The sequence below is a fragment of the Cibotium barometz genome, chromosome 19, assembly GCF_041138505.1.
Source record: "Cibotium barometz isolate CiBa-2024 chromosome 19, ASM4113850v1, whole genome shotgun sequence".
Taxonomy (NCBI): domain Eukaryota; kingdom Viridiplantae; phylum Streptophyta; class Polypodiopsida; order Cyatheales; family Cibotiaceae; genus Cibotium; species Cibotium barometz.
This window is the reverse complement of record NC_141064.1, coordinates 1,491,148-1,635,326: the sequence shown is the minus strand read 5'-3', so window position 1 is coordinate 1,635,326 and position 144,179 is coordinate 1,491,148. Positions and strand designations below refer to the sequence as shown.

General features: G+C 42.6%; 2 protein-coding genes across 2 annotated transcripts; both read left to right on the top strand.

Annotated features, from left to right (window-relative positions):
• The first annotated feature begins 56,264 nt into the window (after nt 1-56,264).
• Nucleotides 56,265-114,979, top strand: LOC147628092 (mitochondrial ATP-independent inner membrane protease subunit 2-like). The gene is made up of 5 exons (XM_086813102.1): nt 56,265-56,419; nt 98,802-98,974; nt 109,690-109,873; nt 114,238-114,344; nt 114,446-114,979. Exons 1-5 carry the CDS (start codon nt 56,357-56,359, stop codon nt 114,525-114,527), a joined length of 609 nt encoding a protein of 202 aa, XP_086669228.1. The 5' UTR covers nt 56,265-56,356; the 3' UTR covers nt 114,528-114,979.
• On the top strand, nt 86,439-89,487 carry LOC147628093 (uncharacterized). Its single transcript, XM_086813101.1, has 4 exons — nt 86,439-87,803; nt 87,886-88,508; nt 88,653-88,821; nt 88,917-89,487. Exons 1-4 carry the CDS (start codon nt 87,396-87,398, stop codon nt 88,929-88,931), a joined length of 1,215 nt encoding a protein of 404 aa, XP_086669227.1. The 5' UTR covers nt 86,439-87,395; the 3' UTR covers nt 88,932-89,487.
• Nucleotides 114,980-144,179: the final 29,200 nt, after the last annotated feature.

Genomic DNA, 144,179 nt, shown 5'->3' with positions numbered 1-144,179 from the left:
TGATAGCTTCTTCAACTCCATAGCTATAACAATCATTGCATCTAGCTTTTCAAGTATACAACATCATAAGCTACACTACACTCTAGCTTATGCTTCCATCGCTTCTTCACCTCCATCACCAATTTCTTATTGGGTCTTACTAGAGCACATCAATCTCTTGTCCATAACATTACATGTTGCAATTCAAAACGTTGTGCTCTTACTGGGGGTAATTTTGTAGATTCTTCAGTATTCACAAGTCGAACACTTCATTTTCTTTTTGATAATATCAGTTGTTAATAAATGCAGTGATAGTGTTGCTTGTAACAAGTTCACATCCATATTCATTTTAACACCAACATGGATGCTCGTTCCCAGGTGCAAATGATATTATTGGCAACCATTCCAACTATCATCTCATCCACTGTTCAGATGTGGAATCACATCAACAACTTAGATGCTCGCATGTCCCATGATAGTGATGATGACTCAGAGACTTTCACATTATCTACTTTGTCAATGCTGTGGGCAAGTGGATCTATCAGTCTCGTTAGCCTCGCTATGCAAATGAATCAAGCACACCATGCCTTCACTGGTATATCAAACCAATGTCCACCATAGATTGGTGGAATCATTTTGTATTCCATGCAAGACATGATGAGGAGAGGTGGTGGGAAATGTTCAAATTACCAATCACACTATTCACATCTTTGGTTGACATTATTCGAGATGACCTTCAACAAGGTGAGATCCCATAATCCTTAGAAAGAATCCCGAGAAGAAGATTCATAGTAGAGAAGAAGGTGGCCATTGCAGTTATGCTACTAGCTTCTGGAAATAGCCATCACCATGTGGCAAATTTTTTTGGATGTGGAAGGTCAACAGTGTCATGCTTTCTTGTCCAATTTGTACATACACTGCTTGACAAGGCCAATCACCTTCTACAATAGCCACAGACAGAGGGTGAGCTATAGGAGGTTAAAGATGGCTTCAAGGCATTGCACGGCCTCCCCAATTGTTGTGGAGCAATTGATTGCACACATGTCAACATGAACCTCCCAGCAGCAGATGTGAGAGGAATGAGGCATGGCATGATCGCAAAGGCAACTATAGTATGATCATGGAAGGCATTGTAGACTCAAAAATTAAGTTCAACATTGGTTGGTCGGCGGGCTCTTGTAAATGATAAAAGAATCCTTCGCAATAGCGCCTTCTATCAAAAATGCCAAGCAGGTGAACGTCTTTTAGGAGAGGCTATTCGATTCTTGGGTTTTTCTATTCAGGAGTACATTGTGGGGGATAGTGGTGGATATGTATTACTGCCATGGCTCATGATACCTTTTCCAAGAAACATGTTGGTGTCACAAATGCATAAAATGTTTAACTTCATGCAATCGTCCACACGAATGGTAGCTAAGTGTGCATTCGGTAGGCTAAAGGAGAGTTGGAAATTCTTAGGAGGAACAACTCAATGTCCTAACATCAAAACTTTGCCTTCGGTCATACATGCATGTTACATTTTGCACAACATGCTAACGGACCTTGCAGAGGATGTAGATGAGGATTGATCCCTTGGTGGACAACCCTTTTGCTAGAGAGCAAGGTTCTCAATTAGAGGACAGCCCCGAAGGGGTTTGAACTAGAAGTGTACTACTATAATATCTAGACATACAAGGAATTCAAGATTGACATCTATGCTTTAAGGTTCATTTGACATATTCGCAATCAATTCCAATTTTCTATTTTTACATGGCTATGTAATGAAATGTTCTTGAATCATTTCAGAGTCTTAGCTTTGTATGGTTTAGATTTCTCTCTCTCACGTTTCTTCTTTCGTTTGGTTTTGATATATGAGGGAGTCTTTACTGATGCAATATAAGTCTGAACGCTTCTTCTTTATCTCATGTATGATGTGTAAGATTGACATGCAAAGAAATTTCCAATTTTTAAGGATTTTTTTTGAAATACTTCAAGTAGTACTTAGTGATAGGTAATTTATGGCTCCCATAGCATGCATTGGTAGTTCAAGGCATTTCACCCCTTTGAAATTAGAGCCATGCAATTGGATACAGTAGTGTAGCCACAGGCATATCCATTCAACACATGTATGGCCAGCTTCTCTGATAGTGATGACATGGTCATCAGCATGAATGTGTGTAAAGACAATTCATTGTAACATAAATGTGTGTAAAGACAGTTCATTGCAACTACCTCATATTGATGCTACTATGGGCAATCGAAACAATGGTGGCAGCATCACTATATTCAAGAGCTATTCATTGGAATTACTTCGGCCAGTGCTGGTTTTCAGCCCATATAATTGATGCTATTGCGGCCCATTATAGGTTTACAATGACTGTTTTACAATGTGTGCAGGATACTGAGCATGGGAACTGAATTAGGGCTCATGCTATGAGTCATGGAAAACAAACTGACAAAAAAGATACACAACACAGCTGATTGATGACTTATATGAGAAGAATCAGACGACTGATACAAATCGTCTGAAATAAGGAGAATCAGATTACATGGCTTTGTTTTACATAATCCATTGACCATAGTCAACATAACATGATTACATTTTTCTCTACCATCTTAGCTGTCAAAGCACTTCCCAAGCCTTCAATCCCAGCCAAAGCGCATGCCCACCTCTACCTTCAAGTGTTCGATGTCACCAAGCACGGACTTGTTGCACTCTATCAGCTCTTTTTGGTGGGATGATCTTCCTTCCTCCTCTGCCGCTTCTAGGACTAACCTCCTTTAGTCGAACGTCAAACCTTCTTTGGCACCCTGGATGTCTTCTCGAAGGTGGTAATGTTGTCATGTCCACCGTTTGGAAGTGTTGTGGTAGAAGAAGTGTCCCCAACATTCGGAGAAGGAGAAGTGGAGGGAGCAGTCCTTGGTTGGTTGGTTGGTTGGTACGCTTGCGCGTAGATCTTCTCGGTTGCACTCCTAACATGTTTAATGAGGACGTTAGTACACACATTACACCGCACATAAAATAAATTCTCTATCCACCACAATATATGTAGTGCGTACTAGTGCTAGTGTCTATGATAGTTGTTTTGGGATTTACTGCCGGATCATACTCGAAGTGGTGCTCCATCATGTCAAAGACTTCACCCCATCAAAGTGACAATGGCTGAATTTACCCTCGTTCATATGCCCCTTTGGTGTCATTGTCCCAGTAGATACTCTTTCCGAGAGGAATGTGCCGTTCCCAATCTACGTCTCCTTATGGATGGTACTACTGAGGCGGCTCTTGAATTTGTCATATGCAGTCTTCCATTCCACAAATATACCACGCTCTGCACAAGATGACACAATCTCACTCCATTGGTCTTGCATGGTTTTTGATTTCCCACCACCTTAAGCATGGTGGATCTTATCGTCTTACAGTCGCTTAACATCTATCAAGATGAGTGTGTTTCGGGTATCCCAATGGAAGCAGCCAGATGTTGTTTTGGGTTGGTTATCAACAGGATTTGCCTTCCTCTTTATACCCTATTGTTGATCTTCGACAATAACGAGGTGAGGTTGGGTTTGTAAGTTGAAATCAGGAAAATTGGCTGATGGGTTAAGGTTGGGGATATGATTGTCCGAGGACCTTGAAGAAGATCCATTGATGAAAGGAAGTTGTGAATCTTGAACAACATCATCACAGTTCAGGTTAAGGCTATTTTGGAGCCGAATAGGGGATGTCAAAAGAGAGGGTATTGAAGCAACCGTGTCAAGATGATTGTATCTACCTTGGATTGACACTCCTTGAAGGGGAGGAGAGTCTGATGTAAAGCTCACAAGGTGAATGGTGTTGTTGGTGGGTGTGGGAGATGGTCTTATAGTAAATCTACGAGACGGCACATTGGTGGAGAATAAAAACGTGTTCAAGAAAGACATGGTTTCTTGTAAATTAATTAATGGCGCATAAATGAAATAGAATAAGCATTTAAATTATATAAAAACTACATGGAGTTCAAAAAAATAAAAGAAAAATGCATGCATGCATTGCCTTTACCCCCATTTCACCATGGACTCCCCGCTCATGCAGCAACACCCATAGTTCTTGGGGTTAGCACATTGATTTTAACCCATTTGAATTTGCATGACAGTTAGGGTAGGAGTTTGCTATGAATTCCCACATGTCCTATACATACATACGGCTTGCATGTATATAGTATGTATGCATGCATGCATACATAGGCTTGCATGTATATAGTATGTATGCATGCATACATACATAGGCTAGCTTGTGTTTACATAGGCCATAGCTTCAAAATTGGAAAATAAAATTTAGCATTAATTGATTTAAGAAAATCAAATCATTGTCCGTTCATGGTTTTAAGTGTTTTCTCGAGTTGATGGTTGAACTATGTGTATTAGCAATATGGGCAGTTTTGAGTGGCAAGCTCCACAAAGCAATAAATTTTTCTCAACTATATCAAGCAGGATTTTAGGCAAGTTTCTAGGATATGGAAAATTGATGGTAAGGGAGCTAGACTATGGATTGTATTGTGTTCCATAAGAGCTACTCAATCGGCTGGTAAGACTTGCATTACTTGGTCATACACCCAACGGTTCTGTGGTATATGGTTCCCTTCTATGGTCACATAACTGTCTGGTCTAGGGGTACCCATGAACAAGAATAAGAAAACCATCTTCAGCTTCTTGATCCAACAAACCCACTTCAAATCGATGGTGAGATTCCCAATTCGGTCTGCTCGAATGATAAAGTATCTCGGCCCACGATTCCAAAAGTGGTCTATACCCCACCCTCTTTGGATATGAGAGAGATGAGGGAGGGACAATTTCTCAAGTATTTGCATCATCATATCGTGGAATTCAAAATTCGAGGAATGACAAGCTATCTCGAAGATGCATTCGAAGACTAAGAATCTGGGGAGTAAGCGTCTTCCTCCATTCACCACTCAAGTTGTAATAGTAAGATATTTTATCAAGAAATATCTAATTGAGGTAAAACATATACTTCAAAAAAATCCTAGGAACTTAAACTCTGCCCTTATACCAATTGTAAGGTCCCCCAACCTAAAAGGGGGAATCCACCGATCTAGCCTAACCGGCTATATTGGTGGGATCCCTCTTTATAAAAATTTGGTTGTGTTTTGTCCCTAGTACCAGTGAAAAGAGTTCCCAGGCTCCTTAGCCGCCACTCATACGAAAATATTAAATAGACACACCACTTATACACCCAATATGAAATTTCCTTTTCTCAGATTCAACTATTTTCAACACAGAATTGCAATAAAACCATAGTGTTTCGATCATAATCCTCAGTATTCCAGTTCCAGGGTCTAAGTTCCAACTTTTCCAATTTCCAACCATAAAACCCAAATTCCATTCATACCTTCCTTAGCGTATGGCATCATCGGCACAACAACCAGAGCATCCACCACTTGGTCAATCCCTCTAGGTTCACCTAGTACTTCACTCATGGGCCATTTCATGGTTCCTAACTCAGAGTACCCAGGAGTATGATCTCTTTTATCCATAAAATTAGCTAGTCTACTAAGCCTTTGAATGAATTTCCTAGTCATCAACACCTCGACGGTGTAGAGATATGATGATATGACAACTAGGTAAGACCTAGCTCTATCTCGCAAAGGGAGCGTGGTGTCCTAAATGATCCTAAAAATCAATTCACCCACAGAGTCCTTGATTCCTAGAAACAATGCCTTTTTTCCCATCTATGCAAGGCACGGCCATTGGCCTAGTCCTCTAAAATAGAATTGCCCAACGACTTATTTACCTAGTGTGATTGACTAGCTTTATTGGAAAGCTACCTAACTAATCAGGTCCACCAGTCCATGGGATGGTGCCGTTAGAGCGATCCACCCTCCCACTTTCCACCCAACTCACCCGTTTTTTTGTTTTCTAATTGATCTTACCACACTATATGACATATATAGACAATTTCATTAATTAGGAATCTTACACGATGTTCATTAAAACAAGTATTTGACTTAAAACAATGATAAAGAACTTAATTAAAATTAATTACAAAGGTTCAAATCCAACTATAGCCAGATCCAAGCTTCATCCTTTATCTTTCTTAATTAATGCTAACATCTGTTAATCCCATTTTGGATTAACAAGTATGCTCCTCCACTTGAGGACATTAATAAGTGTCATGTAAAGGCACTATAAAAGTTGTACATTATGAGATATTGGTCACCCAAGTCCTTAGTTAAGTAAGTTTTGGGCGCCCAAGTGTGAATAAGAGCCAAATGTATATAAGGCATTTTCTCATAATGAATAGACAATCCCCCTTTGTGCTATTGAGAGCTCTTCTTTGTGTCTTGAGAGAGATTGAGAGAGAGCATTCTAGCACTTGTGTCTCTTCTATGCTTGTATGTTTTATGCTTGTGTGGGAGAGTGAGAGAGAGTGATTGCCTTGTGCGATGGTGCGAGAAACTCTATGGGTGACAGCGTGGAGGTGGAGCTTGGAGGTTTGGAGCTTAACAAGTGAGCTTGGAGGCCTCAAGGGACTCAAGTTCGAAGCATTGGTAAGTGCCCTACGACACTTGTGTTCTATTGCTCTTCCTTTAGGTGAATGCATTGAGTTCCCTCTTGGAGGTGTGGTAGCCCATAACATTTTTTACGTCGTTGTTGCCGGGAAAACACCTTTGTTTCTTCCCTCCTTTTGGAGTTTCAGCTCCCTGCTGCATAAGATTCATGATTGCCTTTACATTGTGGTAGTGCATTGTGTAGGAAATGAATGGATAAGATTTGTGTGGAAGTGAAAAATCATAAGAAATTGGTTGTGTTTGTTGTGTTTGTTGTGTATTTGTGTGGTGGAGTGGTCTTGGAATCATCAACGTGAACGAGTAAGTTGGTGTTCTATTTTTCCTTCTTTTCAAAAATTCACAAAATCAAAAAAATAAGGAGCCATTGACTGTGCCTAAATTTTTAGCAATTAAATTTGCCAAAATACCATTGATATTTAAAAAATACCAATTTTTAGGATTTCTAAAAATAATTTCTAAAAATTTTCTAATTTACCCTGAGAATCCCATCGTTCACGAAATTTCTAATTTCGCCCGACAATTCTCAAATCCAATGATAATTTTTAATTTTAATGGATTTTTTTAATTTTTTGGGTCAAAAAATATAATTTTAAAGGAATTTGAATGGTCACGGGCGCCCGAATGGACACACCACATGCCAAACACCAACCCGATATTTTTCCAAAATTTAAAATAACCTTTGTCTAATTTTTCACTAGTTTTCAAGGATTTTTTTAAAAATTTTAAATTACCCCGAACGCATTTAGAATACGAACGGTCAAAAAATTTCGGAATTCGAACGGTTTTCCCGGAATACGGAAAGCCAAAAGTTTTGGAAAAATGAAAAAACAAAAAAAAATTCGGAATACGGAAGGTCAAAGGTTTCCGGAATACGAAAGGTCAAAAGTTTTTCCGGAATTTGGAAAGCCAAAAGGTTTCGGGAAAACGGAAAGCCAAAGGTTTTCCGAAAGATAAAAAGCCAAAAAATTTTCAAAAAGAAATTTCCAGGAATTTTTCAGAGATTTTTTAACCTCAAATTCTAATTTTTTTGATTTTTTAAGGCTTTTTTTCCAAGCTTTTTTATTGAAAAATCTCCAAAAGCTTTTTTTTAAAATCTTTTTTTTTTAAATATATGAAAATAAGCTTTTAAAGCTTATTAGATTTTGATTTTTTTAAGGGGGGGGGGGCGATTTTTTTCGCCCGGCTGGCAGCGCAACCCCCCCCCCCCCCCGGGCCGGTCGCCTGCGCGTGGACATGAGAAAGATGGAGAGAGTGAAAAACTCCCTCCTCACCTTCTTCTCCCCTCTTTCCTCTCCTTCATCTCCTTTCCATTCTCTTTCTCCACCCCTCTGTTAATCAGATATTAGCTTAATCTTTAATTAAGCTTTTTTAATTAAACCCTTAATCATAATTAACATTAATTATGATTAATGTTTAAAAAATTTTATTTTTAAGAGAATTTTCACCCAGAAAAGAGAAAGAAAAATCAGATTTGAGAGGCGGAGAGAACCCCACACACACGGGAGAGCACTTCATGCATCAACACGCTGTCCCCTACTAAATTTCAGTAGAAATTGACAGAAATTTGATCGCATTCTCGTGGAAAAAACCCGCAAAAAATGTATAAAAATACATTTTAAATCAAAAAAATGCTTAAAAAATTCCTAAAAAAATAGGAAAAAATTTCTAAAAATTCTAGAAATTTAGGGAATCCATTCTACAAAAATATCCACCATAAACTCTATGGTATTTTTGTAAAAAATTCCATTAATGCTTGATTTTAACCATAAAAAATAGAGAAAAATAGCATTAACTCACGGAATTTCCCCGCAACGTCGATTCATCCATTGAATTGTAGTTACACACGTTCCAATCACCAAATCGATGATCCACGTGCAATTCATCAACACAAATCAACAAAAAAATAACATTTTATTAGTAAATATTAAAATTTACTAAAAAAAATCAACAACAATTAAATAGAGATTGCTCTGATACCACTGTTAAAACCCTAAGATCTCTCTAGATAATTGTTATGCATAAACATGCATAAATCAGGCATAAACTCAACCACCCAACCACCCCCGAGCCCAAGGGTACACACATGAATCATAAATGAAATACATCATACCTCTACCTTGATGTCCCATACCATCAAGAGGTATAACTCCAATCCAATAGCATGTAGCTATAGTGTGAAATGGTAGATGAGTAGATATGGATCTCTACACAAGAGACCATAGCATAAGCCTCAAGCTTCCTAGCCTCCAAGCCCCCTTGAGTGTGCCCCATGCCCCTATTATATAGGAGGGCCCTCAAGTGACTCTTGACTTTCCATTCCTCATGTGTGACCCTTGGATGCCTGACCCTAACCTTAAACCTTAAGGTTAGTCCTAACCCATGCTCCACTAGAGCTTGTTCCCATGCTCCCATGCTCACAAGCCTAATGTGGGTTAGCCTCCTAGTATATGCACACATAATGTGTATATAACATAGCACACATAATGTACATATAACAGAAGTAGAGTTAGATCTAAAAAGGATCGCGGTGGAACGACAGCTATACGAGAATTAAACTTAAGGAAACAAGAGCTCAATACTCAAAGGGCGAGAGTCGAACAAAAGGAAATGGGAAGTGTAAACTTACTCACGGGGTAAAGAGCCAGAAATAGTCATGGGAAGAAGTGGGAGAAATTCCAAACTTAGAACCCATTAATGAAGAGCGTAGAGCGGAGGAAGGGTTTGTAACCCTAGAAGAAGAGGATAACCTACCAAGAGCAACGGGCGAAGTGGAAGACTGCCTGTACACCAAAAATAACATCGAGCAGATGATCAATCATCCTATGTTTCTATAGGACATGGAACTCTTAATTCTACAAAGGTGTACAGAGGCGACTAATGATGATCAATCATCCTATGTTTCTATAGGACATGGAACTCTTAATTCTACAAAGGTGTACAGAGGCGGCTAATGATGAGCCATTCCAAAGTGAAGTGGTAGGACCATCCTATAGACCGGAGATGCCTAGAAGAGCCAACATAGGAAGAGGACGAGGTCTAGGTAGGGGGGAGCAATTCCTCAAAGACCAAGGGGGTAGATCCAACCATCGATCTTAATGCAACCACAAGGATGAATTTGTTGAATATGGCCGCAGAAATGGGTCGAGAAATAGTCAGGGAACTAGGAACTGCTCTAGAATCCCGACCCTCCGAAATGAAGTCACACATCATTTCCAAGCTCGTTCAAAATTTCTTTAGGGATGGGGATCCTATTCAACATGTAGAGATTTTTGAATCCACATGCGAACCTGCAAGCCAGTCAGTGATGTAACAATGATTCATGCTTTCTCACTGACCTTAGAAGGGAAAGCACACCAATGGTTCCGAACCCTCAAACTCAAGGATAAGGTTAACTTCACATGACTCAAGAATGTGTTTGTGCCCAGCTTTGCCAAAAGTGGCAACAGATGGAGTCCTGTGAGATGACACAGCTGCACAATATCAAACAAAAGGAAAAGGAGTCGATGAGAGACTGTGTGTCTCATCTAAAGCACTTAAATTCAAGGTGCAAACTACGGGAAAGGCTAACTGACGATCAGTTATTGCCTTGCTTCCGAAGATTAGAGACCACAAAATGCATGATTATATGGTATTAGCCCAACAGGCTAGATGCATGTTGCAAACTGGCAATTGAATATTATGAAGATAATATGCTGGAATTGCCACAACCGAAAGATGTCAGAATATCTTCGGCAAACAACAACTCAATTTTGGTTGTGGTGGACCGCATCGAATCGCTGAGTGTCCAAACAAGAATGTGGTTCATACACATCAACCCCAACAACAATTGACTGCTCTGCCCAATGACATGCCAGTACTTACTTGTACTAAATGTGACATTGATCATTTGATCAAGGATTGTCCATACCGCGCAAGTGGTTTGACATCCACTTCGAATCGCTGAGTGTCCAAACAAGAATGTGGTTCATACACACCAACCCCAACAATTGACTGCTCTGCCTAATGACATGCCAGTACTTACTTGTACTAAATGTGGCATCGATCATTTGATCAAGGATTGTCCATAACACGCAAGTGGTTTGACATCCACTTCTAACAAGGCCACCATCCGGACCATTAGTGTGCGGCCTGGAAATATCACACCACTCAATGTGTTGACACGAGCCCACCAGGCCCAATTGGGGGACAAGGGGGAGAACCGAGCAAATGTGACCACTTCTAGAAGTGGTCGGAGAAGAAGAGTGAAAAAAGTGGGTAAGGGTGACACCAAGGTCACAATCCAAGATGGATCCGAAGAAGATACGATCGACACCCAATCGAGAGAAGAAGGGGATCAAGCCATCAACCAAAAAGAGCCTGACCTAGAGGTGCAAGGGGAAAGACCAGAGGAGATAAGAAAGCTCGAAGACGCCAAGGCCTTAGTAGAAGAATGTCAACGGCTTCATGAAGCCAAGCTAAAGGCTCTAACTGGATCAGGGATACAATGTATCCAAGAAACAAGCCAACAAGGGAAAGAGAATTAAATGTACCTACTCCAATTCCAGAAGAGATGGAAGAGGGATCTCAAGGGAACACAATGTCAAGAATGTTCAAGGAATATGCACGGGGTGAGTCCATCCATTCATTCCCTAGGGATGGATACGAGACACACACATGAAAGGAACCCTCACTTGCTAGAGAACCCAGAGACATAGGAAGCCTCGTGCTATACTTTCCACGTTTTTGCAAATGCCATTGGGACAACTGCTACACAGTTCACCAACACTATAGGCAGACATAAAGGAATGGGTAGAAGGGACTAAGGCCAGCCGACACTAAAGAGGATGTTCTGTCACCTCTAGCAGAAAGAACCCTAAAACACACGAGAGGGAAAGAACAACCAAAGTCGTCAAGATACCAGTTAATCAATTGGGATGTTATTACAAAAGTGACGACACAAATGCTACAATCCCAATTCATCATAACGGGTACCAAGCACTGGCTATCCTAGATGATGGGGCAGGGGTTAGCATCATCACAAAACATTGTTGGGAAAACTGGAAAAAACCTGATCTAAAAAGAGCAGATCTAATCATTAAAATGGCAGATGAAACATCTTCAAGGCGCCCATTGGGCTTTTGGAGAATGTGAAACTCAAACTCCACGTTTCGCTACCATCATACATTTGTAGTAATGAAGTTTCTGCGCCAACCAGACTCATATGACATAATATTGGGGAGACCCTTCATGAGGGAATCCAAATTGGTGCAGATTAGGTATTAGATCATGTGTATGTGCGTAGGGATTCATAAATTTTAAAGATAGATCTGAGAACGTGGAGAGCACACCCCATGGAAGGGCAACTATTCGGTCATGATTCGGTCACAACAACTGAGAGGACCACATCCGTACAAATATTCCAGCCCACGGTGGAAAAGTCCAAAGAGGAAGATGAAACAGAAATTTATTCATCACTTCCTCCTCCGGAATTCAGTGAAAATTGGATACATGTGCTAGCTACCATAGATGTGAAAACTGGATACATGTGCTAGCTACCATAGATGTGATGCAACCCAGAGGGACCCAATATGTGGAATGTGGAACTGTTCTCCCACTACCTCTGTCTATTATGGACAATTGGCAAACCATTGATGAAGAATCAATGAGTCTCTAGCATAGAAGGGATTGGATCACACGGTTGTACCAACGCCCAATGCCTCAAAAGATGGCGAAAGTAGAAATGATATATTGCTCGATGAAATGGCCTATTACAAAGAAAACCCACAAATGCCCAGTACTAAGGTACACAATGAGTTTTCTAAGGATTGGGGTGAGGAATTGAGTAAGATATCACTTGAAGGGAAACATAAGGAGAAAGTCGTCCTTCAAGAACTAGAAACACCTAAGCTTACAAAATCTAGACGTCGAAAACAAAACAAAGCTTTGCCAGAAGCCAAGTGAGAGGCTAGGAAAGTCATGGCTAAAACAAAAAGTGAGAATGAGGATAAACCAAACTTGCTTTCAGTACCACACCACTTCAAAACCTACACTGTTTTGACGAACGGAAAGTGGTCCGACTGATGGCAAAAAGGGTTAAGGAAGATGGGCTGTCCACATCATACGATGATCTTGCTGAAGTCAAGGAAGTTGATAGTGCAGGACCATAGGAGGAATCTAAACCTGTTTATATTGCTAAGGATTTGACTTCGACGGAAGAAAATGAGCTCGTTACCCTCCTTAAGGAATTTAAGGATTGTTTCACTTGGAACTACAAGGAGATGAAGGGTTTACCACCCGAGGTGGTGTAACATACGATCCCAATCATGGAAGGATCAAGGCCAACCAGGCAAAAACCATACCAGATGAATCCTAAATATGCAGCAATTATAAAGGAGAAAATAGATAAGCTCGTTTTACTGTAGATTTCATCTATGAGATAGAGCATATAGATTGGTTGTCACCAATCGTAATAGTGCCAAAAAAGAATGGGAAACTTAGGGTATGTGTTGATCTTAAAAAGGTCAATGCAGCTACTAGGAAAGACCATTATCCATTGCCCTATATACGGAACATGTTTTGGAGAGAGAGTGGCTGGTGAAGAAGCTTACAGCTTCTTGGATGGATTTTCAGGCTACAATCAGGTGTCTATAGCACCAAAAGACCAGCATAAGACAGCTTTCAATACAATGTGGGAGACATTTGCATACAATGTCATGCCTTTCGGTCTCACCAATGCCCTAGCAACATTCCAACGATTGATGTGCACAGCCTTTTCATCATTATTCATGGCTCTGTGATCACACTAAACTCCGCTAGGTGGTCTGATCCAAACATGCATTAATCAAATTTACAAAAAAAAAACAAAACATAAATACTTCACGGAAAAAACCTACACTCCGCATCAACAATTGCATTCTCTTCTCCTCTTTCAATTCAATTCTTGGCTTCTTTGCATGTATAGGGTAAAAGTGATCGAAAAAATGTATGGTAATGCTAAACAGCAAGTAGAGGTTCAAGGAATGTAAGCAATATGCAAGGGAATGATGAGAATCCCATGATATGCAATAATTTTACCCTAAACCCTGTTTTCTCCCAAAAACCTAACGCCCTTGGCCAAATTGATCAAGCAATGCATGATTGTGTAGAAGAGATGAAAGGAAGAAGGATTGTAGATTGAAAACTCAAGAAATCCCACCACAAATCCTAATCTTGAAGGTGATTCCCAAAACCCGATTTCTCCCAAGAAACTCTAAATTATCATTATTATTGAAAATCAATGATATGAGAGGGTAGAGGAGAGATAGGATAAGAGAACTAACACCCTAGATCTCAAACATTTTAAGCAAAAACCTAATTTTGGCAAGAAACACCAAATCCCAAAGTAGCCAAGAAACCCTAATTTCTTATCATCAAGAATGCAACAAGGGTGACATCTATGGGTAGAGAAGAGTGTAGGGAAGAGCCAAGCAATGCCAATTTTATGAAAACGTGTGGAAAAACCCTAATGAAAGTAAAGTGAGTGATGTTTTTTTAAAAACAAGAAAACAAAAAGGATTATATATATTTTTGTTTTTTAAGATAATGAGGATGTAAGAGGGGTGATGGAGGTGTTAATGGTTGTGTAGGAAGGGTGTTAATATATATATATATATATATATATACACACACACATACACACACGAGTAGCCCAGACCCCCTTTCGGGGGTTGATTGCTCTTCTCTCTCTCTCTCTCTCTCTCTCTCTCTCTCTCTCTCTCTCTCTCTCTCTCTCTCATTTATTTTTTCCTTTTAAAACAAAACAAAAAATATTTTGTTTTGTTTATACTAATTGTATTCTCTCTCTCCCCCCCTCTCTTTATCTCTCTCTTCCTTCTCCTGTAACGTAGCCTCCTGTAATGGCATGTGAGAGCTCGATCGGATGTCTCGGAGTGTAGGCAGTGAGTGCATCCAAGGTCTAGGGATGAGGATACCTTGGTTGGAACACTAGCTAGCCATAGAGCTAGGCGGTTGGGTGACTAGACAACCAGGTGATTGGATGGTCAAATGGCTAGGCTAATGGGGAAGGCACGCCACACATTAGTGGGAGGAGTGCCAATGTTATCATCTACGGTTGGATGGTGACTAAAGCTCGAAGCCCTTCTCAGCTATGGTGATGTAACATTGGTATCAGAGCTAGTTCTGGTGGGATGCTCTCTCTCTCTCTCTCTCTCTCTCTCTCTCTCTCTCTCTCTCTCTCTCTCTCTCTCTCTCTCTCTCTCTCTCTCTTTGCACCAGGATGAAATGATGAAGAGGCACCATGACCAGCACCCATATTTTGATTACCACTAGAAGTTGTTGTCTGGCGAGTGCCTCTCTTTGCCACCATAAGACAAGGTCTATTTTCTATATCTACCAAACGGCCCGAAGAGATAAGATTTTCTTGATTTTTATTTTAAATGGTTGAAAATACTTCTCTTTCTTCATGGTTTTTTTTTTGCAAAAAATTTTGGGTGTTTATCTTGTTGAAGAGGCCATGGAAGTTGCATTGAAAAAGATGGCCATCCTCCAGTAGTAGCATCAAAGCTCACACTTTACAATAGCAGGGAAGGTGTTCGGATACAAAGGTGAAAGCTATCTTTTTTTTTTCAATAAAAGGCAGCTTTATATTTAAAAAAAAGACGAGACAAATTACAAGTAATGGAGTTTCAACACATAGCTGAAATCCACTTTTTCAAGATGGTCCTTCTTCTCATAAAGGTGACAGAGGACTAGCCTATGTCTTTCTTTCCTAGGCTTCCTATCTATCTTCTCCTACACCCTTGAAATCTTAGAGTTAATGGCACTAAGCTTCCTTTGGTAGAATCTTTCTCCAGCTTTCACTAGGTTCTCTTGCAGAGTGCCAGTATTCCGTGTGTTGCCGTTGAAAGTTGCCGCTAACCTCTCTATCCAGAAGAACCAAAGAATTTCTGTTCTAAGCACTGACCACAATTCAGTGGAGCAACCAATGGATTCCCCAAGAAGCAAATGTTTCCAAGATAGTGAAGATTTTTCCCAGCTAGTTACATACGCGTTGGTTCTCGCTATCCATGGGGCGATGTCCTTGTTGCAGAGATAAAAGATGTGTAGATCGTCTTCTTCCTGTTGGCACCTAGCACATTTCCCATCACCCTTCCCTAGCATAAGAGCTTTTTTTTTGAGACCATATGGCTCTATACATGATTAGCCAAGCCAAGCACTCTTTCTTGGGTTCCACATAACTGCCCCAAAGAGCTTCAAATTGAAAGTACCATTGCTTCCTATCTCAAAGAATTTTCCATCTTTGATTGAGGATACAATGTATAGGAGGCGATGTATAGGAGGCGCGGTATGCTGATGAGGAATAGGCTAGATGTTTTTCTGGTGCACCCACTGGAAGGCTTTCACCTTGGGGGCGTCTTCAATAGTCACCAGTCCTTACGTTTCCACCACATCAGCCTTCTGCCTATAAGATCCAACTGGCTATCTGACGGGTTGTATACGGCAATAAGATCTGCTCTTGCGAGCCAAGAATTTGTTTCTTTGTTCCAAAGATTGCCCCATGTCTTAATGTTCATTTTGTGTAACTTTAAGGCCTCAACCAGATCGTTGGCTTCCACTGGAGGAACGTCAACTACTGGCCACCAGATCGAGTCCCTACTATCTTACTTTCTCGGGAAGCTATCTTGCTTTCTCAGGAAGTGCAAATTTTAAAGTGAATAAGAGGAGGGAGGAGAAGGCGGTGGGGGCAGAGAGCGCATTGTGATTGAGAGAAAAAGCTATCGTCGTGAACACTTTAAGAAGTCCCCTGAATGTGATGATTGCTCGCTCTTTTGTGTTGTGTGCTGCTAGCATCCCATCAGACTACTCAATTTGTTCTTCTAGCATCCTCCTTTTTCTAGCTCATCAGCCTCGTGCATCAATCGCAGCTGCAGCTCTTGGGGTTGATTGATTGATCCATAATACTGGACACGATTTCTATGGGTCGCAAACCAAACGCTCCTATGAGGAAGAGGACAAGCGTTTGCTTCTTGGAAGTGCAACATGGATGTATCTCTGATATGCAAAGGTGTCCCCTGAGAAACCTCAGCTCAAAATGCTATGCGTCACCCAAATTGGAGTGGAAAGTCCACCTTTGAGGTGAACACATGCTATCGTGGCTGTTTCTTGCAAAAAACCATAAGCTAGATAATCTGATATCTCCTCGCTCCATTCAGGTACCATGTCAAGTTTGAATAAACAAGCATCACGGAGATCATCGCCATCAACACCAGTCGGCTGGTTTCCCATTTGGAATTGTTGACATATGATCGGCCAGCACATGCTGTGTCCCTTTTCTTACCGTAACTATAAAGTCAAATTCCAATAGTAATAGCAACCAGCGTGTGATTCTTCCCGTGGTGCAAAGCTTGTTCACCAAGTATAATAAGGCCTGATGGTCCACAAAAATATGAATTTGTTGGCCAATAGGTAATGTCAATACTTCTTGACAGCATAAACCATGACCAATCCTTCTTGTTATGTGGTGGTGTAATTCACCTCTACATCATTCAATTGACGACTAGCAAAGCAGACTTGATAGTCCAATTTGAACTCGCTGGGCTATTCTAGTACGCATCCAATAGCAAAGTTTGATGCATCGATATGCAAATGAAATATGAGGTCCCAATTGGGGGGTCTTAGCGTGTGATTCTTCCCGTGGTGCAAAGCTTGTTCATCAAGTATAATAAGGCCTGATGGTCCACAAAAATATGAATTTGTTGGTCAATAGGTATACTTCTTGATAGCATAAACCATGGCCAATCCTTCTCGTTTTGTGGTTGTGTAATTCTACCTCTACATCATTCAATTGACGACTAGCAAAGTAGACTTGATAGTCCAATTTGAACTCCCCAGCTATTCTAGTACGCATCCAATAGCAAAGTTTGATGCATCGATATGAAAATGAAATATGAGGTCCCAATTAGGGGGTCTTAGAATTGGCGTGCTAGCCAATGCACCTGCTTCAACCGGCTCATATGCTTCCTAGCATTCCTCAATCCATTCCAAGACAATGAGTAGCTTGTACAATGGCCTGGCGGTTTCAGCATAGAATATTATGAAGCGGTGGTAATACCCAACATGGCCCATAAATATTTGCACACCTTTGTAATTAGTGGGCGGTGGCAGCTCCAAGATCAACTTGACCTTGCTGTCATCTGTGGATATACCGTTCTTTGAGACAATGTGTCCCAATATCACACCATGTTTGACCCAAAATTGGCACTTTAAAGGGTTTAGGGATATACGATATAATCGACATCACTCAAACACCTTCCTTAAGTAAGCCAGATGGTCTACCCATCGAGTGTGCACATATATCATTAATGAATACCTCCAACCACTGCTGCTGTGCAAAGGCTGTGCACATCAATCGTTGGAATGTTGCTGGGGCATTGGTGAGACCGAAGGGCATGACTTTGTATTCAAACTAAAAAGATGCAGGGGGGAAGAGAGCTTGAGCTCTTGCAAGCACACACACACACTTACAAAACCCTAATAGAGAACACACAAGGTGAGAGACTGAAAATCTTCTTCTTCTTCACTCAACACTCAACACACCATATACAAGAATAAGAGTACACACAATATGAAAGGTACTCAACCAAATACATACACGGGTTCTCTATAGTGTGAACCCGACTAAATGAGCTGGCGCTATAACTATGCCAGTCTCTAGAATGGCTGTCACACAGCCTGTCATCCCACTGGCCGCATATCACCCAAGATCTCACCAACCATGCCAGTGGTGTAAGTGTGGGGCCTATCCCCCAGGCGGGTCATCAGTGTCCACCGCCTCACTAGACGAGCTCAATATCTCAACACTCCCCCTCGAGCTCAACTCCATCTCATGTACACCAAGTAAAGCCCTGAATCTGTGGAGCTTCTCTGTACCCAATGCTTTGGTGAAGATGTCAGCTACCTAATCCTCTGTGCTGACATAAACAAGGTCAAGATCTCCTGCCAAGACCTTCTCTCTAACGAAGTGGTAGTGGACCTCTATATGCTTCGTACGAGCATGAAATACTGGGTTCCTGGCCAACTGTATACTGCTAATGTTGTCACAGAAAATGACAACTTGTCTATCCACTGATAGACCCAAATCTGCAAGTAGCTTCCTTAACCAAGCTACCTCACATGCTGCCATAGCAGCTTCTCTGTACTCGGATAGAGCAACCGTAGGCTGCTTCTTGCTGCTCCAAGTCACAGGAGCACTCCCCAAAGAAAACATGAATCCACTGGTAGATCTTCTATCTGAGATACTACCAGCCCAATCAGCATCTGTGTACCCATGTACACATATCTATGTCCCGGTCTCATAGAATAGTCCACAATGCAAAGTAGACCTCACATACCTCAGTATGCGTCTCACTGCATCCAAATGCGGTTTCCGTGTGGAACCTGCATAAACTAACTCACCAACCCAACAGCATAGCTCAAATCTGGCTTGGTGATCGTCATGTATATCAAGCTTCCTACTATGCGCCTATACATAGTAGGATCCTCCAAGATCTCTCCTGAATCTGCACTCAACTTGCCATTCTGATCCAATGGCACAGAAATAGGCTTACAGCCTGTGATACCATACTTGGACAACATGTCCAAGCCATACTGTCTCTGCAGTAATCCAATACCATGTGGTGACCTTATCACCTCAATGCCCAAGAAATATCTGAGCTCCCCCAGATCCTTCATCTCAAACTTCTGTCTAAGCAAGATCTTTACATCAAAGATCTCTGCATCATGGTCCCCCCCGTAATGATCAAGTCATCTACATAGATGACAACAAGCACAACCCCTCTATCATCATGTCTCACATACAGCGAGAAATCTGCATTGGCTACATGAAAGCCAATAGTGACAAGATATTCAGAAATCTTGTCAGACCATGCTCTTGGTGCTTGTTTTAAGCCATACAAGGCTTTCTTCAACCTGCAAACATGCTCGGGGTGACCCACATCCTCATAACCAGGTGGCTGCAACATATACACCTCTTCTTGCAAATCCCCATGCAAGAATGCATTCTTTACATCCATCTGATGTAAAGACCATTACTTTGACGCAGCCACTGCTATCACAACTCTCACCGTTGCCATCTTGGCAACTGGGCTGAAAGTTTCCTCATAATCAATCCCATATGTCTGCGCATATCCTTTGGCTACCAATCTAGCCTTGTACCTGTTTATGCTTCCATCACTGTTATGTTTAACTTTGTACACCCACTTGCATCCAATGGCTTTCTTGCCTTCAGGCAATTGCACTAAATCCCAAGTTTCATTTCCATATAGTGCATCCATCTCCTCATCCATAGCTTTCTCCCAACACACATTTCCAACAGCCTCATCAATGCATTGGGCTCTACAACCTACACAACTTTGCCATATATGCATAGTGATGTGCCACATAACCATCATATGTAAATCTCTGCACAGGGTTCTTCACTCTCCCTGATCTTCGTAGCTTTTCATTCATGGCTTCCATAGCCTTCTTTACACCAGGTGTTCTCATAGCTAGGATCCCAAGCTCCTCATCAAGGCTTATATCTAAGCCACTAGACTCTCCATCTCAACATGAGAATGCCCTGCAGAAATGTCAGGCATACCAAGGGGCTCAACCACTTTCTCTTTTCCTTTACGATGTACTAATCACATTTGTAGGACTGGTATTATGATGCATCCTGCCACTCCATGGTCTATCAACAATAGACCCACTAGATGAGGACTCTCCTGGTCCACTCACAAGACTGTGATTGTTGACCTGCATTCTGTGCAACCACACTTCCACTCACATCAGCCCCAACAGCTTCTTTTTCAGCAGCATACCAGCTGCTCATCTCATCAAAGACAACATCCCTGCTTACCCTCAACTCACGTGTAGCAGGGTTATAACACCTGTATCCCTTTTGCTCAAGGGAGTATCCAATAAACACACATTTTTCAGCTTTTGGATCCAGCTTAGTTCTCAGCTCATCTGGCACATGCACATATGCAATGCATCCAAAGACTTTCAGATGAGACAAATGTGGCTTTCTGCCAGTAAACCTCTCCTCTGGAGTTACATCATGTATGGCTACAGTTGAAGTCCTGTTCATGATGTATACTGCTGTAGAAACAGCCTCAGTCCAATAGCTATATGCGGCATATTTTTCTCTTCCATCAATGCTCGCGCAATCTCAGCAATGTGCCTATTTTTCCGCTCAGCAACTCCATTTTGCTACGGAGTGTATCTGCATGTAAACTGTCTCCGAATACCATTCTTCTTCAAAAATTCAGAGAACTCATTGGAGAAGTACTCTCCCCCTCCATCTGACCTTAGGCACTTTACATATTTCCCTGTTTGCTTTTCAACCAAAACTCTGAAATTTTGAAAGTGAGTGAACACTTCACTCTTCTCCTTCATGAAATATACCCACACTTTCCTTGTGTGGTCATCAATGAAAGTCGCATAATACCTGCAGCCTTCCATAGATATGGTCTTCGTAGGACCCCATACATCTGAATGCACAACATCTAGTGCATTTCTACTCACATATCTGTTACGTGGAAACACATGCTTTGTTTGCTTCCCAAATTGGCATGCTTCACATATTTTCCTTGTGTGGTCATCAATGAAAGTCACATAATACGTGCAGCCTCCCATAGATATGGTCTTCGTAGGACCCCATACATCTGAATGCACAACATCTAGTGCATTTCTACTCGCATATCTGTTACGTGGAAACACATGCTTTGTTTGCTTCCCAAATTGGCATGCTTCACATATTTTCTGCATACCTTCAACTTTAAATTTTGGCAGCCCTGTCACAATTCCTTTTGTCTGCATAGACTTCAATCTCTGCACATTTACATGTCCAATCCTTTTATGCCAAATGTCTGTGTCTGCAACAATTCCTGAACCATTTGCAAACATCGCAGTACTCATTTCAAGCATGTCTACATTCAACGTAAACATTCTTCCCACTTTGTTGCCTTTTGCAACCAACCTGCACTTCTCTTTGAAGTCTTCGACATAACTATCATCAAGGTTAAACCGAACCTGTAAACCTTGCTCAATCATCTGGCCAACTGAAACCAGATTCTTTGTTATGTTCGGTACATGAAGTACATCTGCAAGGTACTTCACTTTGCCATCCTGCATAGACAATGGCACATCTCCAACATGGGCAATTGGATGAGCAGTGTCATCCCCTGTTTCCACAAAACCTGGTCTTTCCGGGTTTTTCATCTCCTTGAACCATTCTCCATGACTTGTCATGTGGTTCGAAGCACCTGAATCCACATACCATACATTATCTTTTTGTGCTGCATCAACATTTTCAGACATGGCATTCATGACATGCTGCATAACAAACAACCTTTCATTATCCTCATTATTTCTACTTGAGGATGCATAGTTGTTTTGCTGCGCTTCCCATTTTGCATGTTAGCCTGCTTCTTATAACATTCTGCCTACACATGTCCAGGCTTACCACAATAATAGCATTCACGTGCATCATTATATTGCCTTTGCCAATTTCCACGGCCTCTTTGACTCCCCCTGCCTCTAAATTTGCCTCTTCCACCTGCGTATTGTTGTTGTTGTTGATTCTGGGACTGTTGTTGGTGCTGCTGCTTTCTGCTGGCCATAATTTTGATTACCTGTTCGGCCACCTCCTTGACCGCGTCCACGGCCTCCTCTACCTCGTCCTCTTCCTGAACTCGTGTAGAAGGCCTGTTGCTCTGAACTGTTTTTGCTTTGTGAAGACTATTGGTCTTCACCCAAGCTCTTCTCTTCGATAATCAGCATAGACACCAAATCTGTAAAGTTGGGAATGTTTTCCCGAGTCTGAATGGACGTCTTGAACGCCTTGTATTGTGGCACGAGACCACGTAGACAGCAAACTTCCACCTTGTCTTCATCATCATCTACTAACACACCAATAGATGCAAGGGATTCCACAATACCCTTTATCTTCAGCGCATAGTCATTCACAGACATGTTCTTTTTCTCCACAGTATGAAGTTCATTCTTCAACTGTATCTTACATGCCTTGGTATTTGTTTCATAAAGCTTTACCAAGGTGTCCCACGCCTCCTTGGGGGACTTGGCATCCTGAATGTGCCCAATCATGGTGTCTTATATACTAATGGATAGCCAATACATGACTTTCATGGCTCCTTGGTTCCAGTCTTTAAACTCTTTCACATCTGCACAGCAGTAGGATTTATGTCCGGTATCTCCGGTACCTCTTCATGCTCACCTTCTATGTAGTCCCAATAGCCCTTTCCCATCATCAGGAAATTCGTCAACCTGAACCTCCAAGCATGGAAGTTATTCTTATCTAGCTTCTTAGCCACAATCTGGGTTATCCCATCATTTGACATCTTACCAAACACACAATTCTACCAGAAACAGCACTCTGGTTTGTCCTGCACAAACTCCTATATTTCCTGCAGAGCGGTACTGTAGTACTCTCAAATGTTACAACCAGTGACTTCAATGTGCATACATACACCCCAATGGCAACTGTAGACCTCTTTGCAGCACCCACAGTGTCTGCACAATCAATCTGTCTTCCTGCAGTTCTTAAAACAGAATTCTGCAGAGAATAGATGACTTACCTGCAGTGCTCGAAATCGCCTGCTTTCTGAAAAACGGAGGTCCAGACGCGCCCGAAACGCGTTTTTGGCCCAGAAAATGACGTCCAATAGGATAGTATAGTTGCCCTGTAGCTTTACTCCCACGAAGAAAGCTCCTCAAACAATCAGAGATCGTTGTCGGTGCCTCCCATAGAGCTCCCGACAAGGGTGTAGTCACCAACACAAATAGGGAAGAGTAGTTGAAGCTTTTACCCTCGTACCGCTTCCTCTGGTTCTCTTGCTTGCAGCTTAGCCCTTAGCACGAACCAGGCTCTGATATCATGAAAAGATGCAGAGGGAAAGAGAGCTTGAGCTCTTGCAAGCACACACACACACTTACAAAACCCTAATAGAGAACACACAAGGTGAGAGGCTGAAAATCTTCTTCTTCTTCACTCAACACTCAACACTCAACACTCAACACTCAACACTCAACACACCATATACAAGAATAAGAGTACACACAATATGAAAGGTACTCAACCAAATACAAACACGGGTTCTCTATGAGAGGCTGAAAATCTTCTTCTTCTTCACTCAACACTTCTTCACTCAACACTCAACACACCATATACAAGAATAAGAGTACACACAATATGAAAGGTACTCAACCAAATACAACCATAAGAGTACACACAATATGAAAGGTACTCAACCAAATACAAACACGGGTTCTCTATAGTGTGAACCCGACTAAATGAGCTGGCGTTATAACTATGCCAGTCTCTCTAGAATGGCTGTCACACAGCCTGTCATCCCACTGGCCGCATATCACCCAAGATCTCACCAACCATGCCAGTGGTGTAAGTGTGGGGCCTATCCCCCGGGCGGGTCATCAGTGTCCACCGCCTCACTAGACGAGCTCGATATCTCAACACAAACGTCCCCCACATTGTGCTGAAAGCTATCCTATGTTGGTCCTCTGGTGCTATACACCTAATTGTAGCCTGAAAAATCCGTCCAAGAAACTGTAAGCTTCTTCACCATCCACTCTCTCCAAAACATGTTCCGTATAGGACAATGGATAATATGGTCTTTCCTAGTAGCTGTGTCGACCTTTTTAAGATTGACACATACCCTAAGTTTCCCATTCTTTTTTGGCACTATTACGATTGGTGACAACTAATCGGTGTGTTCTATCTCATAGATATTTCCTCCTTTATGATTTTGCCACATACTTAGGATTCATCTAGTATGGTTTTTGTCTAGTTGGTCTTGATCCTTCCATGATTAGAATCGTATGATGTACCACCTCAGATGGTACACCCTTCATCTCCTTGTAATTCCAAGCAAAATAGTCCTTAAATTCCTTAAGGTGGGTAACGAGCTCATTTTCTTCAACTAAAGTCAAGTCCTTTATTAGCAGTATATACAAGTTTGGCTTCCTCCCCTGGTCCTGCAATATCAACTTCCTTGAATTCCGTCGGGCCATCATATGATGTGGACAACCCATCTTCCTTAACCCTTTTTGTCGTCAGTCAGACCACTTTTCGTTTGTTCAACAGTGTAGGTTTTTAAGTGATCTGGTACTGAAAGCAAGTATGGTTTATCCTCATTCTCACTTTTTATTTTACCCATGACTTTTTATTTTACCCATGACTTTTCTGGCCTCTTGCTCGGCTTCTACCTGAGCTTTGTTTCGTTTTCGACGCCTAGCTTTTGTAAGCTTAGGTGTTTCTGGCTCTTGAAGGATGACTTTCTCCTTATGTTGTCCCTCTAGTGATACCTTAATTCCTCACCCCAATCCTTAGAAAACTCATCGTGTACCTTAGTGGCTTCGAGGTATCTCAGCCACTGGGCATCCATGGGTTTTTTTTGTAATAAGGCATTTTGTTGGGCAATATATCGTTTCTGTTTCGCCATCTTCTCTGAGGCGTTGTGAGCACTGGTACGGCCTTGTGATCCAGTCCCTTCTATGCTAGAGGTCTCCTCTTATGATTCTTCATCAATGGTTTACCAATTAACCATACAGACAGAGGTCGTGGGAACAGTTCCAAATTCCACATATTAGGTCCCTCTGGGTTGCATCACATCTATGGTATCTAGCACATGCATCCAGTTTTCACTCTAGCACATGCATCCAGCTTTCACTGAAATCCGGAGGAGGAAGTGATGCATACATTTTCGTTTCCTATTCTTCTTTGGAATTTTCCACCATGGGCTGGAATATTTGTACGGATGTGGTCCACTCAGTTGTGACCGAATCATTACCAAATAGTTACCCTTCCATGGGGTGTACTCTCCACGTTCTCACATCTATCTTAAAAATTTGTGAATCCCTACACACATACGCATGATCTAATGCCCAATCGTGCACCAATTTGGATTCCCTCATAAAAGGTCTCCCCTATATTATGTCATATGAGTCTCGTTAGTGCAGGAAGTCCATTACCACAAATGTAGGATGGTAGCGAAACATAAAGAGTTTGAGTTTCACATTCTCCAAAAGTCCAATGGTGGGCCTTGAAGATGTTCTATCTTCCATTTTAACGATTAGATTTGCTCTTTTTAGGTCGGGTTCTCCCCACTTTTCCCAGTAACGTTTTGTGATGATGCTGACCCCCGCCCCACCATCCAGGATAGCCAGTGCCTGGTACCTGTCATGATGAATCGGGATTGTAGCATTTGTGTCGTCACTTTTGAAAAGATGCAGGGGAGAAGAGAGCTTAAGCTCTAGCAAGCACACACACACACTCACAGAACCCTAAAAGAGAGCACACAAGGTGAGAGGCTGAAAATCTTCTTCTTCTTCACACAACACTCAACACACCATATACAAAGATAAGAGTACACACATATGAAAAGGTACTCAACCAAATACATACTAGGGTTCTCTATAGTGTGAACCCAACTAAATGAGCTAGCGCTATAACTATGCCAGTCTCTCTAGAATGGCTGTCACACAGCTTGTCATCCCACTCGCTGCATATCACCCATGATCTCACCAACCATGCCAATGGTGTAAGTGTGGGGCCTATCCCCTAGGCGGGTCATCAATGTCCACCGCCTCACTAGATGAGCTCGATATCTCAACACTCCCCCTCGAGCTCAACTCCATCTCATGTACACTAAGCGAAGCCCTAAATCTGCGTAGCTTCTTTGTACCCAATGCTTTGGTGAAGATGTCAGCGACCTGATCCTGTGTACTGACATAAACAAGGTCAATGTCTCCTGACAAAACCTTCTCTGTGACAAAATTCTCTGACAAAATGGTAGTGGACCTCTATATGCTTTGTGCGAGCATGAAAAATTGGGTTCCTGGCCAACTGTATACTGCTAATGTTGTCACAGAAAATGACAACTTGTCTATCCATTGATAGACCCAAATCTGCAAAGTAGCTTTCTTAACCAAGCTACCTCACATGCTGCCATAGCAGCACCTCTGTACTCAGCCTCTGTACTAGATAGAGCAACTGTAGGCTGCTTTTGCTGCTCCAAGTCACATCAGCACTCCCCAAAGAAAACATGAAGCCACTAGTAGATCTTCTATCTGAGATACTACCAGCCCAATCAGCATCTGTGTACTAGTTTCATAAAATAGTCCACAATTCAAAGTAGACCTCACATACCTCAGTATGCGTCTCAAAGCATCCAGATGTGGCTTCTGAGGAACCTGCATAAATTGACTCACCAACCCAACAGCATAGCTCAAATCTCGCCTGGTGATCGTCATGTAGATCAAGCTTTCTACTATGCGCCTATACATAGTAGGATCCTCCAAAATCTCTCCTGAATCTGCACTCAACTTGCCATTATGATCTAATGGCATTGAGATAGGCTTATAGCCTGTCATACCATACTTGGACAACATGTCCACAACATAGTGTCTCTGCAGTAATCTAATACCATGTGGTGACCTAATCACCTCAATGCCCAAGAAATATCTAAGCTCCCCCAGATCCTTCATCTCAAACTTCTGTCTAAACAAGATCTTTACATCAAAGATCTCTGCATCATGGTCCCCCATAATGATCAAGTCATCTACATAGATGACAACAAGCACAACCCCTCTATCACTGTGTCTCACATACAGGGAGAAATCTGCATTGGCTACATGAAAGATGACAACAAGCACAACCCCTCTATCACTGTGTCTCACATACAGGGAGAAATCTGCATTGGCTACATGAAAGCCAATAGTGATAAGATATTCAGAAATCTTGTCAGACCATGCTCTTGGTGCTTGTTTTAAGCCATACAAGGCTTTCTTCAACCTGCAAACATGCTCGGGGTGACTCACATCCTCATAACCAGGTGGCTATAACATATACACCTCTTCCTGCAAATCCCCATGCAAGAATGCATTCTTTACATCCATCTGATGTAAAGACCATTTCTTTGACGCAGCCACTGCTATCACAACTCTCACTGTTGCCATCTTGGTAACTGGGCTGAAAGTTTCCTCATAATCAATGCCATGCATATCCTTTGGCTACCAATCTAGCCTTGTACCTGCTTATGCTTCCATCACTGTTATGTTTTACTTTGTATACCCACTTGCATCCAATGGCTTTCCTGCCTTCAGGCAATTGCACTAAATCCCAAGTCTCATTTCCATATAGTGCATCCATCTTCTCATCCATAGCTTTCTCCCAACACACATTTCCAATAGCCTCATCAATGCATGTGGGCTCTACAACCTACACAACTTTTGCCATGTATGCATAGTGATGTGCCACATAACCATCATAGGTAAACCTCTGCACACAGGATTCTTCACTCTTCCAGATCTTCGCAGCTTTGCATTCATGGCTTCCATAGCCTTCTTTACACTAGGTGTTCTCATAGCTGGTATTCCAAGCTCCTCGTCAAGGCTCATCTCTGAGAGCCACTAGACTCTCCATCAACATGAAATGTCAGGCATACTAAGGGGCTCAACCACTTTCTCTTTGCCTTTATGCAGAAATGTCAAGCATACTAAGGGGCTCAACCACTTTCTCTTTGCCTTTATGTGATGTACTAATCACATTTGCAAGACTGGTATTATGATGCAGCAGCCTGCCACTCCATGGTCTATCAACTAAACCACTAGATGAGGACTCTCCTGGTCCACTCAAAGACTGTGATTGCGGACTTGTATTCTGTGCAACCACATTTCCACTCACATAAGCCCCAACAACTTCTTTTTCAGCAGCATACCAACTGCTCATCTCATCAAAAACAACATCCCTGCTTACCCTCAACTCACGTGTAGCAGGGTTATAACACCTGTATCCCTTTTGCTCTCAAGGGAATATCCAATAAACACACATTTTTCAGCTTTTGGATCCAGCTTAGTTCTCAGCTCATCTGGCACATGCACATATGCAATGCATCCAAAGACTTTCAGATGAGACAAATCAGGTTTTCTGCTCTAGTAAATGTCACATAGGCTATAACGCCTAACCGACGGCAGACCGAATGGCCAAGGACGTGGCCATCCGCCGCCAGGGTTCAGTGGGAGAGGACGCCCATGTGGAGTAATGGGCGGCCAGGCTAGTGTGGACGGCAGGCCACACACTATATAGCCTGGGGGATGAGGGGTAATCCTCATTCTTCCTCTATGGCTGGGTGGTGAGCTAGAGGCCGTCCCCTCTCGTGGTAATGCCCGTAGTGGCGTTACGAGTATCTAACACTGGTATCAGAGCATCGGTTCGATTGGGTCGTCAAGGTCTGTGCACGTGACCGGCCGGAGCCCGCGGCGCCTAACACGTGGGAAGCCTACCGCTCCCGCGCCTTCTGGGCCCACATCTTCTCCAAATGGGGAGATGACATACCAAAACAATGGTTTTCAACCATTCAGATCTCATCCTTATCTCCACAATGGAGTGTGTGGAGGGAGGCGGCCAGAATTGAAGGGAAGAATTCTCTCTCTCTCTCTCTCTCTCTCTCTCTCTCTCTCTCTCTCTCTCTCTCTCTCTCTCTCTCTCTCTCTCTCTCTCTCGGTAGCACACAACAAAGCGAATTGCAGCAGGTAAGCATTTCGTTTTTTTTTTCTGCGTTGAAGCTTGTCTGCGAAACAAATTTTCGTTTGGTAGAGAGAGGAAGTCGCCTGGTGTAAGCAACGTCTGTCTACTGTGTGTGGGGGGGGCGAAGACCAGCCCCATGACCTCTTAATAAGGCAAACACAGGTGGCCAGCTAGGCCACGCAGCGCGCCTAATGCTGCCGGCGGCCAGCCACGAAAAGAATGCTGAAATGTTAGCGTTGATTCTGTGTGGGGGGTGTGAAGACCAGCCCCAGGACCCGTTTATACGGACGAAAAGAATGCTGAAACGCCAGTGTTGATTCTGTGGGGGGTGCGAAGACCAGCCCCAGGACCCGTCTTTGCTGCTGTGCGAAAGGGCGGCCAACTATGCAGCTGCGGCGGCGGCCAGCGGCCAGCCAAGCCACGCAGCCCAGTGGGCGGCCTACCCAGCGGCGGCGGGCGGCCGGCTTGGCCACAGTGGGCGGCTGCCCAGCCCACAGGCGGCGACCATCCACCACGGGCGGCCAGCCAGGCGGCCAGCCCCACGACAACAACGGGCAAAATTTATTAGGGACTCTCGAGCCACTTACTGCGAAGTGCTCTTCTAGTGCCGTCGTTAAGTGACCCAATACAGTGGATTCCAAATGGAATATATATGTATGGCAAACATGCCACATGCCACCGTCCATTTTGTATAGTAGGGGCATGTTATATTTGTATATATATACATGTAATTATTTATTGTTAAAACCTTAGTCAATAAATAATTATGGTAAATTTTTTGAATAAAAAGCCTAATTTTTTAAGAGAAGCTATTTTGGTTACTCCTTGGGCTATTTTGGAAGAAATATAAAAAAACTTCCCACATGTGGGGGAAGTGGACACATTGCATGGGGGAGGGGGGGAGGGAGATCATACCCAATGCTTTGTCTTGCATATGTTTTGCCATGGTTAGTTTATTTGCACGTCATTCAATTCTAATTTGAAAGGTAAGTGAGTGGTGAGATATATCTCTTTGTACCAGATCTTGCCATAGTGGTATCAGAGCCAAGGTATTAATGAAGGAAAAAAAAATGTGCTTTCATATGCGCGGTTGATTTATTTGCACCATATCATTCAATTCTAGTTTGAAAGGTAAGTGAGTGATGAGATATTTCTCCTTGTACTAAGATCCTATTAGTGGTATCAAACCCAAGATATTAATCAAGGAGAAGTTTTAAAACTTGCAAGAAACTAAAATTCAAAGGAAGGCTTATAGAGGACCCTTGGACAAAGAAGGACGCAAAAAGAAGGACCTTTAGGCAAACTAGATGCATAAAACCTTAAGATAAAGGCTTGTGTAGTTGGAAGGCTTAAAGAAAACTTGGAAACCTCACATATAACAGCACTTATAACCGAATTTACCATGGGACATCTCTTCAAGATCTGATTACAAAGGGTGTTTAGTAATATCGTGGAGGTTTTAAATGTGGAAAACATGGTTACATTATGTGCAGAGATCAATATTTAATCTCCTAAGCAAAAGGCATCAAGTTCATGAATCTTTCTCTCAGTGAGATTACCATTTTCTTAATCGAAATATGGGGATTAAGCTACTTTGTTAGCTCATGCAGATATAAGGATTTAAAAGATAGTCTTTCTACATTACTTTGGTCCTTGTGACCTTTTACAATTAGGGACCAACTACAAGAGGGTATTTCTGCACAAAATTTCTTAATAGTTTCTCGGTGCTGCTTGATAAAGAAAAAATATCTCTGAAAAACTAACAAATCATCTAGGCTTTCAATGGTGGTTTGAAGGCTGATTTCTTACATTGTTACAAGTGTCATGAAAATGTTATAGCTTTTCTACCACTCAGATCAAAATACTTGAAGTTATCACACCCCATCTTACCTTACAAACGAATCAACTCAAGGTGGGGTATCAACTCTTTCTTCCATTATTCGAGTCAAAGGTAAGCCATCTATTTGCTTGATTCCTCTTTTTGTAAAATTTATCATTTGTCTTCTATTTTTCCTTAAATTTTTCTCTAAAAATCCACAACTTCCATCTATTCAAGGGAAACTTAACACATTGCACAATCAAATAGCTATTGACAGCGAGTTGAGGAGGGAGGTAGAAGATATATCGATTATCCGAAAGAAGAGGAGTAGAAGCACAAATTCAGATTTCAAAGACTCTAGAATCCATAGGACAATTGAGGTTACATTACATGCTCAAGATTCTAGGAAGGGTAGAAAGATAATCTATTAAGCTTTTACTTTTCAAAATTACGATGGAAAGAAAGGTGCACACATTTTCTTAGCTTAGCAAGCATGATGGACTTCCCTATGAGCTTTACTAGCTCTACTAACAATTGAATGATGTTGAGAGTGTAATTACACAACCACAAAAAAGGGAAGGCTTGCCCATGGTGTATGTAGTCAAGGAATATCAACCCTATCTCCTATGGCTTTCTTTGTCGACCATTAGCTTTGCTTTTATTTTAAGTAGAAAGATAAAATTTGCAGGCAATTTTTTATTTTTTGTTTTTTGAAAATCACACGAACACCTCTCTCCCGGCTGTGGAGGGATAATCCCGGCAAGGAATAAGTGTTTCCGGAGATTAATTTTTGTTATGAGTTGCAGGCATTTTTTCTCTTAGATCGGAGCATCCCGGAGTAGCGACGCAACTGTGTGGGGTGGTGTGTTTGTTGCAGCAGAGCATGGTAGACAAGCTTGGATAGCGTTGCCCTTGATGATTGTGGGCTGCAAAGCCTGTAGGGCAGTTGTGGTCTGCAAGAAGAACCCATTTCTCTCTCTCTCTCTCTCTCTCTCTCTCTCTCTCTCTCTCTCTCTCTCTCTCTCTCTCTCTTTGTTTTCTCAGCAAAGGCTGCGTGCAATAAACGTAGACGCACCAGCTGGTTTAGAAGAGAGAGCATTCGCTGCTAGGGCACCGTGGGTGCAGGCAAGCGAAAGTAGGGGAGAAGGGGCAACAGGCCTAGAGCTGCATAATCATTGGCCATAACATGGCAAACACTAGGGCTTGAGAGGCGACCTCCACCTGGGCACTGGTGAAAGCAAGCAAGCAGCTTACATGGCGGGCACGCAGGTATCGTGTTAAGTAGAGAATGGGCAAAGGGCACTCAGCCCGCGTAGTTGTCACGCTGAAATGAGCGTGGTATGGCTTGCCTTGAAGCTGCGCATCACTACCAGCAGATGCACAACAGCAGGAGCGAAGGTTTGTGGCTGTAGGCTATTTGCTGCAGCGCCCTAGATGAGCTGAAGGACCCCCAAGCTATGGCCATGGAAGAGACTAGCAGAGCGGAGAGCCGTGCAGCAGTAGACATATTCGGGGCTGCAGGAAATGAAGGCCGTGTCCCACCTGTGCCGGGCTGATGTAGATAGAAGAGCTAACGCAGCTTGCCACCGTGTGGTCATAGAAGACCCTCAAGGAGATAAAGCTGGCGTGGCGCAGCAAGAACAAAGGGCCCATGAACCTTGTTAAAAAAAATGGCAAATCTTTTGTGAGGAGTTCCCATGGGTCAAAGATATAAAGACTGGAAGATCATGTGCTGCAAGCTGCTGCCTAAGTCCGATCACAATGTGCCATAGAGCACTTTTACCAACGTGGGTGTAGTGTTGGTTTAGCTCTTTTAAGGGCAGTTCACGTAGTAGAGATGTGCCGTTGCACACATAAACTATGGGATGGGTAATGCACGGCTATGATGTGACACGAGACGTGGGTGTGATATGACCACCCAGAAAGGTGCTATGCTTTCTTAGTCTTCAATTTGCGATATGTGTGCGTAGTCAAGCATTGATGCTCATGCAGTGTCGTAGCACACTCGGTTTGCTTCCATAGCCCACACCTATTCGATATTCCATCCACAATGTGTTTCGTCTATGACGGAGATAGGCCAAGCTGAACCATGCAAACCCATGCGCCATGTCGCATGCATCTCAGTGGTGCCGTAGAGCACCCCCATTTGACGGCGGTGCCATAGTGCCCTTCCGTTTACAAATTAGTTTGTGCCATAGCACATTCAGCTGTGCAACTGTGCCGTAGAGCATATGTACCTACTGCTTGTATTTGTGCCGTAGCGCACTCGTGGCCATGCCGCCATAGCGTACGCATGCCTGTGTACATGTGTAGGGGTCAAGGGAATATACACAATCTTATTTGAATGCAAACAGTTCAAATTTGTATGGCACCATAGGTGGCCGTAGAGTCACAGTTTTTATTAATAATGGAGCTAGCCACAACTTCTTGAACTACTCGTTAGTCAAGAAGTTGGGGTCCGCAGTGATCATGAGTATACTGTTGGCCTAGCCAACGGACATGACAAAACGGTATGGAATACCGTAGTATTGGGGGTCCCATTATCTATGCAGGACTACGAGGCTCCGCTTGACTTTCAGGTCATGCACGTAGCAAGAGCAGACGTATATCTAGGCAGGGAGTGGCTGTATGGCTTGGGCCCCTAGTCTAGCTCGAAATTACTTACATAACACGCTATGTTTTGAGCACGAAGGTAGAGTCATTACCCTATAGGGCAACCGTACTGTCCCCGCCACACCACTTATTTCCTCCATGGAGCTGTGTACAGCGGTCCGCAGAGACCAGATAGCAGAGGTATATGCTTGTTACCCTCTTTTGAATTCTGTTTCCACAAAATAGCCTTGGATGAGACCCACTGTTTGAAAATCATGTTTGGCATGCATGCGATTCAAACAAGAAAAAATCCAAGGTGAAAGAGACATTGAAGAAAAAGTACGTAGATACTTTAATGAATTTATTAGAGGCATTTCAGGATGTTTTTCCTAATGATCTACCAGATGGTTTACCACCATCTAGAGAAGTAGACCATGGCATCGAAGTTATGCCAGAATCAAAACCTATAAGCAAACCTGCTTATAGATTAAGCCACTCTGAGGCACAGGAGGTGGAAAAACAATTAATGAAATATTTGAACAAAGGCTTTATTCGGCCTAGTTCAAGTCCGTGGGCATCGCCTATTCTTTTGGTAAAGAAGAAAGATGGATCTATGCGGATGTGCATAGACTATAGGGCTCTTAATCAGATAACGATTAACAACAAGTATCCAATGCCACGCATGGATGAGTTGTTTGATCAACTCTATGGATCGAGATACTTTACAAAAATAGACCTGAGATCTGGGTATCATCAGGTTAGAATAAAAGTAGAAGATGTTGCGAAGACAGCATTTAGGACCCGTTTCGGGCATTTTGAGTTTTTGGTTATGCCATTTGGGCTAACCAATGCTCCAGCGATGTTTATGACGCTGATGGACAGCATTTTACGTCCATATCTGGAAAAATTCGTAGTGGTTTTCCTAGATGATATTCTTGTGTACAGTAAGACAGAAAGAACACATAGAGCATTTGCATCTAGTGTTCGAGTTGTTGCGAGAGCACAAACTATTGGCAAAGAAGAGCAAATGTGAATTTTTTGAAAGAGAAATTCACTACCTTGGCCATATTATATCCGCCGATGGTACGCGGATGGAGCCAGAAAAAGTAGAGGCTATTCTTAAATGGCCAGCACCGAAGAATCTCGAGGAACTGCAGATTTTTCGTGGCATGTCAGGGTTCTACCGACAATATGTGAAGGACTACGCGAAGATCGCAGTCCCGTTGACTGACCAGTTACGGTCAAAAACTAAAAACATTAGTTGGGGGGGGAAGCCCAACAGAAGAGCTTTGATAAGCTCAAGGTGACCGTAGTAGCTGCACCTGTTTTGACTATTATCGATCCAAATGAGCCGTTTGTTTTGGAAACAGACGCTAGTAATAAGGCCATTAGGGCCGTACTTATGCAAAGGGGACACCCAATTGCATTTGAGAGTAAAAAGTTAGACCATGCGCAGCGTAACTACTCGGCTTATGAGTGAGAGTTACTAACGATAGTTCATGCACTGAAAAAGTGGAGACACTATTTATATGGTTCTACTTTTGAGGTCCAGACAAACCATGAAAGTCTGAAATGGCTTTCAAGTCAAAATGAACTGAAGGGTAGAAAAGGTATTTTGTTTTATTCATAAGCCTTTTTTAAGGGGAGAAAAAGAGGAGAAGGAAGAGGGAAAAAGGGATGAGAGAGAGGCCCTACTACTTGATGGATGCTTGTTTGAATAGGTGTGAAGGAAGAGAGAGAAAAAGGGGCGGGAGAGAGGCCCTCTTCCCTCTTCTAGCTTGCTTGTGTATGCTATTGTATTCTTACTTGCTTGTGTATGCTATTGTATTCTTACTTGCTTGATGGATGCTTGTTTGAATAGGTGTGATTTATAAGTTTCCCTTTCCATTAGCTTTTTCTTTTCCTACCTTTCCGCTCGGTCACGTTGATGATTCCAGTGATGCAAATACTAAAATTAACTAGAAAAAACAGTGAAGCTCTCTTCCAAGACCACTCCACCACACACATACACAACAAACACAACTAATTTCTCATGATTTTTTACTTCCACACAAATCTTATCCATTCATTTCCTACACAATGCACTACCAGAATGCAAAGGCAATCATGAATCTTATGCAATGGGAGCTGAAACTCCAAGAGGAAGGAAGAAACAAAGGTGTTTCCCAGCGACGTCAAAAATGTTATGGGCTACCACACCTCCAAGAGGGAACTCAATGCATTCACCTAAAGGAAGAGCAATAGAACACAACTGTCGTAAGGCACTTACCAATGCTTCGAACTTGAGTCCCTTGAGGCCTCCAAGCTCACTTGTTAAGCTCCAAACCTCCAAGCTCCACCTTCACGCTGTCACCATAGAGTTGCTTACACCGTCGCATAAGGCAATCACTCTCTCTCACTCTCCCACACAAGCATGAAACATACAAGCATAGAAGAGGCACAAATGCTAGAATGCTCTCTCTCAAGACACAAAGAAGAGCTCTCAGCATAGCACAAAGGGGGATTGTATCTTTTCATTATGAGAAAATGCCTTAGATACATTTGGCCCTTATTCACACTTGGGCACCCAAAACTTACTTAACTAAGTCTTGGATGGCCAATATCTCATAATGTACAACTTTTATAGTGCCTTTTCATGACACTTATTAATGTCCTCAATTGGAGGAGCATTCATTTATGAGAAAATGCCTTATATACATTTGGCCCTTATTCATGAGCACTTGGGCGCCCCCAAAACTTACTTGACTAAGGCCTTGGGTGGCCAATATCTCGTAATGTACAACTTTTATAGTGCCTTTTCATGACACTTATTAATGTCCTCAATTGATGAAGCATACCTGTTAATCCAAAATGGGATTAACAACAACAAGCTTCACAAACTTGTTCCAAATTTTCAAGATATTGAATTGGATCTCCGTTTCTATCAAATTTTCTCATTAGCTTATAGATGTGGACTAGTCTTGTCTTGCCCTGGTCTTGGGATCTCGGTTGAGGTATTATTTGCATGGCAACCCCCCTTCCTACTTCCCTTGCCAACATCAACATATCTTATTTGTATCCGCGTGGTGGTGGTTCGTAGGACGTGGGTGCACATTACTCTCTACTCCTAGATTTATGGTCTTGTACCCCATGGGGTTGAGTTGTGCTATTTCCAAGGACGCTATGGACTGTGTATTAGCATCTAATGTAGTCATCATGGATGCTTGGGTGATCTCATGCCAGCATGAGGAATGAATCCGGTAGCTATCTCTTTTTCCTTCTCCGTGTCCATTATTCCTCATCCAAATGAATAGGAGCTGGTTGTTGGTTATGCAATGGATGATTGTCTCTTCTGAAATCCTAGAATAGGTTGTTCTACTCCCCCCCCCCCCCCCCCCCAGCACCACTTGGTTCGCTATGTAAGGGATCATCTTATTTGGGAAGGTACTACTACTGCGGGTGAGTGGGTCTTGATTTGGTAATGTGAATGTGACCCTAAGTTGTTATCTAACTTACACTGGGCTACTTGAGCGCAATGCCTCTACTGGATTTTGTACCATACCTCTGCTAAGTACTCTGAAAGTCTTGGTTTCGAATAGTGTTAGCAATCTTTTATTCTGAGTGGACTTGGAGGTTCCTGCTCCTGGGCCTACACTAGAACTTCTCCCAAAGATATGGAAAGTGAAAGCTCTTTTTACAAAGTTCACAGCATTGTTGATAGAGTTGGTGGGTGAATTTGGGGCATGTTGGACCCTGGCACTTTCCATTTCAGATTGGTCCACCAATCCTCCTTCTAGATCTAAGTTTGGTTAACTCGTGTCCTACAAAGATTCTTCAGTGGAAGTAGACTCAATTGATGTGATTGCCATTTCAAAAGAAGGGCACTTCATTGGGTACTAGTTGTTTAGTGGACCTGATGCTCTTGGAATCAAAGGCAGTAGGATTTGAGGCACTATAGTCTTGTTTATCATAGTCAAGGACTCTCCCTGATCGAAGGTGCATCAAGAAGTGCTCCTAAAATTTTCCCTAGATTTGGTAGTCTGTGGAGTATTGTCCTCTACGCATGCGACCTAGGGTGTTGATTGGCTTTTTTTCTCTAGTTTTCCTCTCTTGGAGGTGCCCCTGTATTGCCTTCTTCGAAAATTTCTGATAACAGGCAAAGGTGGTTTTGTGTTTTTGTGTTTTTGTGTTTTTGTGTTTTCTCTTGTTTTTATTTTGTTTGGTTTTTTTATGTGTTTATATATATATCTTCGGTGGGAGGAAAGCCCCAGAGAGAAGTTAGAGAGCCCATACCACCTGCTCTTCGAAACAGAATAACAAAAGGGCAAGCAAGTTTTACCTGACTACACTGAAAAGCAAGTTTTACCTGACTACACTGAAAAGCAAGCCATTGTCCTCTCTGCAAACTCCAAGAGGGAGTGGACCCCGAGATATGCCCGGCAAACCATCCCGAGTCAGAGTTGTTCTTCTTCATTCAATTACCACATAGAAATCTATCTCATAGTTAGTAGTAATAGTAATACAATAACATTTGGGTGTATGGCTTAGTTGGTAGAGCATTGGGCTTTTAGTCTAATGGTCGCAGGTTCAAGTCTTGATACACACACACACACACACACACACACACACACAAAGAGGCAAGAAAAAGAATTAATTAAAAAATAACAATAATATAAATAAGCTGTGAATGGTTAAAATGTAAATTTTTTTACTTTTTACATTTTTCAGTTTTGATTTCAAATTTTTTAATTTTTGGATAATTATAAATACTTATTATATATATAATATTTTCTATTTACTATTTTTTATATATTTATGTAAACATAGATATAGTTTTCTTAAGAAGGATATATATATTTTTAAATAAATATGGGAATTATTTTATTAAATAAATTAATTAGTTTTATCCCTTTTTTAATCAATAAAATAAACTCACATATGAAAAAAATTTAAACTAATAGTAAAACTACAACTATAATTAAAATTATTTTTTAAAAATTAATATTTAATTTAACTACTTATTATTATTATTATTATATTTTTATTTTTCCTAATTAAATATAAATAAATTAAGAAATAATAATAGTAGTAATTAAAAAATCAAACTAATAAAATAATACTTAAAAATATACAAAATAAAAAAGAGGGGTTGCAAGCCTGCGTGCATAGGGCCTAGTGTGTAGTTCGCAAAGGGCGACTCGTGCACAATATTGTAGCTACGCCTTGTAGGAGAGGTGAGGCGCAGGTCACACGTGGCAGGGTGTGGAGTCGAGTAGGGCCGCCTGCGCGACGGGACCGTGCATGTGCAGAAAGGGCCAACCAGCCCGTGTGCAAGTGCTAAAGGCGCGGGGGGACCAACGCAAAGTGGGCCCGTGCAACATATGTTTTTGTTTTTGTTACCAAAAAGCCAATAAATAAGAGGGTTTTTTTGTTTTTTTTTAAAGAAAATGCAAAGAATAAGGGGGGATTTACAAATTTTGTAAGGAAACAAGGGTTATAAGCATCAAATTAGAAAAGAATAAAATATTACTATCTACACTAGGTAAAAAAGATAACCTAGGTCCCTGCATTGTCCTTTGTGCACATGTGGGAAGATTCTTTCAATTTTAAAATGACACTTGTGGTACCCAGGGCCTAAATTTGACGGGTTACTTAAAATTTCAAGTGACACACTTTTTCAAACTGCTTTTCACATGACATGAATTTCCAAAATCATGTTATTCAAATGGCAAGCAATTTATCAAAATGAAAAGCTTTTATAAAAACTAAAAAACTATATGTAATTAAACAATCAATCTACAAACAAGCTTTGTTGATGAATCGATTCGCTAGGATTCAAAGATTATAGAAACCTTCAATCGTATATTATAAAGAGTATAATCAAGCAATAGCTAGATACCTGAGACAAGTGCTGAGAGGCTGAGAGGATGAGCTCCCAATGGATGCTAGGACAAGTGACATGTTAACCAGTGAATCAACAATGCAGACTAAGTGAGCACTGAGTATAACTCACCCAAATGAAGCCATTTTTATAGTCGGAGCCACACGTGCTAGCGGCCAACTATCACTGCCATCTTCATTGAAAGAAATCTGCGAGGAGATTATTTGCAGAGTGGCCCCGCAGTAGATGCATAGCCGGCTAGCGGTCATTTATAAAAGCTGGATCTCTCTCCCGGGCGTCTCCCTCACACTCACGTGTACACACAGCTGGACAGAGAGGTGGCCGGAAGAGGAAACGGGTTACGGGAGTGCCACTCAAGCTTGCGCAACTGTGCAGAAAAGAAGTTTTCAAGGTGGACCGTGGAGCGCTCAGCGTTGGCACCGAATCACTCCGTGGGACCGGTCTCCAAGTTAGACCTGACGCTAGGAGTCAGGACCCTCCACGGGGTAGGTGGGGCCACCTCTCCATATGGGTGAAGTACTGCAGCAGCAAACGTAGAGTTAACGTCCTGAATCTTGATAAACAAATCAAAAATTACAGAAAAAGCAAGTAGGGAAGAGAGAGAGAGGTCGATGTATACAAATTACAAGAGCAGCCATGGAGGATACGATGACCATGGAGACCGGGTGATCCACGCTGCGTTCTTTGAGAAAAGGCAGGGCTTCGTGCAGAGGGTAGATGGTCCCATTCGGATTGGTGCGGAATCCGGATGACAGTGTCTACAGACGACATCCTCGATCGCTCATCGCTGTATTCTCCACTGCTCCAGAGTCCAGAATCCAGATAACCCCGGCGGACCCCGGTCCCCCTCGACTGAGTCCAGCGTACTAGCGTAGAGCCCTCGGCCTCAGCCTCCTTCACCACACCAGCTGGCAGCTATGGCATGCCGCACCATAATCACCCACATCGGCCACCTGCATGCATTGGCCGAAGTTGGTGAAAGGTCATTAATAGCAAATTAAATAGTATTAGCAATTACCCAATTTACCCCCAAATTTCAATTTCCAATGGCCCGCCGCCCGTGACCCATGCAAAATTGCAATTTGCAAATCATGCAAAATTCAAAATTCAAATCATGCAATTTTGCAAAATTGCGCAGAATGCCCTAAAAAATAGAATAGTCAAGTCCATGTTAACCAGAGTGGTTAACATAGTGTTGTGTAAGTGTTAATTTTCTTTCCTTTTCCTTATATAGGTACTTTCGTTCTTATTACCCTCTTCCCTTAATTGTGAGTGAGAGATGAGTCTGGAGTGAGAGTGTGTGGTGAGAGTGGTAGGGTTGTGTGAGTGTTAAGTTGCTTTCCTTTTCTTTTTATAGGTACATTCGCTCTTATTACCCTCTTCCCTTAGTTTAGCACCAGTGCACTACCCTCGTGAAGAGTTTGCATCTTTATCTCTTAACACCCGAGATGTGTGTAGCATTTTTTGCCCAATCCATCACTCCTTTTGGCAGCCACCTCTAAGCCTCCGCCTCTTCCTTATAGCTCATAGCTCCTTCTCTATGGCACCTCCATCTAGCTACTTTGTCTCATTTTAATGCTCACCTAATATCTTTGCCATTGTATCATGGTTCTCTAGTAAGAAATTCAATGAATCATAAGTTTTATCTATGTTTTCCTTCCTTCAACAAGGAGGAGGCCCAAGTTTCATAGAGAGGTGCTTCTTTCAATGTTTTGCTGCAATCTTCAATGATATCTCTCAACTATATGGTGGCTTGGTCATAGAATAGAATATATTCTCTACATCAATTGCTATGTTGTTAGACTTAGCCATAAGTACGTTTAATGTGATAGAAAGTTTGCTACTCAATCATGACATTCAGAAAAGACTAAGAGAGTTGTTTGGTCTTTGTTGTTGGGACAACCACATGGGCTGTACTTCCTTTATGAAGCTATTATATGGTCTCCATCAAACACATCTATCTCAAAAACCATGCATGGACCTCAAGTCACATTGACATGGAAACAATGATACAAAAGGATCTTCAATTGACATTGAGGGGAGACTCTTCTTCCTTAACTTCTAGTCCTTGTTATTTGAGTCAAAGGCTCCCAAAATCTGAATATTTGGTAGTCATGGGTTCTCTGGCCGCCGAGAAGTCCCTTAAATCTTTGTAAGCCTTGTTTCTATAAAAGGCTTGGCTCCTTTTTATCTTACTTTTGCTATTTAGAGCTAGGGGGTTATCTAGGGATACACAACATGTAGGCATTATGTATGGTTAATCTTTTATGTATCAAGCTTGACATGAGAGTTTTAGGTATTGACATCATTGTGTTCATTTATATCATATGATTACACTCTAAGAACCAAAATCATCATAGTCAAATGTCTCTCTCTCTTAGAGGACATCATTGTGTTCGTTTATATCATATGATTACACTCTAAGAACCAAAATCATCATAGTCAAAGGTCTCTCTCTCTTAGAGGACATCATTGTGTTCCTTTATATCATATGATTACACTCTAAGAAGCCAAATCATCGTACTGAAAGGTCTCTCTCTCTTAGACGACACTACTTCACTCTGAAGGAGGGTTTGTTGGGGTATTTCACTTCAGAGTCTAGTAGTGTGTCCATTAATGTGAACAACCCCTTAAGGTCTTAGGGTGTGAACATCCCTTATTAAGGTCTTAGGGTGTGAACATCCCTTATTAAGGTCTTAGGGTGTGAACATCCCTTATTAAGGTCTAGGTCAGAAGATGAGGCTTGATGCCTATAAAAGCAATATACATGGTGTAAGTATTATCATAATCCATTCATCACTGCGTTGTGCAATATCTCTTCATTTTGCTCCCTCTATCTCTCCAGTGTGTGCTCCCTCTATCCAGTGTGTGCTCCCTTTATCTCTCAATTGCATTGTGAAATATCACTCCATTGTTCTCCCTCTATCTCTGCATTGCCTTGTGTAATATCTCTCCATCGTGCTCCCTCTATCTCTCTCTTTCCCTATCCATTGTCATGGCTTCAGCTTCCATCTTATATCTCTTCTTGCACTCTACTCCTACACACCTATCATTGGATATCTTTCATCCTCCATACCATAGCTGCATATGTCTGATCTTGGATGCCAATACGTCCATACATGTATCCTTTACTTCAACTCCACTTCATCACCAACACAACCTTCCCTTGACCAATGTTTTTTCCACAAAGAAGCCTCATGTGTCAGCATCATGTTGTGTTGGGATAACTACTGCACATGATGGTGTCTACACGGTGGAACACGCACAACAGTTCTTGCATTGCCAATGCCTTTGTTAAGCAAAGTGGTGCATAACTTGCCATATTCTATGCTAGCAATGTCAATGTGTATGATGATATTCCTTTTAACAAGGCTCAAGCAATAATGCATATGGCACCCAGTGGTAACTCAAATGTGATGAATGCCCCATTGGGGGAAAATGCCTATAATTGGCTCCCTATTTAACCACGTTTAGTAATTTGGGGGACACACTATTCAACTAGTAAGCAATTTCTTTGGAAAATGCCAAATTAGATTTGAAAAGAATGGACTTTGGGTGACATCTTATCATTCACTTTACAAGTGATGTGGGATTCTTTCTTTCTCTTTCAAATGTGTCACGAGATTGGGAATTGCAAGTTATACTACATGTTAAAGAAAGCAACCTTCTCACTCTAAATGTAGGGAAAGCACCCTTGTCACTCTAAATGTCAAGGAAAGAAGCCTTCTCACTCTAAATGTTAAGGAAAGAAGCCTTCTCAATCTAAATGTCAAGGAAAGCATGAGTGCATGAGTAGTAAGAGTAGAAGCAAAAATGTAAAAGAAAATCAACCATTTAGTGTGCCTTGCACCCTTGGAGAAAACTTCATTTTTCTTGGATTGTATCGCATGTTCTCTTGTCATCAACATCCTTGTTACATGGAACTAACATGGAGAAACCTTCATTTTTCTTGTAGTGTATCGCATCTTCTCATCACCATCCTTGTTACATGCAACTAACATGGAAACATACTCCACAATTTAATTATTTATCACCTATGAATCTTGGCAGGTCTTTTTTTCCTTAAGACCAACCCTTGGCAAAGTTGTTGAATGCCCTAGTAACGACCATCACCCCAACTCTTTCATCATCGACAATATGCTCCATCCCCACAAACAAACACTATGAGCTCTCCAATGTGTTCATCTAATCTCCTTGACTACTTTGATAAATGCTTTTGAGAGGGCCTACACACCTCCCTCTTATACTCTGAGATGAATGCACCAATATGTATTCATCTCATGACCTTGACCACTATGATAAATGCTTTTTTGAGAGGACCTACACACCTCCCTCTTATACTCTAAGATGAATACACCACTATGTATTCATCTCATGTCCTTGACCACTATGATAAATGCTTTTGAGAGGGCCTACACATCTCCCACTTACTTTCAATTTCCCATTCTTCTTTAGGTCTTCTTCATGAGACAATGAGTATAGGCGATAGCAATTCTACTTTGTCCAACCGGATAGATGAGTCCCACCTTGAGTAGCTTATCTATTTCCTCCTTGATTTTTTTGCATAATTTGGACCCATCTGATATCTATTCTTCTTGATTGGCATTGCCTCTTTCTTCAAGCTGATCCTATGCTCATAAAAGCAAGAGTCAATGCCATTTATGTCCACATAGATCCATCTAAACACATATTTATAAGTAGATAGCAGCTTCTATAACTCTACCTTCATATCTCAACTGTGCTTTGCATTGACTTAAACTATTCGAGGCACTTATTCATCTCCCAAAATTATTTTTGCTAGCTCATCTTCACATGCACTCTGACATTGTGTTCTTCTTCCTTTTCTTTCTCTTTCTTGAATTCTTCTCCTCTTTCGACAGTTCATCACATGGCTTTCCAATGGTTTCTGTCTATTGAGGCTTTAGCTTTGATGTGCTTTCACTTACTCTTATAATATAGTCTTTGTGTATAAATTGGGAACTAGTTGCAAGCAATCTTTGCTTGAACAGCTACATTTATGGTTACACCATCAAGATTTTTGTTCCACATAAACAATAAAAGAAAATATGAGGTTTCCCTCATGATTTTCTCCTCCTCATCATCTTCCACACCTTCTAAGTAGCTTAGTCCTTTAGCATGTAGTGGTGGCTAACCAGGTTCAACTTATACTTGGCTACTAACACTCCGACCACCTTCCCTTTTCGAATAGTGATTCAATCCATTTCCTAGTTATGGTTGATTTTTCCATTCCTCAACCATGGTCTTGGTAGGACCTTGATATCTCTTCCATTTTCAGGATAATAAATACCATAGGGAACACACACCCTGCCATCTTAATTTCTTCCCTAAGACAATTCCAACTCGCCGAAATCTTAACTTAGAATGGGGTTGGTTGAATTGTAATGTTTCCCATTTGTTTTGCCAAGGTGTATAACAATATATTAACACATAAACCTCCATCTAGAATGATGCCAAACACCACTTGTCCTTTCATCTGACTATCACAATTCCACAATAGTTGTGTCATAATTGAAAACTTTTTCCACACTCCTATAATCAATGATAGTAGATTTTACTTCAATCCTTGGCATTTCCACTTATTTCTTAGTGTGCACTAACTTCTAGAGCAATTTTTACTTGTAATTTGGCAGTAAGGTTAGGAATTAATCAAGGGGGATGCTAATCTTCATCTTGCTTAGATTCTCCCATAGATCGTATCTTACTCCACTTACTTTACTCTCCCTCTGAGGCATGTTCACTTGTCCCAGATAGAATGATTTTGCCTAACTCTTCCTCCTTCTACTCTTGCTCTTCTTAACTTGGTCTTCTTAATTTCTCACTATTATCTTGGTGACTTGTTTTTGGAGCGTCTACTATCCCACCCATTCTTGGCTTCAACTTGGTATGCATCTTGAATATGGCATCCACCTTTTCACTCATAGGTCCCCCTTACTTCCATGATTCCTAGGAATTCTCCTACAATCTCTAGGATGAGGCATCTATTATTTACCATGTTCATAGTAACGGTCCTCATGTTGCCACCTACATCCTAGGCCCAACCGCATCTTGATTTTGTCTTGCCTTATATAGTTCTTACTAATGTCTTTGCCACACTGGATAGTCATTTCTTCTATGACTAGGTGTATTACAGTAGTAGCAAGTTAGTCCCCATTTCTCTTTGACCAAATCTACCACCTCCTCCTCTTCCATACTAATACGGAAGTTAAGGTACTGGTGTTATTTGGTTTACATCCAATGATTGTCAATACTTTTGCTATCTTTCTACTACACTTAGATTCTTGTTTTAGGTGTTGTAGTAGCACTTGTTGATTGTGTGTTTGGTCTGTTGAAATATACAAGTGAATAGGGTGTGTGTGGGAACAAGCTCTTGGATAGAGGCTGTAAAAGAGAAGATGTAATTGTGAAAGAACCTGTAAAAAGGTTAGAAGAATCTACTGGGAGAGAATAATGGGTAGCATGAGGGAATTTAGGAGTGTGAAGATATTCTGGAAGATATTCAGGGAAAAGAGAAGAGGTGGAGAGAATCAGGCAAAAGGTGGAGATATTCTGGGAGTGAATCATGGAGAAATCAATGGGATTAGATGCTTGATGTAAACTCTATAAATTGAGGCATAGCCCTAATGAGAATTTGCTGGTTTTTGAGTATCCATGCCTACATTAATCTATTTGCTAATTATTCACTAATTACGTCTTAATCATTTCTTAATCACTTTGTTAATGATGTTGATTCTAGTGTATGATCCACCATAGCTCATCATTATGCTCAAATTTCAACATGGTATCAGAGCCATGCCTAGAATCAACCAGATTTATGAGCCCATTAGTGAATTAATGAGGATTAGTAAGATAATTAGCAAAAAAATCAATTTTTAGTGAGTTTTTCATCTTCCCCTTCACCCCCAGCCAGTGGAGGATCTCTAGCACCTTGCACACATAGAGTTAGGGCATAATCTTTTAGCACTAGCTAGGTAACATCTATGGCTTCAAGCCTATGTAAAAAACGCAGCAAACCGCCATCGAAATGCGCCGATTTTTGCTGATTGCTGGGCGCCGTTTTTCTGAGGGATTTTTGCCATTGTTGCTTCATCAAGACAAATCTTTCTAATTCCTCCTAGCCCAAGGGGTAATCAAGCATGCTCTACAAGCTGGTGAAGACAGAATACAATTTCATCAAGTCTACAGTGAGATCCAAGCTCTTCATCAAATCTGCAGCAGGTGACTTTGGTAAAACAGAGATTAAGCTTTCATTATTTGGTCAAATCTTGTGTTTCTTGGCTTAATCCTCTACTAGAGTCATTGCTATTGATGCCTTTGAAAGCATTTGAGCTCATTTGAAGTGGAAGGCACCAGATCTGGACTCCCCGCATACTCTGTTTTTTGTACACAAACCAGAGCATTAATTTGCTAATCAGTGATTAATCAGTGCTAATCATTGTACTTTGGTGCAATTGAGGGTTCAAATTAACCATTAGGTATCTGATACAGATCCCTAAAGCTTCAGATTGCAAATCGGAGTTGGTTTGGTACTCCAACCATCCCGTACAAATTGGTTACCCTTGATTTAATGTAATTTCTGGGAAAATTATGCTAATAAAAATTGTGAAAATCATCATTTTTCATTTAACCCTTGGTTAATGCCTGTAAATCTCACTCAAATTCAAGATTATTCACAGCCAGAGTTGCATTTGGAATGTGCATGAGAATGAATGCTATACGCATTATGTATTGGGCACATTGCATCAGTGTAAAAATGGGAACAGACACTGCCCTTGTCGAGAATAAGGCAAGTGGTAAGACCTCCCGCATAAATTTGGGTCTGCATTGCATAATGACAAAAGATAAACATAAAAAGCCCAAAGGAACTGTCAGCAAAACATTGAAACATGTTGCTCACATGGAGCAAAATGACCTGACGGACGAGCTCATGGCCCCAGCCATGAAAGAAGAAGAATATCTCTTCCCAAGAAGAGGATCCACACCAAGAAGAAGACGTGAAGGAAGACATGGACACGAGAAGAGAAGCTGCCACAAGAAGAGAAGCTACCCCGAGAAGACTGGAAGAAAAGACGGACGCGTGGAGAGATGCTGCCATGAGAAGAAGAGTGAAGACAAGAGAAGATGTGAGGCTCCAAAGAGTGAGGAGCCATGTGAAAATCTCTTAGAGAAAGAGAGAGAGAGACCCCACAACCCAATGTAACCTGCCCCAATAAAGTAAAACCACCTCTGCTGAGCCACCGATGATGTAGGCCACGTGGTAGATGTATGTGTGAGCACTTTAGTCAAGGTCGCAGGCAACTATAGTAAGCCTTGGACACATAGAGAGAGAGAGTATCAAGGACTATGGGTTTAGGGATCTGAGGCACTGGTCGCGCAGGCTGTCAAGTAAGAGAGAAACTTGATATAGGGTCCAGGTGTGCTGAGATAACTTGAGGGGAGGAGTAGACACTGGTCGGACTACCAAGTAAGGGGAGGCAAACTTGGTATAGGGTCTAGGTGTACTAGGAGTATTCACTTGAGGGGAGGTGTTGAAATATACAAGTGAATAGGGTGTGTGTGGGAACAAGCTCTTGGATAGAGGCTGTAAAAAAGAAGATGTAATTGTGAAAGAACTTGTAAAAAGGTTAGAAGAATCTACTGGGAGAGAATAATGGGTAGCATGAGGGAATTTAGGAGTGTGGAGATATTCTGGGAGATATTCAGGGAAAAGAGAAGAGGTGGAGAGAATCAGGCAAAAGGTGGAGATATTTTGGGAGTGAATCATGGAGAAATCAATGGGATTAGATGCTTGATGTAAACTCTATAAATTGAGGCATAGCCCTAATGAGAATTTGCTGGTTTTTGAGTATCCATGCCTACATTAATCTATTTGCTAATTATTCACTAATTACATCTTAATCATTTCTTAATCACTTTGTTAATGATGTTGATTCTAGTGTATGATCCACCATAGCTCATCATTATGCTCAAATTTCAACATGGTCTTGTTGGAAAATAGCACTCTACTGAGTGGGGGCTAGTTAGCACTCCTCCTTAGTGTAACGCGATCTCAATCAAGATCTACCATTGTCATGTCCTCCGGCTACCTTACAACTTTCTCTTATGAACGTTTATTGCATGCTCATTACCTTTCTTTTTTCAAGGCTTCAACTGTTCTTTGTGGTACATCCAAATCTAAACTAGAGAGTCATTGTTAGAAGTTTCCTCACTAGAACTCAACTTTGACGATTTCATTTTCTTCCCTTCCTTCATGAAGCACACGTACGCCGATTCCGAGGAATTTGGTACAGAGTGGGAACAGGCATCGGATGCCACAGGACCATGTCAGGGTGTTAAGGTCTATTGATGCCACCACTATTTGGAGTGGTGTCTGGCATAATCCCTTAACAAACCACTAACTCAAAGTAGCTACTACTAGATCTAATTGCATGAAGAGTGCTCTAAAATTTATTGCAAGGCTTCTAAGTCAACCTCTACACCTTATCCCCATCACCTAAGTGGTGGTCTTTTCTTTCTAGAATCTCTTCAACATGAAGGCATCCTTCAACCCATCAAACATCTAAAATTGATCCAAACCATTCTGTGTGTTTACCACCACTGAGAGTTGTTGTAAAAAGTTCAATCTTGAGTTAGTGGGGCTCGAGTTGCCAAGAATGTTATTTTTTAAACGAGAACACATGTATGTGGATCCTCGTCACTCTTCCCCTTGAACTTTGGGTGCTTCTTCAAAGCCATTGACTCGTGTAAATTGTTGAGAAATGTGGTGCCAAAGAGCACAAGGAAGAGGTAGGGAGTGAGATGAGTAGCCAAGAAAGTGTGAAGCCTAGCATGAAACCACATGAAGGCATCCCACATTGTTGTATAAGCCCAACGGTGTACCTCCTCATATAAAAGGGGGCCAAGCAATGAAATTATATCACTTGCACACATCTCAAGCCTCTCTATGAGTACAAGTCTTAAATGATGTAGCCTAATTGTGCTTGAGTCTATTGCAAATACTCACATCAACATGAGTATACTTAGACTCTAATCACATTAGATTTAGTATAGGATTACTACTAATCATCTTGCTCATGCACATGATGTCCATGGATTTCAACATGGTATCAGACCCTTTTCTCTCTCCTTGAGCTTTCCATTAGCTTAGCCTTAGCTCACATTATTCTAATCTCTTCATTAATCACCTAATTATCCACTAATCTCAACCTTATCCATAGCTCCCACTTGTGGTCCAAATTTCTCTAGCTTGATTCTCCACACCCACTTCACCATTGACAAATTATATCTTGTTACCTTCATTGCTAAACTATAGCTCCAAGGGTTTAGCTTATTTTTTTCCCAAATCTTCTGAAATTCACAAAACTACACCGACTGTGTTTTTGTTTTGTTTGCTGTGTAGTCCACAATAGCTCAAGCCCTTTTAGGGCTAGTTAGCAACCATAACAAGTACCACACAACTAATGTCTCATGTAATTGTAATTTCATGCACTATACGAGACGAGAGACCCGAAATTGCAGACGTTGCAACACTCCCAAATCCACTGATTTAGAAGTTTTCAAGTTGATTCTTCTACTTAGGACTTTGATCCTCACCAAGGGAAACAATATTTGGTAAAAAGCCCCTTCAATGGTAGCTTCCACATGCTCAATTGAAGGCTCCAAGTTTCAACTCTCTTAATCACTATGATTAAAACTAATCATTATCATTAGTGTAATATTAGCAAAAATTAGGCCAATTAAAATTTAAAATTAAAAAATTAGGGTGTAAATCCATTGTGGAAATCTCTCTCTTGCATCCAACTTCATCAGACCCATTTGCATTGCTTAGTTTGAGTGTTTTTTTTCACTACATTGAGTTCATTTTTAGTACATTGTTTGCAACTAAATCATCTTTATCAACTTGAAATCATCATTGCATGAAAATCCAAAGCACATTGCCAATCTTATTTAGCATGATGAAAATGTCCACTGGAGAATCCTCCATCTTGCTTGTCACGTAGGCTGTAACGCCTGTGTGACCGACGGCAGACCGCGGATGGCTATATCCGGGGTTCAGTGGGAGAGGACGCCCATGCGGAGTCATGGGCGGCCAGGCTAGTGTGGACGGCAGGCCACACACTATATAGCCTGGGGGATGAGGGGCAATCCTCATTCTTCCTCTATGGCTGAGCCAGAGGCCGTCCCCTCCTGTGGTAATGCCCGTTAGCGGCGTTATGGATATCTAACACTGGTATTAGAGCATGGTTTGATGGGGTCGTCAGAGTCCGCGCGTGACCGGAGCCCACCACTCAATGGTTTTCAACCATTCATCTTCTTATCCTTATCTCCAATGGAGTGTGTGGAGGGAGGCGGCCAAGACAGAATGGAAGGGAAGAATTCTCTCACACTCTCTCTCTCTCTCTCTCCCCGTCACACACAACAATACGAATTGCAGGTAAGAGCTCGTTTTTTTTCTCTACGGCGTTGAAGCTTGTGTGCGAAATAAATTTTCGTTTGGTAATGGTGAAGCTTGTCTGCGAAAAATCGTTGAAGCTTGTCTGGAACGAAAAGCGTTTCGTTGAACTTGTGTGTGGGGGGGGCGACACCAGCCCCACGACTGCTGGAGCAGACCACGTTTGAGTGCGTGGCGGGGCGAAGACCAGCCCCACGGCGAAGCTTGTGTCTGAAGCATTTTTTTTTCGTTTGGTGTGGAGGACGCACAACCTACGGCTGCAACGCCAGCTGCAGCATTATGTGCCGGCGATGGCGCTGGTGTTGCTGGGCAGGTGGATGGCGGGCTGGCGGAGTTGACGGCCCAGGTGTGGATCAACCCAGGTGGCCAGCCCAGCGGGCGACCACGGCGAGCCCAGCGGGGCGACGCTGGAGGGCGAGCTGCGCAGGTTTTCTATGGCTTTGAAGGCGAGATCGAGAAGGCAGCCAGCTTGCCCCGTGTAAGATATGGCAATGGCGTTGCTTGCTGCTTGGGGCTTGTTGACCTTGGACAAGCTGCTGCAGAGGTTGAGAAAGGTCTCGAAAGCATCAGATCTGAAGAATCGTTGTTTGCTTGATTCACCTTGTGAGGCTTTGGAGGCCTGGTTCACTACGAGCTTTGCGCTAGGCGGCTAGCCCAGCGGGCGGCCAGGCCAGCCTTAGGCGGCCAGCTGGGCGGCCATGCCAGCGGGGGGGCGGGGGCCCAGCGGGTGGCCAGGCGGGCGGCCAGTCCTTAGGCGCCATCGCATATGGGCCTGCCCAACACACAGCTGGCAACGGCCACCAACCAGCCAAGTGGCGGCCAGCCAACCAGCGAAGCAGGCAAAGGAGAAGAAAAAGAAATGGCGGGTGACACCACTATAAATATGTTGTGATGTGCTAAACTATTTATAATGCTAGTTAGCAAAGTATTGTGGATGATGCCACTCTAGACTTTTTTTGCGACCTACTACTAAATTGTTTACCATGCTAGCTAGTATGTATCATGGTGAGGCCATAATAAATATTTATGGTTACTGGTATTTATTCTTGCTACACCATGTTAGATTAGTATCGTGGGTGATGTCCGTGTTGTTACTATCAATGGTAGTATCACGTTAATGTTGTAGGTGATATCAATGTTAGATTAGTATTGTGGGTGATGTCCATGTTAATGTTATTGATGCTAGTGTGACGCTAGCATTGTTGGTATATTTGTGTTTGGTCACTCTCAGGCATTCATATTTGTGTTTGGTCACTCTTAGGCATTCATATTGTTACTCTCAATCTTTGGTGAGCAATTGAAGCTTGGCTTCTAACTAGTTTCACTTTTACAAGTGTTCGACCTTCTAAGCTAGCTTCCTCATGTTGTGACCTTTGTTGGAGGGGTCATCTCCATCTTGTAGACCTGTCCAGAACCATATGCACCTTTACTGGACATCTATATATTTTTCTAGAAATTTGGGGATTTTTTTAGCACTATTTTATGCATTTATATATATATTCTCCAGTCGACCTGCTTTTAGCTGGTCGACTAGGTCCAATAGGTATTATATAATTGAAGGCCTTGCCCTCAGTTTTATCATCTCATTTTTTCACATATACTGGGACATTGGCTGCATCTATCATGTGCCTCGCGCTGCCAACTCCAGCTTTGTAACCACCTTTTGATGTATACGATCTTCCTTCAGTTCCTGTGTATTATGTATTTGTGAACTTCAGATCTCTTTCATTGTTTGGAACTTTGTCATGGTATCAGAGCGAGTTCAGGACTGAGGATTTGCTAGACAGCACCTATACTTTTTTACTCCTCATAGGAGGTGTGCTGTGGACTCATATACATGCTGTGTTTTCTGCGAGACGAGGATAGCCTACAGTTTGTTGTGTTTTCTGTGTGGTTAGCCTTTCAAATACATTCACCATTCCCCAGTTAGAGAAGGACCAAATTTCATGGTTGTAATTATCCCTTGGGTCTTGATCTTAGCGGTTCGTCGGTGCTTCTACTATAAAGCCCGACCCTGCAACTAACTCACCACAAACTCTGAATTCCTAGACCGACATGGATCTATGGGCATGCACAATCATCATCTACAACTTGAACTAGCCATATCTCTTATAAATTTTCGGTATGGATAAAGCTGCCCAAACCTCTAAGGAATTATGGGAAGCACTTGTAGCCCATTTTCAGAGGAACACTTACAACCGCAAGCTTCATTTAAAAGCCCAACTCAATGAGCTGAAGATTACTGAGACAGATGTTGTTATGGCCGAAGTGAAACAACTCAAGAAGATCCGTCAAGCCATCTTGGGAGTCCAAATCCTCGATGATGACTTTGCCATCTTGGGAGTCCAAATCCTCGATGATGACTTTGTCATTGAGTTACTCGGAAAACTTCCTCCATCTTAACAATCCTTTAAGGATACCATTACTTTTCGCCTTGTTCTTCCCCAGCGGATGCGGTGATTGGCATGCTTCAGGACATGCTTGATCTCATGAAGATCTTTCCCAATCCTGATCACTCTCATTTTTTCCAACTTATAGCCTCTCATTAGGCTCTTCTCACAGAGGAGGATACTACTCTTTGGCATGCACGTTATGGGCATCTTCACTGGAGCTTCTTGTCTCCCGCCAAATGGTGGAAGGCTTGCCTTAACTACCTTAGATGTCTCGCATCTACTCAGCTTGTCTTCAAGGCGGCAAGCAACATCGGGATTTATTTTCACAGGAGGCCTCTTTCAGAGCTTCCACTGCTCTTCAACTTGTCCTATGGATTTGAGCGGACCTATGACTACGGCCACATACCTGGAGGAGCCATATATTTTTTCTTATTGGTGGATGATTTTTCTAGGAAGGGTTAGGTCTTTTTCCTATCCCAAAAATCTCAGACATTTATAAAGTTCAACGAATGGGTTGCAATGGTGGAGGCTGACACTAGCCTCGAAGTCATCAAAGTGCGCGCTGACAATGGTGGTGAGTTTCCTTCAGCATTCACTGACTTTGTACTTCCCACGGCATACACAGACAATTTTCTACTCCCCATAGTTCAACAGAACGGGGTAGTAGAACGAAAGAACATGGTTGAGATGGCTCGTTCTGTTCTTTCTCATTCTCAGCTTCCTCAAAAGTTTTGGGCTGAAGTAGTTAACACCACTGTGTACATCATTAATCGTTCCCCCACAAAGGCGGTTTGATGGGAAGACTATAGAGAGGAGGCGTATTTTGGGAGAAAGCCATGAGTTTCTCATTTCCATGTTTTTGGATGTAATGCTTATGTTCATGTTCCCGATTCTCATTTGAACGAAGTTTGACCCCAAATCCACCAAAATGATATTCGTTGGCTACAGCAAACACTCCAAAGCCTTCCGGCTTTATCCCAAGAAAGAGAAAGTTGTATCATCTTGGGATGTGCGCTTTAATGAAACCCCGGAGACTTTTAGATCCGCGGAATCACCAGCAGCTTCATCAACACCTTCCTTGTTCCACCCTCACCATTGGTTCTTACCTCTCCCCAGCCTCCGCTGAGTACCTCTCGTCCTTTGCGGTGGCTTCACTCTACATTACGGGATTTTCTTGAAAGTCCATTCTCCTAGCTTGGTTCCACCCTCGCCTCCATCGAGTACCTCTCTCCCTCCACGGTGGCTTCACTCTACATTGTGGGATTTTCAAGTCCGTTCTCCGACCATTTATCAGTATAGGATCGCTCCATCCGGATTGAGGAGATCTGCCATATTACAACCCTAGAGTGCTGGCATGCTTCATGAAGGTTTGGCAGTGCCCACAGGGGACATTTCTCTCTCAATAAAAGTACGCTTCTCAGATTTTGGAGAGGTTTGGTATGAAGGACTATTGCTCATTATCTTGCTCCATGGACCCAAATCAGAAGTTGAGTAAAAATGATGATTCTCCACCCTATCATGATCTTGCTCAGTATAGAGAGCTTGTTGTTATTAATCTCACCATTACAAGGCCTCATCTTGCTTACAACGTCAGTGTCATAAGTCAGTTTCTTTTAGCACCACATACTTCTCATTGGTAGGCTGTCGTTTGTGTTCTCTCAAATATATACATGACACCTTGACACATGGGATTTCATATGGCTCTAGTCTCAATTTGGTTGGATATTAAGATTTTGACTGGGTAGGTGTTCCATATACCTAGAGGTCTACAATGGGCTATTGTTACGTACTTGGTACCAGACTTATTTCTTGGCAAACAAAGAAGCACCCTACACTTGCCAGTTCTTCAATAGAAGCGGACTATCGTACTTACTTTGAAACAATCAAAGAGCTTTTGTGGCTTCATCGGCTGCTTCATCATCTTCATGTCTCTCCTCCGATGCCTATCATTGTCTACTTTGATAGTTAGAGAGCCATGGCTCTTGCATGGAACCTAGTATTCCATTCGAAGTCCAAGCATATTACCGTTCATTATCAGATGGTTCGTGAGACTACTCGGTGCTCGGTACCTTAACAGTGGAGTATTGTCTTACCAAGGACAGTGTGGCGGACATCTTCACCAAGGCGCTTTCCAGACTTTGGATCACTTACTTTCATGCATCGGTATCGGTCCTCTTCAGTGGAGCTGAAGAGGAGGTGCTGGAGGGGTCATCTCCATCTTGTCGACCTCTTCAAGACCATTTGCACCTTTACTGGACATCTACATATTTTCCTAGATTTTTATGGCAATGTTCCATGCATTTATATATTTTTTCTCCAGTCAACCCTTTCAGCTGCTTGACTAGGTCCAATAGGTGCTATATAAGTGAGGGCCTGTCCTCAGTCATCTTATTTATTTCGCATATTATGGGATATTGGTTGCACCTATGGTGTGCCTCGTGCTGCTTACTCCAGCTTTGTAACCACCTTTTGGTGTATATGATCTTCGTTCAGTTCCTGTGCATCCTGTATTTGTGAACTTTAGTTATCTTTCATTGTTTGGCACTTTGTCAACCTTCACATTCAAGACACGGGAAAATCTTAAGGGCACTTAGAATAGGAAATAAAGTATGATGAGGATGCTTACAACATGAAATATAATGAGGACACTCTTTACAAGTGTGTGCAGACATTGTCAGTGAAGAACCATGTTAACAAGTGTGTGCACGCGTGCCTGTGTGTGAGAGAGAGAGAGAGAGAGAGAGAGAGAGAGAGAGAATGGAATAGAATGCCAAAAAGAGCCACTTACACGGCCTATAACAGTTGCTACTCGTGGTCTTTTTTTACAATAGGACGGTGTTAGTTGCTCTTTTCGGCATTATAATCGTAAATGGTAGACTTTAGTGATTATTTTCCATTTTTATCCTAGTACTTTTTAGAAAGAAATCAGGATATTTTTTTCTCTCCTCTTTCTCTCTCTCTCTCTCTCTCTCTCTCGCGTCAAACACGTCCTTAAAGAGAAATTATATAGATATATATCATATTGATTAAAATCTCTATAAAATGAAATTCGATTGACGAATGGAAACTTACTTTCTACTAACCTAAGAGGGAACACAGAGATGGCTTCCTGGCTTCGCTACTTGTTCGTGAAAGTGGGCGATTCTCTCTCCACTAGCCTCAAGGTTCGTCCCCCATTTGAGTTGCCTTCCTGCCCTATTCATGCGTATGCAGAGGAAATGTTTTCGAGTTTTTTCTTGCAGTTTGTTTTTTGAAAACTCACATCACGGAATAATAACCCGAAGCCTTGCGAAGTTCAATCTAAATGGAAGCTCTTTTAGTTAAAAGTTTCGCGAATTGTCAGGGCTACCCCGTGTTCACGCTTGTTGAGGTTTAGAAAGCTCAGCTGCTTTGGTACAATATAGACACAAACACTAGGATGAAACTAGTGGATGGGTTGGAAGTGGCCATTCACACGTCAACTCCAAAACCAGTGCGGAAATATGGAAATATCCGCTGCATGTCTAGTGGGTGGGTTAAGTGTTTCTCAAAGTGCAGCAAGTGAGTGGAAGGGAGAAAATGAAAAGTAGGAGGGGAATCGGTAGGTGGGTGAAAGGGTGCATCAGCGTAGATAGGTGGGAGCTAGAGGGGGCAGTACTGAAGCGCAAGCAGCACCTTAGAAAAAAAAGGAAACCCTAAAATACTTGCTCTGATTCCATGTTAAAGTTCATGGGTAGAGCTGCAGCTGTGATGGCTTGAAGGTGAAGGCAGCTATGGCTATGGAGCAGACAAAGATGAAGATGATGCTAGGAAGAGAGTGAAATACACGACTCAATGATGCGACTGCTTAAATGAAGTACTTGCACCTTTATTGGTTACAAAGGTTGCCCCAATGACATCATTGCTTATGTGAGGCACACATTAATATCTAGATATTATTATAACCCCTCCCCTCTATTGGGTGGTCACACACGAACAAGACACACACTACTGCTCTAGGTGGTGGTTCACACTTACACCCAAGCAATATCTTGATTCCAACTAAAACCTCATAGTTACCATACCGAGTACGAAAATTTGTCTTCGGTACATCCGAGGATCCTGATCTAACGATGCCTTGACCTCAAATCGATTTTCGTGAAGTACTTAGCTCCCCGAAGCTGATCCATGAGATCATCCATGCATGGCAATGGATACACTTTCTTAATTGTGAACTTTTTAAGTCCTTTGTAATCTATATAGAAGCGCATTGTGCTATCCTTTTTCTTGGACAAAAGCACCGGTGCTCCCCCTCTTTGTAATCTACATAGAAGCACATCATGTCGTCCTTTTTCTTGGACAAAAGCATTGGCGCCCCCGATGGAGACTTACTTGGCTGCACAAACCCTCTGAGATGATCCTGTAGTTACCGTTGAATCTCATCCTCATTGATTAAACTAAAACGATAAGGTTGTCTTGTATAAGGCTGACTACCAGGAAATAACTTGATAGCATGATTTACATTCGTATGAGGTGGTAAACCATAAGGTAAATCAACAGGGAATACGGCTCCCTAATCATGTTTAATATCCCTTAATGTACGAGATGTTATCATCGTTGTAACAAAACATGTTACAATCAAAAGAGCCCACTCCTGCGAATCAAGAATCTTGTAAAGAGATACTACATGTAAATAGACTTAAATGACATAGATACATATCATACTCAGAAGATGTCAACTGTTCATTCTTATCAATAGCCGATAAAATAGGAATATCCTTCCCTTGAGGAGGTACAAATTGGGATCCTTAATTACAATGGGGTAATCATTATGTACAAAAGTAATAATATGGTTCTCATAATCTATTTGCAAGGTAGGGTTCTTATTCTTGAACCAAGATATTCCCAAAATTACATCAATTGGATCCAAGGTCATGAGATTGAAGTCAAAGCTCTCACGATAGTCGCCCATGCGCAATTCTCGGTTTGGAATAGTCTTGTTTCAAATCTCTGGTGCTGTGTCCGTGTGTGCTCGGTGCGAAGTTCACTTGGTACTTGTGGTCACTTGCCACGGTTGGCAATCACAATTTTTGCACCAAGTGAGCACTCACAAAGTCATGATGTTTGCCATTATCAAAAAGGAAAGATACCTTCCGACCCGCGATGAAACCCTCCATCTTGAGCCGATCATGCTTGCCGAAGGCCAAAGCTTTTGGCATATATATGATATGAGTTGTGCCACATGTGAACATGGGCTAACCAAGGGTACTTTTTCCCTTTGGGTTTTCCCCCTTGAATATCTGGTATGAAAGGACACCATTCACTTTATTTGTATTATGATATTATGGAGTTAACCTACATGCTCCACACATTTCAATGTAATCTACACATTTGCATCTCCATCTTTCACCATCTCTGCGTGGTGTATTTCCTGTGTTGTTGCAGCTTCCCTCTTGGGCCAACAGTGGTATCTGAGCTAGAGGGCCTGCTCGAAACTATGGCTGGACGTCCCTGTGCCTTCAACGGACTTGCTTCTTGCACGACGGCCCTTCTCCCTGTGCGACGGCCCTTCTCCCTGCACCTACTTGGCCCGCCTCTCTTTGTCGCCACTGCCCTCGCCCAGTGCTGGCGGAGCTAGTGCCTAGTGTCCCGCAGGCGCCCCTTTTGGCCGCCTATTCGGGCGGCTCTATTGTGGGGAAGTCCACTGCTTCCTAGCCCACAGGTAGAGCTGCAAGCAATGGGCGGAGCTCCGCCCACTTTGTGCCTTACATGGCACAGGACTGGATTTTGATTTTTTAAGGGAGTACTTCGTTTGTAGATCTCGACGTTCGTCTTCGTTGCTTTGATTGTCCATCTCCATCGCTTTGATCGTGTGTCCCGTTGCGCCGATCGTCTTGACCCGGCCCGTCCATTGCTTCTTCCCAAGCGACGTCGAGCGACTTTTCACCATCCATCAACTTGTCATGGAGAGCCATCCACGCCATCTGTCCGTGTGCGTGACAATCATCGAGCCATCGGGCTTGCAATGTATTCTAGCGTCACCTACCCTGCCTTGCTAGGCAGCCAACTTCTCGCCTAGGTGCAAGTCTTTCCTTCATTGCTGCTCTGCTATGACGGCTTGGCTCCCGCCTCTCTCCAGTCCAGCATCTCTGCTCGTCCATCGCTTGACAGGGCAATCGACCTTCACATCTCGACTGCCATAGTTGGGCTCAGAGGTATTTATTTGGATTATGTTTTTGGGGCCTATGTGAATCACATGCTTCAATGCAAAATTCCAAGCATAGATAGCATTTCAGTGCAGAATTCGAAGTGTAGGGTTGGGGCTTTTCTGAAATTTGTGCTTGATTGCACAATTGGAGCTACAAAGTACATAGAATTTTGGGCCTTTTTCTATTTATGTGCAATTGGCACAAAATTGAGTACAATGGTGCATTAAAATTTGGGGCTTTTCGTGTTTGTGTGTAATTGGCACATCATATAGCTCAACGGTGCACATAATTTGGGGCTTTTCATTCTGCGGACCTTGTTTGGATGTTTGTGTAGTGAATGTGCAGGGATTTGGATTGCAAGTGTCGTCAGGACACTCTAAACACTTATCGCAGCCTTGTATTTGAGGAAAAAAAAAGTTTGCTTAGGAACTTGTGATTGCCTAGCATAGCACTCCGGTGCATTGAGTTTTTGCCTGGAGGTGCTTTTTATAGCATACTTGGTTGCAAGTGTTTGCATATCTCTTAGCAGAGAGATTTCAGCATTATGGATGGGAATACAACTGATCTATTCGGGGTTTTGTTCTAAGAGGACAAACTGGATGGCAGTAATTACTCCCTGTGGAGTTTCATGATCCGAAACCTTCTAGTGGCCAAAGGTTTATGGGGTTATGTATTAGGTGAAGATGTAAGCCCTATAGACATAGCACCTGGCCGTGGTGCTCAACAAGCCACAACACCCGCTTCTCCTTCATAGGAGCAGAATAGATGGGGTACCCGTGATGCCCAAACGATGGCTTTGATTGCTTTGTCAGTAAAGCGATTAATAATATTGCATATCAGGTCTTGCAGGACCTCACGACGAGCTTGGGATGTATTGGAGACCATGTATCAGGGTAAGAATGAGGCTAGAGTTGCCTTTCTTAAAAGGAAGATGTGTCCATGGAAGATGGGAACATCATGGCTGCTCATCTTACGAAGATCCAAGATCTTTGAAAACAGTCGGTTAACATTGATGAGGTGATTTTTGAAAAGGAGTTGGTCTCTAGGACACTATCATATGCTAGAAACTTACTTGAATTTCCACACATCGCTTACTCTATTGATGCGGGGAAACCCGGAACCAATCCTGTTCGAAGAGGTGGTTGGTTTATTGTTACAAGAGAAGCAGAATCGGAAGAACAAATCTTCTGTCATGCGTGGCAGCGATGGGTCTTTTGTTGCCCAAGGCAAGGGAAAAGGAAAAGCCAAAAGCAATTTTCAGCCAAAGGCTGATTTGGGACAGCCTTCACAAAAGGCTAAGAATGATGCCACGAAAAAGGGCAAGTGCCACTAATGCAAAAGGCAGGTCACTATGTAAATGAGTGCAGAAAGCGGCTTGCAAAGGAGAAGAAATAGGAAAGCAGCATGGCTGTAGATTCTTTTTCATCACCTGCAGTGAAAGATGATGGTAAATCTTGTGCAAGATCAGTGGACTTTTCTTACTTGCAGTTATGATGCATCATTAGAGCATGTCTCTCAATGTCAAGAAAGACTTGAGACATGGTACTTTGACAATGGTGCTGCTAAATACACAACCTCACAAAGGAATTTGTTTTAGAAGCTTATGGCTGCCCCTGAGGGCAAAACGGTAACATGTGCAAACAATTCTTCTTATCAGTCAAGGGAGTTGGCGAGGTGATCCTCACAATAGCAGATGGTGCATACTTATGTCTTCCAGATGTATTGTATGTGCATGGGATTAAGAAGAATTTAATGTCAGTCTCCTCTTTCTCTAAAAGAGGATATGTAGTGAACTTTGAAGATGACAGGTGCATTGCGAGGGACCGTGAAAGTGGCTATGCATTAGTCACAATTGACACATTGTACCATGGGTTATGCTAGCTTGATAGGTTTGATAGGAGAGAGCATGATGCTCATGTGGTTACCACTAACACCTACCATGCAAGAGGCAGAATTGTGGCATGCCAGGTTTGGGCATGTGAATTATGGCAATCTGATGCTATTGCAAAGGCAACAACTGGTGCAGGACATGCTTGCATGCATATGAAGAGTGCATATTGGGTAAAATGCATTTCCAAAAGATGGATCAACAAGGGCCGTCCGGAAATTATAGCTTGTGCACAACGATGTGTGTGATCCTATGCGGACACCATCGATTGAGAAACATGCATACTTTGTAACCTTTATCGATGACTACTCCATATTTGCTTGGGTATCCCCTGAAGGCAAAGTGTGATATATTTGCATATTTTCAACATTGTGGCACATGCTGAAAATCAAACAGGTTGCAAAGTGTAGTTCCTTCGTACAAATCGAGGGGGGGAAACAATGTCTATTGCTTTCAAAGCTTTTTTGGCAGAAAAGGACATAAAGCATCAATCCACGATGCCATACTCTCCTCAGCAAAATGGTGTTGCTGAGAGAAAGAACAAGTCATTGATGGAAATGGCTAGATACATGGTCACAGGCAAAGGCTTGCCTCACAAATTCTGGATGGAGGCAATCATGTGTGCTACACATGTTTTGAATAGATGGCCTACCAAAGCATTGAAAACCATAATGCCATATGAGGCCTGGCACGAGAGGAAACCTAAATCTGATCACTTTAGAGTTTTTGGATGTATTGTGTATGCACATGTACCTCAGCAATTGCGAGGTAAGCTTGATGACAAAGCTACTAAGTGCATATTTGTGGGTTACAACAATGGCAGTAAAGGGTACCGTCTCTATAAGCCTTCCACACAAGATTTTGGAAGCACACTATTGTGGGCATCACGATACATGCGTGAAACTCTCCTGATCCATCTTTGAGAGAAACCTATATGGCTAAGAGTAACCTCAAGGAAGTCCCAATCCACTCTATCATAAGCCTTCTCAAAATCGAAAAGCAGAATGGATTACTCGCTTTGGCCCATACCACGGCCTCCCAAAATGAGAAAATGTTATCAAAGATGCCCCTCTCGTGTAAGAATCCATTGAGTATCATGAATGACATCCTGCAAAATTGGCTGCAATCTAATGCTCACTACCTTAGCAAGTATCTTATATGAAGTCCCAAGTAAGTTGATAGGTCTCCATTGTCCAATCATGGTCTTATCCGTACTCTTAAGGATAAGGAAGGAAAGCCCCTCAGTGAGAGAAGAAGGCATAGAACCTGAGTCTTGTGACTTGTCACATGCACTGTGCACTGTAGTGCATGGTGACAAGTTGGCTCATCATCATCAGTGCAACATTGTATCAGTATTAGTACCTTTCAGGATGATATTTGTCGTATGCCGCGACCCCATTGTAACCCTCAGTCCAGGATAAGTCAGGCACGAGCTACGTAGGTCATTCTCAGCCATAGCAAGTTAGTCAGTCAGTCCAAGTCCCTTAACCCACTTGAAGAGATGCATTCATGCATGTAGAGTCAGCAGAAACCTTAGGGTTTGCATTAGAAAGCATTCTGCATATTGCATATCATTCATTCATTACATCTAGACCATTGTAAAAACCCCAAATATCATCTAGTATTTATCAGAATATTTACTAGGAATTTTTTGGTATTTTTCCCACAAATTCCAGCATTTTATATATCATTTATATATTTTATGTGGACATGAGCAGTCGGCCAGCCCTCTAGTCAGCCGACTAGCTCCACTGACCCATATAAATAGCCCAGCATGGTATTCATTCATTCATCATATTCAGCAGTAGAGCATTCCAGCGCTTGGCATCTTCAGCACAAGGAGCATAAGCGATTGCAGTTTCCAGCCATCATACCTCAGCGTTTTCCTCCTCCAGCACTAGGTGTGTCATGACCCTGTGAAAATGGAACAGCACAAGTGTGGGCATGGTGGTTGCTGAGCAAAATAAATATTAAATGATTCATATTTGGGGTGCCCGGACAAAGGGAATGATGTGTGGACATCTTCAGGTGTGAAGGGGAACCAAGAACATTAATATTTTTAATGTTCTAGCCATGGGTGGCCCCTAGGCCTAAGTGGCCCTTAGGAACTTTAATAAAATAAACATTAAAGTAAGGGCCTTAGGATATTTTTGGAGGGAGGAAACTCCACTTTTGGTACATGCCTCTTTCATCTCTCTCTCTCTCTCTCTTGCTTTTGGGAAAAACGTGCAAGGAACCTGCGTGGAGGAGAAGAAGAGTCGACTGGCTGCTGGTGTTTGGCTGTGTACAGAACTGCCTGTATAGACAGGCCGTACAGACCTAAAGACTGTAGGCCGTACAGAGCAGTTGAGGTTGTGGATGCAGGTGGCGCTGGCGACCAGAGTGCAGACGGCAGCGGTTGCAGATTGAGGCGGCTTCTGTGCAGGTGCTGACCTGTACGGAATAGGGGCTGCAGGCGGGTGCTGTACAGAACAGTACGGTCGCTGCCCTCTGGTGCAGGCGGGTACTGTGCAGGACAGTACAGTAGCAGCTCTCTGATATAGGCGGGTACGGTTGTTGCAGATTCTTCTAACGCAAGCAGCAGTTGTGCGTATAGTGCTGTACGAACTGGTACAGTGGAGTACTGCTGACTTGTACGGATAGGTACAGGCAGGTACAGTTCTGTTCAGTCTTGAACAGTAACAGGTGGCGCATCTCCATCTGCAGGCAGTGCTTTATTAGAGCATAGTTGGTGCATCAGTCAGGTGGTTGCAGGGAGGAAAGTACAGACAGTCTTTCTCAAGTACAGATTGGTACGATCAGTCCCACGGGTGCAGAACCACGCATTGAATTGGTAAGCTCTGAACTTGTCCATCTTTCTTTCTTTCCACTGGCTTATGTCTGCTTTCTGCAGAGTTGTGTCATCTGGCCCCTTGTGAGAGGAGGGGTATGGCAGTTTGAAAGGGTGGAAACAGAGATTGGACAGTGGATGTATATTTGAACTGAGTTGTGGAACCATGTTCATGGAATATGCCAGATGTGTGCTCAAGGCTGCCCTGCTGAACTGCCTCGGTTGATCAGAGGGAAGCACAATGTGTTGCTTTTGTGGGACACAGATCTGTGTGTGAATCCTCTGTGCTAAGAGGTCTTGAGGGCTGCCAGATTGGACATACAGGTTTATTCTCCTGGCTGGCTTTGTTGTACTCAGTTTTACATCTCATTTGAATTCGAATAAAGAAATACCGAAAGGGGCGCCAAGCTTTGGGTCCAACAGGTGTCGATTTCATTTCAGTTTTGGGGCATTCTAGCTCTAGTTAATTTTGTTACTTATTTGGACTACAAGTGGAAGGGTGACTGCTAGTCTACCACACTTTGGTTTCTACCAGAGGCCGGTTTCAAGGTTCCGTTGCGGGGACCCATCATCAACTTTCTTAAGGGGGTGAGCTCGTGGTTACTCGAGGAAAGTCATTGCTGAAAAATTCAGCAACATGTCAGACACAGAAGATGAATATTTTTATCATGAAGAGGAAGAACAAGAGACCTCTCTTGAGAGAAATGAATCTGAGGATATTCTTGCAGGAGAACAGGCTGCAGATGATGAACAAGATGAGGATGTAACACAGCCAGAAGATATGCCTAGTAAAGAGGAAGATGATGCTCAGTTTAAAAATCGTTTGGCAGGTGTAATGGATGTGTTTATGCAGCTCACACAAAGTGAGAAGTTTGCTGAATTTGTGAGATCCCGTTCTGAGCCCGAAAAGAAGAAGAAGAAAGTACGTTCTAAGAACCCACCTCAGGGCAATACTGGTGCTTTCCCACAGGATCCATCTTTTGGACAGTTTCCGAACATGCAACATGCTTTTGGTGCTAACTCACAGAGTTCCTTCTTCGGACAGCCATCTATTCCTCAGCAGTCTATGCATCTAGGTTATTTTGGTGGTGGCTCTGTGTTCCAATCCATGACTGGGGGTTATCCTCAGGGAGGCATGGGTATGCCAGGGACTTTTGGAGCAAATTTTCAGCCTGGTATGCAAGGGAATATGTGTGGTGGTATGCAGTTCGGAATGCAAGGAAACATGTTTGGGGGCATGCAACCTGGAATGCAAGGAAATATGTATGGGGGCATGCAGCCCGGTATGCATAGTGGAATGTTTGGAAACATGGCTGGAATGTATGGCATGCCAGGTGTGGGAATTGGTAATGTTGACCCTATGATGGGCATGAATGCTGGGGGTAGCAATCTTGTGAAGCCACTTCCTTACGATAATCTAACGCCTATGGGTAAGGCGAAGGATTATAAGGAAGGGGGAGCTGTTGTGAAATTTGACACATTCAGTGGGGCCAAAGATACGCTAAAGGCACTTACCTTTTTACAGTAGTTTGATGCTGCTTTTTCTGGTGGTAATTACACGGAGTCCTCTAAGGTGAGAAAAGCTGCGACTTTTCTCAAAGGCAATGCATTGCAGTGGTGGTCTACTCTTCTTTTGCAGGGCATAGCACCATCTACTTGGGTATAGTTTAAACAGGTGTTTTCTTCACTATGGCTCACATCTACTTTTGAGGTCGATGTAATGACAGCATGGCACAAGTTGGATGCATCAAAGTGTGAAAATCTTGAAGATTATAATAAGAAGTTTTGGGAAGCCTTACTCCCAGTTACTTCTTATTGTGCAGTGCCTTTGTCTGAGCAGGTGGAGAAGTATTGTTGTGGGCTACCCAAGGAAGTGCGTGACTATTGCATAAAGACTCGAGTAACAAATATGTCACAGATGATAGAGAACGCTATGATAGCAAATGCGTTACTCACTAGAGTCTCATCTGGATTTAAAGGCAGTAAGAATTCAAGCAAGAAATCTGAAAAGTCAGGGCATGCTTCGCGTGATGCAAAAGGGTCTACAGAGAAGCGGTATAAGAAGTTACCAATGCCCAAGAGAACTCCTGAGAAGAGACAAGCTTTGATGGATGCTCGGAAATGTTTTTACTGTACAGAGGAGGGACATATGTCTTATAATTGTCTCAAGCGAAAGTCCCAAAAGGACTCTGACACCAAAGGAGAGTCCAAGTCAAAGAAACCAAAACCTTCTGCAAGGTTAGTTCCTGATCTTGTTGGGGAACAGCCAGGTGGTGAAGAGACTGAGTTGTGCAGGGCATGGGGCAAAGTGAGAGATCAAAATGCCTTGATATTCTTTGACACAGGTGCTAGAGCCAACTTTATTTCACCGGATTTGGCTGGCCGATTGGGGATCCGTGCAGAGGAGATGGGGCCTTTATATGAGGCTAACATGGCTTGTCCTGGGTTTGCAGAACCCGTCACTCCTATTATTGGGAAGCTCAGGCTTCATTTGCAGGGTTATGTGGACAGCGAAGAGTTTTTCATCATGCCACTTGATGGATGTGATGTTTTGTTGGGTATGCCATGGTGCCACAGAGTACATGCGGTGGTGGATACATACAATAGGAAGATCACTTTGACTCATAGAGGGAAAGAACATGTTTTGGATGTAAAACTTAAAGGGGAATCTGTTCCTATTGTATCAGCTTCGGCAATTTCATCAGTAATGAAAAAGCATCTTTCCGCGTACTTGATTTATGTAAAGGATGCAAAAGATGATGAGTCTAAGTCTAATTTGTCTATGTTAGATAAGGACAGGACTGATTTCTTATGTGGGTTCCAAGATTGTTTTTCCGAGTCATTGCCAGGAGAACTTCCTCCGGAGAGGCCAGAAGATCATGCCATTGATCTAATTCCGGGTAGTACTCCACCAAATAGACCACGGTACCGTGTTAGTGCAGCCCAACAAGAAGAAATTATGAGTTAGGTACAGGAGCTCTTGAATAAAGGGTTGATACAACCTATCTCATCACCCTTTTGCTCACCTGTACTCTTAGTGCAAAAGAAAGATGGTTCTTGGCGCATGTGTATTGATTACAGGGCGCTGAACAAGAATACCATCAAGAATCGATTCCCCATTCCGAGGATCGATGACATTTTGGACCGCTTACAAGGCTCCACAGTCTTTAGTCGAATTGACTTGAAAAGCGGGTATCATCAGATACGTATTAGACCCGAGGATGTGCATAAGACAGCATTTCGAACCACATTTGGGTTGTATGAGTTCTTGGTTATGCCCTTTGGTTTGACAAATGCACCTGCCACATTTAACAGAATGATGGGCAGGATTTTCCGACCTCATAGAGCGTTTGTGGGCACATTCTTTGATGATATGATTGTGCATTCACAAACTGAGGAGGAGCATAGAAGGCATTTGGCCATTGTGTTTGCAGAACTCCGGAACCATAGGCTGGTTATTAATGGCAAGAAGAGTGAGTTCTTCTTGCAAGAGATACACTTCTTGGGGCATATTGTGTCAAAGCATGGAGTCCGTATGGATCCATCGAAGGTGGAAGCAATTCTTAATTGGCCAGATTTGAGGACCGTGCATGATGTACGCAGCTTTTTGGGATTGTGTTCCTATTACAGGCGGTACATACGGTATTTTGCTGAAATTGCTTCGCCCCATCATGCCTTAACAAAGAAGGCAACTCCGTTTAGATGGGCTGATCAGGAAATTACAGCCTTTAAAAAGCTTACTTCGGATCTAGTATTGGTACTACCGGACCTCCGAAAGGCTTTTGTTGTTCAATGTGATGCATGTGGAAACAGCATTGGGGTAGTTCTCATACAGGAAGGACATGTGATAGCCTATGAGAGTCGAATATTGTACGATGCCGAGAAGCATTTACAGGTTTATGAGAAAGAGATGTTGGCTGTAATTCATGCTCTTTCTACATGGAAACACTATTTGCTTGGGGCTGATTTCACTGTGAAGACAGATCAATAGACCTTGCGATATTTCCTCACGCAAACTAAGCTTTCAGAGAAACATATGCGATGGGCAAACTTTTTGTCTATGTTCCACTTCCAGATTGTACATGTGGAAGGCAAAAAGAATGTTGTGGCAGATGCTTTGTCACGCAAGCCACAGGTCTCAGCAGCTTCACTTGCTTATCATCATGAGCTTGATGAAATGAAAGAGCAGTATGCCCATGATGAGGACTTTGAAAGGTTGTATGATCAGATGTCTGAGGGTCAGCGGCATGATCATTATACTCTCAGAGATGGATTTTTGTTGATGCATGGTAAATTGCGACTCAAGGTTATGATTGAAAGTCATGCTCCACCGTATGCAGGTCATAGAGGAATTGACGCCACGGTAAAAGCAGTTGAGACTTTCTTTTATTGGCCAACCTTGAGAAGAGATGTTGATGCTTTTGTTAGGCAATGCATCGTATGTCAGAAGGTAAAGTTTGACCGTCAAAAGACACCAGGGTTACTACAGCCTTTACCTATTCCAGATAGACCTTGGGAGAGCATTGCCATGGATTTTATATTTGATCTTCCACGGACACAAACGGGCAATGATGGCATTTGGACTATCATATGTAGGTTCAGTAAGCAGGCTCATTTCATTCCCGTGGAGCAGAAGAGGAACGTACCACCCATTTTGCACACAAAGGATAAGATCTTTGAGGCTGATCAGTATGTGGAGAGTATGGATGAAGCTTATCGGAGAGTTAAGTTGGCACCCCGGAAAACTCAGCAAAAGCAAAAGAAAGCAGCAGACCGTCATAGACGTGCTTTAGAGTTTGCATTGGGTGATTGGGTTCTTTTGCGATTTGAAAAGGCTAGGCTCAAGAAGATGTAGGGTAAAGAGCGCTTATTCCCTAAGTTGAGCATGCGCTATTATGGATCTTTTCAGGTATTAGAAAAGATTGGTGAGGTGGCCTATCGCTTGAAGCTACCAGATCACTAGAGGATTCACAATGCATTTCATGTGAGTCTCCTTAGACCTTTCCGTGGGGATGTGCCTGAGGATGTATCAGATGAGGCTCTGCCGGAAGTTGAGGAACTTGATGAGGTTCTTATTCCAGAGCAGATAATGGCACATAAGGAAAGGAAGGTACGAGGTAAAGTTTCCCGTCGCTATCTTGTGAAGTTCAAGAACTATTCACCGATGGATGCGAAGTGGATGGAGGAAGGTGACTTAACAGATTCACCTCAGGTTTTGCAGCTTTATCTCGATGCCTTTGAGTTGGAGCCGACTCTTGTTACGGCTCATTCAGGTTCAGCAGAGCATGGGTCTGGAGCATTGCCTGATGCTCAAGAGGGGGGTAGCACCTCCACTCCCTTGATATAGACAGGCTCAAATGACATCTAGAGGTCGCTTGGTGCAGTTTTTGTATCACCCGAAGGTACTGATGGCTGACAGTACATCTGTTTATGGGACCTCTATGACATATGTGTACTAGTCACATTGGATGTTGTGGTTGTGTATGGTTCACAGTGGTATACAACTTGGACTACTACTACGCCATTAGTTTGCAGTGAATGTTGTTACATATGCATGGCTTAGAGAGATTGGGACGCTGATCTTGCCATATTGTACATTTCACTTTGGATATTTTGCTATATCACCAGATTGCAATCGAGGACGCTTGCCATTTTTCAAGAGGGGGTTATGTCATGACCCTGTGAAAATGGAACAGCACAAGTGTGGGCATGGTGGTTGCTGAGCAAAATAAATATTAAATGATTCATATTTGGGGTGCCCGGACAAAGGGAATGATGTGTGGACATCTTCAGGTGTGAAGGGGGACCAAGAACATTAATATTTTTAATGTTCTAACCATGGGTGGCCCCTAGGCCTAAGTGGCTCTTAAGAACTTTAATAAAATAAACATTAAAGTAAGGGCCTTAGGATATTTTTGGAGGGAGGAAACTCCACTTTTGGTACACGCCTCTCTCATCTCTCTCTCTCTCTTGCTTTTGGGAAAAACGTACAAGGAACCTGCGTGGAGGAGAAGAAGAGTCGACTGGCTGCTGGTGTTTGGCTGTGTACAGAACTGCTCGTATAGACAGGCCGTACAGTACTGGCCATACAGACCTAAAGACTGCAGGCCGTACAGAGCAGGTGACGGTTGTGGATGCAGGCGGCGCTGGCGACCAGAGTGCAGACGGCAGGCGGTTGCAGATTGAGGCGTTTGCTGTGCAGGTGCTGACCTGTACGGAATAGGGGCTGCAGGCGGGTGCTGTACAGAACAGTACAGTCGCTGCCATCTGGTGCAGGTGGGTACTGTGCAGGACAGTACAGTAGCAGCTATCTGATACAGGCGGGTACAGTTGCTGCAGATTCTTCTAACGCAAGCAGCAGTTGTACGTACAGTGCTGTACGGACTGGTACAGTGGAGTACTGCTGACTTGTACGGATAGGTACAGGCAGGTACAGTCTTGTTTAGTCCTGAACAGTAACAGGTGGTGCATCTCCAGCTGCAGGCGGTGCTTTATCAGAGCATAGTTGGTGCATCAGTTAGGTGGTTGCAGGGAGGAAAGTACAGACAGTCTTTCTAAAGTACAGACTAGTACGATCAGTCCCACGGGTGCAGAACCACGCATTGAATTGGTAAGCTCTGAACTTGTCCATCTTTCTTTCTTTCCACTGGCTTATGTCTGTTGGAGAGTTGTGTCATCTGGCCCCTTGTGAGAGGAGGGGTATGGCAGTTTGAAAGGGTGGAAACAGAGATTGGACAGTGGATGTATATTTGAACTGAGTTGTGGAACCATGTTCATGGAATATGCTAGATGTGCTCAAGGCTGCCCTGCTGAATTGCCTTGGTTGATCAGAGGGAAGCACAGTGTGTTGCTTTTGTGGGACAGATCTGTGTGTGAATCCTCTGTGCTAAGAGGTCTTGAGGGCTGCCAGATTGGACATACAGGTTTATTCTCCTGGCTGGCTTTGTTGTACTCAGTTTTACATCTCATTTGAATTTGAATAAAGAAATACCGAAAGGGGCGCCAAGCTTTGGGGCCAATAGGTGTCGATTTCATTTCAGTTTTGGGGCATTCTAGCTCTAGTTAATTTTGTTACTTATTTGGACTACAAGTGGAAGGGTGACTGCTAGTCTACCGCACTTTGGTTTCTACCAGAGGCCGGTTTCAAGGTGCCTCAACGCATGAGCATTCAGTCCCCTGCATCAGCAAAACGCATCAGTTTCAGCATTCAGCCAGCAGTCCACCTTGCGTTTTCTACATCCATATAGTTTTCAGTATTCATCTACTTATCGTTTTGCTCCAGCCACTTGATGAAGGTAAAAATGCAGCATTCATAATCATTTACAACATTCATACTCAATCTAGAACAGTCCCAAACAGCCCCTCTCTCAGCCTCAGCTTTGCATCCCTCCCGCATTCCATTGGGAAGAGTGCATAGGCTCGAGATTGGACATCATTGGTGCTTCTACAGCAGTGTACAGTTCAGCCCAACTCTTGGTCTTCAAAGATCTTGCGTTTGGCTTATCATCACCAGTCACACCGTCAGTCTCTTCAAAGATAATAAAGCTAATACTATCGTGGTAACGGGATAGGGGGCCCTTCAGTGGGACCCCATACGGTGTACAGTTTCTCTCTCTCTCTCTCTCTCTCTCTCTCTCAGAGTCTCTTAAAAGTTTGAAGTATTAAAGTGGATTGCTAAACTCGTGAAACTCAGGATATAGAAGACGGTGTGAGCATTTGTGTGATAGGATTCTCCAATACGAATACTTCCGTTGCATGCTACATTGGTATCAGATTCAGCTTGTCCACACACACTGCATCCTAGCGTGAGGGCATTCTTGGATGGTTAGATTGCGTTCCGGCACGACCACCGACTTCAGCATCATGTCTACAGAGGAGGGTACTCATCAGCCGGAGGATGTCTCCCCCGAAGGAGACCTTGCTCTTTCGCCTACCTCAGACACCATAGCTCTACTTAGAGCTCAGAACCAGCTTCTCATGGAGCGTCTCCAACTCTTGGAGGCAATAGTAGCACGCCCCCCTCCTCCGTTGCCTCCAGCAGCCCCCGACTACATCTCCCTCTTCTTTCAGATGGAACAACAAAGAAGAGAGGACAAGGCTCGAAGGAGAGAAGAAAAAGATCGAGAAAGAGTAGAAAGACGGGCCTATGAAGAAGCCTAACGTAGGATCGACGAAGACTGGCGTTAGGCTGACCTCGTCGCTCGGGAGCACCAACGTGAGCTTGATTGAGAATGTATGTTACTCAAGCACCAACGGGAAAAGGAGGCCATACACCTGAGGTATCAGCATCTCTCCTCAGTTGCCCAAGCCATAGGTGCCACTAGCCAGTAGCCCGCAACATCAACCACCGTCATTCGTACTCAGCCAAACTTCAGTAAGCATGATGGTAAGTGTGATCATTCAGCAGTTAATCAATTTATTGATCAGTTTAATGCTCATTTTCCACTAGCTAGGATCACAGACCCTCAGGATAGAGTCCATGTAGCGGCTCCCCACCTTACAGGTGAGGCAGTCACTTGGTGGCAGCATTGGTCTAGTATTCATGCAGAGCAGACTACAGGTGTCAGTCTTTGACTGGGACATCTTTGTCCATGACGTGAAGACCAGATTTCTCCCACCCCAGTATATGACTAGCCTGGCAGATGAGTTCTATGGACTCAAACAGAAAGGGTAACCCGTGCTTCAGTTTTTTGGCAAGGTTATTACTTTAGCACAACAGTTAGGGTTATCTGAGCAGGCTAAGATGGATCAATTCATTCGTGGATTAGATCCTAACATCCGGTTCACAGTTCGTAACTTTGAACCCAACACATATGACCGGGCTTTGACTCTCGCTCAAAATGAAGAAATGAAGATGAACAGAGGCCAGCCTAAGCAGTCATCACAGTCTAGTACGAAACCCCAATCGAGGAAGGATAATTCGTCTTCTAAAGACACTGACAGACAACAGTCCTAGCTCTAGTTTAGGGGGTAAGGAATCCAAGCCTAAGAAAACCGTTCAGGAAAAGGCTCAAGCATGCATCATTGGAGGCTATCTTCCTCCGCAGTATCCCCCGCTTCTCTGGACCCGCCTGCTACCACCAATGCGGTTTAGATCTTACCTTCTATGCATCCCATGCTATCTGTGGTACTTGATGCTAAGCAGGAGGGTGAGGCTACAACCACACAGAAAAGTTTGATCCGAGCTTATGGCTTTGCCAAGGACCGCCAGTTCATAATCCTTTTTGACATGGGCAGTTCTGAGGACGCCATCTCTCCCCAGTTGGCTACCAACATGAGCTGTACCTTAGTGCCCTATCATTTGGAGGTAGACGGATTTACACATGGTCTCCGCATCCACATATCTCAACGCGCACAACAGTTTTCTTTTCAAGTTCAAAAGGCCCATCCTAGCGAGATTTCATTGTCTCTCCTCTTTTGGGGTGTGACATGATCTTAGGAATCCAGTGGTTTCGTCAGTATGAACCTATTCCCAATTGGGGGCAGGACACCTTTATTATCTCTAAAGGTTTGTCTGAGCCTTTCATGATTCGGGGGGATAGGAGCATTCTTGGCCTTCCTATGATTTCTCATCTCCAAGCCAAACGAGTATCCGCAAGGGAGCGGAAGGAGCATTGATTTATGCTTAGACAGCTCCTATCTCATCAATAACCGTTGTCTCATCTTCTTCAGTCCCTCAGTTGGCAGATCTCCTTTCTCATTCAGACATTTTTAAGGATGATCTCCCACCCAGTATCCCACCCTTTCGTCATGTGGATCATCATATCGATTTGGTCCCTACGGCAGAATCTCCTAGCAAGTTTCCCCCTCGTCTTTCCAAGACTTTCAAGGGCAAGCTAGAACAGCAGTCAGTACTCCAACATTTGAAACCTGTTCCTTATGGACACATTTTCACAGTCACCACAGACCACCGAGCACTTAAGTGGCTCCCGACGATGCCAAGTGCCCAATGGAGTGATCAGCACACTAGATAGGGTCAGCTCTTCCACCAGTGTGGAGGAATGATCAAGTACATCCTTGGTCAGCATAACCCAATAGCAGATGTTCTTAGTAGAAAGACCAGCATCCAGACCATTCAGGAGTCTACCATTCTCAACATCTCTGGAAAAGACTTACATAGTATAGAAGATCAGTATGTCGATTCCGTAGAGTTTGGTACTCAACCCAGTTTGGTCGTCAATTTTGAGCCTGGCCATTATTCAGTTCACAGACAGGCAAGTAAGTTTAGACGAGATATCCACTTCAACGAAGGGGATTGGGTCTATCTGCGCATCATGAAACAAAGACTGAAACAAGTGGGCAAACGTTGTCCCAAGCTTTCATTCCGTAGTTTTGGACCTTTCCCAATGGTCTAAAAGTTAAGTGATGTCTCCATGAAGTTAAAACTGCCTAACAGTTGGACGATGCATGATGTTTTCCATGTTTCTTGGCTAAAACTATATGTTGGACCATAAGTTTTTGATGTTTCAGATGAACAGCAGCCAGACGTGGTAGACGAAGCAAAAGTCATCGAGCCTTAGCAGATCCTTCTTCATCGTTGGAAGCATGGTTCCGATTGACGGATACGTCAGTTCTATACGAAGTTCCGAGATCGAGGTACCTATGAAGCCGTATGGCTAGACGAGGAATTCTTTGAAGAGTAGCCCCAGTTGTTGGCGGACTACTTGGAAGCCATGAACTTGCTGCCAAGCTAAGCAAGAGGAAATGTCACATGTACTCTGCACTGTAGTGCATGGTGACATGTACGCCGTGACCCCATTGTAATCCTCAGTCCAGGATAAGTCAGGTACGAGCTGCTGCGTAGGTCATTCTCAGCCATAGCAAGTCAGTCAGTCAGTCCAAGTCTCTTAACCCACTTGAAGAGATGCATTCATGCATGTAGAGTCAGTAGAAACCTTAGGGTTTACATTAGAAAGCATTTTGCATATTGCATGCAGCATATCATTCATTCATTGCATCTAGACCATTGCAGAAACCCCAGATATCATCTAGTATTTATTAGAATATTTACTAGGAATTTTTTGGTATTTTTTCCACAAATTTCAACATTTTATACATCATTTATATATTTTATGTGGACATGAGCAGTCGGCCAGCCCTGTAGCCAGCCGACTAGCTCCTCTGACCCATATAAATAGCCCAGCATGGTATTCATTCATTCATTCATCATATTCAGTAGTATAACATTCAAGCGCTTAGCATCTTCAGCACAAGGAGCATAAGCGATTGCAGTTTCCAGCCATCACACCTCAGCGTTTTCCTCCTATAGCACTAGGCGCCTCAACGCATAAGCATTCAGCCCCTTGCATCAGCAAAACACATCAGTTTCAGCATTCAGTCAGCAGTCCACCTTGCGTTTTCTGCATCCATACAGTTTTCAGCATTCATCTACTTATCGTTTTGCTCTAGCCACTTGATGAAAGTAAAATGCAGCATTCATAATTATTTACAGCATTCATACTCAGTCTAGAACAGTCCCAGCCAGCCCCTCTCTCAGCCTCTGCTTTGCATCCCTCCCGCATTCCATTGGGAAGAGTGCATAGGCTCGAGATTGGACATCATTGGTGCTTCTACAGCCGTGTACAGTTCAGTCCAACTCTTGGTCTTCAGAGATCTTACTTTTGGCTTATCGTTAGTCACACTGTCAATCTCTTCAAAGATAATAAAGCAAATACTATCTCGGTAACAGGATAGGGGGCCCTTCAGTGGGACCCCATACGGTGTACAGTTTCTCTCTCTCTCTCTCTCTCTCTCTCTCTCTCTCTCTCTCTCTCTCTCAAAAGTTTGAAGTATTAAAGTGGATTGCTAAACTCGTGAAACTCAGGATATAGAAGACGGTGTGAGCATTTGTGTGACAGGATCCACCAGTTGGTCGGCCAGCCTTGCTGCTGTTGGCCAGCTCCTAGATGCTGACGACCTGCCCATAAATGCCATAAATGCTGTCGGCTGCTATACAGGTGCTGTCGGCTGTTCATAACAATTCCGACTACATGCCATAAATGCTCTAAATGCTAAAAATACCTCAATAATGCTTAAATGTCCTGATTAATGCTTGATGATGCCATGCCACTTGTACACCTGATGGGTGTGCATGTGACATTCCCCTCTGCTTAACTGTTGCTAGTTGGTATACCTGGCAACCCTTCGACTTCTCTGGTGATCCTTCTCCACTGAAACCATTGTCCCCTTTTGACTTCTTCTGCCGGGATTGAGGTCGATTGTAGGAGTTGAATCCTTTGAGCCATAGACTTGTCTACTGCGGGAATTGAATGGCAAATGTTGCTAAAACTGCTTGGAAATACCTGAGTCACCCCTGACCTGTCTCTGGAATCCTTTCACCCACCATCTCTGTCATTCCTGAACCTCTGAACCTCCTGAGGCAATATTGGAGCAAACTTCCGTCTTCTTATGTGGAAGAGAACCCCTTGCTGCTGCTAGTCGAAGCCCAAAACTTTATTTGCTCCTTTAATGATGGATGTCATTCTTCCCCAGAGAACTCATGGGCAAAACATGTATGCCTTGCAGATGCAAGGTTGACTGCGAGGATGACTGCTATGCAAGCCATGTGCAACCCTATATGCTGTGCAAGAATGCAGATGGATAGGTTACTAATGCATGCCTAAGGGAAAATCCCTAAGGATGGTGTAACACGCGGAAGCTCTGGGTAGTCTTCTTTCAGCCCTAAACACTCTTGGAAACCTTCTGATGCAAAAACGCACCATCTGATGCAAAAACGCAGGTAGAGAGAGAGTAGAGAGAGAGAGAGAGAGAGAGAGAAGTGCTGGAAATTCAGTGTATACTATGGTACAAAAAGGTACATATCTGCAGCCCTTGGCTGCCTTCTTGAAAAGGTGGTAAAACACCCAAAAATTCTGCCCTAGACTAGGACTCCTAATGACTCATACCCCTAGTGGGTTGAATGAGATAAACCTTGAGCATGAGGGCCCTATTTATATGGGACTTTGGACACTTTATGCTGGCCGACTGCTGGTCGGCCAGTTCCATGTCCATACAAGCCTTTTAGCCCTGCCCGACTGCTGTTGGTCCTTGTCCTTGATGCGCCTGCTGCCCACCCTCTCTACTGACTTCAGCCGACAGCCAACATCCTCTTTTCTTGCAGCCGTCAGCCCTTGTCTGGATTCATGTGCTTCAGCCGTCTGCTTCCCTCCATGATCCCACTTGTCCTGCTCCATGCTCACCTCAGATGCTACACCTGAAGCTCCTACATTCTGGTTCTACCTATCTTCTACTGGTTCATGGTCTTTATCTGTTTGCCTCTTCTGGATCTAGACCTAAGAATGTCCATGGCATCTGTGATGCACATGACAGATGGCCTGCAAGAATTTGAGAACTGGGTTTAATTGTGCGGAAGCGATTAACATGATGACTGATTGAATGAATGATGGAATGAAAATGCTCTAAGGCTGGTTACCCTGTAACGCTCTGATACCAATGTGACATGTGAGGGATTGATCGTAGTAATCACAACCATAGGCTAACTAAACTTCACTTAATGATGCTTAAGAGATAGACAAATAGTGTCAATGCAATGCAATGCAGCTATATTAGATGAATGGGTTACAATGATATCTAAAGAGATCTATGATGCTGTCCTAGAAGAAGATCCTTCTCAGGATGAGAGGGATATGGTGAATGCTGATGCTGAGGACTATTCCCTGCTCCAAGGCTGAGGTCCACCCTTCGATGCTGGCTTCCCTCTATGTAGGAGGTAGGAATGCTGAACTATGTGCTGAATATGCTGGCTAAACTGCTGATTTGCTTTTCCCTTGCTCCATGGATGAGAAGCGCTGAGGAGAGATGAGATCATGGACTGAATATGCTGCCTATGATGACTATATGCTGAGTGAACTGCTGTCCCGTTGACTTCCCTTGTCTCCTGGGAAGGAAACGTTTAAGGGAAGCTGAGATGATGGACTGAATCTGATGCTTGATGATGATGATGTGCTGGAAACTGCCTTAACGCCGATTATATGCTGATGCTGAGGACTCCCTATGCTCCCAAGGTGGAAACGCTAAAGGGAAAGATGCCTTATTGCTGAAGAATAATGCGCTTCTATATATATGGTGAGATGCTGTTGGTCGGCCAGCTCCTAAATGTTGACGACCTGCCCATAAATGCCATAAATGCTGTCGGCTATTGTAGAGGTGCTGTCGGTTGATCATAACAGCCCTGGCGACATGTTATAATTGCTCTAAATGCTAAAAAGGCCTGAATAATGCTTAAATGTCCTGGTTAATGCTTGATGATGCCATGCCACTTGTACACCTGATGGGTCTGCACGTGACATTCCGCTCTGCTAAACTATTGCTAGGTGGTATACCTGGCAACCTTTCGACTCCTCTGGTGATCCTTCTCCACTGAAACCACTGTCCCCTTCTGACTTCTTCTGCCGGGATTGAGGTCGACTCTAGGAGTTGAATCCTTTGAGCCATAGACTTGTTTACTGCGGGAATTGAATGGCAAATGCTGCTAAAACTGATTGGAAATACTTGAGTCACCCCTGACTTGTCTGTGGAATCCTTTCACCCACCATCTCCGTCGTTCATGAACCTCTGAACCTCCTGAGGCGATGTTGGAGCAAACTTCCGTCTTCTTATGTGGAAGAGAACCCCCTGTTGCTACCAGTCGAAGCCCAAAACTTTATTTACTCCTTTAATGATGGATGTCATTCTTCCCCAGAGAACTCATGGGCAAAACATGTATGCCTTGCAGATGCAAGGCTGACTGCTAGGATGCCTACTATGCAAGCCATATGCAACCCTATATGCTGTGCAAGAATGCAGATGGATGGGTTACTAATGCATGCCTAAGGGAAAATCCCTAAGGATGGCCTGCAAGATTTTGAGAACTGGGTTTAACTGTGCGGAAGCGATTAACATGATGACTGACTGAATGAACGATGGATTGAAAATGATCTAAGGCTGGTTACCCTGTAACGCTCTGATACCAATGTGACATGTGAGGGATTGATCGTAGTAATCACAACCTTAGGCTAAGTAAACTTCACTTAATGATGCTTAAGAGATAGACAAATAGTGTCAATGCAATGCAATGCAGCTATATTAGATAAATGGGTTACAATGAGATCTAAATAGATCTATGATGCTGTCCTAGAAGAAGATCCTTCTCGGGATGAGGGATATGGTGAATGCTGATGCTGAGGACTATTCCCTGCTCCAAGGCTGAGGTCCACCCTTCGATGTTGGCTTCCCTCTATGTAGGAGGTAGGAATGATAAACTATGTGCTGAATATGCTGGCTAAACTGCTGATCTGCTTCTCCCTTGCTCCATGGATGAGAAACGCTGAGGAGAGATGAGATCATGGACTGAATATGCTGCCTATGATGACTATATGCTGAGTGAACTGCTGTCCCGTTGACTTCCCTTGTCTCCTGGAAGGAAACGCTGAACGGAAGCGGAGATGATGGACTGAATCTTAAGTGAGAAGGTTGCAACAACAGCTGACGAAGAGTCAATGAAGGACACTCCCTATGCTCCCAAGGTGGAAACGCTGAAGGGAAAGATGCCTTACTGCTGAAGAATAATGCGCTTCTATATATATGGTGAGATGCTGTTGGTCGGCCAGCCTTGCTGCTGTCGGCCAGCTCCTAGATGCTCACGACCTGCCCATAAATGCTGTTGGCTGTTGTAGAGGTGGTGTCGGCTGATCATAACAGCCCCGACTACATGCCATAAATGCTCTAAATGCTAAAAATGCCTGAATAATGCTTAAATATCCTGATTAATGCTTGATGATGCCATGCCACTTGTACACCTGATGGGTGTGCACGTGACATTCCCCTCTGCTAAACTATTGCTAGGTGGTATACCTGGTAACGTTTCGACTTCTCTGGTGATCCTTCTCCACTGAAACCACTGCCCCCTTCTGATTTCTTCTGCCGGGATTGAGGTCGACTATAGGAGTTGAATCCTTTGAGCCATAGACTTGTCTACTGCGGGAATTGAATGGCAAATGCTGCTAAAACTGCTTGGAAATACTTGAGTCACCCTTGACCTGTCTGTGGAATCCTTTCACCCACCATCTCCGTCGTTCTTGAACTTCTGAACCTCTTGAGGCGATGTTGGAGCAAACTTCCGTCTTCTTATGTGGAAGAGAGCCCCCTGCTCTGCTGCCAGTCGAAGCCCAAAACTTTATCTACTCCTTTGATGATGGATGTCATTCTTCCCCAGAGAACTCATGGGCAAAACATGTATGCCTTGCAGATGCAAGGCTAAGTGCGAGGATGACTGCTATGCAAGCCATGTGCAACCCTATATGTTGTGCAAGAATGCAGATGGATGGGTTACTAATGCATGCCTAAGGGAAAATCCCTAAGGAACCAGGGGTGTGGCCAAGGCTGGTCGACTGCATCTGGTGGCTGTTTTTGATGTTGGCCGAGTGTTTACAGCTGTAAGAAGCTGCTGGTTAGGACATCCGGAGGCACGGAAGTGCTGGCAGATTTGTGGGAGGGACATCTTTTATCTGATCGGAGACCATCTGGCTTGTGAATAGCTGCTGGTCGACTTCCCTTGTGGCTTCTGAGAGCTGGTTGACTTGCTCTGTGAGCCAGACAGGAGGAAGATGAAGATGCAGGGCTGTCCCGGGCTGATGTGGGAGTGCTATGGGCTGTCCATGGTTGTCCTACATGTGCTTAATGCTGGGGTAAGGCCCTCTGGCGGTAAAGATTGACATCAAAATTCAGCATATGTTTGATTTTGTTTTGATAATGTATTGGAAGAAATTGGTGCTAGCCAGTGGGAATCCCTGGGCACCTGCAAAGTTGTATTCGGAGGTAGACTCCTTTTTGGTAATCTAACCATAAATTAGGGGGGGGGGGAAGTCAGCCCATCTTTTGGCCCGTAGTGTGGTGTACTGTTCAAAGCTAACATCTTTCTTTTATCTGGCATGCTTATGTGTTTATTCAGTTTTCATGATTGATAAGATTTTGGTGTTACGGCTGCCCTTCCATGGGATGGATCTCGGTTGTCATTCTTGTCTTACCCACCATCCAAGGCATGTGTAGGGCGTCAGCTTGTAGAGCTTTGTCCTCTGCTTCCTCCAAGGACTTTGGATCAGCCATGTACACTTCTTGCATAAGCTTAAGTTGCAATCCATTCACAATCTTACGGATTTCCATTAGTGGTGGAATGGGAGTATAAGAAGTAAACTTTAATGAAACGGCTGAAAAGTTGTTAAGGTAAGTTTGCACATTCTCACCAACTTTTTGCTTTACCTCACCCCATTCTTTCTGCAATCCGCTTCAAAGTTTGCAGGTACGAACTTCTTGTTGAACATAGTCTTGAAATCAGTCCATGTCTTTGGCTCGGTCTCTTCTTGTACCTCCTTTAGCCCCCAATTTAAGGCGGCATTCTTCAAATGCATGCGAACCATACCAAGCTTGGACTTTTCGCAGAAGTCCTCTCCTCCAAAGGCGGCATCAAATTGCTTGACAAAAGATAAAGCATCGAACTGGACGCTCTTTTCTCTCGGCTTGAAGGCCACTTCGGTCGTTGTCGAAGGCTTCTTTGCCTTCTTTTCCCTTACTTAACCCGAAGATGATGCAGAGAGAGCGGGTCTAGGAATAGCCTCCCCGTCTCCTCCATGAGGAACGGATTTGGTGGCTCTAGATCCTTCTGCAATGGTGACTCCCTTGGCCCGAGGATACGCTTTGGCAGCTTCGATTCCTTCCGCTTCGGTGGCTTGATCCTTGATGAAATCATCAAACATTTGAGTCCTTCTATGGTCCTGTTCCTTGTTGGCTCTCTAAGCAAGGAATTCTTCATCTTTGAGAAATCGTCTGAACTGCTGAAATTCTTGGTACTCTGTTGATGACATGGTCACGGTCTCATGAGTAATGGATCGACGGCCCTGGTTCCCATCTTGAAGTACTGGATTGCCTCATAGTTGTTCCCTTCATTAGGTCCTTGGTCTCCCTCTATTCTTGACATGGCTCTGTCACTCCAAGAAAGATTTTCTCAAGAGAAATCATACTCAGATACCACTGTAAGCCCAGCGGGGCGTGCCGTGACAGATTCATCCACGTATCCAAGAGATAAAGATAGAGAGAGGGAGAGAGAGAGAAGGGTTTAGGGATCTTTGCACAGTACACACACACTTAGCCGTCCCCTTTCAGGAATTCATTCAGGAACAATCAACGGGCTTATAAAGCCAGGATCAATACAACCAATGAATATAGAATCAAACAAATATGTCGATGTAGGAATCCGGGTCGGAGTCGATGTCGAGGCACGAGATTTTTGATGCCGTGCACACCATGGGGATGGCCCACAAGAATCTTTCAATGGGCTAGTACCAAATCCAATATCCAAATCAAAACCCAAGTCCAAATCTAGATCCAATGATCTCCAAGCATGTAAATAAGGTACACAGTGGATGTGTGAAATTGACGAGGTATTTGATGCCCAGATGTATGGAAGTTGTTGAATCTTGGTGTAGGAAACAACCCCTAGCAAATTTGTCCAAAAACTAGGTGACGGCACTGATGAAGTGGTGCAGGCACTTTCAGTATGAGACCAAAAGGTTACATCATGTCCATGAAATACATCATCATGGGTGCTAAAAATAAAAATCAAAGAAAGTATTAAGAGCTGAAATGTCAGATTTGATCCCAAAACAAAAAGTGTGCAGCTCTCATATCACCCTAAAATATCCCGCATAGGACGCTGCAACATGGCACCCAATTTAGTAAAGCTGGGCCGACGAGAGAAAGTTATGTGGTTGTAGGAGATGATTGCTCTGATCCTCCTGTAGTGACGTGGGCATGGGCGCGGGCGCGAGCAGGGACCACGAGGTCGAGGGCGTCGAGCTCTGCATAGCTCAATGGCTCTGCCTAGTGTCACTCCTCTTGGCCGAGCTCCGGCATCAGCCTGAAGGTCGGGTGTAGTGGGTGAATTTGCCCTCGTCACTCTAGTCTGGAAGAAGTTGGTGTGTGTGAGAGAGAGAGAGAGAGAGAGAGAGAGAGAGAGAGAGAGAGAGAGAGAGAGAGTTGTATTAACGTCTTCAAAAGGCCAAAATGACCTATGAGACCAAAAGGTTACATCATATCCATGAGGTACATAATCCTGGGTACAAAATAGTAATAAAGAAAGATAACAAAAATCTGATCTAGGTACATGAGCAGAGAGCCCTCATATCACCCTAATACATCCCTCATGGGCCGCTGTGACGTGGTGCTCAAGGTGGTAAAACTGAGTTGGCGCGAGAAGGTCCTGCGATGATGGGAGATGATGGCCCGGATCTTCCTGCGGTGGCGTGGCTGTGGGCGAGGGCCATGGGGTTTGGGGCGTCGAGCTCTGCATAACTCAGTGGCTCTGTCGAGTGTCACACCTCTCGGCCGAGCTTCTACACTAGCCTGTGGTCTGGGTATGATGGGTGGATCAGCCCTCGGAGTGCTGGTATGGAAGAAGTCAGTGCGAGCTCTCTGTGCTGGTCCTCGAGCAAGTACAGCTGATCTGGATCTCACTAAGGACTCTCCGTGTCTACGGAGCTCTAGAAGAAAAAGTCCCAGGCATCTCTGATCCGGGAAGTCCATGATCCTGGAAAGTGGTCCGAATCCAGCTTGGAAGAGGCAGTTGAACCTCCCCTGAATCTCATAGTACACGGGGCATCGGCATATGTAATGGTCCTCTGTCTCGAGCTCTGTGTGACAGAGCTGGCATATCCTGTCCTTTGGTGCGGCCGCCCTAGGCCCATATTTGGCAGTCTCCACTCTCAGCTGGTGAAAGCAAGAAAGAAACGTTTACGGAAGACCCCAAGGGCCTATGAAACCAAAAGTAATACAATGGTACCATGGATATACTGAGCCATGGAAAACTGAAAGAAAAAGTAAAATGAAAACATGTGACAGTACATGTGATCAACATATGATCCTGTGTAGATTAGCTAATGTCGATACTCGCCTCGGCCAGAACCGATCTGATGGTGGAGTGAATGTCAGGCCTCTGTGATGGGAGCGTGACATGTCGGCGGAGAACCTCACGAATCCGTCTCTGTGTGGTGGAGGGTCCTGATGCTCTGGGTCGAGGACATCTGGCTCGCATAATGGACTCTCACTAAGAACTCCTCTGGGGGCGTGGAGTTGGAGCGTGGGTACGGGTGGTGGGATTGATGTCGTAGTAGAGCAACTGTTGTGGACAGTAGATTCCGATGTGGATGTATGTACCACAAAGAAATCTGTGATGGCTCTCTGTGAGGTGTCCTGTTGGAGCTGGGGCTGTCTCTCAGCATGCTGCCTCAACACTACATCCCTATGTCGTTTGAGCTCCATCAAGTACATACCCAAGCACCTCTGATCCTCAAACTGTATCACCCGTGTGAGTGTTCCGAATCCCTCTCAGAAGAGGCAATGGAATCTCCCCCGTATCTCATAGTAAGCCGGGCAATTGAGCACATAATGGGCCTCATACTCTACTTCTTCTGTGATGCATACTGTGCATGTCCTCTCCTCATGTGGGATATCCTCAGCTATGCGAGTCTCTACCCTGAGGCGGTGGGAGGATACCCTGCATTTGAGATCAAGACAATGTCGTTAGCATATAGCAATATGGGCACTACTGTCTGAGCCAATGGTGAACCTCTACCTCCGAAACTATCCACAAATATTGCGATCTCATCAATGTATAGGCCAAAGAGTGTAGGTGAGAGTGGGCAGTCCTGCTTAACCCCAATAGTGCTACGTATATCTCCTGAGGTCCCACCGGGTTCACGTACTCGAGTACTGCCTCAGTGTGTGCCATCACACCCCATATAATCTCATTTGAGATCTGGAGCTCCTGCAAGTGTCCTATCAGACAAGATCGAGGGACTGAGTCAAAGGCTTTGCGGAACTCCACAAAGCAGTTGTCACAAAATTCCTTACAGCTTCTATTTTTCTACTGGTCATGTGTGGCATGTGGAGCCTGACATGACATACATGTATGGCTGGTGTAGCGTGACATGGTGTGTCTGTGTGGCATATGGAGCCTGACATGACAGTACATGTATGGCTGGTGTAGCCTGACATGATAGTACATGTGTGGCTTGTGGGGCCTGACATGGTGTACATGTATGGCCATGGAGCCTGACATGATGAAAGTCTCTGGGACTAGCTATTTTGGAGATCTTGTGTATTTATGTTCTGGGAAGGTTTTGGAAGGATCATGAGCCGTGGACATTTTATCGGATACAACTGAGCAGATGGGTATTTCTTCCAATGTAATTGCACTCATGTGTGTGCATGACTTTGATTTGCCTGAGATTTTTGTCTGTGTTGTCCATGGGGCCAGGGACGCCTGAGCACCCTGTGGACGTGTATGTGCACACCTATTTGGGACTAACAGGTGGTCTACATGTGTTTTGCAGGTTGTAAGTATTCCCAAAAACTCAATTTACAGCTTTATGAGTTCACATGTTAATAATTATGGATGTAGGTTCACACTCACTTATAAGTGACCGGATAACTTATAAGTGAGTACACATTGAGCAGGACTTATTGAATACACGTGGCGGCCAAAGATTGGGCACTGGACATTATTTGGACTCCCTTCATGTAGGCGCCCCTTTCTGAACCAAAAAGGCACACGTGTCGGCTATTTTCAGCGGGGAAGCCTCTATTATTGACAAAACTCCAGTTTGGAGGGGGGCACATGCTTTTTCAGGAGTGCATGAGGGTTGGTCGGCTGGTTTTCAGCCTGTTGGCAAGTTTCTACAGCCATCCATCGCGACTGAAGTTCACCGGATGCATGGGAGTAGTTGGCTGACTCCTTTTGCATGTTCTCCACTGCTGGCCGGCTGATTTACAGCTTGAATAGAGGCTGGACAGAGGTTAAAAACAGGGAGGAAGAGCTGGTCGTGGGCTTCCTTCCGACCGGAGGTTTGCAGGCTTGTGTACAACTGCTGGTCGCTTTCTTCTGTGGCTACTGAGGGCTAGTCGACTTGCTGTATGAGCCAGACAGGAGGAAGATGATGATGTTGAGTTGTCCCGGGCTGATGTGGGAGGGCTATGGGCTGCCCATAGTTGTCCTGCATGTGCTTGATGCCGGGAATACTCACTTGTGCTGAAATTGTCAACAAATTCAGATATTGTGATGTTTTTTTCTTGTTTTTATATGGTATTGGAAGAAATAGGTGCAGCCAGTGGTGAACCCTGGGCACCCGCAAAGTTGTATTGGGAGCAAACTCCTTTTTGGTAATCTAACCGTAAAGGGGGGGGGGGGGGGTCATCCCATCTTCTGGCCCCTAGTGTGGTGTACTCTGCAGCTTTGTGAGTTTGTTAAGGCCTTATGTGGGAACACCTCCTATGGAACCAGTTGTGGAAGATCCACCTGAAGTGGATGAACTTGAGGAGGTATTGTAACCTGAGCAGATAGTTTTTCATAAAGAGCGCAAGCATGCAGGTGGCAAGATAGTGCGCAGGTATCTTGTGAAGTTTAAAAACTATTCGGCTATGGACGCAAAATGGATGGACAAGGATTATTTTGCGGATTATCTGGAACTTCTGAAGGCCTACTTGGAAGCTTTTCAGTTGCGGTCAATTGCTTAGAAGCCGGGGGGAATGTCACAAAATTCCTTATTCGCTCATCCGCAACCAAGGCAGAGGTGGACGTGGGGGAGCTTCCATGTCCGGTACCTCCGCATCCGTGACTCCTTCGCCCATCCCATCCGGCTCCGGCTCTGTCTCAGGTGGTTCCAACTTCCAATCAAAGAGGCCAAGGGAGGAGAGCTCTCCGGTTTTGAGGCAAACCGCCATCGGTGCAAACATTAACAACCTCACCTATGTGATCAGAGGTAAATCCACAAGGAAAGCTGCAACACCTAGCACTAGGATGCACTCCCTATGCAATTTTCTCGTAAATGACATCAGTTGGGCCATACTTATAAAAAAGGAAATACCCCACTGGGGTTTATAAAACTCCCACCAGAGTGCTTAATATACTGAGTGGTCCTTTATGGAAATACTCTCTTCATTGGCACTTCATTAGCATTTGTTTATGATTATGTTTATTGGGTTGATTTCTTGAGCACATTCCATTGCTCTTGAGTCTCATCTATTTTTTATGCTTGTGTAGCTTGTTCATGTGTTGAGCACATTGATGATAACTTATGTTAATGTATTCAATCATAGTTATTTTGCACTTCATCTCCTTGTGATCAAGCTCTCGGTAGGTAAAGACGCTGGTTGACCAATGTATTTATCGACAATTTAGACTTAGTTTTTTTGGCTGGTAGGCGAAGATGAAAGCCGCGAATGAGGAGATTACACACACGGTGATAGATTGCAATCTCTCATTCAATGTGCTTAAGGTTCCACAATGGCACAAAATGGTGAAGGCCATTGCGGAGGTGGGGCCATCCCATGGTGAATGGCATGGTATCACCTACCATGAGATGCGCACCACCGCGCTTGATGATGAGAGGCAAAGGATCAACGACAAACTCACACCCGTGCAGGAAGGATGGGTGAAGTATGGTTTCTCTATCCTCTCCGATGGATGGAGTGATCGGAAGAAGAGAGGCATCATGAACATCCTTGTTTCATGCGCTCTTGGCACATACTTCTTACACGCCGTTGATACCCGAAAGGCGGGGCAAAAAACATTGGGGGACTTTATCTCTCGTCACATCCGGCAAGCCATCATAGAGGTATGTACTATGTACTATGTTCAGGCTTCTGGCTTCTAAGAATGTCATTGCATTTGTCAAATTGCCATTGTGTTACTTGTAGGTCGGACATGAAAATGTCACTCAAGTCATCACGGACAATGCATCCAATTGCCGTAAAATGGGGCGCTTAGTAGAGGCGGAGTTCCCATCCATTGTATGGACTCCTTGTGCCTCCCATTGTCTAGACCTACTCATGGAGGATGTGGGGAAGCTAGAGTGGGTGAAGAGGGTGGTTGCACAAGGCCTATATATTGTGAATTTCTTCACAAAGAAGGTAAAGGTGCTCGCTATGTTTCGCGAGCAAAGCGACTTGGAGCTTAAGAAGCCCTCTTCCTTGCGGTTTGCCTACATGTGGCTTCTCTTGGAGCGGCTATATGACGTGCAACCGAAGCTCCAGATGACCGTGGTCTCCTTGGATTTCATCGCATGGCTAAGGGAGGAGTTGGTGACTAGTGTGGACGTGGCCCGAGCCGTTCAACGGCTATGCATGAGAGAGTTCTTTTGGCGCGAGGTGCGTGCCATTGTCATTGTGGTGACTCCCTTGTATAGGGTTTTGCGCATGGCCGACATGGAGGGCTCCACATTGGGGCTACTCACCCACTTCATGCGAGAGGCTCTAGCGGAGATTCGTATGACCACCGTGCTTGATGAGGAGGACCCCGACACTCTTATGGAGGGGATTAGGTAAACGGTTAAACCCATGTTCCATGTTTTCAAATCTCATTTTCACATCTCTTTATCGTTTCTTAAAGATTTAACCTTAAAGTGAAATTTTTGCATTCTAGGGATCCCACCGAGCCTCCACTCTAACTCTCTTATTTTTCATAGGATTGCTCTTCGGGTGCATGTGAGAGGAACTGGAGTTCCTACTCACTCGTACATACAGCACACAACGATACGAAACCGTCTCAGCACCATGCAGTTAGAGCGGCTTGTATATTGCCGTGCTAACATGCGCATGGTGGAGAAGATGCATGACATGGAGATCTCCAAACAGGTAGAGATCTCCACAGTTCAAAGTTCAACTCATTAATAATGATTTATAAATGCATGTGCCATGACTAGAGTCTAATAATTTATAAATGTTTGAAGTTTAATTTCAGGTGAATGTCGACGAGTTCAAGTTGACAGTGGACACTCTTAAGAGTGTCCAAAGGAGCGAGTTCTAAATGAGGAGGCCATATATGCCGATCTCTATAGGGAGCTAGAGGAGATTGACTGTCGAGTTTCTCCTACTCGTAGAGGTCGCGTAGCTAGAGGTGGCTCACAGGTAGGAGGTCACAGATGCACTGTTCGGCGCCCTACTTTGACCCTGGTGGCTACATATGTGAGGCGTGGCTCCGGCTCGACTTCGAGGAGCACTTTAGCACCTGTTGCTGAAGAAGAGGATGCTCCTATTGCAGGCATCAGAGAGCCCGAGTACGATGATGAGGGCAATGTCCTTAACGAGGGCAGATTTGGGTTGGCCTCTGATGAGGGCAGATTTGGGTTGGCTCTGATGATGGAAGCACCTCTAACGAGGGCATTCCTTCCACTAGTGATTTCTTTGAGGAGGAGGACTACAGTCTAGACTCTAGTCTCTAGAGTCTAGACATTTTTGTACTTAGTGTTGTGACTAGTCAGTTGTCAAACACACTTTTTTGTATTTCCTATTGTAGGTTGTGGGCCATGACACTTATTTATGGCATGTTCAATGTTCATTGTTCATGACTCTTGAGTTTTTGTACTAGTTTATGTCATACGACAAATTACAACTTCTCTAGACTTTGCATCTCTAAATGTGTACAAATATCTTTTTTTCAAGTGTTTTTTAAAGTGGATCGTACCTTAGTCGAACTTATTTTTCAAAATTTAAAAGTCTCGTACCGGTACCGTTTTTTCGTACCTTCGTTTCGTACTTGACAACTATGACTCAATTTACAGCTTTATGAGTTCACATGTTAATAATTATGGATGTAGGTTCACACTCACTTATAAGTGACCGGACAACTTATAAGTGAGTACACATTGAGGAGGACTTATTTAATACATGTGGCGGCCAAAGACCGGGCACTGGACATTATTTGGACTCCCTTCATGTAGGCGCCCCTTTCTGGACCAAAAAAGCACACGTGTGGGCTATTTTCAGCGGGGAAGCCTCTATTATTGACAAAACTCCAGATTGGAGGGGGGTGCATGCTTTTTCAGGAGTGCATGAGGGCTGGTCGGTTGGTTTTCAGCTTGTTGGCAAGTTTCTACAGCCATCCATCGCGACTGAAGTTCACCGGATGCATGGGAGAAGCTGGCCGACTCCTTCTGCATGTTCTCCACTGTTGGCCGGCTGATTTATAGCTTGAATAGAGGCTGGATAGAGACAGGGAGGAAGAGCTGGTCGTGGGCTTCTAGACAGTTTTCCTTCCGATCGGAGGTTTGTAGGCGTGTGCACTGTAGGCATATGCTCACTTATGGTAGTGCTATGTGTGAACAGGGCTTAACCAAGGGCACTTTTTCCCATGTGGTTTTTTCCCTTGGACATCAAGTGTGAAAGGACACTCTTAACATATAATATTTTGTACTTCTATATTATATGGATGTGGCACACATGCAAGGGTTGACTTGCATTTTGTGGATACCACACTTTTGGCTCTCTCTCTCTCTCTCTCTCATTTCTGTGTGTGAGCTTCTCTACCCTGCACCTAACCCTAATGTGCAGGTTTGTGTGTGTGTGTGTGAGTCCAACACCCAACATTTGGTATCAGAGCTGGGAGCTGGGAGCTGGCCTTGGAAATCTGCTGCTAGAAAAATTTCTGCGAAATTCCGTCCGCAGGCTCCAAAATTCCGTCGCCTGCGTTTTTCCGTCGGTCGGATTCCGTCGCCTCTGTGTTTCCGTCCAGTTGCTCCACCGTCCGGCCGCCAGAGACGGGCGGCACTAGTGGGGAGCCCACCACCACCGCCCAGCTCACGGGCGGCACCGCCCTTCCCAGCCGGCGGCTGTGCTGTCCACAGCGACGTCCGACAGCTGCTCCGTCCACGGTGCCCTCCGTCTCCCCGTCAGCGCTCCACCCGCCGGCCAACGTCGTCCCAACCTGACGTTCTGTTCCGTCCGACGTCTCCGTCTACGCCGACTCCGTTCCAGTCGCCGTCTGCTTCCGTTCGACGTCTCGTCTAGGCCGACTCTGCTTCAGCGCCCGTCTGCTCCATCGTCGACTCTAGGCGCCCGCACTGGTCCCAACCCGCCGGCACACCCTGCCCGACTCCTACGCGTCTGTCTGCTGTTCACCGCCAGCGACCTCAACACCTGCCGCCAGCAACTCGTCGCCTCTCGCTCGCCCGTTATACAGGCCATTCTCGCTAGCCCACGACTCCGCCTACCTCTTCGCTAGCAATTCCAGCGCTGGCCTCTCTCTTGTTCGACTCCAATGCCCAAAGCCCGCCTCTGCTGGTCCGCCACCGCCCAGAGCACACCTCCGCCAGCTGCCACGTGCATAGGTGAAGAATCACCAGTGTGCTCTCCACCTGCATCGACTCCCTCCAACGCCTTCACCTGCAACGACTCCCTTCAACAAGGTCTCTTCCCGGCTGCCCAGGTACCTTTGTCTCAGCAAACAGAAAAATAAACATTTGGTTTGCAGGCAGATTTTGCCAGGAAGATTTGTAAGCTTGCAGGTGGTACAGGATTAAGGCAAATTTGGGGGTTTTTGAAATTGAGGTCAAAATCAGCAAATTGAACCTCTCTTATTTGCAGAAATTTGGGGGTTTTCAAAATTGAGGTCAAAATTGGCAAATTGGAGCTCTTACATTTGCAGAAATTTGGGGCTTTTGTGAAAATTGGCCAATTAGATGCACATTGAAGCGATTGGAGTGCATAAAAATTGGGGATTTTCTGATTGGAGCATGTAATTGGGCATTACAGCTGCGATTTGTCGCGTATGTATACACATTGAGTGTAATTGGACAATTTGGTGTAGGTTTACACTGCTTTGGTTTGCAGGCATACATTTGCACAGGACATTTGGTTGCCTGGCAGTGCACATTGGTGCTTGGTTTGCTTGCAGTTATACTTTGTTGACATGGCACAGAATGCTATGGATGTATTTGGTGTGCTCACCCAGGAGGACAAGCTGGATGGATCTAACTACTCCCTCTGGAGTTTTATGATCCGTAATTTGCTGGTAGCCAAAGGGCTTTGGGGCATCGTGTGCGGTGATGACACACGCCCACATACCATTCAACCAGCCACGCCTCAAAGGGGAGGTGCTCAAAGAGCTCCTGATGCAGATCTTGCTCCCACACAAGAGCAGAAGAGATGGGACTCTAGAGATGCACAAGCCATGTCATTGATAGCCCTTTCAGTGAAAAGGACTATTATTCCGCACATTCGTTCATGCAAGACATCGAAGCTTGCATGGGACACATTGGAAGCAATGTATCAGGTACGCAACGAGGCAAGAGTTGCCTACTTGAAGAGGCAATTGGATCTTCTTTCTATGGATGAGGGTGACTCCATGGCAGATCATCTCACCAAAGTGAAAGATTTGCAGGAACAATTGCTCAACATTGATGAGGTTATCCCAGACAGACAGATGGTCACCAACACTCTTCATTCTTTACCGCCTTCCTACTTGGGCTTTCACACCTCTCTCAACCTCTCGATGAGAGGAGGTGGTGATCCCGTCACTTTTGAAGAGCTCGTGGGTTTACTCTTGCAGGAAGAGCAAACAAGAGCAAACATATCGAGCAACCGTGGTGGAGAAAAGGCATTTACAGCCAAGGACAAGGGTAAAGCAAAGAGCTTTAAGCATGGGGGACCACAGTCTAGCAAGGCTGGTCATGGACAGCCCTCTTCTAGTGGTGAAAAGTCTGACAAAGGGGATGCAAACAAGCCCAAAAAGAAGGGCAAATGTCACTACTGCCATAAGCCTGGACACTACATCAGTGAATGTAGGAAAAGGATTGCAAAAGAGAAAAAGAAAGAAGCAGGCAATGCAGTAGCAGACTCTTTGGATGACAAAGCAAAGCAATCAGCTAATGTAATCCAGGAAGAGTACACTTTTTTGGTCACATGCGCTAGTGACACACCAAGTGCTTCGAACACTGATATGTCTTGCATTGCATCTGACAGACAGAATGCATCATGGTATTTTGATAGTGGTGGCCACATCACTTCATGCAAAGATATATTTCAGCACTTGGTTTATGCTTCAAATGGCCGCACTGTATCATGTGCAGATCATACCACATATCCAGTAAAGGGAATTGGTAATGTCATACTTATTGCAGCCAATGGTGCCAATATATGTATGAAAAATGTATTGTATGTTCCAGGGATAAAGAAAAATCTGCTCTCCGTCTCAGCCATAAACGACCAAGGTTTAAAAGTTGAATTTGAAGATGGGAAGTGTTTGGTAAAAGACCCATCAAAGGGTTATGAAATAGTCACTTCTGGAACACGATACAAAGGCTTGTATAAGCTGGACAGCTATGACAAGCGCACTTATGATGCAAATACAGTGGCTGTCCACACTCCTGCTATGCATGATGCAGAGCTATGGCATGCTCGTTTTGGGCATGTAAATTTTCAGAGTTTGATGCTTTTGCAGAAGCATCATATGGTTGATAATATGCCGCCTCTTGAGTCTCCGCCAAGACATGTATGTGAGGGGTGTATTTTGGGAAAGATGCATCGGAAACCATTCCCCGAAGATGGAGCTGTTAGAGCTGAAAATAAATTACAGCTCATACATAGTGATGTATGTGGTCCAATGCGGACACCATCCATAGGGGGGCATCTTTACTTTGTCACATTCATTGATGACTACTCCAGGTTTGCTTGGGCTTACCCTTTGAAAGCGAAAGAAGATGTGTTTACATGCTTTCGACACTTTGTAGCAATGGCTGAAAATATGTGTGCATGTAAAGTCCAAACACTCCGCTCAGATAGAGGTGGAGAATACATGTCAAATGCATTCAAGGATTATATGCTTCAAAAGGGCATCAAACACCAATGTACTGTGCCTTATACACCGCAGCAGAATGGTGTAGCTGAGAGGAAGAATAGATCTCTCATGGAGATGGCAAGATGCATGGTGAAAGCACAAAAGTTGCCTCACAAATTCTGGATGGAAGCTATAATGTGTGCAACTCATGTGTTGAACAGGTGTCCAACAAAAGCTTTGAAAACCATAACACCATTTGAGGCTTGGTATAGCCAAAAGCCAACAGTGGATTATATGCGTACATTTGGGTGTTTGGCATATGCACATGTGCCAGAACAACTCCGAACAAAGCTTGATGACAAAGCAATTAAATGTATTTTTGTGGGCTACAGCAATGAAAGCAAAGGATACCGTCTTTATAATCCAACTACACGAAGGATTTTTGTGAGTAGAGATGTGGTATTTGCTGAAAATTCAGAACAGCCCATGGTCAGCTTGTATAAAAATAATGATACAGGCATACATGACATGTTTGATGGACTTTTACCCATTGCAATAAGGGGGGATTCAGATCAGCCAGCCCCTACACAAGAAAATCCACATGTAGAACATGTGGAACAGCCAGCCATTCAGCCCCCTTCTGTGGAAGAAGTGGAAGATCTTGTCAGGGAAGAGCAAACAGCCATAGACACAGCCAAGTCAGTGCCAAGATGGTTGCTGAAAACTTTGCAAGAAAGCAAACTTGCAGCTCCACTCACAGGTAGAACAAGGGCTAGTTCCAGCCATGCCTTGAATGTACATCGTGGGGAGTCTGCATTCGCAATGGGTGGTCTCTTTGATTCAGAAGAGCCTTCTTCTTATGAAGAAGCACATGAGAATGAGCATTGGTTGCAAGCTATGCAAGCTGAAATTTCTTCTATCATGAAGAATAATACATGGGATCTTGTGGAATTGCCTAAAGGCAAGCATGTAATTGGCACAAAGTGGGTGTACAAAGTCAAAAGAAAGTCTGATGGTTCTATTGACAGGTACAAAGCAAGACTTGTGGCTAAAGGCTACTCCTAGAAAAAGGGAATAGATTATGAAGAGACTTTTGCTCCTACTTCGAGAATGACCACAATAAGATCAGTGATTGCATTGGCTGCCCATAAAGGATGGAAAGTGCGTCAGTTGGATATCAAAACTGCATTCTTGAATGGGGATTTACAGGAGGAAGTATATGTAAATCAGCCCATTGGTTTTGTAGTTCCTGGTGAGGAACATAAAGTATGTAGGCATATGCTCACTTATGGTAGTGCTATGTGTGAACAGGGCTTAACCAAGGGCACTTTTTCCCATGTGGTTTTTCCCCTTGGACATCAAGTGTGAAAGGACACTCTTAACATATAATATTTTGTACTTCTATATTATATGGATGTGGCACACATGCAAGGTCTCTCTCATTTTCTGTGTGTGAGCTTCTCTACCCTGCACCTAACCCTAATGTGCAGGTTTGTGTGTGTGAGTGTGTGAGTCCAACACCCAACATGCACAACTGCTGGTCGCTTTCTTCTGTGGCTACTGAGGGCTGGTCGACTGCTGAAAATAGCCATCGAGGGCTGGTCGACTTGCTCTATGAGCCAAATAGGAGGAAGATGATGATGTTGAGTTGTCCCGGGCTGATGTGGGAGTGCTATGGGCTGCCCATAGTTGTCCTGCATGTGCTTGATGCAGGGAATGCTCACTTGTGATAAAAATTGTCAACAAATTCAGATATTGTAATGTTTTTTTCTTGTTTTCATATGGTATTGGAAGAAATAGGTGCAGCTAGTGGTGAACCCTGGGCACCCGCAAAGTTGTATTGGAAGCAGACTACTTTTTGGTAATCTAACCATAAAGGGGGGGGGGGGGGTCAGCCCATCTTCTCGCCCCTAGTGTGGTGTACTGTGGAGCTTTGTCATCTTGTTTTATCTGGTATGCACATGTGTATTTTCAGATTTCATGATTGATTAGATTTTCCATGTTCAGTTACCCCTTCCGTTTACAGCAATACACATGTCTCTTTGAGGACTTTGCCTCCTCTATGATAGCCCGTAAAGTAAAGATATGGTCCAGTGTGGAGAAGTTTCTTCTAAAGCCTGCGTGGCCTGATGCTGTGTTTCCCATTCTCTGTGCCATAGAGCTCCTCATGTCCTCTAGTACTGCCCCATAGATTTTGGCCATTGTGTGACCAATCATGATAGTCATGTAGTTACGTGGGTCCGTGGGATCTCCTGCTTTGTGGATGGGGACAATGGTGTTGGTAGTCTGGAAGCCTTCATAGAGTGCTCTGTTAAAAAGACTGGCAAGAATGGGAGCCAATACGTGGTGCCCGTGGGCAAAATGTTCCTCGCGTAGATCCTCATGATCTTTTGCTCTCCCATTATGCAGCTTTTTAAGAGCCCTAGTGACATTGGGGGAATCAAAGAGATAAGATGATGTAGGCCTAGGGATGTGTGACATTTGTGGTATAGCTGGTTCGGCACATCATACAGCTGTCGTGCATAGGCCTCCCAAAGGCTAGGATCTGTGATAGGTGTAGGTGCTCTTTTTCTTCCAGAATGCGCCAAGCTTCTGAGTTGTCCTCGCTCAAAAAGAGCTGGTATAACTCTTGTTCTCGTCTGGCGAGAAATGCCCGTTTCTTTTGGCGAGTGAATGTATGGAAGATGCGTTGCATCTTATGTGCTTAAATCAGCTCCTGGGAGAACTCTGCAATGTATGCAAATAATGGCGCATAGGGAGTCTCCCCTTTCTCTATCAACCTGCATGCATATTGTGATTTCTGTGGTGGGAAGTAGCATACTGCAATATGCATCACCAAGCCAGGCCTGGCTAATCGCATCCATATAAAACGAGCCTCCTCATCGTGTCTTACCATTGTCAGCATGCCTCTCAAATGAGGGTGAAACAAGCATGCCACTCCTCTTGAGCCATGCACCCCCCTAGTGGTGCGTGTTTGTCCTCTGAAAGCTGATTCCCATGTATAACCCTTCACTCTGGGTAGCCCTCTCTCAAGACATTGATGTGTTTGTGTGTAGAAGATAATATCCCTATCTGTGTAAGTCTCTGTGAAGCCTCCTCTGTGTGACCATAGAGTATTCCATAATCCCATCCTCAATGCATCTATGGTCTCATAGGCCCCGCACCGTCATGTGGGGCGTTTATCCGTGATGATGACTCGGTCATCATGATAAACGACCCATTTTCTTGCCTTGCGAGCTTCTATAACTTGAACCATCCCGGCTTTCCTGTGTTCCACTTGTAGGGGGGTGAGGTTATCTCCAAGGTATATTTTGGTGGTTCGGAGGGTGGCCCTCTTCTTCAAGAAAACCAAACAGGACTCCGTATCTTTGAACTTGAGGAGGAGAGGCCTCTCCCTCGTCAAGTCCTTCCCGGCTCGCCAAGCATCTACAAAAGGTGCGTCAGTGAAGCCCATCTGTCTACATAAAGTCTCACCATCCTGCATGCAGTCAGGAATGCATCCTTCCAGGCTTCCATCTCTTGTTGCATCTCAGCTTGCAGCTGTTTGTACATATCCTCTTTGCCCTGAATCTCAGTCCTGACAGCATGAATCTCCTTTTGATGCTGGTTCAATGTCCTATCTATCAGTTTCTTTTGGTTTGAAAGGGCCTTTTGAGCCTATTCTTTGATCTTGTTCACTCTGTCTTCAAGAGGGATCACCATTGTCACAGTCACCCAACCCAAGATGTGGTCAAGGACACGGGAGACGACGGGAGCTGGCCCGATGCGCGATGGGGTAAGGGCGGGGGTGGCTTCTGGTTGAGGGTTCAACCATTCGTCCGGGGTAGAGAGAGAGAGAGAGAGAGAGAGAGAGAGAGAGAGAGAGAGAGCTTATACAAGAGAGCCTAAGGCCCAGCTGCCCATGCCCCAAACGGCTACAAAAAACGGGTGGAAAAACAATAAAAAAAGTGGGTGGAAAAAAACGGTTGGAAACGGGTATTTTTTTTCCCAGGCCCGTTTCGCGAACATACCGTACCACGGCTGCAGCGAAACGCGAATTAAGAAAGCCTTGGTGCGGTATGCGTCCCGCAGACAACTATGACTAGAGTTACATTCACACCCATTACAAGTGTCCACCCTCTTAACAAAAGGTGTTCACACGCACCTACACAAACACACTTTCCCTTTGCTATTTCTCTTACAAGGGTAGGGTGATTGGAAAACCGAGTTAATCTTCCGTAGTGGGTTTGTGGGCATGATGGTATGCATGATTCCTAAGCTGACGAGGGTCTTGAATAACACAGTCCACTTTCTAAGCCTTCCCAGGTAATATTTTCCTGCTCTTTTCACTTTCGAGGAGCCCACGGAGTGGTGAGACCCCACATGTTCAGATGCTCTTTGGTCAGCTGTTAAGAGGTAGAGTTGGGCTGAGTGTGACAGGGGAAAACCGAGTTTACCTTTTGTGGTGGGGTTGAGGTCATGCAGGTATGGAAAAAAGGAAGCTATCTTCATTCCCACAGGCAAAGGTCTGCCTGTGTGGTAAATTCTGGAGAATCAGAATCAATCTGGAAGAAACCTCCCCAAAAACATGATTGCGTTTGCCTATAATCATCGTAAACAACTGAAAACCCATGAGGTGGAGTAAGGGGACGTGATAGGTGAAGAAATTCTAGTTGTACCATAATAAATGCCAGTCTTTTAATGAGTTAGTGGAAAGTGCTAAAACAATGGAAAGCATAGCCCCACTTGAAAGAAGAAAAAAGAAAGAAAAGTAGCAGCATGGAGGACTTATTGAGAAGAAAAAAGAAAGAAAAGCAGCAGCATGGAGGACTTATTGAGAAGAAAAAAGAAAGAAAAGCAGCAGCATGGAGGACTTATTGAGAAGAAAAAAGAAAGAAAAGCAGCAGCATGGAGGACTTATTGATGTTTTATTGAATAGGATTCAGGTTTTTAAATTTCATTGTGTTGACAAGTTTGTGTTTTTTTAATTACTTCATAAAACTAAAGTTGTTTAGGGCTCACAAGGTTATTAATGGTGGCTTTCTCTATCACTTGCCTAATGTTGGATTGTTATGATGCTTAGAGTTATAAAGGTGGTAAAATTTCTGGGAAAGAATTTCAACATAGGATGTGGAAAGACATCTTTCAAGAACGCTTGACTGTCTTTAGAACAGTGAAAGGCGAAGAGATGGAGCCAACTTTTGCTGCCCAAGGCGAGACCTTGCTTATTCGCAAGCTACCTTCTCCTTGTTCTAGGTATGCGATTATTAGTGGTACTTTCTTTACTGCCTTGCTTAATTACAAGTTGATTTTGTTTTTCCAAAAAAATTGAGGTAATCTCTTGTGCTGCACCCTTTGGTGTCCTGCATATACACACCATTGAGCCCCCAACAGCCATAGCCCAAGACCCACTATCCTTCAGCTTCTTGCCTCAAGCGACCAATAACACCTGACATCTCATGATTGGCAGGTTGTAACCTTAGGCAGTAAAAAATGCTCTCCTTTTTACAACTCATCCTCAAGCGTATTGCTTTCTTTTGACTTTGCATAAATCTTCCACCTAGATCTCAGATCTTTACCAAACCTGTAGGCGCATGTAAAAAAAAAACGAAAGCAAAGGTGATGGTTTTTTTTAATTAAAAAAAAACAAAAGCAAAAAAAACACCCGACTTGACTTTCGCTATTTTTTGCGCCGTCTTCATGCCACGAGGTCGCCTGCTTACGTACGCTTGCATAAGCTGCTGCCTGCGCACGAAACTGGGCTGCCTGCACAATCAGCTGTGGCCTGCGCATGTGAACCTGTCCGTAACCGCCTGCGCACCTGCGCCTGCGCACGTGCCTACATATAGTCTGCGCACCTGCGCCTGCCTACGCATACTCGTGATGCATGCGCCTGGCTGCGTGTACCACCTGCCTGCGAGATTGGTGCAAGAGCTCTTTTGGCTGCCTTCTTTGCGCAGCCACACATGCGCCACACAGCCTCATAAATGCTACTGCCGCACAAGCGCCGACCAGCCCTCCAAGACTAACAGCTGTCGATACTTCTCTCTCTCTCGATTACATATATACAACCGACTGGCTTTTCTACTTCTCTCTCTTTCTCAAACTGTTCGTACAGTTGAAAAAACACAGCCCTTCTTCTTGCTAAACAAAACAACCCTTAACAAGACCAAAATCCCCATCACAGGTTTCTACGATGCAAAAGCAACATGCTGAATTTGGAAAAAACAGCAGTATGAACAGAAAAACAGCAAGCTTCTCGAACTCATACCTTTTCTTTGACCTCTTCATCTCTACCTACCAACTTGCTCGTTCTCGAAGCTTGCTCTGATACCATTGTCAAATCCCCATAGGATCACCTCGTAGAACGCTCCTGGTACAAGACTTGAAACCTGCAAACAAACCAAACAAATGTGAAGGGGGGTGCAAGCCTGACTCACCTCCCAAACCTTGAAGCTAGTCTTGTGTGCGTGTAGCACACGGTAGATACACACTGTGCACATGACATCTTCTCATACTAAGCTCTGGGAGCTTGTTTGAGGCCACAAAGAGCCTTCCGGAGCTTGCAAAGTACCGGAGCTTACATACTTTGCCTTCTTGGTCAGGCACCACAAAGCCAATTGGTTGACTCGCATGAACTTCGTCCTGCAAGTCACCATTGAGAAAGGTTGTCTTAATGTTCAACTGATGCATCTTCCATCCATGATGGGCAGCCAAAGCAACAACATATCTGATAGTGGACAGCCGCGAAGTAGATGCAAAAGTCTCATCATAATCCATGCCTTTTTGCTGGGCATAACATTTGGCAACAAGTTTGGCCTTTTACATGTCAATGTATCATCAGAGTTTCTCTTGACTTTATATAAACTCGCTTTGTACCAGTTGGCTTCTTGCCATGAGGCAAGTCCACTAGATCCCATGATGTGCTATTTGTGTGGATAGCATTAATTTCATGTTGCATTGCTTCTTGCCAGTGCTCATCTGCATGAGACTCCTCATAAGAGTATGGCTCATCTGTGTCATAAAGACTAGCATTTCTGGAACCAGCTCGTGGTGTCGTGCTATGAAGAGGAGCTGAGTGTTTACTCTCCTCCAAAGTATGGACCAGCCAATGTAGCACTGTATCTAGTCTCTTCCAAAGCTGTCTGCTCTTCTTGAATTGCTTCCTCTATGTCATGATTTGCAATGGGCTGATTTTCAGCACCTACATGCTGTCCATTATGCATTTCTAGTGGCTGGTTTGCTCTGACACCTATGCCCAATGGGAGTAGTCCCTCAAAACATATCTTCTGAGCCATTTTTGAAATGTCTACTGAATTCAGCTAGTGGTTGTGCTGAATTTTCAGCAAATACATCATCTCCACTCTCAAAGATTCTTCGAATGCATGGATTGTAGAGATGGTATCCCTTGCTATCAGTGTTGTAGCCCACAAATATGCATTTAATTGCCTTGTCATCCAACTTGCCTCTTAGCTGTGGAGGCACATGAGGAGATGCAAGTCAACCAAAGGTCCTGAGGTAGTCAACCTTAGGCTCTGTGTCATACCAGGCATCAAATGGGTAATGGTCTTTAAAGCTTTGGTAGGGCACCAAACATGTGCTGCACACATAAGGTTCACATGGGTGTTTTCCATGAAGGAAGTGCGTGAGGTATTCATGCATTTTCAGCGTTATGTAGCTTTGGTTGAGAATGAGACTGGGTGCAAAATTCACTCTCTTCGCATAGATAGAGGAGGTGAATACATGTCAAATTTGTTCAAGGATTTTTTGCATAAAAAAGGGGGATTAAGCATCAGTGTACGGTGCCATACACACGTGAACAAAATGGTGTGGCTGAATGCAAGAATATATCTTTGATGGAAACGGCTAGATGCATGGTCCAAGGTCAAGGTTTGCCACACAAATTTTGGCTTCAAGCAATCTTATGTGCAATGCATGTGCTTAACAGGTGTCCTACAAAGGCCTTGAACTCAATCACACTGTGTGAAGCTTGGTACAATAAGAAGCCAAGACAAAGTATGTGTTTTGAAGAAGGCACTTAAAGGACTTAAGCAGGCACCAAGAGCATGGTATGCAAAGATACATGCACATTTGACCAGCCATGGGTTTCATAATAGTCCAACTGAAGATACTCTATATGTGCACATTGATGGTGTAGACATAATGATCATCTTACTCTATGTAGATGACATAATCTTGACAGGGAGTAATCAGCAGAAAATTTCAAATTTCAGAGCTGAATTACATAGTGCTTTTGAAGTATCAGATCTTGGGCAGCTGCACTTTTACTTGGGTATTCAGTTTATATTGACTGATTGTGGCATTGTTATTTCTCAATCTAAGTATGTCAGAGGTCTTTTGAAGATTTGGCATGGAAGATTGCAAACCTATCTCTACTCCAATTGGGACAGGTATGAGGCTTAGTAGCTTTGATGCAGAATGAGCGTTTTGATGCTACTATTTAGAGCCAAGCTGTTGGATGTCTCATATACTTATGCGACACATGACCAAATATTTCTTATGGTGTATCCCCGTTAAGTAAGTTTATGCACAGCCTAGGGATAAAGCATTGGCAAGCTGTGAAGCGAGTGTTTAGATACCTCCAAGGCACTTAGTGTCTTATGGGATGTTCTATGCCAGAGGGGGCTGATATCCAGCTTTATGCCTACAATGATTCAGGCAGGCTAGAAACTTTCATACTCAACAGTACAGAGCAGTCTTCACAGCCACGGTTGAGGAGATTGTTTATCGACTTGTGTGCTAGCCAGCAGGGTGCTACTCCTATCTTGATAGAAAGTTAGAGTGCTATGGTTGTGGCAAGGAATGCAGTTTTCCATGCACGGACCAAGCACATAGAGGTTCATTATCATTATACAGGGGAGAGGCTTCATGTAGGGGATGACAACGTGGTAGATCTCTTCACCAAGGCGCTTCTTGGAGAGACATGTCGATCGGAAGTTTCTAAAATTTAAAAAGTACTTCTATTTCCAAGTATGAGTCAAGGGTTCTCTGCCCAGGATGTCTCCCAAAATCTGAATATTTCGTTGTCATGGGTTCTGTGCCCAAGCAGTCCCCCAAAATTTGAGTATTTTGGGTTTCTTTTCGTAATGCTCCATCTTTCCTTCTTTACCCTGCCTAGAGCAAGGGGGGTGGATGTAGGTTGTTTTTGTCTCCCTGGACAAGACTTGACCTTTGAAATCCCTCGCATTGAGCCATGCTACATGAGCCTCTGAGCCAGTTGCGGGGGAACGTGTCTTGTTTCTTTGCTAGAGTTGGAGTATTGTGACTATTGAAGGCGGCATCACCTCCATCTCTCTGAAAGGGGGTAGTGGGATTTTAGAGTTAGTTGGTGTGAAACATCCTCTAGAGGTGTGAATAGGCCTCATTAAGGTCTAAGTCAAAAGATGAGGCTTGATGCCTATAAAAGTAGGTACTTGGGAGGTTCTTATCACAAGTTGAATATCATTTGAGTTGTGCATTATCTCTCTTGTGGTCTATCACACCTCTCTTTGTCTCTCTCTTACTCTTTCTCTATCTCTCCATCTCCATCTTCATCATCATCATGGATCGAGCCTTCATCTCTCGTTGCACAACTCCACGGAGGTTCTTATCACAAGATGAATATCATTTGAGTTGTGCAACATCTCTCTTGTGGTCTATCACATCTCTCTCTGTCTCTCTCTTACTCTTTCTCTCTCTCTCCATCTCCATCTTCATCATCATCATGGATTGAGCCTTCATCTCGCCTTGCACAACTCCACTCTACATCTTCACGCATCATGGATATCTTCAAACCACCTTAGCTCTTCCATGGTGTTTCTTGGGATGCCTTGTTTTCGACATGGTATGGGAGCATGTTCATATGCTTCATGCTATTTTTTAGATTTCTACGTTTGAGTTTTGTTACTGATCAACCATCTTCTACCCATTTATGCGCCCATTTGTGTGCTGGTTGACCACCTTCTACATGCGTTTTCCGAAGTGAACCATCATTAAGGCTGCGTTTTTGATGTTGTTGCCGCCATCATCATATCTATGTTTTCAGTCGTGTGCCGGTTGCTCGCCACAACTTCTCCGTCTGTCTACTTCTTAGCATGTAGCCACTCTCTACAGTTGTTTCTGCCAACTGTTCACATCAGTGTAAAGTCCTTCCTTGAATCTCTCTAAACACAGTTGAAAACCAAGGTTAGTTGTAAGCCAAATCATGAGGTAACATGCTAGGTCACCTCCCAACCACGACATGCATCCACTGATCTCCCCTGAGCCAAGGCTAGGGCTCCTTGCACGATCTCATAGGCCCGTGTCCAACTATGGCATCCCATACCACCGAAGCCTTCCCGTAGGCCATCGACACGCCAACCTGCGTACTCACCATGTGCGTGGCATGAGCATGTCTACTCTCATGGTCCAAGCCAGACCGTTAGTGGTGCATCCGCACAACTATGTCTCATAGTAACCTAAGCTCTCACTTATATATATAATGATAACAATGCCATAAATAGCTAACTTGCTATAAAAGGCTATTAAGCTTGTTTTATCAATCTAGGAACCCTAGCCAAGTATTAGCCATGTATGCTCACAGGACATGTTTGATTCGCTCCTACCTTTGTTTAATGGAGGGCAGCCATATGTAGAGCAATTGAATGCTCAACCAAGTGCTGAAATTCAGCCTATAAATCAGTCTTTTGATGAGGCAATTATTGAGGATGTAGTGGATGAGGAGAGAGTGGCCATAGAAGAATCTAGGCGTATGCCAAAATGGCTTGTGCAGACATTGAGAGATAGCAAGTTGGCAGCTCCTTTACCTAGCAGAACTCGTGCACGTTCTCATCATGCATATTATTGTCATGTGGATCATGTTCTCATTTCTACTTTATGTAATGAGGAGGAACCTGTTTCCTTTGAGGAAGCACAAGATGATCATCATTGGATGCATGCTATGCAGGATGAGTATAACTCTATACTCAAGAATGACACCCGGTATTTGACATATCTACCTCATGGCAAGAAGGCCATTGGTACGAAGTGAGTTTACAAGCTAAAACGCAAAGCAGATGGTAGCATTGATCGTTACAAGGCCAGACTTGTTGCAAAGGGGTATGCCCAGCAAAAGGGCATTGATTATGATGAGACCTTTGCATCCACATCTCGTATGACTATCATGAGGTGTCTCATTGCTTTAGTAGCACATCATGGGTGGAATGTACATCAGTTGGACATTAAGACTGCATTCTTGAATGGTGATTTACATGAGGAGGTGTATGTATCGCGGCTTCCTGGTTTTGATGTGAAAGAAGAAGAGTCTAAAGTATGCAGGTTGAAAAAGGCTCTTTATGGCCTTAAGCAGGCTCCTAGAGCATGGTATGAGAAGATTCATGCATACTTGGTTGCAAATGATTTTTGCAACAGTCTTTAAGATTGATTTGCAGTCATCGTTTCAGATGTTAGATTTGGGACCCTTACATTATTATTTGGGGATTCAGTTTATGCAGCGCAATGATGGCATTGTTATGCATCAGTCTAAATATATACAGAAGCTATTGAAGAGGTTTAATCTTGAAGATTGTAAACCTGTGGCTATACCTATGGAGACAGGTACTTGACTTAGTCTTCAAGATGCAGGAGACTCTTTTGATGTTAGTTTGTATCAGCAGGCTGTTAGATCCCTTCTTTATGTATGCAACACGAGGCCAGATATACAGTATGCGGTCTCAAAGTTGAGCAGATTTATGCATAGCCTAGGTACGAAGCATTGGCAGGTTGTCAAGCGGGTTTTCTGCTATTTGTAGGGCACTCAGTATTTTGGATTGTTTTATCCAAAGGGGGGTGAGTCACAGCTGCATGCTTTTAGTGATTCAGATTAGGTTGGATGTTATGACACACGAGTGTCCACTAGTGGGTTTTGCTTTCACCTTGGTGATTCATGTATATCATGGCTCAGTAAGAAGCAGCCTACAGCGGCCACTTCTCGCCCTGAAGCTGAGTACAGGGCAACTTTTACAGCTACAGTTGAGTGTGTGTGGCTTAGACGTCTTATGGTTGATTTGGGTGTTGGACAGTCGTCCAGCACTACGATTTTTACTGACAGCCATAGCGCATTAGCAGTTGCGCGAGGAACCCAGTGTTTCATGCTCGCACTAAGCACATTGAGGTGCATTACCACTTTGTCAGGGAAAGACTCTTTGTAGCAGAGATCAACTTGGTTTATGTGCCTACACATGACAACATGGCAGATTCTCTTCCTTGTGAAAAGTTCGAAGCTTTTCGTAAAGCTTTGGGCTTATTGCCTTTTCAGGATTGATCGACCATACCCTGTACATGTTCACATTATTACTCTAGGGGGGATTTGTAGCATATGGTAGTGATATGTGTGAAAACACTTAGGACCGCCGGGGTACTTTTTTTCTCACTAGGAGGTTTTTTTCCCTGTGCGTATGTACACCCTCTTATCTACTCATTTTGGGGTGTGTACTTATCTTTTGTATGTGGCACACATTTGTTCATTCTAATCTAGTGAGTTTGTGTGCTCTCAAGCTTCTCTATCGTGTGTGTGTGCATTGTTGCAACCGTAATCCTAATTCCAACAATTACAAGAGCCATTTTCTACACACCTCACTAGATGATTTTATCACCCGCCCGACGTACATGGATGTACACCTATCACATGGGATACGTTGTGCCATTGGACAGGTCCGGACCTCATCACACCAGCTGCAGATTGAGACAGGGCGATATGTGCATCAGATCTCGGATGACCGCATTTGTCAGCTGTGCTACCAGGAGGCAGAGACACAGGAGCACTACATTTGCCGATGTACAGTATGTTATGAGATCGGAGGGAGATATCATTGCCTCTTCTGAGGGGGTTTTGGGCCGTTACGCACGGTCATGGAGTTTGAGGATCAGAGATGCCTAGGATGGATCCTGACAGAATTCTTCGGCACTAGCACCAGTAGCTGCACCAGCAGCACCTCATGATACCTCCTCCATCGGGCCATCAGGGCACGAGCCACGCTCCCAGGGAGTCACCACTGATAGAGCAGTCGTCTTATGTCGTGCTCGTTGGCCACGCCCACCAAGATCCCGACCACAACATCCTCACCATTGCCAGATCAGAGCCATTATTGCTCGGCATCGGAGGCGCCTACCTCGCTTCTACGACCTCTCCATTCTAGACAGTCCCATGGCGGAGATATTTGATCTGAGGAGAGGGCATCACTTCAACTGATCAGCATACATGGATCTACTTGATATACATTTTTCAGTATTTTCTACTCAGTATCATCTAGGAGTCTTACTTACAGTTCTTATAACTGCAAGACAGTCAGTTTATTGTACTTTTGAGTTTCATTTGGTTGTTCTCTTTGATGAGACACCAACTTCAGGTGTACTATCAGTTTTGGTCTCATAGGCCATTATGGCCTCTTAGAGACGTTAATATATCATTTCATTTCGCCATCTTCATCATCATAGATTGAGCCATAGTTGTCAGGTACGATACCGTACAATACAATACCGTATGGGAAAATATGGTATGATACAATTTTTTTTTCTTATCGTACGATAAAATACGGTGTTTTAAAAAATTACCTATAAACTTAGGTATTTTCAATTTCAAGATATGGAGTATTTTAAAAAGAAGGGAAGCATCATAGTACAGAGGAAGCTCAAACAGCCATATAGCCATAGACAAGCAAAAACAAGACCATTACTCCCAAGACCCCCCCCCCCCCCCTCCCAAAAAAAAAAAAAATCCATACGGTATCGTGCCATATGGTATTCCACACGATATGCCGTCGTACGTCGTATACGGAGACAACTATGGATTGAGCCTTCATCTCTCTCCTTGCAGAGCTCCACTCTACATCTTGATTTTGAGCCTTCATCTCTCTCCTTGCACAACTCCACTCTACATCTTGATTCTTCATGCATCATGGATATCTTCAAACCACCATAGCCCTTCCATAGTGTTTCTTGGGATTCCTTGTTTGCAACCTGGTTCCAATGCCCATAGCTCGTGAGGAGGCAATTGCGGAGACATCATTTGAGACAGTAGGTCCAGTAGCCATGCTATTGGAGATCGGAAGAGAGTGAGTTCGCATAAGTTCCGTATAGGGTTGGAGGAGCAGTGGAGCATTATTTGCACATATGTTCCAAGTTAAGCAGGAGGGGGTGTCACGTGCATTCTCTCCCGAGTTGTACGTGGACATGCATCTATCCATTAGTGAGCTCAGACATTGAGTACGTGGCTAGATTCATGTGTTTGGAAGGGCTATTGTACCTGATCTTTGTACTATTTTCAGGCTTTCAATGAGTAGCCAAGTGTGGACACAGTTATTTGGTTAATATGTGAACACACTTAGACATTATTATTAGGGTTGGTAGAGTTGAAAGCCAACTCACCATTATTAAACACTATAAATAGGAGTCTAGTCCTTAGCCATATGAGTTAGTCATCATTGAGTCATTGAGAGCTCAAGAGCGGTGCTACCATTAAGTATCTCTATTCAGCATTGTATATACCTCATGTTAGTAATGCATGTTTGATTAGGTCACCTCTCTCGACTGTGTATTGAGCATGAAGAAGAAGTAGTTTGTGTGCATGGGCTTGAGTCTCTGATTAGGTGCTAATCACAATCATTCAATTCATAATCACGCTTTAGCAAGCACCCATGTTACATGCCCAATGCCCATATGGGCCTTGAGATCTTGAGTTCTGGCAGGCGTGCAAGCTGGTCCTTAGTGTGGGTGCATATATCCTTGAGACATTTCATTCTTGAGGATTCAAACTTCAAACGTGCAGATAGGCAGAAACGCCGCATGTACGCAGGGTGGCTACAGGGAAGCGTGTTTTCTCTTTCTCTGGTCTACGTCAATCACTTTCAAGATAAGAGGCGAAAAAAAACCGCTTTGCAAAACAACGTTTCAAATTATTAGTACTTTTATGAAACACCTTTCGTACCCTAGAAACACGTTCATAGCAACTATGAGTGTGACACACCTTCATGCCATCAGGGCATAGGAGAGAGGGCTTGGGCAGGCTAACCAGACCCGGGCAGCAGGGTTTGGAGGTTGGGCAGGCTGTCGTCGTAACTGGGGTTTGTTTGGTCAATGATTTTGACCTTAGACTATTTGTGGTTGGGATGCCAGTAAAGTTGTCATCAACGTCTCTGGTATCTAAGCAGCACCCACTAGCGTTTGATGCCTTTTGACATATAACACATCATGTAGTTACTTGGTCCTTAACCCTTCCAAGAAGAACAACGAAATCAGCCGGGGTTGGCTCAGTTTTTCCTCAGTACGGCACCTGGCTGTTCAAGTTATCGGGACAATTGATATAGTCTCTCCTTGTTTCATGTTCAAGCTGCTTGAATTGATAGAGTTGGGTTACTGGCTGTTTGTAGCTGGTCATAATATAAGTGAATTATGGGTTATTGTGATTCATTCAGTCATTGTGTTGGCTTTGGTCTGTGCTTGGACCAGACTCCTGCCATGGACATGGTGGTTCACAGGTGGTCTTGCTGAAGGTTCCTTAGGTAGAATTTAGGTCCACTTGTTTGTGTGCTTGCGTTGTATTTCAGCTGCTTTCTCTTCTTTCACATCTTAAACTGTCAAGAACATTCTCGCTTGGACAGCTCGTCCTCAAATGTATCGCTTTCCTTCAGTCTTCTCGTCTTCCAGCACTTTGCTTAAATCTTTGGCTTAGATTCTTGTATCCTTACCAACACATTAGGGTCGTAGCCTCTTCCCCCCTTTCCCTTGGATGGCTGCTCTTGTCTTATTTCCTCCTACTCCTGACTTCCTTCCCTTGTGCCTTCTCCTCCCTCCAGCTTCTGATGTTGAAACAATTTGGTAACTGGCCTCTTTTTGTTGGATTAAGTGGCATGTTTGTGAAGTCAGAGCGCTTTACATCAGCTCGTGGGAGTGAACGTGTCTTTTGCCTACTACTAACCCTAAGCTGTTTCGTGTAGGTCTGTTTTTGTAGGGGATGTAGTTTTGTTTAAAGACCCTTTGGATCCAGATCAGGAGCGAGTACGCAGGGTTGCTGCCATTGAAGGTGACCAGATGGTGTCAACAGACGTGGATGATTTACCCTTTGAATTAGAGGAAGGGTCTTGCTGGGTTGTGTGTGACAATGGGTCCATAAAGCCAACGGTAAGTTGACTTTGTTGCTTTCTGTTTTTGTATAAATGGTCTTTCTGGGCTGTTTGTGAATTTTAACGGGTTCTAATTATGAGTGAGCAAATACATTGAAGTTTCTGGCCTTGTTTCAGGTTGTTTGAGCATGTACATTGATGTTTTTGGGGCTTTTATTTCTTTGCGACTTTTTCCCCCTTGGAATTTCAAGCCAATGTACATTGTCGGGTTGTCAGGATTCAAATTAGGATGAACATGGAGTTTTCTGTAGCATAGTGAGAACAGAGGTGCGATCTATGCTACCCGACAATGCAAAAAGGGAGATTTCTGGTGGGGGCTTTTGCAGCCTTGCTGCCTTGAAATGCAGCTTTCAATCCTAGAAACTAAGGTGGAGATCGTCATCTGATATTTCTATCCAAGCAGTGGTATGCAGATCTGGGTCTCATATTTGAGTAAAACATTTGTGAACGATTTAAACCAGCCTCCTTGTTAGATAATTTACATTGGCAAGTGCAAGCTCTGCTACACAAACCACTTCCACAAGGAGGCAGCATGAGAGAGTTGACATGAGTCCGGGCCTGTTGTGCCCAGGCCCTGAGCAGAGCATTTGCCAACGGTCGGAAAAGATAACTAATACCTGTGCCCATGTGTTGCTAAAACTAGTTGACCAGCCCGTTTCTGCTCATGGTAGTTATGGGTTGCCTAAATGAAGTTGCAGCCCCAGTCCAGCATCTTTCCATTGTGCAAGTCTCACAGCAGCACAAAAGCAGCTTGATTGGCACCATCAGTTCACACGCTTGCTTGCATGCACTTGGCAGCAACATTTCAGCAAGATATTTCCCTTGTCTTTGCAGTCCGAGCAGATATGGATTGCCCTTTGGCTGCTAAGCCTTCCCCTTTTTGCTACTTACCCAACTTTCTTCTTTACTCATAGCAAGAAGCTCTCATATTATGATAATCATTCATTCATTGTGATGATTAGGGGTTTGGCCCATTGTCCTTCATACCTAGCCCCCATTTCACACTACATTACTGCTTGGCCTTCACACATGACCATGCCCATTTAACATCAATTCATATGTACAAGTGCCATGTCACTCTCTTTTTTTTTGTGTGTTGTGTTTTTGCATATTACAACCTGAATTTTGGTGCTTCGGTGACATCCCCCCGACTTATTAAATAGTTGTCCTCAATTGATAGGTCTAGCTTTGTCTTACCTTTTCCTTGCTTTCTCTACTTTTTCTTGTTGTGGACCTAGCTCTCTTCTTTCTCTGGCTCTTGAGACATGATTCTTCGTGCGGAATGCCCTCCTCTTCTCTTGTGCTTGGCTTCAGAGAGCATTGCCCTCACGTTTTTCACCCTTAACATAAAGTGACCTTGCGTTTGACCTCTGTGGCAGATACCCCCACCCCTTGCACCTCTAGAGTCTCCCTCACCCAGGAGCTTCCCAGCATGATTCTCTTCCTATTAACATGCACTCGTTATATGTCAGACAACACAAACATGGGCACACATGCTCGTGCATGGGTTTAACTGGGCATCCCTGACCCTTGGCACACATACGCAAATATGCTCACAGGCATAAATCAAATGAACAAATGAATGCACAAATAGTTCCTTGGTTTTGACACCAATTTTTTGGTTTTTATACAAGTTTCACTGGAGTCAAACTGAACTGGAGTCAAACTATCCTAACAATATTTATATCCATGTACTTAGTTCCGATTTCCTTCATTGATAAACAGTGCCTCCATGAGATGTCTAGTCCCATGACTCTTGTACAAAAGATTTAGCGTTGGTCAATCTTAGAATTGCTCCTTTTGGATACAACTTGGACAGCAACCCTCGAGTTCTAGAATACTCAATTCCATGCAGTGGAATATAAACCTTGAGCATTCTCCTTTGTTCCTGGTTCCTTGGATGTCAAAATACAAAGGCCGATGGCATCCCCTCGGCTTCTAATCAATTGTCCTCGATTGAAAAGTTTCTTGATATGCCTGTAAAACCTGTGGATGCTCCACAAAGAAGTTCCCATCCACCCACATGGCATCCATAGCTGAATAATTATTGAACTTGGCATGGTACTTTCAATTAAGTTTGCCATGTGATCCCCTTCTTTCTTGAACTTGACAAGGTACTTTCTAGTAATGTGGCCATGCGATCCCCTTTTTTCCTTATTAAAGACAATTTGGTTGAAGAACTTCTTCTAGCTCAACTTTCGGTGGATGCTGGTTCATTGGTTCCAAAGGTTCGGGACCCTTAAAAGCTCTTAGGAGACTCACATGAAAAGCATTGTGAATCCTCCAATGATTGGGTAATGCTAGTCTGAAAGCCACATCATTGATTTTTCCCAATATTTGGAAAGGTACATAGTACTTGTTTGACAACTTTAGGATAAACCTCTCTTTGCCCTTCTGCTTTCAAAGCCTTGCTTTCTCAAACTTCAACAATACCTAATCACCTTCCTTGTACTCCACCGCCCTTCTATGCTTATCCGTTGCCTTTTTTTTTTTGCTTAGTCCTTGACCTCTCTATGGTTGTCCGCACTTGTGCAAAAGCCATATCTAGATCTTTGACATACTTATCATTTGATCCTTAGTCCTTAGAATTGGTGGCAGTACAAAATTTATAGTTTACTTATAAAATTTTGAAATATGAAGTTTGAAGATTCATCAATGAATATTAAAGCACTTCATGAGACTTTGGAGACCTGGCCATGGATAGAGGGCGGTGATCTCATTTTGCATTACAGACCACCTGTGTGGTCCCCCCCCCCGGCGCCCCGTGGCCCCTGTATGAGATAGCCTTCTCCTCACAGGTTTCCTGCCCTTGTATGAGGCGAGTTTGTATCTAGCCCATCGTGGTTGTACTTAGCTCTTTGTGGCTGTTTTTTTCTTTAACTAATTGAAGGATCTTTTTCCCGGTTTAAAAAAAAGAGAGACTTGGTGTCACGGTTTGCGATCAAATCCAGCTCCATTGTAGTATCACCATTTGTGACTAGGTTAGTTTTAGTTCTAAAATCAATTGATGATTAATTAGGTGAATTAGCACATGGTTTATTTGTACATGATGCAACCATACCACACATGGTTCTAACCAGTATGATAGCATGCAAAGGGTGTTTGGGAGGGGGTAAGGCACATGAGAGGGAGCTGAAACAAACTAAGGGAATGTGGTGAGGAAGAAACGAAGAAGAGATTACATCGAGTGGGACATCTCTAGAGAAGAGGTGTCTCCATGCTCTTAGTAGTGATTAAAATATAGAGACTTAAGGATTTGTGGAGACACCTCCAGGGAAGAGGTCCATGCTCTTTGTAGAGATTTGAAGAGACTTTAGGATTTGATATAGTTGTGACTCACCTCAGATCTGGCTTGGTTGTGGTTCTGCGATGCGCAACACAATCAACAGTGGTTTGTATTTTTTCAAATATTTGGACGCTTCTTAGTTGAGGCCAACTTAATAGGGGGAATGTTAGCAGTCAATTTTCTCCCATGTATGTGAAAATTTTGGTGCCAGGCCTCCATGAAATGGGAGAAATGTTTGGTAAATATCTATACGTCATTATTTCGAAACTTCATTCCGCTCCTCTGGCCGCCTCACCCTGTTCTCTGCTCCCCAAGGATACGGGTTGTTGATTGCGCTTGACCGGCACCTCTAGTACGACACATCTTTCAGAATATGAGCAAATGCTCGGATCAGTATTTCTTAATGATTTGAGCTCCTTATTCGATTGAGAAGTACTTTTTTATTTTCTTCTTATTCTGCGATCTATGTAATGTTTGCATGATTGTGCAGGTTTTTGGTCTCTCTTGTGTCTCTTTTTCAATGTAGACACATCACAGTAATTGCACAACCAACTCAATATTCTAGGTAAAAGTTGATTGTGTGCACTCTGGTGCATGGTTATGGGTTATGGAAATAAAAATGAAATTGGAAATCAATTTTGAGAAGGCTGAAATGAGAAAAACTCCACGTCAGCAAAATAAAGGGGAGGGGAGAGAAGAAGAGGGAGAGGAGAAACACATGGAGATGTAAGAAAATAGGAGAGTTTATGACGGGAGACTAGGAAAAAAGATACTGGCTGAGGAGAAGAACAAGAGAGGCATTGGCTGGAAACGGCAGGTGTTTTGTCAGGGAACAGAAGTGTGTTGTTTTGGAAATGGAAATGGGCAAAACGGCTCAAACAGTGTCAGGACTTTGGACCTCCGGAAATGGATAAAAAATGTAGCATTTTGCTTGTTTTCCATAACCGTGTGCGTGTGCGTGTGCGTGTGCGTGTGCGTGTGCGTGTGCGTGAGAGAGAGAGAGAGAGAGAGAGAGAGAGAGAGAGAGAGAGAGGGGTAATGGGAGTTGTTCTGAAATTTTGAGTCGAGCTGAACAGATGTGTGGAGACAGCAGGACATTTGGGCCATTGCCCATGGAAAACATCATAGGTAGAGCTATATATGCTAGTCGCTCACCAGTCGACCATGGAAATGTGACAAACAGGTTAAATTTGCACTCTTGGTATCAAGTTGTCTTGCAAGTAGATGTGATCAACATTTACTGTGTCTTTGGTCTAGTCATACCATGTGGATGGATGATTGCAGTGAAGAGGCTATGCGGCGAGATTCACCTGTTTTGGCAGTTGAGCTCGATGTTAATGAACTGTCTCAAAATGCCAAGACTTGAAGGATATTTAGTCATGGATGTTGTCAGCGTGGTTCTCATAACTGATTATTAGTCCAAAGGAGGCTTGCTGCACTTGGCAATATACAGGAGCGATTAGTTCACAAGTTTACTGCTGTTGGTGGAGTCAGAAAACTCTACATTCTTGCTACATTGGAGACACCTGCCTTGACTTTTTGTATGAACATAGTGGACCGTTAAATATTTGAAAGAAGTAGAGATTTCTGTTAGCTAGGATGGGATAGTAGATTTTTCGGGTGTTTAGACAGGTGACGAGTCCCTAATATTTTTGTAAAAAATGAAATCTAGGCTGAGGTATGTTGTTTAGAAATGGTAAAAGGTAGGGATTATGTGTATCATATATTATATGGTTGAAGAACGAATGCAGAAGTTTCTGACTGCGTAGTAGGAACATCATCAGAACCCTTATAAGGAATGAGATTACAGCTTTTGTTTATTTCATTTAACAACATTTCAAATGCAAAAGGTAAAATCAATTTTGGGGAGGGGGGCTGGAATTACTTGTAATCACACAAGGTAAGTAAGGTGATGATGTCACCTGTGAGCCACTCAACGTTTAAGCTTCCACGTCTCTTCATCCAACCCAGCGTAAAGTGGAGCAATCTACTCTTGTTTTATAATCAAAGCATTTTTTGCAAGAGATGTGCATGGTTTTTCTGTGAAAAGAAGAGAAATGTAAGCTCAGTATGTGGGGTTGCCAACCAAGACAGACCCATATGGTGTGGCATTTACACAAGCCAATCGAGATTCGAGTGGTATTATTTATCTGTGCCGGTTTTTCTTTTAATTTCAAAATCTTGTCGTTAATTCCGAGGCTAGCAAAATTGTCAACCGGTTTCTCCAAAATTGAGTCGTGAGAAATACGCTCAAAAACAGTTTTCTCTCTGGGATTACTTGGAGCTGTGCCTTTTTGTATAGACAGCCTTCCTGTTTAATTGATAAAATTAATAATAGCGAAGGCTCCTCCGCCGACCCCAAGACCATGCATTTCCTTGTTGTTGTTGTTGACACAATCCCAAGGTTATTAATAGTTTCCTCGTATCACACGATTGATCTGGTGTTAGCGGTCTTAGAGTTTTGAAGTTTTGTGTTGTGTGTGGCTTCCTCGCAAACCTTTTACTTTTGCGTCAGGTTGACGCTTGTGATTTTTTCTAACCCTTCAACTCTAAACCCTCGGCTATTTTCAAGCACTGCTTTCTTTTTAGAATTTGGATCCCTCTAGAAGAGAGAATGGGCCCCTCCGCTGGAAAGCGTATCGATGTACTGCCTAGATTTTACTTGGTAGATGAGGAATTTAATTTATTGCTAGGGGTGGTTACATCCGAACTCGACTCTCACAGTGGAGATGATGAAGCTAATGACAAAAGCGTTGAGACTAGAGACCATGAAGCTAATGACAAAAGCATTTCTGAGACCGGAGACGATGAAGCTAATGACAAAAGCGTTTCTATGTTCGAGTCTCAGAACGAGCTTGCTCACTTCTGACTCCGGCTCAAAAAACAAAAAACAAAAAATCTCTCTCTCTCTCTCTCTCTCTCTCTCTCTCTCTCACACACACACACACACACACACACACACCCACACCCACCAGGGTGATCTTGTGTTCGTTGTTGACTTGTATGGAGGTGAGCTCGGTAGTGGCAATGGCTCATTAAGGAAAAGAAGCAAAGCCCTTTCCAATTATCAAAAACAATATTGTCACCAAATTTGTACTTTACTTGAATGTTGTGATTTTAGGGTGGGTTTATAGTGACTTCATTCTTGACCTTCTTGGCGGCCTTAACTCTTGAAAAGTTAACTTTAGCAATTTGTTCAAAATAAGAGTAGAGAGCCGATTGTAGACCTCAAAATTGGAGGCAAGTTTTTGTGTGTGTGTGTTTTGGGGTTGGGGGGGGGGGGGTTATAATAATACAATAAGCTATAGGCATCCACGAGTGTAGGCTGTAAAAACGTAAACCTAGGCTCCTACTTGATAAGTCCAATTCCTCCTCCCTCTCAGTGCGCTATAGTGCAGGTTGAGCACACATCAAACTACGATAGGAGTAATAGTAAGTTACATCATGGTGTTGCCACAAGTATGGGTGATAGAACGAAAAGGAATGGTACAATAGGAATAATTTGAAGTTTGTGCTCTCCTAAGTGATGGAAAGAAAAGTGAGGAATGGTTACACCCAATGGACAATCCTCACTACAGTATTGTAGTGTAGTTGGTACTCATAGCTAGTGACAATGCACCTCAAGAAACTTGTGCACTTGTAAGAATTGGATATAAAATTATTTGCTTTCGATCCAAGCTCAACAAAAAGTGTTTCTAATAATTAATCAACATTTGACAGTTTACCAAGACATTGGAAATTAAATTTACGACATAATTAAATTTTTAAAAATATTATTACTTTTAACTTATCATGCCTTGCTAATTTTTTATTCTAACATACATAACAAAACATGAAGGTACATAGCCTTTTTTGTGTATCGCTTATGTCATGGCATACAAAGCTTTTGTAGAAGTCAACTTGCCCACAAAGTCCACGTGAAGGTGTGACTACAAGGGGTCATGTAGGGTTGGCCAGATGAGGGAGGCCAATTGAGGTCTTACATAGTGATGTGGTCAGTCATTAATCTATGGCATGGCACACATAGATGGTGATGTGGCACTTATGGGAGTCATGCCTTCATGTTTGCTTGGTGTGCACAATCCATGAGGGGGAGCTAGTACACTTGGGTTACACAAAGGTGTTAGCCAAGCCACTAGGGCTACATACACACAAGGAGCTTTAATACTATGTCTCCTTGGACCTTTATATAATGCTATATTAGGTCTTGATCAGCCTTGCTTGATAGCATCATTGAAGGGTTTTCTTTCAGATAGATTTGAGACTTTGAATGCCAAAAGAGTGGTCTCTATTGCTTGCCTAATTCATCAATTGGTCAAGAAACTTGTTTGGTTTTTTGCCCTTAGTAGCATTGGGGTCCCTCCCTCTAATGAGCCTTTTGTAGGGCCTTGAAGCCTTGGATTAACACCCAATTCATGTAAAATTAATATAAATTTCATCCAAGAGAAAATGTATAAAAATAATGTGTTTACAATATAAAATGTGTAAATCTTTTGTCAAAAAATCCTATAAATAATTATATTACTTTAGAAAATTCATTTTTTTGGTGTAAAAATAACGGGGTTTATATGCATACAAAATTAACGATGATCTCGTAGTGTGCTGATGTATTTTTTTTGGTATAAACATAATGGGGTTTATATACATACAAAATTAACTATGATCCCCTAGAGTGTATGCATGCACATTATTAGTTCAAAATTTTGATTAATGGGGGTAGAATTAAAATGACATAATAAATAATAATAATAAATAAAAATTATAGCGAAATTTAGAATACAGCAATGGGACATGAGAAATAAAATTAATATTAAAACCTGTGTAGATGGTGCCCAAGTCAAATAAATGATAAGCTAAGCATTTGCATATTGCACATTTATTTTTATAAGTAAGATAGTTGAATGGTCTAAAACAAAGGAAAAATAAATTTATATGCTCCTCGAGTTAAAGGGCGTGATTTTAGAGAAAAGAAATGGAGAAGAGTGGTGTCATGCACATCCTAGCCATAAAGTTGGAAAAAGGGATGGCTACATAAGAAAAGCTAGAATAATGGGTAAAAGAGTGAAGAGCATGAAGAATTAGAAAAATAAGCGAAAAATTAAGGGAAAGCAATGGAGGCCAATGAATATGAGATCTTATCATAGACTCTCCAACTGTCACAATTTTTAATAGAGCGAGGTCTCTTTTTCTCCATGCCTCCTTGAGAGCTAGAAGGCCTAAAACTACATAAAATTTAGTGTTGTATCTTGTGTAAGAGTCCTTGGTTCGTACCTAAGCTTTGGGCTTACGCTCTTTTGCACTTGCATAGTATAGAGGGTACTTTTTGCACCTTAGGAGAAGATAATTCTAGGAGTGAGATTTTTAAAGAGGAGGGGACATGCAACAGTAAAATCCAACCTCTTAGAGTGTTCCCAAGTCAAATATTTAAATGTACATCATGCATATATTTATTTATTTTAATTTCTTATCTAAAATTTGAATTTATTTGTACTACTTGAAACCTTTGTAAATTCTTATTTAAATTTATCCCCTCTGCACAATTTTCAAGAAGAGAAATTAACCTTAGGTACGTTTCCAGCCTCGGTGAATTAATTCAGACATGGAACTTACCTTCCAATTTGATTTTAAAAGACATTTGGATGCACAATTGATTTTTGCCAAGGAATTGGATTAATACTTGAATTAGTATAAGTCCCAATAATTCTCAAAATATTAGTTTATCATATTTTAGATAGAGAAAATACATTTATGTATAAATTAAATTATTTATTGTATTAGTTTGGCCTTTAGAAAAATATAGGATTCCAAAATTATGATGGCAATAGGTGTAATCAGGTTTGAGATTTAGATTTGGAAAAAATTCTAGAGAGAGAAATAAGGAACGAATCTAAATTCTAGAGAGTGTTATAAAATGAGTAGTTTGCATACATAAACAGGAAGTAGAATTAGAAATAGAATTTCTTAAGCTTAATCATCAAAGTTCTAATCTTTTTTGATATTTAAGGTAATGGTTATGTATACTTTTAGAGAGAATGAATAAATTACACTAATTTAGAAAGAGAATATATCTAAAGAGATTTTAAAATGCACGTAAAAAGAAGTAAATAGAGATATCAAGGCTAGAAATCAAGAAAGGTGGGATTCCCCATGTGAAAGAAATGAGTTAAGAAGTAATTCTTAGAGAGATAAGAAGAAAACAAGGAGAATTCTAGAGAAAGAAGGAGAAATTCTAGTGAGAGAAAGGGAAATGACCTTCTAAACAAGTTAAGGTTGAGGATAGATTAAATCCCTAAAAGAACTTTTAGATTATCAAGGTCGGTTCAGTTATGATTAGATTAGGGTCAAATTCTCTCAATGAAGGCATAATTTTTAGAGAGAAAACCCTAGTTAATCTCTAATCAAGAGATTTAGAGTATCTTATTTAAAAAGCAGGGTTATCTCTATGAAATAAATTTAGAGAACCTTGAAAGGAATAAATTTAATGAATTTGGGAGTACATTTCTAGAGAGAGAAAGATGAGAAATGATCTCATTGGATTTCTTAGGTGAGAAATTCAATAATTGAAGGCACAAATTTTAATTTTAAACTTCAGGAATCCAAATTCAAGAAGATTTATTCATTCTCTAAAAGTGAGAATTAATTATTAAAGTTGCATATATAAGACCTTAGGTTATAATGTCTTTAGTAAGAAACTGAGGCAAATAAGTAGATGTGAAAAATATTAGATCCTTATAGAGGTATAGGATTACCTTTAAAACTTTAATTATCGATTTAGATCCTTAATCTGATGAGAACCTTAGAGAGATTTAGAGCAAATAAAGGATATTCTCTTAAGTAGGATGAAGACTTTAGCAATCTTATGCTAGAAGTCCAAGGATTGATGAAAGATTAAGAAAGTCTGGATATTGTGAAGACCTCGCCAAAATCATGTGGTTGGAGGAGTTTTAGAGAGTGGAGAGTAGAGAATGTCTCGTCGAACTTACAATGGTTTACATATTCTCGGTTGCATGTGTGATGATGTGATTGCATGAATCATGTCTTATACTGTAAGAAAGTGCTTATGGGCCATTTATAATAAACAAACTAAGGCCATGGGCTTATTGGGGGGTGGTTGTCCAAGTATGGGAGACATTAATAAGTGGTAGTGTAAAAAGATAGAACGTATAAATGCCAACTATGCGCACTAGTGAAGATACTAATTAAATCAAGTTTTGAAGCTTCTTGGCTATGGTGTTCTCTGCCACATGAGAGCTACAGTGTAGATTTCTCTTGAGCTTAAACCATGTAAAGTTCAGTTAACGAATGATTTTCTTCCTTTCATTGGTATCAAAGCATCTATGTTGTAATCCATTTCTTATGCTTAATTTTTGGAATTTCTGAACATTTGTAAGATCTTTCAAACCCTAATCCATTTTCATGTGTGAGGCTTCTAAACCCTTAATCTAGCGCCAACATAGCCTTAGGGAGTTAGTGAACAATGGAGGTCAATAATATTAGTGTATTTTTAAAACTTAATTTGCATGACCACTCTTATGGACAAATGGCAGTAGAGGCGCATTATAGGCGGCAATGGATTTCAGGGCAACAACAAGTTTTTCTATGTAGCATGAAGATGGTGTTTCTAAGTAGAATGTTGTATCTGTGAGGGGGGCAACATCATGTATCTGTCAGCAGCTCACAACATCATCTATTTCCGTCGTAGACGTAACAACAACAACAACAACAACAACAACATCTTTTCCATCTTGGAGCTTACAACCCTCTAGATCTGCACATCAGGTTTGGTTTTTTTTTTTTATAAAAAAAAACACGGGGCTTGATAATATGTATGCCATCTGGGAGAGGCTCAACTTGGATTCTCTATCCAAATATATGCTCCTGTTTGGATCTGCTGACCATGAAGCAAATCCAGAGATAAAGTCATATGTGTATCTATTACTACTTGGTGGTGCTTCCTCTCAGCATATAAGATGGTGTGTGTTCCTAAGGTAGATCTTCTTGTTGAAGCAAATTAAAGCTCAAGTTTGACGCACAGCCAGCATATCATTCGATTTCTTTGCGGTTCACTCGTACCACACCATGAGGGCAAAAAAAAAAAAAAAAACACAAATTGGCCGCCATTAAGGAATACGTGAAGGTATTTTCGGCCTTATTGAGTAAATCTCGAAGCTCTGAAATAATGAATCTCGATAAAGATTGAAGTATTCCTCATGTTTCTTGACGACAAAACCTAGCCATGGGAATTACCAAACATTTTTCAAGTATTAGGGGAATATTGTCATGAGTTCTTGCAAACATTTATCTCCTCCTTGCTCCTTACATAAACCAATGCTAGACAGATTGAATGCAAGCATTTAGGAGGACTTCTTGTAAAATCCTCAAATCTTGAAAACTTTGTCCCTCCTTGATTACTCTAAAAAATTCTTGCATAATGGGAGAGAGCTTTTACCATGGGGGATTCATAGCATTATCACAAAAAGAAGTCTCCATTGGCTTATGAAGGGCTTTCTTGATGGAATCAATGCTTCATTTTGGCATTGCGACTACATGTGGTTTTCCCATGCCATTTGTTGATGTGTAATGAAGAGTAATTGGATGCTATGTATGGAGTGTATTAGCATATTGCTATTGTTAACAGGCTTGCTTGGTCATGCATGCCTATTGGTAAGAGGCATTGATTGTGGAAAGTAAATTGGAGCAAGGAGACTATTGGAAATGAACTTGTTGACAAGTGATTTGTAATGGCAACAAGCATGAATTATAAATGCTTGCTTATGTAAGTGCTCTCCCGATATTCTTGTTCTTACACACCTCCATTTTCACATAGTAGTGTTATTGCTAAAGGATGTGTGAGGGTGCCCTTGGCACATTGGCGGAGAAGCCAAGGGTAGAGTTCTTTTGAACTCTCATGAGCTTTATGCCACCTAGGGTTGTGGTTCCTAGGCATGAGAGGGATCCTAGATATTGGTGGGGTGAAGACATGGCCCCAACCTTTGCCTCAAAATTCCAAACTTTGCTGAAGGGGTGGGAAGACTTGGCCACGTGATCGACAAGTAAAAGTGCTTCATCGACAAACACTTCATTGGATGCCATGGCTATGAAGCCATATGATCATCAACAAGCAATTTTGAAGCTAATTGATGCAATACGGCAATGCAACGATTTGTGGCATAATATGATGAGCATTGACCTATGTTGCATTGGGGCATTGAATGCCAAATTGTGATTAAATTTTGGTCAAATTTGGTTACATATTGCTACATTGTAATTGGGATTGAGATTGGTTGCTCATGTGCAAGGGTCATCCCAAAATTTGGTCAAAATGCATCTTAATAGTTTTGGGCTCAAACCCTAACTTTTGGATAACCCTTAATTTTTTTGGGAGGGGGATAAAACCACCTTATTCTACTCAATAAGGGCTCTCTCTCAAGCTATCAAATGCTCCAATTGAAGGTCGGGAAGGTGGTCAACCACTTGCAATTGATTTTCTTCATAGTCAACTTTGGTTAATACGAGGTTGACTTTTTTAAACATGTAATTACATATCTTCATTCTAGTCCTCAAGATCTTTGCGATGATATAAAGATCATTGCATTTCGACATCGTTTGAATGGTGAACCATCTGGGAGGCTTCTAGGCAAAAAACCGTAAAACAAAGAGATATAGGGTGTTGAAAGTTGGATCGAGGGTGTTCAAAGTGTTCTTCTCATCAATACGGATGTAGCAAACTAACATTTGATCAATTTTGATATTGATTGGTCAAGATGCACCTATTTTTGTGTTTTTCGGGCCAAATGACAAGGGGAAAGTCCAAGAAGTTGAAGGTGATTGGCCAAGGTAAAGTATCAATGACAAATGATGGGGATGTGCTTAAAATAATATGATCGATTTGTTATTGTGGGAGATGGTTCAATGCATGTTTATGGTGAGCCATTGGCAAATACCAAGGCCAATGAGGTTGATGATGGTGCATATGCAAATGCTAATGCAAGTGCACATGTTAAACCGAACATGACCAATGAAATGCAAATGATGATGATGATGATGTTCTCTATTCTAGATGTCTTCAAACTATCTTAATTGATTAACAAGAACATGCATCCATGATGGATACTTTCAAAGGGGAGCTGTCTCTACCAGGGAACTCCTTGCAAGAACAAGCAACAAGAAGAACTACCAACATAAAAGGATGCTAATATGGTCAATATTGGAAAAGATTGAGTTCTTATCGGCAACTACAAGACCTTATGCTAAGACATAAGCAACTTGTAGCCACCAAGGGTGCCCACACTGGGTGGACCATCTCTAGGCATATCACACTGCCACAACGTAATAGCATCATGCCGCCACACCATAACAACACTGGGCAGACCATCTCTTGGTGTCACATTGCCACACCGTAAACAACATCACATTGCCATACCATAACAGCATTACATTGCCACACCTCCATAGTGGGTTAACGCTATAAGAACCATCCTGGAGCATTCGGTGGACCATCTAGAAGTAGAGGTGCACCAGAAATGGATACATGAGGGGTGCACACATTGGCATTAAAGGCACCGCACTGACACTCCACTGAGCATCTCCTAGAGATAGGAGATTCTACCAAAAGCCACCACTTCAAGAACATCTACCAAATATAGGAGATGACAAGGGCTCTAGTGACTCCACCATGCCTTTTGCAGGAATGCTTATATGGTCCCTTGACTCATCCTTAAGGACATCCTTCATTCTTCATGCTTCATCCTTTATACTACATTAAAGCCTTAGCCTTGGGTGTTGTAGCCTTTTTCATCAACTTGAGCCTGTGTGTCATCCTTTTCACTATGACCTTAGCTGAGTGTGCACGATATACTGAAGGGCATGTAACGATGTTTTGGAGTAGTGCAAGTATTGTCTAGCCTTTTTGTTCCTCTTGTAATCTCGTCACTTGTGTTGTGCTCCACTCCATTCTGTCTATTCATATACGTGTTGCACTGCGAGCATCGATGAGGACTCTGCACATACTGTCTAGAGAAGATCCACCACTTAGTGTGCCGGTCAACCAACCTTGCTACACAACCAAGTGGCAATATGCATGTGTAAATGGGAAACAAGGAGAATATGCCACCGACTTCATTGCCTTTGGAAGTTTGCCTACATGTGTACCTTCTACATCACACGGTGATGCAAAAGGGAAGCAAAGTGGCATTTGAGTTTCCACATGTTGATGGCTCTTGGGATCATGATGGTCTATCCATCAAGCTTCGCATGGGTAATGCCAAGGAGAACAATGATCAATTCAAAAGGGTCAAAGATAAGGTGGTCTTCACAAAATTCAAGGGAGAAGGATCGAACAATGAAGAGTTTCCACACATTGATGTCTCTTGGGATTATTTGAGTTTCCCCATATTGATGGGTCTTAGGATAAATATGATCCATCCATCAAAGCTTTGCATGAGAAATGCCAAGGAAAATAATGATGAATTCAAAGGGGTTAAAGATAAGGTGGTCTTCACAAAATTCAAGAGAGAAGGATTGAACAATGAAGAGTTTGAATAATGGATCAACAAGTTGGACATGTATTTTGAGATGAATCCACACATTGATAATCGTTGCTAAGGTGTATTTTGTTTCACTCCACATGGAAGGTTATGCACATACTTGGTGGAGACATTTGCATAATCAAGGCTTCAAAGTCACCACATGGGAAGAATTCAAGGTTATGCACATACTTGGTGGAGACATTTGCATAATCAAGGCTTCAAAGTCACCACATGGGAAGAATTCAAGGATGAGATGCAAGATACCTTTAATTCCAAGTTGCGCAAAGACAAATTGATAAGTGAATGGACGACTTGGAATAAGGGTTTAGCAAAGTCAAGGACTATGCCCAAAAATTCTTGAAGATTATTCTTCACGTGGATGGATTTAGTGAAAGGTACAAAATGGTCAAGTACATCAAAGGTCTCAAACCAAATATTGGAGCGGATGTAAGAGCTCAAAGGCCTACTGCACTTTAAGAAGCAATGATGTTGGCCAAGATATATAAGGATAAATATGTCTATCAAGGGCTCTGGCAAAAGTTGGATGTAAGAGGTCAATGGCCTACTACACTTCAAGAAGCAATGATGTTGGCAGAGATATAAAAGGATAAATATGTATATCGGGTTGGCAAAAGTTGGTGGTAGGATTGATTTTAATTCCTCAACATTTGGAAGGAGTGCAGAAGATGCTTAATTAACTCTCACCGTTCCTAGATTTCCAAATGTCTATGGAAGTGGTGTGAAGCAGAATTATAAATTTGGTTCTAATCCTTCAAAAGTTTCAAGCGGGAAATGGCAAGCCATCCAATGGAGCCAATAAGAGTAAATATTTGAAGGAAGACAACATTAATGAGTTGAGGAGCAAAGGTCTTTGCTACTATAAATGTGGTGAGAAGTAGCATAAAGAGCACTTCAAGTGATGCAAGGCTAAGAATGTCACTATCACCATGGTTCTCTTGGAAGTGATCAAAGATGAACATGAGGAATAGAATGAGTCTTTTATGTAAGAAATTACGAAACAATAGAAGCCAAGATCTTTGTAGACAAGAGAAACACAGAGATATGGAGAATCAAAATTTTTTGATTACTGTATGCAATTATAATAGATATTTACCGCTTCCCAGCCGTGTGCTTCGGTGAAGAAGCTTTGATAGCTGACTGGAAGAAGTGAGAGGGAAGGCTGTATGCAAAAAGCGTGGGTGAAGAGTGATTTTAGTGGAAAAGACCGTCTCGCTAAATAGAGCTTTACGTGCATGATTTTTCATCATGCAATCATAAATGACCACTGAATCTATATTCCGGTTGGCCCGCAAAGTCCGCATGGAGTTTAGCGTAAACGGCCCCGGACCCCCTGCAGAGAGGGGCTCACGCCCCCCTCCGCACCTTCCCCCAAGTAGGCTGGTGTGAAATTGCGCGTCGCAACGGACCCAAAATTTACAGCCCAAATGCAGTAGGTGTATAATAACTCACCGCATATGCATGTAGCGTGGTTTGGCAGTGTGCCAACCTTCTCCAGAATCGTCTCATGCTATCTGGCCACAATCGACCCGGTGTTTAAACCGGGACCTACCAAGCGACCCGTGCTACTCATAAATGCCTTCTCCTCATATAGGGGGGCTCACAAAGTAGAGTTAGTCGGCGCCTGCGTAGTTACATGAGGGTGGAGCAGTGATATCCAACATTTTAATGATTACCATGAATTTGTGGATGATGATATTGATCACGAGCTAGATGGGGAATTTCCTTTTGATCTTTGTGGCACTATACAAAGGTAATATGATTATGATGATGGTCTACCCTACACCCACGTGTCCTAATGAAGGATCAAGCATGAAGTAAATTTTATGCACTCTCTCATGATTCCTATGTGGGATGTGAGCCTTTAAGGATCAAGTTATTTATCAATGGTAGAGACAGAGAACTCAAGAAAATGGGCTATATGTATGTGTTATAATAGCTTTGCAAAGGAAGAGAGCAATGGGGATAACAAGGAAGATATGAATGAAAATTTATAAGAATGTGTTTGACATGCCCAAGTGCTTGCCACCAATGAGGGAAGTCCATCGTAGGGAATAAAGCTTGAGCCTAATGCCATGGCCATAAAAGAAGCCACCATATCGATTGTCAAAAGTGGAGAAAGATCAAGGGGCAAGGCAAGAACAAGAGTTGATGGGTGGAACCAAGTCAATCACCTTTTGCATCTCCCGTATGGTACCTTGTGGGTGTGTGTGGATTATAGGTATTTAAACAAGATCTCTATCAAGAATTGATATCCCATACCATGGATAGATTATCTTTTGGATGAATTGAAAGGTGCATTTCTCTTTACAAAGATTGACTTGAGATTCGGCTAACCACCAACTAAGGATGAAGAGTTGCCACTTTTGATACATTGATGAATAAAGTGCTTTAGCCCTTCCATGTTGGTATTCTTTGATAATATACTAGTGTATCACAAGGGTAAAGAGGATTACTTGATGCCCGGTATTGGATGCTTTATGTGCCAATCACTTGCATGCCATCAAGGAAAGCAAGTGCACATTCATGGTGGGGCTAGTGAAGTAGAATACCTTGGTCACGATGTTGGCAAAGATGGCATAAGGGTAGATCCCAAGAAGGTTGAGTGTGTGCAAAAGTGGGACTGACTCCCAAAAAATACAACACAATTGAGAGGTTTCTTGGGACTTGCCTCATTTCATAGGTGATTCAATGAAAGCTATGTGCACATAGCCACACCTTTGATGACATACAAGCTCAAGAGAGTGCTTACATTAGCTCCTATCTCGGTGTGTCCCATTTTTCTAATCCTTTTACCATTATGGCTGATGCATGTGGAAGAGGAATTGGTGTCGTATTGTATCAAGAATATGGGGGTTATTGCATTTGACAGCTACAAGCTAAATGACAAGGAGAGGCCTCAAGAAGGCAACCCGAGCCACGGTCTTGGAAGATTGCGAGACGATATTTTGGATGCATTTGGTGAGTCAACTAGTAGGGACAAACAATGATTTATCTTGTTGGAAATTCATGTAAATCAATATAGAGAGCTTCATACCACTTGAGAATAAAGAGATTTACATTGGGAAGATGGTGAACTTAATGTACTATCTTGAAGAGTAGGTTTTGGGCTATTTTGAGGGTACATGATGAAGTTTACAACCATTGGCCATTTTAAGGTGCACTTACAAAGTATAATGATAATCTGATATATGGATTGGATGTGCCATTCATTCTGGATGATTAGTACACATGCACTTATGAATGAATATCCTACTCATGTGGATTATCTATTTAATGAAAGGTTTCAAGGATGAAACCTATGGGCAGGGATAGTTTGTAAGAAAGTGCTTATGGGACATCTATAATAATGGGACCAAGGCCATGGGTCGGGAGGGCTGCCCAAGTATAGGGGACATTAATAAGTCGTAGTGTGAAAAGGTAGGAGGTATAAATGCCAACTATGGATACTAGTAAAGAATAATCACTTTACTAATCAAATCAAGCTCTCAAGCTTTTTGGCTATGGTGTTCTCTCCCACATGAGAGCTAGAGTGTAGACTCCTCCTAAGTGTAAACCATGTAAAATTCGATTAATGAGTAATTTGCTTCCTTTCATTGGTATCAAAGCATCTATGTTTTGATCCACTTCTTTTGCTTCCTTTCATTGCCTCCATGTAAAATTCGATTAATGAGTAATTTGCTTCCTTTCATTGGTATCAAAGCATCTATGTTTTGATCCACTTCTTTTGCTTAATTTTTGAAATTTATGATCATTTCTAAGATCTTTTAAACCCTAATCCATCTTCATGTGTGAGGCTTCCAAATCCTAATCCATCTTCATGTGTGAGGCTTCCAAATCCTTAATCTACCCAATCATAGCCTTAATAGGGGAGTGGTGAACAATGGAGGTCAATATTAGTGTTTTTTTAAAACTTAATTTGGAACTCTCATGGACAAATGGCAACTAGGAGGCGCATTGTAGATGGTAGCAGATTTCAGTGCACTAAAAAGGCTTTCTGTGCAACCTGAAGATGGTGTTTTTAAGTAGAATGTTATACTTATGAGGTGGAAACATCATGTACATATCCCTTAGGTGACAACAACATCTATTTTCAAAACACCATAGACGTTTATCTCATAGGCGGCAAAGAAGGTATTTTGAGCCTTATTGAGAAAATCTTGAAGCTTTAAAATGAATCTTGATCAAGATTGAAGTACTCCTCATGCTTCTTGACAAAACCTAAATCTTGAAGCTTTAAAATGAATCTTGATCAAGATTGAAGTATTCCTCATGCTTCTTGAGAAAAACGCAAGCATTTTTTCAAGTATAAGGGGAAGATGAATTGATGCTTTTCATTTTGGCATTGTTGTGACTACACTCATGTTTTTCCCATGCCGTTTGATGTGTAATCAAGCCTTTCCATCAAAGAGTGATTGGATGTTATAGAGTGTATTAGCATATTGCTATTGTTAATAGACTTGCTTGGTTATGTATGCCTATATTGGTAAGAGGCATTGATTGTGGAAAGCAAATCAGAGCAAAGAGACTAGTAGAAATGAAATTGACAAGTGATTTGTAATGGCAACAAGCATGAATTATAAATGCTTGGTCATGTAAGTGCGCTATCCATATCCTTATTCTTACACATCTCCATTTTTGCATAGTGTTAATGCTAGGAGGATGTGTGAGGGTGACCTTTGGCACATTTATGGAGTAGTTCTTTTGAACTCTCATGAGCTTTATGCTACCCCACCCGATCATGGTGTGCCTGAGCATGAGAGGGATCCTAGGTATTTGTGGTGAATACATGGCTCCAACCTTTACCTTAGAATTGCAAAATTTGTGAAGGGGTGGGAAGACTTGGCCATGAGATGAACAAGTAAAAGCACTCCATCACGCAATACTACATTGGATGTCATGGCTCTATTGAAGCCATATATTGAAGCCTAATGTAATGAGGAAATGCAATAGATTTATGGCATAATGTGATGAGAATTAACTTGTGTTCCATTAGACCATTTGAATTCCAAATTGTGATTGAAGTTTGGCCAAATTTGGTTACATATTGCTACATTTGTAATTGAGATTGAAATTGGTTACTCATGTGCAAAGGTCATGCCAAAATTTGGTTAAAATTCCTCTTGATAGTTTTGATCAAAACCCTAAGTTTTGGATCAACCCTAATTGTTGCTGGGAAGGAGATTATACCATCTTATTCTACTCAACAAGGGCTACCTCTCAAGCTATTAAACAATCCAATCAGACATCCGGAAGGTGGTCAACCACAATTGTCTTTTCTTCATGGTCAACTCTAAGGTTGCCTTTTTCAAATATATAACTACATATGTTCATTCTAGTCATTAAGAATTTCATGATGATATAGAAGTAATTGCATTTTGACATTGTTTAAATGGTGAAGCACATTTCAGAGGCTTCTAGGAAAAAAAACCCTAAAACAACCGTACCTATGAGAAAACTTAGGATTGGTAGAACCCTTGAGAGTGTTGTGGTGGCTGTTTGGTAGCTTCAAGAGTACATTATCTCCTTCTTGAAACTTCACATCATGCCTATGCTCATCCACGTTAACCTTCATAACCTCTTGGCCTTTCTTCATATTATCCTTGCAAAGTTGAAGAAGTTTCCTCATTCTCTCCAACTCTTCTTTAGCTAATGGGTTTACCACTTTATCTTCTTGGAAGGCTATGGATGGCACATGCACTTGTGATACCCATAAAGAACCTTAAAGGAATACATCCCAATGCTCAAATGCTTGCTAGAATTATGACAAAATTCAATAAGATATAATAGCCATTCATCCCATGAAGAATGTATGTCATGATAATAATGCCTCAAATACACCTCAATCCACTTATTGGTACACTCCATTTGACTGACCATTTGGGGATGATAGACTGTAGATGGAGTAATTTTTGTACCCATGTTCTTATACAAAGATCTCCAAAAATTTCCCATGAATTTAGTGTCTCTACCACACACTATGTTAAGTGGCAAACCATGTATCTCTATACATTCTCCATGAATTGTTTCGCAATTTGAGATGCTCCATATGTGGTCTTAGAAGCAATAAAGTGAGCTGATTTGGTAAGTCTATCAACTACCACCACAAATATTTAATCACATCCATGCTTAGTCTTGGGAAGACCCGCAATGAAATCCATAGAGATGTGCATCCACTTCCCATCTGGAATGGGTAAAGTAGATCACCGGCGGGTAGTTGATGACTATCCTTGTTCCTTTGACATGAAGAACATTTTGTCACAAACTTCTTGACATTCTATCACAACATTTTGTACCCATGTTCTCATACAAATATCTCTAAAACTTCCCCATGAATTTACTGGCAAACCATGTATCTTGAATACATTCTCCATGAATTGTTTGGCAATTTGAGATGCTCCATATATGGTCTTAGAAGCAATGAAGTGAGCTGATTTGGTAAGCCTATCAACCACCACCACAAATATTTAATCACATCCATGCTTAGTCTTGGGAAGACCCACAATGAAATCCATAGAGATGTGCATCCACTTCCCATTTGGAATGGGTAAAGGATAAAGTAGACCATCGGGTAGTTGATGACTATCCTTGTTCCTTTGACATGAAGAACATTTTGTCACAAATTTCTTGACATCTCTCCAAATGCCTTTCCAAAAGAATCTCTTGCTCACTTTGTCATAGATCTTTAGCACACCAAGATGACCTGCAAAGTGGAGAAGAATGTATCTCATGAAGCACCTTAGGTATGTAGGATAAAGTGGAAACAGGATACAATCTATCCTTATACTATAAGAGGTTATTGTGAAGTTTATATGAGAGATATCTTTATGATCACCTTGCTGTAACTTTCTATAAATATAGGCAACATCCTTATTTAAAAGATATTCCTCTTGAATCCCTTTAATCCAATCATTATAAACTTCCATGATTGATGTTCTGATATAAGCCCACATCCTTGATATTGCTTCCTCTACCACATTGTCAAGGATGTGGGCTTATATCAGAACATCCTTGGTGTACATGGTATCTCAAAATCATAAGTTTAAAGAGTTGCTAGCCACCTCTTTTGCTTGGGAGAGAGGCTTGGTTGGGATAGAAAACATTTCAGCACTCTATGGTCACTTACCTTTAAATGGGAAACATAAAGATAATGATGCCACTTCTTGATAGCATGAAGGATAGCAAGAATCTCTTGCTCATAAACATGCAATTCCATCTCCTTGTTGGTAAGCTTTCTACTCTCAAATGTAATGACTCTCTGCTCTTGGTATAAAACAATCCCAAGTCCCCTTCCACATACATCCTCTGTCACATAGAAAGTCTTTGAAAAGTCAAGGCACACAAGAATAGGGATTGATGTAAGTAAAGCTTTGAGTTCATTGAAACTTTTTTTGGCTATTAATAGAATCCCTAAAGAAATCTTTCCTCTTGAGAAGATCGGTAAGAAGTGCTGGTATATCGATGCATAGTGCTCTATAAATCTTCTATAGAAGAAAGATAATCCCAAAAACCCTCTTAGTTGAGTAGATTTGCTTGGTATTTTCCAATATTTGACACCACATGCCACTTTCTTTGGATCCACCCTTATGTCATTCTCTCCCACCAACAAATGTCTAAGATACTCCACTTCATTGACCCATGAATGTGCATTTTCTCTCTTTTGCAAAATCTTGTGCTTTCTCATCACCTCAAACAATTGCTTCACATGAAACAAATGCTACTCCTCGTTCTTGTTATATATCAATATGTTATCAAAGAACACTAGCACAAACTTGAATAGAAAAGGAGCCAATACTCTATTCATCAATGGTTGGAAAGTGGCTGGTGCATTTGTTAGGCCAAAGGGTATGACCATAAAATGAAACAATCCCCTTTCGGTCCTAAATGTGGTCTTCTCTTCATCACCCTCCTTCATCCTTATTTGATGGTATCCCGATCTCAAATCAATCTTAGTGAATATTTTTCTCCCTTAAGCTCATCCAAGAGATCATCAATGTATGGAATAGGGTACCTATTCTTGATAGTGATCTTATTCAAGTCACGATAGTCAATGCACATGCGAAAGGACCCATCCTTCTTCTTCACCAATATAGATATTGCACTTTATTAGCCCCTTCTTCTCTTTCCACCTTGGATAATCAATAGGGAGACTTGTTGACGGCCTTTGCATTTGGTTCAAGTACAATGGCACGATCAATCCCCCTCATGGCGTGGGGCAACAAGCTCTTTAGCACTTGAAAAATGTCTTCAAACTCCTTAAGAAGGGCTATCATGTCTTTATCTATGTGCTTTCCACCAATTTACATCCCTTCTTGGGCAAAATGCAACACATAGATAGTGCCAAGAGTCCTTAGGCATTTGTACATCCTATAAATATTATATATGCACAACAACATAGATCAGTCACATTGATAGACAACTAGTACACAAAATCAAAGAGAGCTCCTTTGAGTGATTTCTAGCAAATACTACTTGTTGTCCATGATGGTCAAAGCTCAGGATTCCTTGTTGAAGCTTCATATGGAAGTCACCAAGTGATGACAACCAAACACATCCCATGTCACGTAGGCTGTAACGCCTGTGACCGACGGCAGACCGGATGGCCATATCCGGGGTTCAGTGGGAGAGGACGCCCATGCGGAGTCATGGGCGGCCAGGCTAGTGTGGACGGCAGGCCACACACTATATAGCCTGGGGGATGAGGGGCAATCCTCATTCTTCCTCTATGGCTGGGTGGTGAGCCAGAGGCCGTCCCCTCTTGTGGTAATGCCCGTAGCGGCGTTACGGAGATGTAACATCCCATTATCACATCAATAGGTTCATATGGAAGTCACCAAGTGATGACAACCAATCACACCCCATTATCACATCAATAGGACCCATGTCCAACCAATACCACTAGATCACCTTCCCAAGTATATGAAGAGGATAAAACCACCTTGGTAGAAGGGCATGCCATCCTAGTTTCATGATTTTCACCATTGGCCACTTGTACTTGGAAGGTTATGGGTAGCTCCATCGGAGTGAGCTTGAGAAAGTTAAGAGATTTGTGATTGATGAAGCTATGGTGCTCCTTGAATCCACTAGAATATGATTAACTCTCCCATGATGGATCCCACCAATCTTAGGATACTTGGGTCCTTGAGATGTAGAGCAAACACATGCTAAAAATTCATAAATTTTAGACCTTTGAGATGTCACGTCGATCATAATGTGTCCATCATCTTTATCACTGGGATCAAGTGGGAATTCATCATCCATTTTTATAAATGAATGGTCTCTTATGAATCCTTATCTTGTGTATCTTCATGACAATCCTCAAACTCTCGTTCTCATGAGAATCCTTGGCTTCCTCTCCTTCATCCTTGGCTTCCTTCATCCATGAAAGACATAGTGGCCACAACTTTCTTAGTTTTATATATATTCCTAGGTGACTATCACTCTTTATACTTAAAACATAAGCCTTTTCTTCTTAACTCTTCAATCTTTGGATTATCCATCCTTTGAGTCTTGTTGAAGGTTTTCATTCCCCTTCTTTGGATCAAAATGAACTCCACTCTTGGGTTGTCCACCCCCATAGATTGATTATAGGAAATTTAGGAATGGAAGATGGTGGTGTAGGAAGAGAGTTTCTATTCATGTTGGAACTTGGAAGAAGTAATAGGTGGCTTGTGTGAATCCTTTATGAATGAAATAGGATAAGATTTCCTATATTTAGGCTTACAAAGCTTCGCCAATCTCATAGCCTCCTTGAAAGTATTTGGCATTTGAAATGATACATCCACATTAATGAATCCAACCCTTCTTCATATTCATTACCTCATTTAGGCCCTACACATGCATGGAAAGCTTCATGAAACTCTTAACATATTCTCTCACCACCATGCCCTTTTGAGAGAGTTTATATCACTGCTCATTGTATCTATAAAGTACCAAAGATAAATTCATTTCTTTCTAAGATCTTCCCATCCATGGCTGTGGCATATTTCCTTGCTTTTGACTGCATGCCTCCACCATTAGTGATGAGCAAATTCTTCCATATATAATGAAGCAAATCCTTGTCTTGCTCACTCTTGAGGTAAAGTTGAAAATATGTCTCCATCTTAGTAATCCACTCCTCCAACTCATGTAAAGCTAAATTATCAACCTTAAACTCGGAGAGAGAAACCTTGTCCTTGTGACATCCTTTGAATTATTAGAAGATGGAGTCCCATGAAGAGGGTTTGTACTCTTGTATTTGCATATAAGAGTTCATGAGTTGGGAAAATTCCTTTTTGATGAAAGAAAGTGACTCCACCCATCTATCATGTACCTCCCTTTTCCTTTGTGAGAAAGACATGAGTTCCCAATCATGCATTGCAACGACAAAGAGAATTCATGGCTCTGATACTAATGCAATGAAGGGGCCTAGGGGATTGCACTCATTAACATGGAGTACACACATGTTCCATTCATCATAGGGAGTAGCACCTAGATGTGAAAAGACTATCATGAATTAGCCATGAAAACTTGGGGATTGCACTCATTAGCATGGAGCGCATACATGTCTCACTCATCATGTGTAGGGGGTAGCACCTAGACATGGAAAGATTGGCATGAATCAGCCATGAAAGCTTGGGCATAAGCTCCAAGAAATGACGTAATAGTCAAAAGATCATAATAGCCATAAGAGGGTACAATAACTAACTAAATGACATATAGCCGCTTGTCTCCTAAAGTATTTCTACACCCCATGTCCAAAGCCTATGTGCCTCAACCCTAATGTGTACATGTGCTAATGGAAAATAGCTTAATTATAAACCATCCCCTCCTACAATGATTTTTATCCTCAAAATTGAAGGGTGGTCATGCACAAAAGACATATACAAAGGCTATATACAAAAGTTCAAAATCATGACCAAGTGTTCTTAGGAAGCCAAGGAGTCGTATGAACCCCAGGGTTAAATGGAAAGGATAATAGACTCATGTGTCTCGATGTTGAAGCCAATCATGTAACTACCCAAATTAAAGGGAAATATAAACCATCCAAACTCCAAAAGAATGGTCCTCCAACCACCTGGATCAAATGGTAAATATGGGAGACCAATGTCGACGATAAAGGTAGCCATGTATCCTCCATAAAATGGATATACATGGTACACATCTTGGGCCTCCAAAGCCGATGTAGAAGAATCTCTAGGGTTGAAAGGAAAGCTCAAATATGAGGAGAAGCTATCAAGCTTATCCTCACAATTAGAGTGTGAATCCAACACTGCAGATATCCACATAATGATAAATAAGCTCAAAGCTTGTGACCAGAATGTCTAACTATCCTAGCACAAAAGAACCATCATGTAGGCCAAGACTAGGATGTGCCATAGGTGCATCTGAATGTCAGGACACATAATCAAAAACCATGTACTATAAACTGCAAATGATGCACCCAAAGGTAAATATCACGACTTTGTAAAACATAAGGTCTTGTTGACAATCATAGGAATCAAGCACATATAGCTTGTAGTCACCATCATGCAAAGTCAAATAGGAATCAACACCATTACCTCTGATGTAGCACAACCCGAAACATCCGAGGCATGATCTTATAAATCTATGTGTATATATGTACATGATCTAAACTATGCATCATCACATCCTCGGGTGAAAATTCCTCTATGTATGCATGATTATAAGAATATGATCAACAGGATCATCATAAACATCATCGTCACACCAAAGACTCACAATGTATCCACACATGAGAGATAAGTGGAATCATCATACCAAAATTCACTAATCCTAGAATCTCCAAGGTCACTGAAGCAATTTGAATAGGTAGGGTCCATCTCCATCAATAATGGACCCAAGAAAATATCAAAGTCAAATATGAAACTCTCTAGATCCATATGAATAATCATGTATCTCCTATAAGATCTCACCTCAATAAAATCAACACTATCATTGTGCTCCATATCTGACTGCTCAAATATATGCACTATACCCACATAAATGCTTCTATGTAAACTATGGGAACTACGAGTAGTGGTACCATAAACATCTCCACATGCAAAAGCCCTATAAGAATAGCATGCTATATGTGGCGCAAGAAACTCAGGCCTATGCTCATATGTATCTAGTGACTCCATATGCAAAGTGTCACTAATCTTGTGTGTGCTAATAGATGCATCAATAATCAAATGTTGACCCATGAGATCATCTAATGCCAAGATATGATCTCTAGGAAGGTAGGTAGGCCTAGATGTATGGACACTCGTAATGCTTGATGCATACACCTAGGCCTACCTACCTTCCTAGGGATCATAGTTTGGCATTAAATGATCTCATAGGTCAACGTTCAATTATTGATGTATCCATTAGCACACAAGAGGTTAGTTACACTTTGCATGTGGAGTCACAGGATGATAATCATGAGCATAACCTTATTTTCTTATGCTAGATATATCAAGCTGTTCTTCTAGGTCATTTTTATGTAGAGATGTTCACGATACCACTACTCGTATAGTGCATATATTTGAGGAGTCATGTATTAACATGAGGGTAGTGTTGATTTTATTGAGGTGAGATCTCATAAGAGACACATGATTATTCATATAGATTTAGTTTCACATTTGACTTAGATATTTTCTTAGATCCATTATTGATAGAGATAGACCCTACCTATGAGGATTACTTCAGTGACCTTTGAGATGATGATTCCATTTATCTTGCATGTGTGGATATGTTGTTAGTCTTCAATGTGACAATGACATTTATGATAATCCTATTGGCACATTCTTACTTTGGAGGATCATGCATACATATAGGGATTTGCACATAAGGATGTGATGCATAGTTAAGATCTTGCACAAACACACATGGATATAGTTGATCGTGTCTTAGATGTTTTGAGTTGTGCTACATCGGGTGCATTTGTCAGTTCCTGTGATTGTCGACATGACCCTATGTTTTACGAAGCCACGAACAATTACCTTTGGGTAGTTTATGGATTTTGATTATGTGGCTTAACATTTAGATGCACCTATGGAACATCCTAGTCTTCGTGGCGACGAAGATTCTCTTGTGATAGGATAGTTTGACATTTCGGCCACGAGTTTTGAGCTCATCGTGTGGATGTCCTTAGTGTCGGACTCACATTACAACTATCCAAATGGGCTAGTTGTTAACATTTCGGCCACCACTAGTTTTGAGCTCATCGTGTGGATGTCCTTAGTGTCGGACTCACATTACAACTGTCCAAATGGGCTAGTTGTTAACATTCCTTTCAACCCAGCAACTACTTCTACATTGGCTTTGGAGGCCTGAGATGTCTCGGACTTTGTACACTTTGGATTTCCTTTTCATCCAAGCTTGAGCATAGCAGCTTCATCCTCGACATTGATCTTCCATATTTACCATTTGACCCAGGTGATTTGACCCAGGTGATTGGAGGGCCATTCTTTTAGAGTTTGGATGATTCAGATTTCCCTTCAATCCAAGTGGTTGCATGATTAGCTTCATCATCAACACGAGAGTTTGTTATCCTTTCCATTTAACCCTGGGGGTCATACGACTCCTCGGCTTCACATTGACACTTAGTCATGATTTTTGCTTTTGTATATCGCCTTTGTACGTGTCTTTTGTGCACGACCACCCTTCAATTTTGAGGACAAAATCATTATAGGAGGGGATGGTTTGTAACAAAGCTATTTCCACTAGCACATGTACACATTGGGGTTAAGGTGCATAAGCTTTGGGCATGGGCTAGTGTAGAGGGTAAGTGGCTATATAAGTCACTTAGTAGACAACTATTATACTTTTGATACCTTTTATAACTTTTGACATATTATACAATCGACTTCTTAGAGCTTATGCCCAAGATTTCATGGCTGATTAATGATGTCCCGACGATAATGATGTCCATGACAATGATGTGAACTCATACCATGGCGATCTAATGAAGGGTAAAAGTAGTAGGAATAACCCATGGTTGCATGTAAACACTACCCCAAGTGTATACCCCAAAACATGATGCACAACACGTATGAACAGAAGCTAACAATGCATAAGGAACTCGCACCACATGTGAATAAGCCTTTAAAAAAAAACGAAAGTGCTCAAATCAAATGCTAAATCACCTAGGATATGAAGCACATGTGAAAAACCTCCACAAAATACAAGGCGTATAAACACCTCAATCATAGCATGGGAACAGCCGAGATAATGCAAATTTTTCGTCTATAAATAAGGATGATGATAGAAATGGGAAAAAATGTGAGATGGACAAAGCAAGGCTAGATAGTGTGGCCAAAGTGTAAATGGTGGGGGCATGCCCCAATGCTTGAAGTGGCCAAAAAGGATAGAAAAGAGGGAAAGTGTGAAAGGTAGACAGACCCTAAAAAGAAGTGTCCCCTTCTTTCTTTTATCTCTCATTTTTCCTCCTCCTCCTCATACTAGTGTTGCCTCTCTCCCTCCAAGTCTTGTAGAGTCTTGCAAAAACAAGGTGATGAAGCTTAATGATATGCTTTCCCCCCCCCCCCCCCCCCCCCCACTAAGTCTTGTAGAGCCTTGCAAACCAGCCGATGAAGCTCAATATTATATATATATATTTTTTCTCTCTCTATTTGGTGCTCTGCTACACTTACTTCATGCATCCATGTGATGGTCTATGCTGCTCATGTGATGGTCTGTTTTTTAGTAGCCAACTCAATAATCCGAGTAGAGGAAGGTTCTCTCAAAAACTAATAAGTTGTGGTCGAGATGGTGGCATCATGCAGCAAACAAAAAGGAGCTTTCTCTCCATAATAGATGAGGGAGGCGAGCCTAACGAGCGGCTCGAATAGTAGGGCTTTCTTGAGAAGCTCTCATGATAGCTAGCACGTGAGCTAGCAAGCCTACGTAAAGTAGCCATCGTGGTGGCAGCAGATAGAGAGAGAAAAGCTGTTACTATAAACAATTAGGCAGGGACAATAATATGCAGTAACATCGTCTCAAGCGTTTCCTAGGAAGACACATCTCTCAGTACAAGCAACAACAAAGCTTCCAAAGCAAAACTCCACAGCTCAAAGGAGCTCCTGAGGCAGCACAACTGCCGGTGGAAATTAGCAGCGTGTGTGGTAGTGTGCAGATTCTTGACTGAGCACAAACAATATCTTTAGCTTAGGCAGAAAGAAAACCAGGTACAACAACAACAATGGTGGAGCTTCCCAACTAGGCAAGCTACAACAATGGCAGCACTTGTTTTCTCGACGACATTAATAATCAACAAGCATTAAATTTTATGGTTGAGGAAAACCCTAAGGTGCAGAAGGGAAAGGGCTTTAAAAATGGCCTTGTTCATATGGGAAATAAAATCCTAATATACATGGGCCCATTTACATGTATTTAGCAAGGACATCATCATCAGCATGTTCATCTTGTGCAACATTGACATCAACAAAATATCAAAAATTTGTAGCCTTTGTAAATGATGCGAATATGAGAGCAAGCAGAGAATCAACCACCACATTGAGTCAAAAAGTGATGTAATTCTGTGGCCAAATGAGCATGTGTGGAATGAGTGTGTATATGTGAGAGCAAAAAAAGAGCTCTCGAGAAAGTAAAGGAACACAACCATTGACCAAGCACAAACCCTCTGAGTCTGAAGCAGAGAACAAGCCAATAAACCCAGCGTGATGGAAGAGTCGAGTTCATCTTTTAAGAGCGTAGACTAAAGAAGCTTCATTTTTTTTTTTTGCTATGAGCTGCACCAACATAAAGAGGGAGAAGAAGACTAAATAAGCTTTGTTTTTTTGCTTTGAGCTACACCAGCATGAAGAAAGAGAAGAAGAATAAGGTCTATCTTAACTAAGAACGAGGGCATGCAAACAAAACTAATTTAAATAGAAGTCGATGCATGTAAGCAAAGAATAAGCCCCATGAAGTCAATGATCATGTTGTGCACCATTATTAAGCTTAAGAGCTCTAGGTTATTGCTAGCCATAGCTATCATTTAGAGAGAGAGTAGCCTGAGATGTTTATACTATGTGCCATCATTGAGCTTATGAGCTCTAGGCTATTGCTAGCCATAGCTCATTGCTGGCCATAGCTCTTGTTTAGAGAGAAAGTAGCCCCAACCCTTCTCGTGATCATGTTTTAATGAAGTCACAATGACCATGAGCATCAATGACAATACAATAATACTTGGTGGTTCTCGAATTTCCAAAGAGAAATATCAATGATAATACCTCACTCTTGCTCAGCCTTGAGCTTAAGACCTAGACATACTTGAAAAATTACTTGTTCATCTTAGCAGCTTCTTTCCCAAACAACATCACATGATGCTGGTCAATACCACACTATCTTCTAAGACAACAGGTAGTGTAAAGTTTTTTAAAAAAAGAAGAAGCTTTGTCGAGTTCATCTCTTAAGAGCGTAGACTAAAGAAGCTTCATTTTTTTTTTGCTATGAGCTGCACTAACATAAAGAGGGAGAAGAAGACTAAATAAGCTTTGTTTTTTTGCTCTGAGCTACACCAGCATGAAGAAGGAGAAGAAGAATAAGGTCTATTTTAACTAAGAACGAGGGCATGCAAACAAAACTAATTTAACTAGAAGTCGATGCATGTAAGCAAAGAATAAGCCCCATGAAGTCAATGATCATGTTGTGCGCCATTATTAAGCTTAAGAGCTCTAGGTTATTGCTAGCCATAGCTATCATTAGCCTGAGATGTTTATACTATGTGCCATCATTGAGCTTATGAGCTCTAGGCTATTGCTGGCCATAGCTCTAGAGCTATTGCTGGCCATAGCTCTAGGCTATTGCTGGCCATAGCTCTTGTTTAGAGAGAAAGTAGCCCCAAACATTCTAGTGATCATGTTTTAATGAAGTCACAATGACCATGAGCATCAATGACAATACAATAATACTTGGTGGTTCTCAAATTTCCAAAGAGAAATATCAATGATGATACCTCACTCTTGCTCAGCCTTGAGCTTATCTAAGACATACTTGAAAAATTACTTGTTCATCTTAGCAGCTTCTTTCCCAAACAACCCAATCACATGCTGGTCAATACCACTCTATCTTCTAAGACACGTCGAGTTCATCTCTTAACAGTGTAGACTAAAGAAGCTTCTTTTTTTTTGCTATGAGCTACACCAACATAAAGAGGGAGAAGAAGACTAAACAAGCTTTGTTTTTTTGCTCTATGCTGCCCTAGTGCATGAAGAGGGAGAAGAAGATTAAATAAGCTTTGTTTTTTTGCTCTGAGCTGCACCAGCATGAAGAAGGAGAAGAAGAATAAACAAGCTTCATTTTTTTTGTTTTGAGCTACACCAACATGAAGAAGAAGAAGAAGACTAAACAAGCTTCCTTTTTTTGTAATTTGAAAACCTTAGGGTTTAACTTTTTTTTGAACCTTTTCATAATTCGACCTTTCACACCTTACTTTTTTTTCACACTCTCCTAAACCCTAGTCATTAGCCACTTCACACACATATCTCTAGCCCAAAACTTTCTCCATTTATATCCTTGTTAAAAATTTGGTCTTTCATGCCTTGCCCACAATAGATTGGACCATTTACTCACACTTAACCCCACTCCCTTATCCTTCAATACCTCCTCTACACTAATCTTGGTAAGAGGTTAACCGCTCACACATAGGTTAGCCTTTGTTATGTGGCATGAGGGTTTATCCTTGCACTTAGGACTTGTTCACAGGTGTGTGGTGGGGTTGTACGGTTGAGAAAATTTTGTGGTGGCATTTACACATTTCGGGTGTTTTGTGAGGGATGCTCACATGTAGTGTGTGTTTTTTGTATCATAGTGGTTGACCCCATGATGCCTTGGGTCTATTAATAGCCTTGTTCACGTGTTTTGAGAATTGTGGTGTGTTCACATATGTTGAGATTACATAGGGTGTTTACACTCTTGGGATTGGTTCACGTGTGAGTGCATTTTTGTGACATGTTGAGGTGGTTTCATGCACATTGGTGCAATGTTTAGCCCTTGTTCACATGTGGTGTGAGTTCTTTGTGCATAGCTATCCTTTTTCACATGCTTAAACCATTGTGGGAACTTTAAGTGTTTGTTAGCCATGGAATATTATTTCTACGCCTCCTATAATCAACATGCTACCCACCATCATCGACATCAACATTGCTTTGACTCTCATTGATTTCGATCGTATCAGATCCGCTCATGCACTATTATCATGGCTATGTGCTCGCTATGTCAACTTGCCATTTTGTGTCTTGGGCCACATTTCGCTTGTTGAGTTCACACATATCTTTGGCAGATCCTCATTCATCGACTTCATGCTATGATGAGGTAGGATACTCATGCCATTGTTGGATGTTCAAGCTTGCAGGTTTGTTACCTAGTCACTTAAGGCATTCTTTCTATGAGGTGGATATATGTGCCTGATGGGCCAGATGGTATATATGTGCCTGATGGGCCAGATAGTCTACACACGATGAATTCATCGACTCATTGCTTGGTTATACCTCGACACATATGGTTTGGCATTGTTTGCATGGGACGAGTCTTCTTTTAGGGTGACTTATATGAGTGTCCTACACTATTGCGCCACCATGATTATGTTTGTGATGGTGTACACTACATCAACATGGATCTAAATGTACAATATACTCATACACATGATGATGTATTGCACATACACATATGATGATATTGATGTATCACACACAAGTTCACACGATGATATACATGCACATGATGATAGTGATACATATGCACATGATGAACATGGACACATATGAAGATGATGATGTATGTGATAGTGATGGTGTGAGCTAGATTATGTGAACATGATCTCAAGGATAGGGATGGCATTGAGCATTATGAGTGTTGATACACCTAGGCCTATACCTACCTTCTTGGGGAGCATAGGGATGCATTTGATGATCATGTGGACTAGCATTCAATTAGTGAAACATATCACTCTATTACTAGCTCTCATAGCTTAGCCTGGTAGAATTTGTGTGGGTATACTACATGTATTTGAGCAGTCATGCATTGAGCATGAGGGTAGGATGACTTTACAGAGGAGGTGAGACCCTGTAGGGGAGGAAAGATTAAATATATGGATCTAGAGAGTTTTGCATTTGACTTAGACATTTTCTTAGATCTAGTGTTGATGGAGATAGACCATACTTATGATAATGACTTCAGGGACCGTGGGGTCTCCATGGTTAATGATTTTGTGGGTGATTCCACTTATCACTCATATGTGGATACACTATCCATCTTCAATGACAACGATGATGCTTATGGTGATTCTATTGATCATGTTTTTACTTTGGAGCATTACACACACATAGAGGGATTTGTACATGAGGCTTTGGTGCTGCATGGTTTGGATCGTGTGCCCATACACACATTAATATAGTGGATGACGGTATTCGTTCACAATTATTCTTGTATGATGTTGACCATGAGATATATTCCTTTGGCTTTCATTGATTATCTATTTTCTTTGGAGCTAGGAGATTCATTTT

Excerpts from the sequence above, each read along its gene's own strand:
- LOC147628092 (XM_086813102.1), top strand. The coding sequence starts at position 56,357 with ATGGCTTCCTGGCTTCGCTACTTGTTCGTGAAAGTGGGCGATTCTCTC. Across the intron at positions 98,975-109,689 it reads CTACCTTCTCCTTGTTCTAG|GTCTGTTTTTGTAGGGGATG; the intron begins GTATGCGATTAT and ends TGTTTCGTGTAG. Across the intron at positions 109,874-114,237 it reads ATGGGTCCATAAAGCCAACG|ATGTGTGGAGACAGCAGGAC; the intron begins GTAAGTTGACTT and ends CGAGCTGAACAG.
- LOC147628093 (XM_086813101.1), top strand. The coding sequence starts at position 87,396 with ATGAAAGCCGCGAATGAGGAGATTACACACACGGTGATAGATTGCAAT. Across the intron at positions 87,804-87,885 it reads TCCGGCAAGCCATCATAGAG|GTCGGACATGAAAATGTCAC; the intron begins GTATGTACTATG and ends TGTTACTTGTAG. Across the intron at positions 88,509-88,652 it reads ACTCTTATGGAGGGGATTAG|GATTGCTCTTCGGGTGCATG; the intron begins GTAAACGGTTAA and ends TATTTTTCATAG.